The sequence below is a fragment of the Myxine glutinosa genome, chromosome 6, assembly GCF_964187855.1.
Source record: "Myxine glutinosa chromosome 6, kmMyxGlut1.1, whole genome shotgun sequence".
Classification (NCBI taxonomy): domain Eukaryota; kingdom Metazoa; phylum Chordata; class Myxini; order Myxiniformes; family Myxinidae; genus Myxine; species Myxine glutinosa.
Window position 1 is genome coordinate 147,840,394 of NC_136266.1, and position 144,179 is coordinate 147,984,572.

A 144,179-nucleotide genomic window follows, 5' to 3' on the forward strand; every position below is an offset into this window, starting at 1 on the left:
TGCTCAAGCTTTTGGGCTCACTATCTGCCATGATCTTTCTTGGGAAAACCACATTTCGAAGCCGGCCTCCAAAGCCAGTCGCCGACTGGGCATCCTCCGTCGTGCGAAGTCCTTCCTTGGCACACCTGAGCTCCTCACCACACACAAGGCTTTCATCCGCAGCTAAATGGAATACTGTTCCCCCCTCTGGGCTGGTGCTCCTGCCTCACACCTAGCTCGGCTTCACGCTGTTGAGGCCAAAGCTTTCAGAATCATTGGAATCTCCTGCGATGAAGTTAACTCCGAGGGCCTTTCACTCACTCACCGCAGGCAGGTTGGTGGTCTTTCTGTCTTCTACCGACTCCTCTCCGGCCTTGCTCCCCCAGCTCTCTCTGTGCTGTGTCCCCCCAATATTCCTTCAGGTCGCACAAGATCTGTCTGCAACCCTCTTATGGTTAAACTGCCAAAATCTCGGCTCTCTGCTCACCTTCACTCTTTCATTCCACTTTTCTCCCACCTCTGGAACAAACTCCCCCACTCCCTTCAATCCCACTCCTCCCTCCAGGTCTTTAAAACAGCTGTTCACCACCATCTCTTGTCTTCCCCCATCCAAAACCTTGATCTTTTCTACCCCCGCTAATTCACCCCAGAGTCCTTGCAGTGTTCATATGTTTTATACCTCTCCCACCTCCCCCCAAGTCCTCCCGATGTCCCTGCCTTCAAATGTTGTGTTTGTGTCCTTCCCCCTCTCTCCCCATCTTGTCTGCCGCTCCCCTTGTTTTTTGTTTTGTGTGTCGGTTTGACTTTTTGTGTGATTAATGTTAGCTCTTTCACGAGCCTCGATCTTGTATCCCAAAAAAAAAAAAAAGAAGGAAGTATTGATTTTGGCCCGCGCAGTTTCCGAGGTCTGTGGTTGAACGGTTGCTTGTGTTGAGGTTTCGCGACACCACCTGGCAAAGTGGTTAAAATCCACAATTTCAGCGCCGTTGGCCTTTGGCAGGGCAATTAGCAGCCCTGGACACGTGCCTGGTGGACCCACAGTTTCGGCAATGCAGTGCAGAACATGTGGGATGCCACTGCGTATGTTGCACCGTGAGCTCCGTGGCATCTGGTGTGAGAGTTTGCCGAATTCCCTGAACTGTGCAATCTGAAGCTGTAGCAGGTGAGAGTGTTCCGGTTTTTGTGCACCGTGGGGAGCTGCTTCCACTTGACTGGCTATCTTTATGGCTTGAGTCAAGGTTAGGACATCAGATTCGAGTAAAAGTCTCACCTTCACTTATACAGTCGATGTTTCCTCAATCAGTTGATCTCGAATTATCTCGTCGTGAAGTGCACCAAATTTACAAGGAAGTGCTCATCTATCTATAATTCCATTAATCTCTGTGTGTATGTATGTGTGTATGTCTGTGTGTGTGTGTGTATACGACCGCTGTTTCTCGACAACTACCGGTCCGATATACTTGAAACTTGCCAGGTATATTGCTGGGGACCCGAGGATGTGCCTTTTCAAGGTTTGAAATTAATCGGACAAGTACTTACCGAGCTATGGCGATTTAGCCGTTCGCCGTTCGCTTTGGCGTTGCGAATGGACCAAACCATTTCATGTAAATAGAGGGGGGGGGGGGGGGTTCTGTGGTCGTTGCGAATGAACCAAACCATTTCATGTAAATAGAGGGGGGGGATTGTCACCGTACTCGCAAGCCGTTCGCCGTTCGCTTTGGCGTTGCGAATGGATCAAACCATTTCATGGACCAAACCATTTCATGTAAATAGAGGGGGGGGGGGGGGGATTGTCACCGTACTCGCACCCACGTACCCACGTACCCACGTACGGGCATTGCACCCACGTACGGGCATGCCCTAGTCTATCTATAATTCCATTAATCTCTGTGTGTATGTGTGTATGTCTGTGTGTGTGTGTGTGTGTGTGTGTATACGACCGCTGTTTCTCGACAACTACCGGTCCGATATACTTGAAACTTGCCAGGTATATTGCTGGGGACCCGAGGATGTGCCTTTTCAAGGTTTGAAATTAATCGGACAAGTACTTACCGAGCTATGGCGATTTAGCCGTTCGCCGTTCGCTTTGGCGTTGCGAATGGACCAAACCATTTCATGTAAATAGAGGGGGGGGGGGGGGGGGGTTCTGTGGTCGTTGCGAATGGACCAAACCATTTCATGTAAATAGAGGGGGGGGATTGTCACTGTACTCGCAAGCCGTTCGCCGTTCGCTTTGGCGTTGCGAATGGCCCAAACCATTTCATGTAAATAGAGGGGGGGGATATAATTTTAGATATATATATAGTACGGGCATATATATAGTACGGGCATGCCCTAGTCTTCTATCTATAATTCCACTAATCTCTGTGTGTGTGTTTGTATGTTTGTTTGTGACCGCTGTTTCTCGACAACCACGGGTCCGATATACTTTAAACTTGCCAGGTATATTGCTGGGGACCCGAGGATGTGCCTTTTCAAGGTTTCATATTAATCGGACAAGTACTTACCGGGCTATGTCCAAAAAACGATTCAACCAATCAGAGAGCAGCGAGTTATCGCGTGTGCCGAACGTGGCGAACACACTCTGCCTCGGACGGCACATTTGAGAGCGTATTCATTTATTTCACGTTGGCAAACTATGTTGCCGCTATGTTGGCGTTAAACTATGTTTTAAAACTAATGAAAACTAATTTGCGATTCTTTCGCTTTCCTGCGCGTTTGTGCACGCTATGGCGATTTCTTTACCAAACTCCGGAAGCCGTTCGCTTTGGATCAAACCATTTCATGTAAATAGAGGGGGGGATTGTCACCGTACTCGCAAGCCGTTCGCTTTGGACCAAACCATTTCATGTAAATAGAGGGGGGGGATATAATTTTAGATATAGATATAGTACGGGCATGCCCTAGTTCTCTCAATGCAGAAATGTATTCGAGAATTGACTCACCGGGTCTCTGGCCTTGTGGTCGGAATTTGAACCGTCGAATGAGGGCGCTCTGAGTGGCTCCGAAATGTGCAGCAAGCATGGCAGTGGCTGCAGCATAGGTGGGTGCAGGACCCAGCGTCAAGAAAATGCGTTGACCCTCCATGCCCAGGCAGTGTATAAGCAAAGGACGTCTCCGTGAATCTTCCGCATCTTGCAGATTCATTGCAAGCAGGTATGTATGAAAGGACGACAACCACCTCGGCCATGGAATGGGCGGTTCGCCCGGTAAAGCCAAAAATGGCACCGGCGAGGTAATCGAAAATTTCCCCATCCTTGTTGCCAATGTTGTGTCGCTCAATAAATGCTAAACAATGGCACTGACTGTTATGTACAAGACCGTTTATTCAAGGTTTATGTACAATCTCTCTCAGAATTCCCTTTCGTTTGCAATCTTACATCATCATCCCTTCCCAGCAATCACTAAACATCCGGAAATTCACCAACACGCTGATCGATGGAGAGCATACCTGCACCAGGTGAACAGTTTCTGTTTTGTTAGAACGGACACCAATAGCGAAGATCCCACTTGAACCAAAATCGAATCGCTTGCTCTTGTCACTTCGCCAACTCGTCAACCAAGTTTTGTTGTAATCCTTTCACACGTTTTTGAGATTTCGTGCTTCATATCGGTTTTTGTCCGATCTCTCAATGATGAAGAATCTATTTTAAAATTATGAGATCCCGATCCAAGTGCTGCGGTGTGTTCATCACTTCATCAGCTTTTCCTATTAGTTGGACGAGACGAGATGTTGAGAGGGTCGCACTTTGATGAGGTTCGGGTTCATGTCAATTTCCGAGGTAGATGAGGGAGAGCCCCGGAGTAATCCATGGGGTAGGGAGAGCCCCGGAGTAATCCACGGGGTAGATGAGGGAGAGCCCCGGAGTAATCCATGGGGTAGATGAGGGAGAGCCCCGGAGTAATCCATGGGGTAGATGAGGGAGAGCCCCGGAGTAATCCATGGGGTAGATAAGGGAGAGCCCCGGAGTAATCCACGGGGTAGATGAGGGAGAGCCCCGGAGTAATCCATGCGGTGGATGAGGGAGAGCTCCGGAGTAATCCATGGGGTAGATGAGGGAGAGCCCCGGAGAAATCCATGGGGTAGATAAGGGAGAGCCCCGGAGTAATCCACGGGATAGATGAGGGAGAGCCCCGGAGTAATCCATGCGGTGGATGAGGGAGAGCTCCGGAGTAATCCATGGGGTAGATGAGGGAGAGCCCCGGAGTAATTCATGGGGTAGATGAGGGATAGCCCCCAAGTAATCCATGGTGTAGATGAGGGAGAGCTCCGGAGTAATCCATGCAGTGGATGAGGGAGAGCTCCGGAGTAATCCATGGGATAGATGAGGGAGAGCTCCGGAGTAATCCAAGGGGTAGATGAGTTTGAGCCCCGGAGTAATCCATGGGGTAGATGAGGGAGAGCCCCGGAGTAATCCATGGGGTAGATGAGGTTGAGCCCCGGAGTAATCCATGGGGTAGATGAGGTTGAGCCCCGGAGTAATCCATGCGGTGGATGAGGTTGAGCCCCGGAGTAATCCATGGGGTGGATCCGTCCATGGAAATTGATGAAATTAAGTGACACTTCGCGGACAGTGCAGTTGTCCATGTTCGGGGTCTCACCACGTTCAGGGATGGGGTTGAGGTTCACACCACCTCGGTGCTTCTGTCCTGTACCTACTCTTCCATCCCGTCGAAACTCTTTATGGGATATTCGACCTTCACAGAGCGTGTTTACATTCCGTCTCCCTTAAGATGCTACAAGGACCAAAAGATCGGTCATACTGCCCCTGCTCCTATGGGTAAACTACACTGTGGTAAATGTAATGGTGGATCACAGCGCAACCTTTAGGGGATGTGCGGTATATCAAAGAGCTACATAAATTCAACAGATTAAGATCCAAGATAAATTGTCCTCCACCGAGTGAGTCTCGAAAGTTGCCAAGACTAAAACGGCAACAAATGGGGGAATTCGCCAACTCATTCCTGTGGGTTTAGTGAAAGCTCCAACATTCTGGAATGGAATGTGGTCGCAATCCCCAGCTCCAGTATGACCGAGTTAATCTATCTATAATTCCAGCAATCTCTGTGTGTCTGTCTGTGTGTCTGTGTGTCTGTGACCGCTGTTTCTCGACAACCACGGGTCCGATATACTTGAAACTTGCCAGGTATATTGCTGGGGACCCGAGGATGTGCCTTTTCAAGGTTTGTAATTAATCGGACAAGTACCTACCGAGCTATGTCCAAAAAACGCTTCAACCAATCAGAGAGCAGCGAGCTATCACGTGTGCCGAACCGTTAATGCAATGCAAGCGTTAATGCGTTAATGCAAGGCTTTTCTTTTTTTCCCTCTTCTCTTTCTACTTTTCCTTGCGATTAAATTGCAAACAGCCAAAATACGTTGGCGCTAATTGAATAATTGGCCATTAACACTAAAATAATCGTAACTGCGATATGCCAACTTCCGGACAGTGCAGCCTTCCATGTTGTTGTTGTTTGCAGCAGCTGTTTGCAGCAAGGCAAGGCTTTTCAACTATGTTGCCGTTAAACTATGTTTTAAAACGAATTCAAACTGCGATTAAATTAAAACGATTCATCCTAACTGCGATTTGCGAACTTCCGGACAGTGACGACTTATCTTCCGGCAGCCAATCACAGAACGCTCTGTTGCGTAGGCGTGGCCGATGTGAGACGAGCGGAGCTGAGCGCGTTACGAGCTGACCGCCATTACGGTACGTAATTCGATTTCTTATGCGCATTATTTCTCCCAATTCAGTCAGAGCGAAGGGCGGAAGCGAAGAGCGTTGCTTTTTTTGTTTACGGGCGTACGGGCGGGGTAGAGCGTACGGGTAGCGTTTTTTTTTTTTTTTGGCCACGGAACGGGCACCCACGTACGGGCAATGCCCTAGTTTCTACAATTGTAGTTATTTTCTACAACCATGCCAACCACTGAGTGCTCATGCTCTTCAGTAGGTTTTACGCAGGTGTGAAGGGCCAACCCTCTGGTGCGGTGATTTTAACACTCACAAAACCCTTTGGGGTTCCAAACGTATGGACAGCAATGGGGTTTGTGTTGAGACTATAATTGATGAGCATCACTTGGTGCTTTTAAATGATGGTGGTGGGACTTTTGTCAATCCATCCTCCGGGCAATCCTCTCCTCTCGATCTCACTTTTGTCTCTCCTTGTCCAGCAGCTCGGTATTAATGGTGGGTCCTCACGGACGACTTGGGTGGTGACCACCTGCCGATGCTCACCCAACTCAAATAGGAAAGGGTGCCACAAGGTTCACCATTTGGTTGAATCCTCTGGCTCATTCCCTCGGCTCTACCGAAGGGACGAGACAATCTTACATAATGTTATGTCGGTGGGGTCGCACAATATCTAGAGCCAGACAGATCTGTGGAGGTAGGTATCCGACTGTCGTGATAGGGAATCTACCTGTAATAAGTTCTGTGTGTTTAGGCGGTTTGTCGGTGAAGAAGTATACCTGTGGACATACCAGGATGTTCGAGTGAGATAGAGTAGGGATTAAAGATAACAGACCCTGTGTGTCAAACCTGGCAGCCAAACCTTTGTCCCTTATGGCAATGCACACCAACATAGACATTTAGACAGGCTCTTAGCGCAACATTAAATAATTCCCTTCCCTGACAAGGACTTCGGAAGAGAACAGGCAAAAGGAAACCAGGCCAGGACACCGCCGATGATGGCTGCCACCAGTTACCCCCACACTTGCCAATGGCCTGTGATGATGATGATGATGATGATGATGATGATGGTGTGAGTTGGCGTGCTCACTAAGCATTGTGCTATGGCTGTATCGGCCAAGGCAGGACCCACAGCGTCGACCACAAACATTGCAGGTATAGACTTGTCCTTGCGGAGATTGACATCGTCAGGTTTTCATGTCTTGCCTCCGCTGTCTCTCTCTATCAAGTCTCCCGCATTCAAAGTGGCCCAGGCCTTTGCAGCAAATCTTGGATTCTCAATCGATTCCATATGTGCTGCCTTCATAAATCATAAGATTCTTGGCATCACCTGGCAAAACAGAATACCTAACTTCTCAATCCTAGACTGCTGTCTGATCCAAAGAATCGAGTATTTCCTGATGCAAGCCCAGGTTCGCTGGTCAGGACACCTCACACACATGGACTGTCACAGAATCCCAAGAGCGCTTTTCTCCAGTCAACTTAAATTTCGTAAAAGGTCATGTGGTGGACAAAGGAGGCGCGATAAGGATGTCCTTACGTTTACACTCAAGTCTTGTGCCATTCCAGTCGTCACCTGGGAACATCAGGGCACAAACAGGTCGGCTTTGCGCAACATTTGCTGCAAAGGCCTGGGCCACTTTGAATGTGAGAGACTTGATAGAGAGAGACAGCTGAGGCAAGAAATGAAAACCTGACAGTCAATCTCCGCAAGGACAAGTCTATACCTGCAATGTTTGTGGTCGACGCTGTGGGTCCTGCCTTGGCCGATACAGTCATCGCACAATGCTGAGTGAGCATGCCAACTCACACCATCATCATCATCATCATCATCGTCATCATCATCATCATCACAGGCCATTGGCAAGAGTTGAGGCAAGGAATGCCGCGATCATGAGAAGAAGCGCACCATTGAACTAGGTGAGAGTTTCGTTGTTGAAAATTATGTTGTTTTTTGGGGGGGTTTTTGTATACAAGATCGACGCTCATGGAAGAGCGAAGATTAATCACAAAAAGACAAACTGACACATAAAACATATGATAAAGAGTGCGGGTGACAAAATGGGGAGAGAGAAGGAAGCACACAAGTACAACATTTGAGAGCAGGGACATCGGGAGATCTGTGGGAGGGAGTGGGCTTGGGTGGTGGAGGCATGGGAGGGGGGGGGGGGGTAGAAGCATAAAACACATGGTCACTGCTCGGACTTCCAGGAAAGAAGTCGGTATTTCAGAAAAGTGGATCTGGGGTGAATTAACGGGGGTAGAAAAGATCAAGGTTTTGGATGGGGGAAGATAAGAGATGGTGGTGCACAGCTGTTTTAAAGACCTGGAGGGAGGAGTGGGATTGAAGAGAGTGAAGGAGTTTGATTCAGAGGTGGGAGAAAAGAGGAATGAAAGAGTGAGGTGTGCAGAGAGTCTTGATTTTGGCTATTTCACAAGAAGAGGGTTGCTGGCAGATCTTGTGCGACCTGTAGGAACATTTGGGGGACAGAGCACAGATAGAGCTGGAGGAGCTAGGCCGGATAGGAGTCGGTAGAAGACAGAAAGACGACCTACCTGCCTGCGGTGCATGACTGAAAGGCCCTCACAATCAGCTTCATCGCAGGAGATTCCAATGATTCTGAAAGCTTTGGTTTCAACAGCGTGAAGCCGAGCTTGGAGTGAGGCAGGAGCACCAACCCAGAGGGGAGAGCAGTATTCCATTGAGCTGTAGATGAAAGCCTTGCATGTGGTGAGGAGCTCAGGTGTGCCAAGGAAGGACTTCGCACGACGGAGGATGCCCAGTCGGCGACTGGCTTTGGAGGCCAGCTTGGAAATGTGGTTTTCCCAGGAAAGATCATGGCAGATAGTGAGACCCAAAAGCTTGAGTGACAGAATTTCTTGGAGAGGATTGTTGAGAAAGTAGATGGGAGGGTTGTCCAGTCAGTCTTTTTGGAGAGGCATCGTAAGAGTGTGAGATTTGTTGGGATTGAAAGACATGTTCCACATGTTTGACCAGTCTGTGATTTTGTCCAGGTCTGCAGAGAGCGAGAGGGCTGCAGACTGCCGATCTCAGGGATGAGGTATGGAGCGGCAGAGAGCGGAGGCAACAGCAAAGCGATAGAGAGGAGGTGAGGGCCCAGAACGACTTCCAGAGAGTCGGAGAGTTCATTGATGAAGACCAGAAAAGCACAGGGCCCAGAACACTACCTTGGGGAACTCCAGCCAGAACAGGAAGGGGAGATGCGAGAAATCCATTCAGGGCCACATGTTGACTACGACCAGAGAGGAAGTCCGCAAGCCATGCGTGGAGATTTCCATGGATACCATAGGAGGAGCGTTTGGTGAGCAGAGCTGGGTGCCAGACCATATCGAAGGCACGTGATATGTCAAGGGAGACAGCACTGATTTCCTGTTTGGCATTGAGGACCTCCATCTGTTGTTGAGACAGCAGAAGCAGCATGTCCAAAGTGGAGTGACCTGGTCTGAAACCAAATTGATGATCAGAGATCAAGCCATTGGATAAGAGGAAGGATTCGATATCCGAAGCAATGATGGATTCCATGACTTTGCTGATAATTGGGAGCAGGCTGATTGGTCTGTCGTTGCAAGGATCTGTTGTTGCACATTTTTTGTGTAAAGCGGTAATGTTGGCTGATTTCCAAGGTGAGGGCAGATGACCTTGAGCAAAAGAGAGGGTGAAGAAAACAGAGACAGAGGGGAAGAGCAGGATTTTGGACCCGTGGGCTGATTCCGTCTGGTCTAGTTGCAGAATCAGAGTCGAGGTTTGACATAAACTTCTCCACCTTGTCAGGAGAGAAGGACACAGAGTCCAGGAGCAGCTGGGTTTGACTGGGTAAGGTGGGCACAGAGAGATATGGGTTTGGGACACAAGATTTTGAGGCAAACACAGAGTTGAGGCATTCTGCTTTGTCACGTGCGGAGTCAGCTTTGTAGACATTTGAGTTAAGGGAGGGGATGAAGTTGGAACAAACAATAGAAACAGATTTGACCAGACACTACCAGGATTTGGAGGAAGGAGACAGGTTTGAGAGTTCAGTATTGAGAGTAGAGAGATAGTGCTTCCTGGCACTCCTGAGGGTAGACACACACATGTTCCGAGTTTGGTGGAAGGAACTGAGATTGCCTTCAGTTGGATTAGCTTTCCAAGAGGCAAAGGCAAGTTGTTTCAGGGCAACTGCCTCACCACAAGATTCAGTGTACAATGGATGGGAGGGAGGGTATGACAACTGAAGACGAGATGGGATAAATCTGTGCATGAGAGAGAGCAGTTTACTTTGGAAGAATTCCCAGGAAGAGTTGATATTAGAGGCAGTAGAGATGGGAGAACATTCCAGATGATTGATGGCTGCTTGAAGACCGTGCCAGTCAGCCTGAGAGAAATGCCAGACTCGTCGGCGCTGAGGAGGCTCTCTGAGAATGGCAGAGATATCCACTTCAACAATCACCTGATCTGAAGAACCGATTGGAGCAGAAGAAGACCAGCAGACATTTGCAGGGAAGTTTGTCATAACCAAGTCTAGAAGAAAAGTTGCTCCGTTGACTGAGATCCGGGTCGGGAAATTGACAGATTGTGTCAGTCCCAATGAGTCGCAGAAGTCCTTCGCTGAGAAGCCATGGCTGGTGAGAGGGGTACCCACACCCAGCCAGCTGGCACGATGACAGTTGAAATCACCACATATGAGGAAGAGAGAGTTGGGATGAGGAGATAGACGTTGGTCCATGTTATCAGACAGCGAAATGTAGATGGAGTCATCACTGTTTGGTGGATGGCACCACACACATATGAACAAAAGTGGGAGTGGAGATGAAGCCGTAGCCAGAGGTACTCCTGGGGGTGGGGTGGGGAGAGGGCAGTGCAGGGAGAGTGAGGAAGAGAGCTTTTGATAAAGACAGCAACTCCACCACCTGGACAAAGCTCAGGTCTATTATCCTGGAGGAGAGAGTAACCGGGGAGAGATATTAAGGATTCCGAGACATCTTGAAGGAGGAAAGTTTCTGTAAAGCAAATTACGTCTGGTTTGTCAGAAGCAACCTGGAAGGAGATATCAATCAGGTTTGAGCGAAGGCCCCGGATGTTTGAGGTCTATTCTGTTAAGGAAGAGGGAGGGGGCGCATCGGGTACAGGACAGGACAGGGGAGGGGTAGGGTAAGATGAGGAGTGAGAGGGGGGCGGTAGGGAGAGCTGTTGATCGTGTGTCAGAGATTGCAGAAGAGCTCAGAGAAATGGAAGGATGAGGAGGACAAAAGGTTTGATGGTGATGGAATGAGGCACAGTGAGGTGTTGTTTTAGGGGGGGGAAGAGCAAAGTAGAAGGCTGGAGGAGGTGGAGGTATGAGATAGAAGGGAGACGAAGTGAGGAGGAGGCAGCTTTGAGGGGAGCGGAGGGGGTGGGGGAATTGGAGAAAGATGGTCGGGGGGTGAGATTTGAAGGGGAGGGGTTGGTTGGGGGGGAGCTTTGAAGAGGAGGGGCTGAGAGAATACTTTTGAAAGAGAGGGGAGGGGGGAGATTTGAAGGGCAGGGGCAAGGGGGATATTTGGAGGGGAGGGGAAAGAATTGAAAGGGAGGAGTGAGGAGGAAGTTTCGGAGGGAGAGGTGTGAGGGGGGAATTTAGAAAGTCGATAATTCATGAAAAACGAACATTTTTACAAACTGGGTTTATTGTGATTTTCAAGTCAGAGATCCGTTTGAAAACGATAGGGGAGGGGTGGAATGAATGTGAGTTTAGAGAATGTCGGGAGGAGGAACTGTAATAGAGGAAATTGAAAAAAGCCTTTTAAATCGGAAGAAAAACAGCGTGTTGTAAACCACTGAATAAAACACTGCAGGGGAAAGTTTAAACATATTTAAATAATATTTAAACAAAACCGTGAAAAACAATCTGGGAAAAGTCCCGAAGTGAGGACGTGGAGAAAAGCAAAGAAGGAGAATTTACCAATCATAATGTCCGGGTGCTGTCGGCGGTAGAGGGGGTGGGGGGGGGGCAGCCCCATCGGGAAGGTTTGGGCTTTGTCAGCATGCTGTGGACAATTGTTGGTGTTGTTGCTGTAATCTGGGAGGTCTCGTCTCTTCAAAGCTGTCCATGCACGCTCGCTTTCGAAGTTAAGTAACTTTTCACAATTGTGTTTTTGTCGAAACTGGTCTTGTATGTACCTATTGGGGTGTCTTTAATAGTATTCTTGGCGTTGGTTTTTTGTACCTGTGTACAGAATCGTCGGTCTTTCTCATCGTGTATTCTGAGGCCTAAGTGTAGTACTAGGCTACTGTGTCGAACCTTGGCTTTAGGCTTTGTTTTTGTCTCAGCGGTTCTCCGATCACGCTGAAATTTTTTTCGGGTCTCTGTTTTTCACGGTCTTTTCATCCCATACTTCCTCGTTTTAAAATCTCAAAAAAGAAAAAAAAAAAAAAAAAACCCAAAAACATTTCTTTCCGCTTTTATTCGTTTATTCGTTCTTAGTTGTTCGTTCGTTCATTCTTCGACCACGCTGTTTGTGATCACGTTGTTAAAAAATGTCTCATCTGAACCCTGAAGACCTGTATTCTGTCATATTCTATAACACCTTTTTCTTCTTCTTCTATAAAAGGATGCTTTCGACTTGCTCACCAAATCCATTCATTCCAAAAAAAATTCCATCTCTTATAGTGCATCTTTCATTCATTCCCTAAACTCTCCAGCACTCCATCCTCCCTCCAGCGTCCTCAAACGTATTTTTGACTCGAATGTCTCAAGAAACTCATTTTGCAATAAATGTTCGTTTCCCATTAATCGTACATTTTTCAAAATCCCATCACCCCAAAATTCCATTTCCCATCACCCCTCCCCTCTAAATCTACCCCCTTGCCCATCCCCTCCAAATCATCCCCATCACCCATCTTTTTCAAATCTTTCCCCTTGCCCCTCCCCTCCAAATCTTCCCAATCACCCATTCCTTTCAAATCTCCCCCCACACCCCTCCCCTCCGAGACTCTCCCTCGCTCCTCCCCTCCTAGACTCCCCTCTCACCCCTCCCCCTCAAAGCGTCCTCCCCGCTTCTTCCCCCTTCCAACTTTCACCTTCATCTCCCTCAACCTTCTGCCTCGCTCTTCCCCCTCGTCAAATAACACCTCACTGCACCTCTCCCAATCACCATCAAACCTTTTGTCTGCCCCATCCTTCCCTTTCTCCGAGCTATTCTGTAATCTCTGACACACCTTCAACAGCTCTCCCTACCTCTTCCTCCTCTTCCACATCTTACCCTACCGCTCCCCCCCCCCCCCCCTGTTCTGTATCCGATGCTCCCCCTTCCTCTTCCTTAACAGTATGGACCTCAAACATCCGGGGCCTTCGCTCAAACATGTCTGATCTCTCCATACAGGTTGCTTCTGACAAACCAGACGTGATCTGCTTAACAGAAACTTTCCTCCTTCACGATGTCTCTGATTCCTTGGTATCTCTCCCAGGTTACTCCCTACTCCGGTATGATAGACCTGAGCCTCGTCCTGGAGGTGGGGTTGCTATCTTTATAAAAAACTCTCTTCCTCACTCGCCCTGCACTGCCCTCTCTCCACCTCACCCCCAAGAATACCTTTGGCTACGGCTTCCCCTTCGCTCCCACCTTTTGTTCATATGTGTGTTGTACCGTCCACCAAACAGTGATGACTCCATCTACATCTCGCTGTCTGAGAATATGGACCAACTTCTATCTACCCATCCCAACTCTCTCTTCCTCATATGTGGTGATTTCAACTGTCACCATGCCAGTTGGCTGGGTGTGGGTACCTCTCTCACCAGCCATGGCTCTTCAGCAAAGGACTTCTGTGACTCACTGGGACTGACACAAACTGTCAATTTCCCGACCCGGATTTCAGTCAACGGAGCATCTTCTCTTCTGGACTTGGTTATGACTAACTTCCCTGAAAATGTCTGCTGCTCTTCTTCTGCTCCAATCGGCTTTTCTGATCATGTGCTTGTTAAAGTGGACATCTCTCTGACCATTCTCAGAGAGCCTCCTCAGCGTCGACGAGTCTGGCATTTCACTCAGGCCAACTGGCACGGTCTTCAAGCAGCCATCAATCATCTGGACTGGTCTCCCATCTCTACTGCCTCTGACATAAATTCTTCCTGGGAATTCTTCCAAAGCAAACTGCTCTCTCTCATGCACAGATTTATCCCATCTCGTCTTCTGTTGTCATACCCTTCCTCCCGTCCATGGTACACGGAATCTTGTGGTGAGGCTATTGCCCAGAAACAACTTGCTTTCGTCTCCTGGAAAGCAAATCCAACGGAAGGAAATCTCATTTCCTTTCACAAAGCCCGAAACAAGTGTGTGTCCACGCTCAGGAGAGCCAGGAAACAATATCTCTCCGTTCTCAGGACCGAATTCTCTTATCTGTCTCCCTCTTCCAAATCCTGGTGGCGTCTGGTCAAATCTGTTTCTGGTGTTTGTTCCCCCTCCATCCCCTCCCTCACCTCAAATGGCCACACGGCTGACTCCGCACGCGAAAAAGCTGAATGCCTCAACTCTGTGTTTGCCTCTAAATCTTGTGTCCCAAACCCATCCCTCTCTGTACCCACCGTACCCAGTCGTACCCAGCTGCTCCTGGACTCTGTGTCCTTTCCTCCTGACAAGGTGGAAAAGTTTCTGTCAACCCTCGACTCGGATTCTGAAACTGGACCTGACGGCATCAGCCCACGGGTCCTAAAATCCTGTTCTTCCGCTCTTTCACTCCCTCTCTCTGTTCTCTTCACCCTCTCTTTTGCTCAAGGTCATCTTCCATCTGCTTGGAAATCTGCCAACATCACCGCTTTGCACAAAAAAGGTGCAAAAACAGATCCCAGCAACTACAGACCAATCAGCCTTCTCCCAATTATCAGCAAAGTCATGGAATCCATCATTGCTTCAGATATGAAATCTTTCCTCTTCTCCAATGGCTTGATCTCTGATCATCAATTTGGTTTCAGACCTGGACACTCTACTCTGGACATGCTGCTTCTGCTTTCTCAACAATGGATGGAGGTCCTCAATGCCAAACAGGAAATTAGAGCAGTCTCCCTTGACATATCACGTGCCTTCGATACGGTCTGGCACCCCGCTCTGCTCACCAAACTCTCCTCTTTTGGTATCCATGGAAATCTCCACGCATGGCTGGCGGACTTCCTCTCTATTCGTAGTCAACATGTGGCCCTGAATGAGTTTCTTTCATCTCCTCTTCCTGTTCAGGCTGGAGTTCCACAAGGCAGTGTTCTAGGCCCTGTCCTTTTTCTGGTCTTCATCAATGATCTCTCTGACTCTCTTGAAAATCCTCTGTATCTCTTTGCTGATGACTCTACTCTCTGTCGCTCCATTCTTCATCCCTCAGATCGGCAGTCTGCTGCCTCCTCACTCTCTGCAGACCTGGACAAAATCACAGACTGGGCAAACAAGTGGAACATGTCTTTCAATCCTGACAAATCTCACACTCTTACGATGTCTCTCCGAAAAGACCGACTGGACAACCCTCCCATCCACTTTCTGAATAATCCTCTCCAAGAAGTTCTGTCACTCAAGCTTTTGGGTCTCACTATCTGCCATGATCTTTCCTGGGAAAACCACATTTCAAATCTGGCCTCCAAAGCCAGTCGCCGACTGGGCATCCTCCGTCGTGCGAAGTCCTTCCGGTGCACACCTGAGCTCCTCACCACATACAAGGTTATCATCCGCAGCTCAATGGAATACTGCTCTCCCCTCTGGGCTGGTGCTCCTGCCTCACACCTAGCTCGTCTTCACGCTGTTGAAACCAAAGCATTCAGAATCATTGGAATCTCCCGCGATGAAGCTAACTCCAAGGGCCTCTCACTCACTCACCGCAGGCAGGTTGGTGGTCTTTCCATCTTCTACCGACTCCTCTCTGGCCTTGCCCCCCCAGCTCTCTCTGGGCTCTGTCCCGCAAATATTCCTACAGGTCGCACAAGATCTGCATGCAACCCTCTTATGGTCAAACTGCCAAAATCAAGACTCTCTGCTCACCTTCACTCCTTCATTCCTCTTTTCTCCCGCCTCTGGAACAAACTCCCTCACTCTCTTCAATCCCACTCCACCCTCCAGGTCTTTAAAACAGCTGTTCACCACCATCTCTTATCTTCCCCCATCCAAAACCTTGATCTTTTCTACCCCCGCTAATTTCACCCCAATTCCACTTTTTTGAAATACCAACTTCTGTCCTGGAAGTCATTGGTGTCCTTGTGTTTTATACTTCTCCCTCCACCCCCCCCCCCCCCTTCCCATGCCTCCTCCCCCCAAGCCCTCTCCCTTCCACACATCTCCCTGCTCTCAAATGTTGTGTTTGTGTGCTTCACCTTCTCTCCCCATCTTGTTTTCCGCTCCCGCTTTTTATATATTTTGTTTGTCTGGTTGATTTGTTTGTGAAGTAAATGTTAGCTCTTTCACGAGCCTCGATTCAGTATACAAAAAAAAAAAATTTTTTTTTTTATAAAAACACAGGCAAAGGTCACATGGGGCAATGACATACTGGGGAGATTAATCTTAGACCCCACATGGTTGACAAAACACCAACCCTGTTTGGTGACACGTAAACAACCTTAAGCTCTCAGTTTTTTCAACTTAATTACGGTACATCAAAATTGGCTCCCCACTCGCACGTGGTGCATACTAATTTATACAATCCCATCTCCACTATGGTAATTCGCCCTCCACCCCCACAAACGTAACTATACTATCCAGCTTCAGAGAGAGCATGTCGATTTCTGACTACATAAATATCCTACTTTGCAGTCTTTTCCGCATTGCACAGATTCTCACTGGTTACCCCTAGCACTAAGAGAGGAACTCCTCCTGGACCAAACAGTGGTTTATGGGCTTTGGTCAGGCTGTTCTTGTTGGCTCCCTTGTACTTGTTACACTCTGCAATGCCTTTGTACACATTCTCTGGGATGACGGTCACTTCTGCTCCTGTGTTGATTTTAAACTTCACTTTGACATTTCTTCAATCGAATTTCAACCGACCACGTGTCCTCTTCTGCTTCCACTGTTCCTAGAAAAAGACTACTGTCCTTCACAACAGCATGCACTGCTTTAGCCGATTTGCAAAATTTGCTGGAGTGTCCCCTTTTCCCGCACATGTGCCATGTTGCTCCTTCAGCTGGGCACCACCATCTTGTATGCGTTGACAATTTACTGCATGTCGGGCAGATTCTCTGATCTGGATTACTCTGCTGTGTTGCTGGCTTTTCCTGTGCACCTGGTTTTACCTTGTACGACTGCTTGTGCGTGTTTGCCATGACAGCATCTATAGCATTGTTCACTTCACCCCTAATATCTGTCTGCTGTCGTTTTATCTCCTCCGATTGCCTCGCCATGTTTATGGCTTTAGCAAAGGTTAGATCCTTGTCCAACTGCATTCTTTCCGACAGCGTACTCTCTCAGACCAACCAACAATCTATCCCTGATGAGCTCACCATGAAGTGGCCCATAATTGCAGTTTTCGGCTGGTGCATGTAAGGATGTAACAAACGAGGCTTCTGGTTCAGTGACCTGTTGCTGTCTCTGATTAAATCTGGCCCTCTCGTAGATTACGCTTTTCCTTAGCAAGAAAAACCTGTAAAAGCTCTTTCACGACGCTGTACGGCAGCCCTTCATTCTCATCCAAGCTCTGTTCTCTCAGGACATCATCTGCTTCGTCCCCCATACAGGACACACACCAATGTGTTCACCTGGATTTCCTGCGACAAAGTATGCAGATTGTTGGCCAGTCGGAATCTCTCGAACCTTCGGATCCATTTATCCCATTTTTGTGGTTTTGAGACGTCAAATAGCTCCGGAGATTGGATGGAGAAAGTGGTGCTTGATGATGCTTCCCGCTGTCCATCTTCTTTTCCCATGCTGACTTGGTTTCGTCAAAACTCCGCTGTTTCAACACTTCTGACACCATGTCGAGTTGGGTGCTTTCCAGGATTCCACAACAGCGGAGGCTCAAGTGTTTATGACAGCATATATGAGAGCCATTGGTGTGTGTGTGTGTGTGTGTGTAGGTGTGTATGTGTGTGTCACCATTTTTCTCAGAGATTTCTGAACAGGTCTTTGTCAAACTTTCAGAGGTTCATCACCGGCCATAAAAAAACTTCCGTTTAAACAACAACTCCCGCCAACAAAGGCCAAGCAAACAGGTTCCCGAACTAAATCCCACCTCCAAAAGTTCGTAACCGGCAGGCCACTCCACTCCATTTTGTGTGCTTCCCACGTGGTGGCTTCAAGGTTCACGACCACCAAGCTCCGAAAGGTTATTTGGGCCCAAAGCTGAGTACCAGCCAGCTAAAGGAACATTTTGAATTTATCTTTCCCCTGTGTGTTGTATTTGTGACCGAATGGAGACGTCTCACAGGAGAAAATATTATTTTACCTCAACATTAATTTTCTTCTCTGATTAAATTTCATGAAATTCATTGTGGCATTTTTTTATTTGTTGTGTTCGTTTATTTGTTGTGGGAATAAAACTGTTGTCGGGAATAAACCCGTGTGCTTCCGTTCAGGTAAGCGCCTTCCATCCCATGCGTGCCATAAAAATAACCATCATCTTCGGCGACTCGCCTCGGAATTAAGGACTGTTCGGCTATTCATCCAAGGCTGGTGTTCATCGGCTGCGGACAGGACAATGTTCATTGGCTACTCCCTCTCCCCTCACCTCACCTCGCCCTCCCTTTCTCACACCTCCCTCTCTTCCCTCCTCCTCCCCCCCCCCCCCCCCCGAGTACGCCTACTGGTTTCAGTATAAAGCAAAACAGTCACAACTCGGGTATCAGATAATAAGGCCGTGCTGAGAGCTGACAACACATCCTTCACCACCAGCTTAACACGCTCGACTCCACCCCGTGTCACGTCACATCCCATGACGTGTATGCATGCATCAAGTATCCTTGCATTGTACATTGTATATTTCCATAATACACTGCATATTACCATTATAACACAAGTTTAATTGAATCCAATAATCCAGTGAATCCATGTGATTCCCTGTGAAATGATCAAAGTAAAATCATATCCGACATTATGTGACGTCACAGTCAATTTTAGATGGAAATGATGATTATGAAATGATATTTCCCCTTTTATAATGAATTGATATTCCCCTTTTTTTATTTATAATTTATTGATATAAAATAAATGTCACTCCCCACCATGCCCATATGTCCTGACATTTGTGTTGTGTTAAAAAGGATTCCGAAAACTTGTCTGACTTTTTACCACGGAAGAAACTCGTTTTTAACTCACCTGGACTTTAGTCCGGCAAACTTATTGATCGAGCAGTCTCCGTCGGCAAGTGATTGAGTGTGACAGTGTCATTCCGTAAGGGACTGAGTGAGTGAGTAAGTGAGTACATCAGTCAGTGAGTGAGTTAGTCAGTGAGTAAGTCAGTGAGTGAGTGAGTGTGTTCAGGGATTAATTAATTGTCTTGAATGATTGACAGAACTCAAAAAAATTAATTGCCCAAACTGTTCAGAAGCCAATCCACTGATTTTTTAATGAAACGTGCGAGATCTCACTTTGAGGTTACAAAAAGAAATCGCCAAAACAAAGAAACACATATTCAAAATCCTGAGACAAAAATCTCCAAGCAGGAATATCTGTACGCAACATCCAATGCAGGCAAGTGAGAATGAGAATCTCAACTTTACTTTTACACGGCTATTTCATCGTTGAAGATCAAAGCGTGAGAGGTCAGGACAGGGTCAGAGGGGAGGAGGAAAAATAGGATTTACGGATTCGTCACTTCCGTTGTTGTGGTTTTCATCCACTGTAAACATTCTTGTTTCCATGTACTATTATTGTTGTCGTTGAGGGAAAGGGGAGGAGGGGGTAAGGGGGGTAGGGGGATGGGGAGGGCCAGTCAACAATGACGTTGCAGCACAGGCTGAGATTCAGTGTATAATATTCCTCGCTGAAATGTGCTAAGTTAAATATGAATAAAAAATATGGATCTCGTCATCGGAGGTCATTTTTAGGTAGGCCACGTCCTTCCCAGGCCCAATGGCCATGTCTATGCCAAGTACGTGAGGGAGTCTGGCACACTGAATTGAAAATATATAGAACGCTCATACTCGGTGAAAAGTGTAGCCGCTGTGTCGCCATCTTGGTTAGCACGACTCGACCAACTCGCTTCGCGGATCTTGTTTGTTGTGAACGTGTCCCAGATTTTAAAAGCCAGACAACTGTTAAAATGCCATTTTGTGCGGCAATAAACTGCTTCAATCGGTTACGGAAGGGTTGTGGAAAGACGTTTCACAGCTGCTTCAAAGACGTTTAATTCATATCGCACAAAATCGACAAAAACACAATCGCACAAAAGGTGAAAAAACGCAATGGCTTTTCGCTCTGAATTACGTGCAAACACGTGACGGAAATCACCATCGCCCAGCATCGAGTGCCAACCAAGATGGTGCCTGGTAGCTACATCTCCACCTGTGTGGTGTGAATGGCAATTGTCATTCTATATATTTTTAGTTCAGTGGTCTGGCGGCGAGGATGGAACATCACGTGATCGCTCTGAGCGAATCAGCGAGCTGCTCTGGCACAGGTTGAGATTCCGTGTATAATGGTCCTCGCTGAAATGCGCTGAAGTAAATATAAATAAAAAATATGGATCTCATCAAATATTTTTAGGTAGGCCATGTCCTTCCCAGGATCAATGGCCATGTCTATGCCAAATATCAAGTACGTGAGCCTCTCCGTTTAGGAGTCTATAGGTAACACAAACTGTGTTTCATATATATATAGATTAAATTTACCACAATGGTGTCGTAGTAATGTCCAGATCCGGCTGGAGATCGCTTTATTTAATTGAGGCGCTGATCGCCTGGCTGGTGGTGTAAGTGTTATAAGAACGAAGGGAAAAATAGAGGCGACTGCACACAGGGAATTTACCCGAATACCTTAACTAATGAGCATAGTTCGACCCCTCGCATGGAGACATATAACGCTTCCACGGACATCCAGGCCTGAATTACAGAAAGGTTACTTGTTCTTATTGACAGTTAGAGCACACGACCCGATACAATCCCACCTTGACTAAGGTATTTCATTACCTACCCCCAAAAACGTAATCATTAGTATGATTCCACATGCTGCCCCATCGTCCAGCAACCATTTAAATTGGTTTAAAATACCCTTAGTCGGTGCAGTATACTGTTTATTCGACCAGGTGATTGCCAGGGGTGATGCCGCCATGTTTTATGCCTCCGTTGACGAGGTCCCCAGAGGCATTATGTTTTCAGGTTGTTCGTGTCCATTCGTCTGTGCCATGATAGGTTTTCGTCACCACGATAACTTGAGAATGGCTGAAGGGTTCTTCGTCAAACTTGGTGCAGGTATGTATGGTGAAGATGAAGATGAGGAGGTGAAGATGAACTGATTAGATTTTGGGGTAACGAGGTAAAAAGAAAAAGGTCAGAGGTCATGTTAGGTAAAATCCTGTTACCGCGATAACTTGTGAACCATTGATGGGATTCTGACCAAATTTGGTGCACTTGTGTATAATAATGTAAAGATTAACTGATTAGATTTTGTGGTCAAGAGATCAAAGGTCAAAGTTCGTAATAGGTCTATAACTTGAGAACGGCTGAAGTGATCAAAATTAAACTTGGCACAGGTATGTGTTATGATGTAAAGATTAACTGATTAGAATTCGATGCCAAGAGGTCAAAGGTCAACTCTGTTGTAGGTCTATTACTTGAGAACAGATGAAATGATCCAATTCAAACTTTGAACAGGTATGTATAATGATGTGAAGATTAACTGATTAGATTTTGGGGACAAAGTTCAAAGGTCAAAGGAAAAATTCCAAATAGGTTTATTTCTTCAGAACGGCTGAAGTTATCCAATTCAAACTCCATAAAGGTATGCATTATGACGTAAATATTACCCGATTATAATTTCGGGCCAAGAGATCAAAGGTCAAAGTCTGTTATGGTTCATAACTTTAGAACGGCTGAAGTGATTTAATTCAAACTTCGTGAAGGTATATTGTATAATGTTATGTATATTATGTATAATAAGTATAATGATGTAAAGATAAACTCATGAGACTTTGGGGTCAAACGTCAAAGTGTAATGGGACTTTTACTTGAGAACAGCTGAAGTGATGTAATTCAAACTTCGTGCACATATGTATAATAATATAAAGATTAACTGATTAAATTTTTGGAGTTACGAAGTCAAAGTTCAAAGTCGATAATAGGCCGATAACTTGAGTGATTAAAGTGATCTATTTCAAACTTGGTGCAGATATTGTCTTGCGAATCCCTCGGTTAATACCGTAGGATCGCGGATGACCAAACGGCTTTAACTGGAGGCGACGATCGATGACGGATTCGACTATAAAAGCACGGAAGGAAGAAGGAAGAGGAAGAAGCGGCAAGCCCTTACCTGTAGCGACCCGACGGCAGCTCCGATCCTGGAGGAAATGAACTGAAACAGGAATCCGGGGTAAAATGTACAAAAAGAAACAGGTTTATAATACGGAGCCCGAGAACAATGGACGCGACGGATTGGGACGTCCCCACACCAGACTTAACAACAGGACAAAGGAGGAATCAACAAAATAAAACGTTCGTTATGTGCGTCTGTGGGTGCGGGCTTATCTGTCCATGTGCGATGTCGGTCAGGCTCCGTCCGGCTCCAATGTTGGCGCGAAGCAGGCCTCCGTCCGCCTCGCTCACGCCTGTGGCGTCAATCGCACATGAGGTCCCGTCTGCTCGTAGCACCACGCCTCGCTCCAAGCACCACGACAAGAACACCACAAATAACTCAGGGAAGACGCCAACGACCACCAGGGAAGCACGCAGGGAATAAGAAAGAAACGACCACCAGGGGAGAACCAGGCAAGAACGCAGGGAAGATGACCAGGGAAGCCGATGACCGAACACACCGAAGCACAAGCACCCGCACAGAACCCAGAGCGAAAAATGCCCGCGAACCACCAGTTTTGTCTCCCGTGGTCTGACGTCAATTCTGGCGAGTTCCAATCAGTCCCTCCGCTCTTTGTGATCTTTTCTGCCTTTTCACGTCACCGGCGCTTGTTCTCCAACTATCGGCCTGCTTTTAAGTAATGTTTTGGTGCTTTCCGCCCTGATTGGCCGAGTGTTCACGCCTTTCGCACTGATTGGCCGAGGTGTCCACGGTCGGTGGCCAATCAGTGCGCCGCTCCCTTCCACCAACCAATCACACATTCCCTGGGCATGGCTATAGCCTGCCTTGCACGATGTTTGACGCCCATGCCGGCATTGTACGCGGCCGCTTCCTGCTGATCTTTCCTGGAAGTCTTTTTGTGGCGGAGGGGAATGAATTAATGTGTGCACCAAGGGACCTATCTGAGTGTCTACATGAGTGCGTTGCCATAATGGACACCGGATTGCTCACAGAGGGAACGACAAACGACAAACCCCCCCCCCCCACAAAAAACATGTGCATGTAGTATATCTTTCCCCTCCTCCCCTCACACCCACTCCCTTCCTCTCCCCTTCTACCTCCCCCCTCTTCTTCTATCTCCGCCTTTCCGTCCCACACCCGACAACCCCCCCCCCCACCCCACAATGCCGGGTACTCCGGCGAGTTCACAATGACACAGACAGTGCATTTGTGCTTTGAGGACCTCTCTTTATTGTGAAGTCTGATAAACAATTTTCCAACAAGGGTGTTCACCCAATATCACACATGGCAATAAAACATGGACTACAGCAAAGATTAAATAAAAATTGATGTCCAAACTGCCATGGAAGATGCCATCTGAGCATAACCAAAAAGGGACAAGAAAAACAACTAAATCAGATGGGAAAAAAATATTCTAAACACTGGTCACAATCAAAAACCTCAAATGGAACTTGGCTGGATACATGGCAAGGACAGAGACAAGAATTACAAACTGGCAACGGAAGAAAGGCCCTGAAAGAAGCACGATGAGATCCAAGATCAGGTTGAGAGATTGAGTTTTGTTACCATTTGAGTTTTTGGCATCAATGTTTCAACAATCCTCTGTTATGAGAACACGTCACCTCAGCAGGATGGGCACCTTTGACCATGCCTGCTTTCTCAGGAAGTGAGGGATGGCGGGAAAGGTGGATGGGGGTTAGTGGTGGCGATGGTTTATTGGTGGTCGTGGGGGAAAGGTGAAAAGGGAATGGGGTGGACGGTGCTGGAGGTGATGGTGGGGAAGGTCGGCCAAATATATTTTGTGCTCTGATTGTATATACTAGGGCATGCCCGTACAAAATTATATCCCCCCCCTCTATTTACATGAAATGGTTTGGTCCATTCGCAAAGCCAAAGCGGACGGCTTGCGAGTACGGTGACAATCCCCCCCCTCTATTTACATGAAATGGTTTGGTCCAAAGCGAACGGCTTGCGAGTACGGTGACAATCCCCCCCCCCCCCTCTATTTACATGGAATGGTTTGGTCCAAAGCGAACGGCTTGCGAGTACGGTGACAATCCCCCCCCTCTATTTACATGAAATGGTTTGGTCCAAAGCGAACGGCTTGCGGAGTTTGGTAAAGAAATCGCCATAGCTCGGTAACTACTTGTCCGATTAATTTAAAACCTTGAAAAGGCACATCCTCGGGTCCCCAGCAATATACCTGGCAAGTTTCAAGTATATCGGACCGGTAGTTGTCGAGAAACAGCGGTCGCATACAGACACACACACAGACACACACACAGAGATTACTGGAATTATAGATAGATACTGTTGCGGTTTTGCAAATAGAGGATAGAGGATTTGTAGATAGAGGATAGAGGAGGATAGAGGCATAGAGGCAAATAGAGGATAGAGGCAAATAGAGGATTTGGGTCTTCAAGGTCTTTGGGGTATTTTGGGATTTTAGGGGTCTTGGTGGCCTTAAGGATTGAAAAATCCCCTTGACCCAATTTATCAGATTGTGGTATTTCAGATTTCAGTGGGGGAAAGGTGAAAGGGGAATGGGGTGGACGGTGCTGGAGGTGATGGTGGGGGAGGTCGGCCAAATATATTTTGTGCTCTGATTGTATATATACCGTAGCGGTTTTGCAAATAGAGGATAACCCCCCTCGTAGGTAGTTGCACCACAACATGTAGCCTCGCTTTAGTTCAGTTATTTCTTATTAAATGTAAGCTTAGTCTCCTTTCCGGTGTTCGTATGCATTGAGCAGGCCAGTAAGTGTAGGCTTCGGTGCTCCGAAACCTCGAGCCTCGATTCAGTATACCCCAAAAAAAAAAAAAAAAAAAAGTGTTGAGGAAGGATGAAAGTGACTGGTTGAGAAGAATGATGGAAATGAATGTAGAAGGAAGTGGAGGACGGGGAAGACCGAGAAAGACTTGGCTCAAGATGGTGGAAGAAGAAATGCGGGCAAGGGGGTTAATGAGGGGAGATGCAGAAAATAGGGCAAAATGGAGAAGATTGTCATGGGGTACCTAAGGCTCTTGCAGGGAAAATGGCCTCAAAATGCGTTGTTGTTGTTGTTATATTTTGGGATTGTCAGGGTCTTTACAGTCTTTGTGGTATTTTGGGTCTTCAAGGTCTTTGGGGTATTTTGGGATTTTAAGGGTCTTGGTGGCCTTAAGGATTGAAAAATCCCCTTGACCCAATTTATCAGATTGTGGTATTTCAGATTTCAGTTCTTCTGTGTGGATCATCATATGCGTTTTCAAATTGCCTTTTTGAGAAAAACCTTTCTCACATATCGAGCATTTGTGAGGATACTCTCCTGTATGGACAATCATATGTAATTTCAAACTTCCTTTTTGAGAGAAACCTTTGTCACATATCGAGCATTTGTGCGGTCGCTCTCCTGTATGGATTCTCGTATGCATTTTCAAATGGCCTTTTCGAGAGAAACCCTTATCACATATCGAGCATTCGTATTGACGCTGTCCCATATGGATCCTCATATGTAATTTTAAATTGCATCTTTCAGAGAAACCTTTATCGCATATCGAGCATTTGTGAGGACGTTCCCCTGTATGTATCATCATATGTGATTTCAAATTGCCGTTTTGAGAGAAACGTTTATCACATATCGAGCATTCGTAAGGACGATCTCCTGTATGGATCCTCATATGTAATTTTAAATTGCATCTTTCAGAGAAACCTTTATCACATATCGAGCATTTGTGAGGATGCTCTCCTGCATGGACCAACATGTGGCTTTTCAAACGGTATTTTTCAGAGAAATCTTTATCACATATCAAGCATTTGTGCGGTCGCTCTCCTGTATGGATTCTCGTATGCATTTTCAAATGGCCTTTTCGAGAGAAACCCTTATCACATATCGAGCATTCGTATTGACGCTGTCCCATATGGATCCTCATATGTAATTTTAAATTGCATCTTTCAGAGAAACCTTTATCACATATCGAGCATTTGTGAGGATGCTTTCCTGTATGAACCATCATATGTGATTTCAAATTGTGGTTATGAGAGAAACGTTGATCACATATCGAGCATTTGTAAGGTCGTTCTCCTGTATGGACCATCATATGTGATTTCAAATTGTGGTTATGAGAGAAACGTTTATGACATATCGAGCATTTGTGAGGTGCCTGTCCTGTATGGACCATCATATGTGATTTCAAATGGTGGTTACGAGAGAAACCTTTATCACATATCGAGCATTTCTGAGGGCGCTCTCCTGCATGGACCATCATATGTGATTTCAAATGGCCTTTTTGAGAGAAACCTTTGTCACATATCGAGCATTTGTGAGGGCGCTCTCCTGTATGGATCATCAGATGTAATTTCAAACTGCCTTTTTGCGAGAAATCTTTGTCACAGACAGAGCACCTGAAGGGGCGTTTTCCAGTGTGCATCCTCCTGTGTATTTTCATGTTACTCATTGAAGCAAAATCCAATCTGCACACATTACACTTTTGATGTATTACCCTTTCTTGAACCTTTTTGTGTTTGTTTAATTTAACATTGATGTTGTTGTTGCGAGGCCCAGACACGCACTTGTATTTTATTGGAAGCGACTCTTGAGCTCGTGATTGTTTCTTCAAAAAAGTCTTCTTCCTCACTGTCAAGCTGTGACTGGACCTTATTTGTCCCATATTACTTCTTGATTGTTCTACAGAAACAAAGAACACAACATTTTCTTATTTTTGGTCAAAATCAAAATGTTTTACAGTTTTCCAAAATTTATATATTTTCTCAACACAAAAGATTGTATGTTCGTTTTTTACATTTCCACTCACCAGTTGCAAAACAGGAAGCACTTCCGTTTGTCGTGTGAATATCATCTGAACCTTCCTTTTGAGAAGCACATTTTGCATCTTCTGTGACAGATGAATCGTTGTGTTGTCTGCCTTCCACATCTACAGGAAAGACATCACCTGTGTACACATCAGCATCAGTCTTTTGCAGGGAAATTAGATTGACAACAATCTCGAGAGTTCATAGAACATGTTACGCCATGCAATGTATACTTCAATTTAAATATAATAATATATTTAAAGATTGTTAAAAAGAAAAATTCCGAATGTGAAGCACAATTAAAGCATTCTTCAACATCACCCTTATTCACCACCCTATTTAACATGTCCAAGTACTGATAAACTGGAGGTTATTGGAAATAAGAGGAAGGCGATTTGTGTTCAACAGTGCTCAAGTATTTAATTCAATTTAAAATAAAATAAAGAGTATAAAATTCTTTCTTTTTTTTAATTTCTGGAATTGACTGACGTTGCACAGTGTCTATTACATCACTCCATCTAACATGTTACATTAGTTATTTGTGCCTGGTGTTTGTGTCCTTTATGATGTCAGAATCAAAAGTTATTTTCCTTTTTGGAATGATTTGCAATTTCATTTGACTGTCAAGCAGATAGACAGAATGAAAATCTTGTTGCATATGTGGGGTTTGGAGTGTGTGGAAGACAATTCTGTAAACTTTTTAGAATCGTTCAGAAAACTACATTTTGTACAAAGTGAAGTAAATTCAGGCGAGCTGGTGTGCCGCAGAGCCTCGAGCAAGGGACAAGCCCCTTCACCCGCCCCCACCCCCCACCGCTTCACAACAGGCTCAGGCTACGAGCAGCTGTCAGTTGCTTTAAGAGAACGAGGAACTTGCATGTCTGGAGCTGGGATCATAAAAGAAGAAAGTTAAAGAGGACAGTCAGAGAAAGCACAAGCCCAGTATACCAACATAGATAGCTATGTGGAATTAATTTGCACCGTTGCAGGAAACATGATCTCTCCCAATATAGAAAAACACATTCCAACCAAACTGGAAAACACTGAGAATGAATGGCACAGCTGAATTATTGAGACAATTTATCTGGGGATGAGAACCAATGTAACATTATACTGTCTGTGCTATGAAGGGCAAACAATTCCTTAGGTTGTCAAATTATGTGCTAAAATTGCATTTCACAGGAATGTTCACCACATCAAAACTTCATAGATATTAAGCATTATTCTCCCCGCTCACTCCTCAAAAAGTAAATATACAGAAGCTCTCAGAGCTGAATTCTCAGAGAAGCGCATTCAGGTGCTTGTCTCCATGACTTTCATGTTAAAGATGTATTACAATTGTGTTTGCAAACTGGAAATAAATATTTAAATGGCCGACTCAGCCAACTTGTGTATGGTCTCATGAGAGGAAAGAGTTTTCCCACGACAGGTGCGTCACGAGTGGGACTTCTCGGACTCTCCCGACCTCTGGACCTGCAGGCCACCATGCCTTGGATAGGCTCGCAACCCAACGGAATGTTAAGCAACTACGGACACCGATTGAGACAGCCAAACCTGGCAACACAATTGATCTCGGTGGGCGATCCCTCCATGGCATGAACAGGCAGGCAGCTTCTCCTCGGGTGCCGAGCACGTCCACTCAGCAGCTATTGCTCTGGCATTCCAGCTTTTAAGCTGCTTCTGTTCTCAATGTTCAATCCTAGGTACAGTGCATTCAGAAAGTATTCAGACCCCTTCACTTTTTTCACATTTTGTCATGATGCAGCCTTATGCTGAAATCGTTTAAATTCACTTTTTCCCTCATCAATCTGCACTTAATACCCCATAATGACAAAGAGAAAACAGGATTTTAGAAAGTTTTGCGAATTTATTAATAAGAAAAACCTGAAATATCACATTGACATAAGTATTCATACCCTTTGCGATGACACTTGAAATTTAGCTCAGGTGCCTCCCATTTCTCTTGATCATCTTTGACATGTTTCTGCACCTTGATTGGAGTCCACCTGTGGTAAATTCAATTGATTGGACATGATTTGGAAAGGCACACACCTGTCTACATAAGGTCTCACAGCTGACAATGCATATTAGAGCAAAAACCAAGCCATGAGGTCGAAGGAACTGCCTGCAGAGCTCAGATACAGGATTGTGTCAAGGCACCGATCTGGGGAAGCCTACAAAAAAAAATCTCTGCTGCATTGAAGGCACAGTGGCCTCCATAATTCTTAAATGGAAGAAGTTTGGAACAACCAGGAGAGCTGGCCGCCCGGCCAAACTGAGCAATCGGGGGAGAAGGGCCTTGGGAAGAGAGGTGACCAAGAACCCGATGGTCATTCTGGCTGAGCTCCAGAGATCCTGTGTGGAGATGGGAGAAACTTCCAGAAGGACAACCATCACTGCAACACTCCACCGATCTGGGCTTTATGGCAGAGTGGCCAGACGGAAGCCTCTCCTCAGTGAAAGACACATGAAAGCTCGCTTGGAGTTTGCAAAAAAGCACCTAAAGGACACAAGGTTCTGTGGTCTGATGAAACCAAGATTCAACTGTTTGGCTTCCGTCTGGCCACTCTGCCATAAAGCTTTTGTGCCGGCTGTGCAAGTCTATTGTGCCGGCTGTGCAAGATTGAGCTAAATCAGCGTCAAGGGTTGAGGGCAAGGCGGCGAGGTAGTGAGGAGGTGCTGTGAGGAAGTAAGTAGGTGACTGCTCTCGTACAGGGGTGTCTCATTCATCCTCCTCTCGTTCCTGGACCACCATCTGTCGCTCACCTGTACGTGCATCGCAAAACTTACTGATACACACACAAATCAAAACTTTTCAAGCATACAATAACAATGATGATCAGAGATGAGGAGTTCCACTGCAACCATTCTTGGTCCCTCCCAACCTCCGAAGATGCTTTCCAACCAGGCGCCTATTTTGCATTATCATTGCGCGCATTTTCACGACAGTATCTAGTATCTCTTGATCCGCGGCAGCGGAATCATGGCATTGTTCTGTAGCTGGGTCGGGCATTGCTTCATTGACCTGCATGTGGAGAACTCGTACAATTTTTTTGTTTTGTTAACTTTACAAAATCTATTTACTGAGTGAATTCTTGTTTCTCACAGAATCTTGTTTCTCACAGTCTGAGAGTACTTTAGGTGCTTTTTTGCAAACTCCAAGCGGGCTTTCATGTGTCTTTCACCGAGGAGAGGCTTCCGTCTTGCCACTCTGCCATAAAGCCCAGATCGGTGGAGTGTTGTGATGGTTGTGATGTGATGTGATGAGTGTGATGGTTGTCCTTCTGGAAGTTTCTCCCATCTCCACACAGGATCTCGGAAGCTCAGCCAGAGTGACCACCAGGTTCTTGGTCACCTCTCTTACCAAGGCCCATTCTCTCCCGATTGCTCAGTTTGGTCGGGCGGACAGCTCCAGGAAGAGTCCTGGTTGTTACAAACTTCTTCCATTTCAGAATTATGGAGGCCACTGTGCTCTTGGGAACCTTCAATGCAGCAGAATTTTTATTCGTCGGCTTCCCCAGATCTGTGCCTCGACACAATCCTGTCTCTGAACTCTGCAGGCAGTTCCTTCGACCTCATGGCTTGGTTTTTGCTCTGATATGCATTGTCAGCTGTGAGACCTTATGTAGACAGGTGTGTGCCTTTCCAAATCATGTCCAATCAATTGAATTTACCACAGGTGGACTCCAATCAAGGTGTAGAAACATCTCAAAGATGATCAAGAGAAATGGGAGGCACCTGAGCTAAATTTCAAGTGTCATAGCAAAGGGAATGAATACTTATGTCAATGTGACATTTCAGTTTTTTCTTTTTCATAAATTTGCAAAACTTTCTCAAATCCTGTTTTCTCTTTGTCATTATGGGGTATTGAGTGCAGATTGATGAGGGGAAAAATGAATTTAAATGATTTCAGCATAAGGCTGCAACATAACAAAATGTGAAAAAAGTGAAAGGGTCTGAATACTTTCTGAATACACTGTCAGCCCCCTTCTGTGGAGAAGTTCGGCAGTCCATCCATAGCCTGCCAATCAATATAAATTTTCGCACTGACATTCAGCAGATTTCCTATGGGGAAATCTCTACATCCACTGCTCATGTTCTCTGCATCCACTGCTCATGTTTTCTGCATCCACTGCTCGCGATGCAGAACCTCTGCAGACGTCACACACATACGCGCCACCCCGTAACCTTCACCTTGCCCACTCTCGCACCGTGGTACATCCCCAAAACATGCATGCTTGCAAGCCACCTCACAGACAAGCGCACACAATTTTCACACACCGGCCATCTCATGATCCCTCGCACACCAATTAATTCACACGATCCACTCCATATTCACACACATGGGCTTGGGTGGAGACGTCCAAAAGCTAGCCCTAAAAAATAAAACTCAGGCAGGCTACCAAATGCATTTTAGGGTTTTTTTTGTTTGTTTGTTTGTTTGTGAAGAACATCAACAACATATATTATATTTATTGACTAAATTTTGAAATTGCCACCTTTGGCCCGAGTAAACCAGATCATAGCACATTTGAAATAATCAACACACTCTTTTCAACCCAGTACAAAATGGACTGGGAATCCTGTGTGATCTTGATTGGAGATCCATGATTGGAGATCTCGCGAGATCTCGGAGACAGTGGCAGGGATTTTCGAAGCTCCACACGGTCTCCACGTTTTTCGAAGCTAAATCTGTTCACAATTGTATTTTGTCGAAACTGTATTTATCCTTCGGTGTTTGAAGTTATTGTGTGCAACTTTGGTTGTTTCTCGGTGTTTATCTTTCATAAATTGATCGTCTGTTTGCCGCGTCGCGAGCAAGGCCTTTGCCGCGTCGCGAACGATTTGAAATCGAAGTTAAGTGATTGTTCCCATTTGTATTTTCGTTAAAACTGTATTTATTTATGGTGTTGTACGTATATTGTGTCCCGACGAAGATTTTTCGTTGCAAATCTTTCATACCTGTATTGAAAATCGTGTTAATTCGTGTCGTGTCTTGAGGCCTTGTATAGTGTACACTGTACAACCTTGAGGCTTTGTTTTTCTCTCAGCGGTCCGTCGTTTGTGATCCAATAACTTTCGTTCTCTGTATTCCCAGTCTTTTCACCCATAGCCTACTTCCTTGTGTAAATCTCAACTAAAAAAAAAACAAACAAAAAAAACAAACAAACATTTCCTTCTCTGTTCTCATTCGTTTATTCATTCTTATTCGTTCGTTCCTTCTTCGACCACGTGTTTCTCCCATTTCCCCAGATAGTTTTCACTGTTATTAACCTTCAATGCTTACACTTTCCCCTCAAGTTATGTATTCCGTCATATATTATAACACCTTTTTCTTCTTCTTCTTTAAAAGGCTGCTTTCGACTTGCTCACCAAATCAATTCATCCCAAAAAAAATATCCATCTCTTATAGTGCCTTTTTTCTACATTCCCTAAACTCTCCTGCATTCCATCCTCCATCCAGCGTCCTTAAACGTGTTTTTAACTCGAAGGTCACAAGAAACTCATTTTGCAATAAATGTTCGTTTCCCATAAATCGTACACTTTCTAAAATCCAATCTCACCCCTCCCCTCCAAATCTTCCCCATAACCCCTCCCCTCCAAATCTTCCCCATCACCCCTCCCCTCCAAATCTTCCCCATCACCCATCCCTTTCAAATCTCCCCCCTTGCCCCCTCCCTCCTAAACTACCCCCTCACCCCTCCCCGCCAAGACGCCCCCTCGCCCCTCCCCTCCAAGACTCCTCCCTCACCCCTCCCCTCCAAATCTCCCCCATACCCCATCCCTTTCAAATCCCTCCCCTTGTCCCTTCCCTCCCAAACTCCCCCCTCGCCCCTCCCCTTCAAATCTCCCCACCCTCATTGCTTTTCAATTTCCCCCCTCTCACTCCCCCTCCTCAAAGCATCCTCCCCACTTCTTCCCCCTTCCAACTCTCACCTCCATCTCCCCCAACCTTCTGCCTCGCTCTTCCCCCTCCTCAAATAACACCTCATTGTACCTCACCCAATCACCATCAAACCTTTTGTCCGCCCCATCCTTCCCTTTCTCCGAGCTATTCTGAACTCTCTGACACACCTTCAACAGCTCTCCCTACCTCTTCCACATCTTACCCTACCCATCCTCTCCCCTGTTCTGTATCTGATGCTCCCCCTTCCTCTTTATCAGCGGTATGGACCTCAAACATCCGGGTCCTTCGTTCAAACTTAACTGATCCCTCCATACAGGTTGCTTCTGTCAAACCAGATGTGATCTGCTTAACAGAAACTTTCCTCCTTTATGATGTTCTGATTCCTTAGTATCTCTCCTGGGCTACTCCCTCCTCCGGTATGATAGACCTGAGCCTCGTCCTGGAGGTGGGGTTGCTATCTTTATCAAAAACTCTCTTCCTCACTCGCCATGCACTGCACTCTCTCCACCTCACCCCCAGGAATACCTCTGGCTACGGCTTCCCCTTCGCTCCCACCTCTTGTTCATATGTGTGTTGTACCGTCCACCAAACAGTGATGACTCCATCTACATCTCACTGTCTGATAATATGGACCAACTTCTATCTACTCATCCCAACTCTCTCTTCCTCATATGTGGTGATTTCAACTGTCATCATGCCAGTTGGCTGGGTGTGGGTACCTCTCTCACCAGCCATGGCTCCTCAGCAAAGGACTTCTGCGACTCACTGGGACTGACACAATCTGTCAATTTCCCGACCCGGATCTCAGTCAACGGAACATCTTCTCTTCTGGACTTGGTTATGACTAACTTCCCTGAAAATGTCTGCTGCTCTTCTTCTGCTCCAATCGGATCATCTGATCATGTCCTTGTTAACGTGGACATCTCTCTGACCATCCTCAGGGAGCCTGCTCAGCGTCGACGAGCCTGGCATTTCACTCAGGCCAACTGGCACGGTCTTCAAGCAGCCATAAATCATCTGGACTGGTCTCCCATCTCTACCACCTCTGACATCAACTCATCCTGGGAATTCTTCCAAAGTAAATTGCTCTCTCTCATGCACAGATTTATCCCATCTCGTCTTCAGTTGTCATACCCTTCCTCCCGTCCATGGTACACGGAATCTTGTGGTGAGGCTGTTGCCCAGAAACAACTTGCCTTCGTCTCCTGGAAAGCAAATCCAACGGAAGGAAATCTCATTTCCTTTCACAAAGCCCGAAACATGTGTGTGTCCACCCTCAGGAGAGCCAGGAAACAATATCTCTCCGTTCTCAAGACCGAACTCTCTTATCTGTCTCCCTCTTCCAAATCCTGGTGGCGTCTGGTCAAATCCGTTTCTGGTGTTTGTTCCCCCTCCATCCCCTCCCTTACCTCAAACGGCTACACAGCTGACTCCGCACGTGAAAAAGCTGAATGCCTCAACTCTGTGTTTGCCTCTAAATCTTGTGTCCCAAACCCATCCCTCTCTGTACCCACCATACCAAGTCGTACCCTGCTGCTCCTGGACTCCGTGTCCTTTCCTCCTGACAAGGTGGAAAAGTTTCTGTCAACCCTCGACTCTGATTCTGCAACTGGACCCGACGGCATCAGCCCACGGGTCCTAAAATCCTGCTCTGCTGCTCTATCTCACCCTCTCTCTGTTCTCTTCACCCTCTCTTTTGCTCAAGGTCAACTGCCATCTGCTTGGAAATCAGCCAACATCACCGCTTTGCACAAAAAAGGTGCAAAAACAGATCCTAGCAACTACAGACCAATCAGCCTTCTCCCAATTATCAGCAAAGTCATGGAATCCATCATTGCTTCGGATATGAAATCTTTCCTCTTCTCCAATGGCTTGATCTCTGATCATCAATTTGGTTTCAGACCAGGTCACTCTACTCTGGACATGCTGCTTCTGCTGTCTCAACAATGGATGGAGGTCCTCAATGCCAAACAGGAAATTAGAGCTGTCTCCCTCGACATATCACGTGCCTTCGACACGGTCTGGCACCCCGCTCTGCTCACCAAACTCTCCTCCTTTGGTATCCATGGAAATCTCCACGCATGGCTGGCGGACTTCCTCTCTAGTCGTCGTCAACGTGTGGCCCTGAATGGGTTTCTCTCATCTCCTCTTCCTGTTCAGGCTGGAGTTCCCCAAGGCAGTGTTCTGGGCCCCATGCTTTTTCTGGTCTTCATCAATGATCTCTCTGACTCTCTCGAAAATCCTCTCTATCTCTTTGCTGATGACTCCACTCTCTGCCGCTCCATTCCTCTTCCCTCAGATCGGCAGTCTGCTGCCTCCTCACTCTCTGAAGACCTGGACAAAATCACAGACTGGTCAAACAAGTGGAACATGTCTTTCAATCCTGACAAATCTCACACTCTTACTATGTCTCTCCGAAAAGATCGACTGGACAACCCTCCCATCTACTTTCTCAACAATCCCCTCCAAGAAGTTCTGTCGCTCAAGATTTTGGGTCTCACTATCTGCCATGATCTTTCTTGGGAAAACCACATTTCCAAGCTGGCCTCCAAAGCCAGTCGCCGACTGGGCATCCTCCGTCGTGCGAAGTCTTTCCTCGGCACACCTGAGCTCCTCACCACATACAAGGCTTTCATCCGCAACTCAATGGAATACTGTTCTCCCCTATGGGCCGGTGCTCCTGCCTCACACCTAGCTCGGCTTCACGCTGTTGAAACCAAAGCTTTCAGAATTATTGGAATCTCCCGCGATGAAGCTATCTCTGAGGGCCTTTCACTCACTCACCGCAGGCAGGTAGGTGGTCTTTCTGTCTTCTACCGACTCCTCTCCGGCCTTGCACCCCCAGCTCTCTCTGTGCTCTGTCCCCCAAATATTCCTACAGGTCGCACAAGATCTGCCAGCAACCCTCTGATGGTTAAACTGCCGAAATCTCGGCTCTCTGCTCACCTTCACTCTTTCATTCCTCTTTTCTCCCGCCTCTGGAACAAACTCCCTCACTCCCTTCAATCCCACTCCTCCCTCCAGGTCTTTAAAACAGCTGTTCACCACCATGTGTTATCTTCCCCCATCCAAAACCTTGATCTTTTCTACCCCCGCTAATTCACCCCAGATCCACCTTGTTTGAAATTCCAACTTCTTTCCTGGAAGTCCTGGCAGTGTCCATATGTTTTATACCTCTCCCACCGCCCCCTTCCCATGCCCCCCCCCCCCAAAGCCCTCGCCCTCTCTCAGATCTCTCGATGTCTCCATGTCTCTCGGTCCCTGCTCTCAAATGTTGTGTTTGTGTCCTTCCCCCTCTCTCCCCATCTTGTCTACCGCTCCCGATGTTATATGTTTTATGTGTCGGTTTGTCTTTCTGTGTGATTAATGTTCGCTCTTTCACGAGCCTCGATCTTGTATACAAAAAAAAAAAAAAAAAAAAAAAAAAAAAACACCAGCCAAAAAAAAAACACATTGCCATGCAACGCACTTCCAAGAGTCAGAGTTCATCCTCGCCTTGGCGTACTTGGCTGACATCTTCGACGCACTCAATCATCTCAATTGCCAGATGCAGGGCGGTGGAGTGAATGTCATCGAATCTGAAGAAAAGCCGAGCGCTTTCCAAAAGAAGTTACCGTTGTGGAGGTGGCGAACAAAGAACGACAACTTCGTGAACTTTTCGCTCCTGGACGAGTGCGTGAGGGGGATCAAAGATGTGTCTGAAGTTGGAGGCACTGCTGTACCGGGGGAACTGAAGCAAGCGATTGCCACGCACTTGGATGAGCTGGGAAAGTTATTCGACGGCTACTTCCCCGACCAAGAGCAATACCCAGCATGGGTGCGGCAGCCGTTTACTTTCGACGTTGCAACGGCAGATGTCAACGACCAATACCTCGACGACCTCATCGAACTTCAGCAGAGCCAGACTCAACAACAACTCTTCAGCACAACAACGCTCTCAAGGTTTTGGTGCCGCCAAATGGAAGGGTATCCTCACATCGATAAAATTGCCCTCGAGATCCTCACGCTGTTCGTTACAACGCATCTCTGTGAGCATGCGTTTTCGAAACTGGTGGACATTAAAACAAAGAAAAGGAGCAGGCTTGTATGCGAAAATGATTTGAGGGTGGCCCCTGTCAAAACAAAACCACGCATTTCCCAGATCGCCTCCTGAAAAGAAGAACAGAAAACACATTAAGATGCAATTCTTCTTAATTTTTTGGTCAAATTTGAGGGGTTCTGCGAGTGTTCGGTGGGTTTCGTTCGGGTTCGGCGCCTTTAAAAAGGTTAAGAACCACTGTTCTAGCTTTTCACCCTGGCACATGTATCTGGGTTGCATTTGGCATGGGAAAGAACTTCCAATACTACAATATCAATACCATTTGCCATAACCCGGGTAAGTCCAAGTCAAGAGGGCTGCCAGTATTTCAGGCATTTACAGAGTCCGATACGACATCCCAGTTCTTTGGAAAAGCCAAACGATCAGCATGGGAGACGTGGAAATCATTTCCAGCAGTCACAGACGCCTTCCTCTTCATGGCACAGCACCCTTTCAAAGCTCTGGAAGTTAACTCATCTGAATTCCAGCTACTGGAGGTATTGCCATGTCATCTGTACAACAAGACTTGTGACGTGTCACGAAGCAGAGACAAGACCTTTTCTCAAGAAAGGCACGGACAATGGACAACATTCCTCCAACACAGGTGAGAACAGCTCTTATAATCAACGATCATCAAAGGTAACTGGTTTATTCTTTGTTATATCTGACTGTCTCACTGTGTTAATATTAATATTCTCGATCCATCTGATTGTCCATTACAGGCTGCACTTTTGCAGCATTACACCAGAGCCATGTACCAAGCAAGCATTTGGACCACCAGTCTGCAGCCACAACAGAATGCTCCAGCACCAGAGGGCTTTGGTTGGACTGTAACTGACAGCACCTGCAAGCCAGTCTGGAGCATTCAAGGCCTGTAGAGAACTGCTAAAGTGTGGCTGCAAAAAGCACAGCTCCGCGTGCCTCACCACACGTCGTTTCAGAGGGATAGGCATTTTTCACCATTTCGGTGTCTTTTGGGTCTTCATGGTGCTTTGGGTCTTCAGGGCCATTTGGGCCTTCAGGGTCTTTTGGATCCTCTGGGCCTTTAAGTGTATTTTGGGTCTTCAGGGCCATTTGGGTCTTCAGGGGCTTTATGGGGCTTAAGGGGCTTTTGTTTCCTCTGGGTCTTTAAGAGTCTTTGGGGTGTTTTGGTTCTTTGGGGGTATTTAAGGGTCTTTTGGGTCTTCAGGGTATTTTGCGTCTTCAGGGGTCTTGGTGGTCTGAAAGTCTTGGGGGAATTAGAGGGTCACCAAAGGTCTGAAAGGTCTCAGTAGTCTTAACGCAATTAAGAGGGTTAATTAAGAGGGTAGTAATTTTTTTGAAGGGTGGTAAGAGGTTTAATTTTGAACTCATATAATAAGAAGATGTACGTTTCCAGATAAGGAATGTCACAGAAAAAAAAGTTAGTAACCTACTGAAATGACGATACAATATCGTCATGTGCAAGCAAGAACGTCATAACTAAATAGCTGCCTTTTGTCACTTTACTTTTTCTGTTTTTGGTCAGCAGTACTTGAACCATGTCAAGGGTCATGGTCTTCTGCAAATTGCAACAATTGCTAATGGTTTATGGATTCTTTCTTACACACATTTCAAAAATATAACATGAAACAGCCATTGCAGATACGACCTTCCTGCACTCAAACAACGATATTGTTATGGATTCGAGAATTGTGTTTTGTTATTGTAATTGTAAAATATCACCCTCCTTCCTCCATTTGTTGTGTATAAAGGTCAAAGGTCGTTCCCGTTAGTTATTCCATATACCACACGTAGCCAATCATAGATTTCCTCCTTGTTTAGTAGTTATCTCCTTATTATGTGTATTAGATTAAGGCCTTGTCTTCCATTAATTAACACTCCATTGCACCAAATTCAAACAAGGTAGATTCCCTTCACCTTCCCCTTTCGTCAATTGCCAACTGCATTGAGCGGTTTGCTGCATTCTGCCGCTGCTATGGGGTGGTGGTTTTTCGCTGCAAGACTCCATTAGCCACGAGGTCATCTCGGAGCAGACGGTGGGAGGAGTCAGCCCAGCGCTGGGAACAAGGCGTGGTCTTGCCAACGCCTCCTCTAAGGGCGGGATCGGTGAGCCCTCGCGACCAATCAGGGCCGAGGCGAGCTCACCGATGGGCGTGTCCTGGAGGCCGGCGGCTTGATCGCCCGAGGCGTGATATAAACGCACGCGGAAGCCTTTGGAAGAAGTCGAGAGAAACGGGAGGGAGTTCAAGAGAGTTAAAAGGTGTTCAAGAGAGAGAGAACCCGTCATGCCAGACCCCCCCCCCCCCCAGCAGCTTTGACTCCACCAAGCAGCGTTGGCTCCACCAGGCAGCTTTAACTCGACCGGCGGAGCTCGTCCCGCAGCAGCTCGCACGACCGCAGCTTGGGCGTTGACGGCGGTGCCGACCGTGGCCGCGGAGGAACGGAGCTGCCGCTCCCGGCCCGACCAGTACACAGTTTCCGTGGACCTCCCTCTCCCTCCAGCCATCCACCTCCTGCATTCGTTCCTGCCATCATTCCCCATGTAAGTGTGCTCGTTGTCTGTCTTTGTCTTGTCCTTGGGGTTAAGTAAGACTGATATATATAAGCTAATAATTGTACTGTGTCTCCTGGCTCCTTTCTGTCGTTATTTTCTTATCCTTCTTTCTCCTTGGTTATTTTGATGATTTGTCAATAATAATAATAAATTAGATTTGTTCTTCCTACCTTGCCTTTCTTTCCCTTACATCCGTCGTCGTTGTGATTTCCCTCATTGGACACCTGTGGCACGATTTGGCCAACGTTTCAGGATCAGGTCTAGTCATTCTTAATAGTTCGTGCCGCGGTTGCTAAAACCACTCAGCAATTAACATCTGTCCGCGGTACGAACGGGGCTATGCCACCGGCCTTTCCGGAGGTCGCTGGGCAGTGTCAGGGACCACGTCGGTCAGTTATAGAAGAGGGGATTAATCCCCCCTCTAAGGGGAACCGAGGCCGACGTTGGGTTCCGCAACAATATTGTCCTGTAGATGGCTCGATGAAGACAGAGCGTCCACGGATGGCTAATCGAGCTTACTTTGAGGCATTTCCAATTGATGGCGGACGATACGCGAGTGTTCCTGGGCGTGGTTCCCGGCCTGCCTGTGCGATGCCTGTCTTCCTGCCGGCGTTGTGCATGGCTGCCTCCAGTCTGTTTCCCGTCAGTTCCTTTGTTATTGTGGCGGAGGGGGGAATTAATTAATGTGGTGCGCTCATGGGCCTAACTAAGGGGGCCTTCACACAGGATGGCGACCATTGTGCCTCCCTTGTGCGACCATAAAATTTATTTTTGCCAGGTCGCGGTTGGAGGCTCAAAGGAGGCAGAATGGTTGCCTAGATCATTCAAAGGTGGTACACAGGAGGGTCAGACATCGCCATGGACGCCATGGTCGCCGTAAATTTTTGAACATGTTCAAAACAGTCGCACAAAGGTCGCCGAGGAGGTTGGTTGCTCAAAGATGGCTCAAAGGAGGCAGAAGGGAGGCACAAGCATTGCCGTGGTTGCCGAATGGAGGCACAGTGGTCGCCAAATGGTCGCCAGGTAATAGATGCGTTCTGCTGCAAATTTTCCTGTCAATCTGGGCGATGCTTCTGCCTCCCTTGTGCCTCCTTTGGGCGACCAATAGCGTGCATTGAACGATGACTGTGGCGACCGCTGTGCCTCCATTCGGCGACCACGGCGACCCTTGAGCCACCATGGCAAAGCTTTTGCCTCTCTTCTGCCTCCTTTGAGCCACCTGTAGTGCCTCCTCAGCCTGCCTATAAATCGAGGGCTGGTACCTGCAGTGGTTCATTGTGTTTGCAGTGAATGGTGAACAACTCGACTCAAGAAAGTCTCCAAACTCAACAGGCACAAGACATCATGCCTCCAAAGAAGTGCACAAGACCAAGGGCAAAGAACCGCAGAGGTGCCAGGACTACTGAAGAAGAAGGTCCTGCTGGCCATGGTGATCGCCAAGAATAAGTCCCTGCTGGCCAAGGTGGTGGACCTGATGGTGGAGCGCATGCTGCACAAAGTCAAGAGAATAAAGGTCCTCAAGACCAAGGTGAAGGGGATGAAGATACCCATGTTGATGGCCAAGGTGATGGTGATCAACAGGCCGCAAGTGCCCTACAACCCTCCTGTAAGAAGAGGAAAAGAAAGGAAAAGGTTTCACCAAACCTCACAACAGAAGAAGAGGAGTCCATAGTGGCATGGCTCAGAGAGCATACCGAGATGTATGATAAAAGGATGACCCAATATAAGAATCAACAGAGGAAGGAATCCCTGTGGCAGCAGAAGGCTGGCGAGATGGGCAAAGATGTCACAGTGCTTAAAGTATGGTATAAAAGTCTCAGGACACGTCTAGGCAAGCTCATGAAGACAAAGTCTGGGCAGGCTGCACATCAAGAGATCACTGACCGGGACTGGTGGGTCCTCACCAACCTGGAGTTCCTGAGGGTGCACATTGAACGTGTGCACAGGAGGCCATTAGTCAGTGTGAGTACTAGTATTTCTTTCTCATGAGCACATGTCTCTCTTTCAATCTCAAAATTTACAAATTTCCAATTCTTATTTGCCACTGTTATTTGAATGTTGTAATTTCTTTAATGGATAAGTGACTTATCACATTTTCAATTTGTATATTTTCAGCTTGAACAGTGTCTAGCTCCTCAAGCTACAGCTGCATCCACAACCGAACAAGCTTCAGGTGAAGTTGCTAGTGACATACCCAATACCCCAGATGATCCCGATGCACCAGAGGTCAGAGGCCCTACCCCACCAAGCAGCTATTCAAGCCGCACAACAGCTCCTCAAGGCCAGCACAGCACCCGTGGTAGAAGGGGAGGTGAGGCAGATGATCAACTTCTGGCATCACTTCAGGATCAGGGCACACACCTAATGACCATGCAGCAACAACTACTTGAGCACCTGAAACCCCAGGGTGACCAAGAGAGGCTGGGATTTGTTGAGTTTGTCCGATCCACACTACTGAGCCTTAATCACGACTGTTGGCGATGCTGCCAGAAATACATGCTGCAATTGCTGATGCGCTACATAGATGAGAATGAGACAGCACGCAGGTCACAGCCCACTTCATCTGCTACTTATGCTCCCCCGAATCCTCCACCTCCTGCTGCTGCTTCATGCTACCCTGGGCCCCCATCGGCATCATATGGCCAGGCACCAAGTCAACACATGTGGCAGCCCCCACCCAACCAGTGGCCAACCGATGTCCAAAACCCCACCTCCGTCTGGGGGTCAATGGAGCCACGCCGGTTGCAGCAAGAGTTTTTCCAGTTGAACAGCCCGTGCTCATCTCAACCACGCCCATGGACAGCTCCTACAGCACCCTCAACCAGTACCCCATAATCTTCTCTACGTTTGAGTGGTTTGAACCTCCTAAGGGACCTGGACACTGACACTCTGCAAGCCGTCGATCAATCTGGCTCAGCCAGAGCCAGTGAGGGAGGAGAGGGCCAAAGTCGTCGCATCAGTGACCAGCCACTTAACACCCCTCAACTCCAAGCAACTGCAAGTGACTCGGAGTAGAGCTAAAGTGTTGTGTTTGTTGACGTGTATAGACTGCCCGACCATAAGTGTTTTCATTGACTGCCATACATAGGCGTTTCCATACTGTTTCTTTAACGTCAGTTTTATGAAAATGTTCATCATTAAATGTAAATGTTGAATAAAGTTTATTGGAAAACGTTGTTGTTTCATTTACAATATAGGTCGCCACAGCCTTATAAATGTGTTTGTTTTACATTTCTTTACTTATGTTCTATTTTTAAGCTTTTTCTATTCTTTTTGCTTCTATTACATTTCTGTAGCATTTACATCAACAAATATGTACAATGCACAACTACATTCTTTATTCTATGAAAAGTACAAATTCAAAAGCAATAAACAATCATAAGTTTTTTTAACGTCAGTTTTATGAAAATGTTCATCATGAAATGTTCATGTTGAATAAAGTCCATGAGTATGAGAACGCTGTTCCACACACACAACAGCTCAAATCATACGGTCCTGCCAAGGAACAGATCCAGCAGTATTGTTGAAATACAGCTTGAGGTACTCTCGCAGCTGTTTCCCTGCTCGTGTGTCACGGTTGGGTCCAACTACTTGTTCGACATCATGCATGTTTGCTTGCTGTCGCCATTCTCCAGTGATGAGGTTGTGATTTTCATCTTCTTTATCAAGTGCAGCATTCTGTAGGGCTGGATATCTCTCGCGCATTACATTGTGAAGACAGATGCATACTTCAACCACATCCCGGACAGCTTCAGGCAACAGCTGCATCGTTGAAAGGAGGACTTGAAATCGCTGAGCTAGAATGCCGAATGCATTCTCCACCACACGTCGGCCCCGAAATATACGATAATTGAAGATCCGCTGCTCCTTGGTGAGTCCCCTGGAAGAGTATGGCTTCATCATATAGGTCCTGAGGGCAAAGGCATCATCACCAAGTAGGAAGAATGGTGTGTCACGGTCATCATGTGGCAGTGGCTCAGGAGCGGGAAAGTTGATGGTATCATCTGCAAGGCACTGCTTCAGTTGATTCATTGAATATCTGGCAGTCAGACATCGTACCAAGGCCACCAACATCACACCATAGAAATTTGTAGTTGGCATCCACCAACGCAAGCAGGACCACAGAGAAAAACCCCTTGTAATTGTGGTAGAGGCTGCCTGTGTTGGGAGGACATCGCACTGCTACATGTTTTCCATCAATGGCACCACATGCATGAGGCACATTCCACCGGTTCTTAAAGTCATCTGTAACAGTCTGCCACTCCTGGGGGTTTCTTGGGCATTGGACAACTTCATTGTTATACTCTTCCCGGATTGCTCTGCAAACTTCTGGCACAAAGATAGAGATAGTGCTATGTGACACACGATACTGGTACTGGAGGGTAGGGTACTTGTCCCCAGTAGCAAGGAACCTGAGGGTCACGCAGCTAGCTTCAGACCAGGCTCCAAACCTGCTCTCCAATTGGTATTTTGTTTCGTAATTCTTGGGCCAACCCTTTGGAGGAGTTCATTGAACATCGCTGGCTCCATTCGAAAGTAATTGTAGAAGGACCCTTCATCTTCTAGCCACAGTTCTTGCATCAGTTGGCTGTAGTCCCTGAATTGTAACCTTCTCTGTTGTGTCAGCCAGGGGCGGACCTGTTGTGAAAACCAACCAGATCCACAACTTTGTCCCATAGGTAGGTTTAATCTCAATTAGATCTTTGGCATCATCCTGTAAAAATACAATCATGCAATAGATATCAGGATCTCGGTATCATACAGAGAGGACCGATAATAATAGTCAAAGCAAGCGAGTCTAGTATATATGTGCGAGTCTAGCATATACGTACCATTCAAGACTACATGTAAAGTAAATATCACAGGAGTGGCTAGGCGTCGCGGACGTCCCAGGTTATATAGACGCCCTTCAGTGGCTGAAGCGAGTAACTCTCCTGGGTTCAACCTTGGTATAATTTCACTACATTCTCCCCACCGTTAGAACTATACTGCCGCTAGGCAGATCGCAAGCGTGCGTCAGCATTACTTGATTGGGGTACGTCATTCCATGTCAGTCGGTCCACCCGTAGCGGTCGGGGTGGCGAACTACCCTGCCAGTCCGCGTCCGGAAACTACCGGGTACGGCGTCCCCAAGCCCGGAGTCCCCGTCAGAGTAGCCGCTGGAGGCAGGTGTCGGAGGGGGAACCTCAGAGCCTTCAGGCAGGGGTGTAGGTGATGACAAAGGTTCCATCAAGGAAGCTTCGGTAGAGTCCATAGACTCGTAGATCGGTTCGTCGATATCCCTATGAGGGTCGATGACCCCACAAGGGGCGAGATGCCGTACGGAGACAGTGGACTCGCATCCACCTGCCGGCAGCACACGAGCATGCTCGGGATTAGCCTGGAGTACCTGCACCTTATCCACAAAGGGGTCGTACTTGCTCGTGCGCACCGCTCGTTTGAGATAAGCCGGCCCCGGCTCAGCGAGCCAGCTGGGTAAAGATCGGATACTACCCAAGCTTCTAGGGTGGTGGAACAGTCTTTCGTGAGGAGTCTGGTTGGTGGCCGTACATAGGAGAGCCCGGATCGAGTTCAGAGCCGCAGGTAGCGACCAAGCCCATTTATCGAGACCCCGGCCGAGGGTCCGGAGGCTTAGCGTGACGGCCCTCCATATAATCCCATTGAAGCGTTCGATCTGCCCATTCGCTTGGGGTCTGTACGGTGTGGTGTAACTCGAAGCAACATTATTTTGGAGCAAATAACCTCTCACCTCCTGCGACAGGAACACCGCACCCCGATCGGTATGCACGTAGGCCGGATACCCAAACATAGAAAACAAATTCTGCAGGCACCGTATGACCGTGACAGCCGTCATATCCCCGCACGTGTAAGCAAAGGGGAATCGCGAGTACTCATCAACGATAGTGAGCAGGTAACGAGAGTTGCTCGACACCGGCAGCGGTCCTTTGAAATCCATTGCCAATCTCTCCCACGGTCTAGTAGCCCTAACCAGCGTCCCATGGGAGGATTGTAAAAACGCGGTTTGAGTTCCGCACATATAGCGGTCACGGCAGATCTGGCGGATGTCCTCAATCGAGTACGGCAGATTACCACTACGCACAAAATGAGCGAAACGCGTCACCCCTGGATGACACATAGTGTCGTGCAAAGTACGCAGCCCCTCCAAAGTTACGATCCCCGCGCACGTAGCCGGCCGTGATAAGGCGTCGGCGACCAAGGTTATCCTTCCCCGGGCGGTATTTGATGGTGTAGCAGAAGTCGGCGAGTTCGATACGGCAGCAAGTGATTTTCTCATTCTTAATACGTTGAGCATGTAAGGTGTCGTACATGAACGCAACGCTTTGTTGGTCCGTGATGATTTGGAAGCATCGCCCGAGTAAGTACGGTCGCCATCGCCGAATCAACTCGACGATCGCGTACGCTTCCTTTTCGACAGACGAATGCCTCCGCTCAGCGGAGGTGAGAGTCCACGAAAAGAAAGCCACAGGGCGCCCCCCTTGGGAGAGAGTCGCCGCTATCGCATGATCCGAGGCATCACTTTCTACGACGAAAGATTCGCTCTCGTCGATTGTCGCCACAGCGGCGCCAGCGATGTCGGCCTTAAGGCCCCCAAGGCAGCCGGGCTCATGGGGAATGTGTCGCAGGCCACGAGGGGGCGGAGCATCACAGAGAAATTTTGCACCCACTTCGAATAGTGGGCGAACAGCCCGAGAGCACGCTTCAGTGAAGCTCGATCGCCGGGCGCGGCCATATCGAGCAAAGGTCGCAGATGCTCCTTATCCGGAGAGACAGAGCCATGGGTCACGGTGTACCCCAGAAGATCTATCGTGCGTTGAGAGTAACGACACTTAGCCTCATTCATGGTTAGGCGATACCTATGCGCAACCTCGAGGAAGCACTTCAGATTAGCATCGTGATGCTCCTGGTCATACCCACAAACCGTAAGATTGTCCAGATAGACAAAGACTTCTGTCAAGTTCTCCTTAGTAACGAGGTCGTCCATAGCCCTCTGAAAACAGGAAACCCCGTTTGTTACCCCCAACAGGTAATCGGGTGAACTGGTATAACCTTTGACCCGATTCAAAGGCGGTGTAGATGCGATCAGCCCGAGAGATGGGGATCCGATGATACGCACTATGCAGATCGAGAGTGCTGGAGACGGAGTACTGGGCCACCAGTCGTACTAGTGCGTCCATCCCCGGTAAGGGGTAGGCGTCCAGCTGTGTAAAGCGATTAACCGTCTGTGAGTAGTCGATTCCCATGCGCCGGCGATGGGCCTCACTTCACACCACTAAGACCTGGGCCCGCCTCGGCAACCGGCTAGGTTCGATAACACCGTCCTTTAAGAGTTGGGCCATTTCTTCCGCAATGAATTGCGCATCCGCTCGTGAGTAGCGCCGCGATTTTACCGCTACAGGAGCGCAGTCAGTGGTCAGGTTGGGGAACAGCGAAAGAGGCTCAATTTCCATTTTCGCGAGTGCACACACAGCAAGCGTGTCCGTCCCACCGAATTCAATTTCCAAACGTCCATGTCGCTTAAGGAAATTGTGTCCTAACAGGATGTCAGCACATAAGGCAGGCAAGACCATGAGATGTACATCGGAAAACATGCGTCCCTTTATCACAAGTTTCAATCGACATTCCCCCTTTGTGCTGAGCCGAAGTCCCTGGGAGGCCATGAAGATCCGTCGTGTAGTCCCGATGACCGGCCAACCATGTTGACGCACCAGCCGCTGATCGATGAAACTATCCGTAGATCCTGTGTCGACTAGGGCCCGTGCAAAAATGCCTTCGACCAAGAGCGGGATAATGGCCTGATCAAGGCCAGAAGATCCGGCAGGTATTGCGCCATCCGAGCGAGAAGATCATGCCTCACGCGTGGATCCCACACCGGCTGCAGTTTTCCAGTCGTTTGAGGAGCCTCCGGAGGGCCCCCGTGCCAAACGCATAGTTGGTCGTGCCGATCCAAGAGCGTGTACTTCGTACGAGCCGCCGTCAGATGGCGCTCGTGTCACGTGCGAAAGATCGCAGTCAACATGTGCTCGATCAAGAGCGTGTAGTTCGTACGAGCTGCCGTCAGAGGGCGCTCGTGTCACGTGCGAAAGATCGCAGTCAATTGTACTTTCACTGCCGTCAGATGGCGCATGCGCATGCACATCAGGAGGAGCTTTCAAAGCTGGAACTTTTTGTTTGTTTGAGGAAGGCGTTCGAACGCCAGTCAAGGTCGGTCGCTCCGCGGCCGGTCGCGTTCACGCCATTTGTTGTGGCGGCCCGATGTATTTCACCAAGGACATGCATGCAGCCAGGGGCCCGGGAGGAGGAGGACAGCTCATCAAGGCCGGGTGAGGCGCCCCGCTCTGTGCTCGGTCCGCTGGCTCGGCGATAAGCCCATTCAAGGTCGCGCGTGCTCGTGTGCCCCGCGCGGCCTTCTTGCACACTTTAGCAAAGTGTCCTTTTGTAGAACACAAATGGCATATGGCTTCCCGAGCCGGACACGCTGACCTGGGATGCTGTCGGTTGCCACAGAAGTAACACGGTCAGGCCTGACCCTGGCTGCTGTAGCTGCTGCTAGGCCGGAATCCGAGTCCACCTCGGGAGCGGCCAGGGGCTCGGCCGCAGCCGAGCCCGCACCCGTATCCTCGGCGGTAGCCCTCTCCGGTCGTGCGAGTTGAGAAGTCCCCGCGACGATCCGTGCGTGGTCATAAGCGTTGGATTGTTTCCGGGCCTCCGTGTAAACGTTGGCCAACTGTCGGGCCTCCGCGAACGTCAGGTCAGCTGTCTCCAAGAGCCTGAGTCTCAGATCTGTAGAGCTGATTCCAGAGACGAAAGCGTCTCGGACAAGATCGTCTTGGACTTGCTCGTGTGTCCGTACCTCTTGAGTACTGTCCGCGAGGAGGTGCCGCAGCTCCTGAGCGAAGCGGTCGATCGACTCGGTTGGCTGTTGACGCCACGTAGCGAGCAGATGCCTGTTGTACACCACGCTCCGTTTCCTAATGTAAAGGCGCTTTAGTTCTGCCACGGCGGCATCGTACGTCGTACATCGAACGATGCTCCTGTAAACGTTGTGGTCGACTTTGGTCTGTAGCACAGACAGCTTCGTTTCAGCGGTGGGTACAGCATCCTGGGCGCCGAATGGTTCTCCAGCGTTTTGAGCCAGTGAGCGAACACCGAGCCCGAATCCTCAGCTTGTGGGTCGGAGCCGAGTGTCGGTACATTGATCATCTTGTGTCCCGCCATTTCCGTAGATCTTAATTGAGATTAAGTGTTGTGAAAATCAACCAGATCCACAACTTTGTCCCATAGGTAGGTTTAATCTCAATTAGATCTTGGGCATCATCCTGTAAAAATACAATCATGCAATAGATATCAGGATCTCGGTATCATACAGAGAGGACCGATAATAATAGTCAAAGCAAGCGAGTCTAGTATATATATGTGCGAGTCTAGCATATACGTACCATTCAAGACTACATGTAAAGTAAATGTCACAGGAGTGGCTAGGCGTCGCGGACGTCCCAGGTTTTATAGACGCCCTTCAGTGGCTGAAGCGAGTAACTCTCCTGGGTTCAACCTTGGTATAATTTCACTCCAGGACCCACAAGGTTCGTGGGCTCCTTCTTCTGTGCCTGTTCATCCTTCTTCTAAGGACAGCAATGGCCATCTGGTTCACCAGCAGTGCTTGGTGACCTTGTAAGATGGCAGGATGCAAGAGGAGTTGGTTGTTCATCCCAAAATCTTTATCTTCTGGAGTTGTTCTCACTTTGGCAGCTCGGATGAAACTGATGGAAAAGCACCAGAATCAGGGCATATATATACCCAGGCACTCCAGGTTGCCCAGCAGTCGCCAGGGGTCGCCCAAACAATGCTCAAGGGTCGCCTAGGAGGCAAAAGCATGGCCTCGTCGCCGATGGTCGCTGATGATGGCACAGAGGAGGCTCAATGGTTGCCCAAACATTGCTCGGGGGTCGCCTATGTAGCTTCTAATCGCGTTGGTTGCCGTAGGTTGCACAGGGGAAGCAGGCAGGTGGCGCAGTGGACGCACAGGTCGCTCGTAGATCGCCATGAAAATGCCCGAAAATTTCATTTTTGGTGGTTCAAGGGAGGCACAAGGATCGCTGGAGCAGTTACATAGAAACAGGATTTTCTGGGTTTAGGCGACCATCGAGCGTCCTGGCCATTTTTTGGTCGTTCAAAGGTGGTACAAAGGTCGCAGCCCTGTGTAAAGGGGGTCTAATGTACATGAGAGCGTTGCCATATGGGTCACTGGGATGAGCACAGGTTTCACACACGTGGGAATTAGCATAATCCCTTCAACTATTGATCACCCGATCATCCTTGTGTGATCAAAGGTATACTCTTAATCTGACAAACCGGGCTAGACAGGTCCCTGACTTACGTACATCAAGATGGTTCTTCTTCTTCACGACATCGGAGCACCTACCTATGCAGATCTACCTAAATCTTTATATGCCCCTACCCAAAATTCATAACAATGTTATGTCTTTGCTTCTCCTTGCAGTCGATACAATATTTTTGTTCTTATAATCACATTGTGCATGCCATTAGCTGAAATTTGACACCAAACGTAGTATGTTCAGAGTGACATACCCTTCCACATGACCTTAAGTGACCTTTGGTGATCTATAGATACCCTCTGAAGAAAAAGAACACGTTTTAAGTATCTTTATGGCAATGTAAATGTCATGACCTTTAATTTGATACCAAATTTGACATGTTTATATCAAATAATTGACATAGTTACGTAATATATAAAAAAAGGGTTGTGGCGTATGTGACGTCATTAACATGTTCGGATTTTTGGGCACCCCTTCTTGGATTGTTAGTTGGACCCCAAGAAAGGTTTGTTCCAAGTTTCATGCTTTTGTCAGAAAGCGCACAATAATTTTGCTAAGCCACCCTGATGATGGTTAAACCTTCTATTGAAGCACTCGTAAAAGATACACTAACTGAGAGGAAAACACAAAAGTTATATATGTGAGTAAAATTATCATTGACAAGAGATGATGAGAAAACAGAACCATATATGAGAACAGAACCACATTTCAAGATTTCTTATCTGAGAGAAATAAAACTTAAACTGGCAATTGTTAATATTCAGAACAATACAACAAATGTTTTATTTGGTCTGTTCTTCCTAATCTACATCCACTACAATGGAAACCTGAAAGTGTATCACATTATAAAAAGTATGAAAATAATCTAAATGTTAAAGATTTAAAGTTTCCTTTGTCATTTATTGATATTCGAAAATAAATAATCTATCTGTAAATGTTTATGGACGAACAGAAACAAACAAAATTAGATTTTGAAAATTACAGGTGAATATAAAAATGACGACACACATTGACCTTCTTTGTTTTAGTTTTGAAGAAAATTGACACTACGCTTACATAAAAAATTTATCAAGATTGACCACATCTCAAGTAGTTAAAAGAACGAATAAAACATATCCTTGCAAGAGACGTCATCACTTCTTTCATGCAAAAGAAAGACTGGAACAATATTTAAAATATTGTTCTCATCATAAATCAACTGTAATTAATTTACCAAAGGTAGGTTCAAATATTAATTTTAAAGATTTCAATAAGTCAATAAAACATCCTTTTGTGATGTATGCCGATTTTGAAAGTATTCTTGAAAAGATACATCGTATCTCACCGAATCCAGAACAATCAGACACAAATAAATATCAAAAACATACTCCTTGTGGTTTCTGTTATATTGCCACATTTGTGGGAGGGGGGGTGGGGGGGAAGGCAATACCTTAGTCCAGGTAGAATAGTATTGGAAGTGTGCTCCGACAGTCGTGAAGAAGAAGAAACTCCATGCATCATAAGTCGGGATCCAGAAGACCGTATGTCGTGTAAGAGCGTAGCTTCGCTTTCCCATCACGAGGGGTGGGGTTTGTTAATTAGTTAGGGATTATGGGCAATTAATCCCCAGTATGTAATGGCCTCTTTTAAGTTTCCTCTGTTCCTTATGACACCAGCACACACACACACATAGCTAGGCAATTGCGCAATAAAGTGACCGGAACCAGGACATTCAACTTCCGCTGGTGCCACAGCCTTCCCATGGACCGGGAGGCACGCAGGCAGGCCCGGCAGGCCCGGGAGGCCACGTCCCGAAGAGCAGCAATTGGTCAGGAATTTGGTTCAAGCAAGGACTGCTAAGATGGCACTCACCGATAGGAGCGAACACGGAAACGTCGCAGGATGACGTCAGAGCCTTGAGTACAAAGGAATTGGAGGGTGGACATTATCTCTCTCTCGGGTCCTGGAGGTGTTGGTGAAAGGCAGATGCATTTGTATGCTCTTGTTTTATGGGTTTGGTGGCAAGCAGTCGTCTCCCGGGGCATTTTCTCTCTCTCGACTTCCGCGCATCTTCTGACTTTGGAGGTGAACGGTCACAATTTCATATCTCGCTCTGCTTTGGGATTTCATGGCGAGCGGTCGAAGTTTATAGCGATCCTGCGCAAGGGGAATTCATTGGCGAGCGGGGGGCGAGTGGAACGCGCGCGGCCTGCTGACTGCACAGGAGGCCTAGTTTCCGCTTGCGGCAGCACAACCTAAAGTTCCTGCGCAAGGACGTGAAGGCCTGTGACGAACGGGGACGATTCCTGACGAGGTTCAAGAGCCGCTCAGAGCTAAGTACCCACAAACAAACGCATTTATTTACACAGTTATTTTTCCTTTTGTCGGTATTTGCGTGTGTGGCAACATTCCGTTTATTATCTTATTTTGCAATGTTTTATCGTGTTACCGGCATTTCTTCAATAAAGCCGGTATTTTTGTACAGTTAAATCCTGTGTCGGTTTGAGTCAATTGTTACAGGTTCGAAGATTGCCGGTGGACCTCTGAAGGTAATCGCTCGCGGCTCTTCCACCACTCCCCCACCCCCGTGCATATAACGAAGGTCTGCCATTAGTTTTGTGACAGCTGGGGGCCGTGCTGAGTGAACTTGAGCGTTCCGGACCATGCCCACTCTCGGAGACTCTTCTTCTTCACGCAATAACAACGACATCAAAGACCGTACATCCAATCATCTTGAAATGTTGCACACTTGTTACACTTCATCACCTCCCACATAATATAAAGTTTCACATCGATCAATGAAGCGGTTCAAGAGTTATAATTTTTAAAAATATTTTCGTTGGATTATTTATATCTGCCAAACCACGTCGTTCTGGCTGCAAAGTTTGGCCTCGATCTGTTCAGTCGTTTTGGAGAAAATTGCATTTTAGTGGTTTCTCAGGCTGTTCACTCAAAACAATACGGCGTCCGAACCACGTGACCTACGGCGTCATTATAATTTTATTTCTGCATCAATTGATACCGAGAAGATGCTCAAGAAATTTCATCCTGATCGGATAAAGTTTTTTTACTTGTCGAATGACGTCATAACGGTGGCACCTATGACGTCATCATTCACAAATGTTATTCCGCATGGAGAGTTCTTTGCAATGAGACCTGTCTCAATTATTTCTGTGCAGCGGTTTTTTTGTACAGTTAAATCCTGTGTCCGTTTGAGTCAATTGTTGCAGGTTCGAAGATTGCCGGTGGACCTCTGAAGGTAATCGCTCGCGGCTCTTCCCCCACTCCCCCACCCCCATGCGTATAACGAAGGTCCTCCATTAGTTTGAACTGAACGCCTTGGAGTTAAAGCTCGTTGGTCATCCAAGTCGCCCTACGGTGTTCACTGCAGGGTCGGCACACGACAATATTAAATCATCTGTTGCTAAAAAGTATAATAAATTCGAACTTTATAGAGGAAAAGATGCTTCGAAGGAATTTGTGAGAAGATTAGAGAGATATTGTGTTAGATTAATCTATCTATAATTCCAGTAATCTCTGTGTGTATGTTTGTATGTATGTATGTATGTATGTATGTTTGTCTGTGACCGCTGTTTCTCGACAACTACCGGTCCGATATACTTGAAACTTGCCAGGTATATTGCTGGGGACCCGAGGATGTGCCTTTTCAAGGTTTCATATTAATCGGAGAAGTAGTTACCGAGCTATGTCCAAAAAACGATTCAACCAATCAGAGAGCAGCGAGCTATCACGTGTGCCGAACGTGGCGAACAGACTCTGCCTCGGACGGCACATTTGAGAGCGTATTCATTTATTTCACGTTGGCAAACTATGTTGGCGTTCAACTATGTTTTAAAACTAATTAAAACTAATTTGCGATTCATCGTAACTGCGATATGCGACCTTCCGGACAGTGAAGACTGCACTTCCGGCAGCCAATCACAGAACGCGTTGTTGCGTAGGCGTGGCCGATGTGAGAGCGAGCCGAGCCGAGCGCGTGCGCCATTACGGTTCGTAATTCGATTTCTTCCGGAGAAAATAATAATTTCTCGATTTCTTATGCGCATTATTTCTCCCAATTCAGTCAGAGCGAAGGGCGGAAGCGAAGAGCGTTGTTTTTTTTGTTTACGGGCGTACGGGCGTACGGGCGGGGTAGAGCGTACGGGTAGCGTTTTTTTTTTTTTTTGGCAAGGAACGGGCACCCACGTACGGGCATGCCCTAGTACAGATAATGGAAAAGACATTCAAACCAATATATTTGACAAAGCAAGAAGAAACAAAATTTAAAGAGTATAATATCTGTCATATTTGTGAGGAGGAAATTAATGAAGGTCCAAAGCGAAGAGACCATTGTCATCTCACTGGTAAATATCGAGGTCCGGTTCATCAAAGTTGTAATCTCAATTTTAAACTTCCCTTTTTCATTCCAGTCTTTCTTCACAACAACGCTCACTATGACGCACATCTATTTTTAAAGAATTGAGTAAAACCAGTGGAAACATTTCAGCCATTCCAAACACGAACAAGAAATACAGAAATACAGCATACAACAACAACAACATGCATTTTAAAGGCCATTTTCCCTGCTAGAGCGGGGGTTAGCCTTGCGGTCCCCATGACAATCTTCTCCATTTTGCCCTATTTTCTGCATCTCTCCTTGTTAACCCCCTTGCCCGCATTTCTTCTTCCACCATCTTTAGCCAAGTCTTTCTCGGTCTTCCCCGTCCTCTACTTCCTTCTACATTCATTTCCATCACTCTTCTCAACCTGTCACTTTCATCCTTCCTCAACACATGACCAAACCATCTCAACCTGTTCCTCTTCACAGCATCAATCACAGGCTCTATTCCCATCACCTTTCGCAATTCATCATTTGTCTTCCTCTCTCTCAACGATACTCCGCACATCCGTCGAACCATTCGCATTTCCACCCTTTCCAACCTTCGTTGCTGCTCTACGTTCATTACCCATGTCTCGCTCCCATAAATCATAACACTTCTCACACATGCAGCATACACCTTTCCCTTCAGCTTCAACGACACTCCCCTCATCAGCACGCCACTCAGTTCCCGAAACTTCTTCCATGCACATCTCACTCGAGCAGCCGTTGCCGAGTCTGATCCACCTTCTCCATTCAGCATGTCTCCGAGGTAGCAAAATGTTTTCACACCTTCCAGCTTCACGCCGTCTCCAAGATCCAACTCAACATTTCCTCCATCTGCAGCTCCCTCTGTGCACACCTTACATTTGAATGTAGCTGCCACACTGGTTAATGACCCTCTCAGACCACTACATTTTTGATGAACCCACTCAGCGCACATTGTACATTGAATGGAGTTCACTCCGACACCCTTCCTACACACAGCACAGGGCCACTTCGCAGTTCTTTCCACCTCACCACATGCTTTACCACTTGCCATCACCTTTGTCTTTCCGATATTCGCCTTCAGACCTTTTGTCTCCATACATTCCTTCCACGTGTTCATCTTTTCCTTCAGTCCATCCATACTTTCCGCAATCAACACCAGATCATCTGCATACAACAACTCCCACGGTAAACCCTCCTTTACGTTCTGAGCCAGCACCTCCATCACAGCTACAAATAGTAGTGGACTTAGTACCGACCCCTGATGCACTCCCACCTTCACCTCAAACTCACCACTGTTCCCGTCCTTCGTCCTTACAGCTGTGCGCGCTCTTTTGTACATTGCCATCACTACTCTGATCAACCATTCCTCCACTCCTAACTTCCTCAATGCCCATGTCAATACTTTGCGTGGAACCCTATCGAATGCTTTCTCCAGATCAACAAACCCAAGAAACAACTTCTTCCTCTTCTCCATGTACTTCTCCTGCAACTGCCTCACAATGAAAAGCGCGTCTGTCGCTCCTCTTCCTGGCATGAATCCAAACTGCATTTCGTCGATCTTCACTTTCTTCCTTATCCTCCTCTCCAACACCCTTTCCAATACCTTCATTCCATGCTCCAATAACTTTATCGCTCGGTATGAGCAACACTCCAGAGGGTCACCTTTCCCCTTGTATAGAGGGACGAGGGTACTCAGTTCCCAATCCACTGGAATGCGGCCTTCTTTCACTACCAGATTACAGATCTCTGTCATTCTCTTCACACCCCAACTTCCTGCTGCCTTCAACATATCTCCCACAACTCCCGTCGGCCCTTCCGCTTTTCTACCCTTCATTGCTTTTATCGCTTCCTCATACTTCCTTCTGTTATCTTCTCTGCCGGTCCTAAAACTGGGTTACTCTCTATGTTGCCATCCCATTCATTCTCTGTATTCAACAGCATTTCCATATATCTTTTCCATCTTCCTTTAATTCCATCTGGGTCCACAACGATTTGTCCCACTTCATCCTTCAAGCAACTCACCCCCATCACATCACACCTCTCTTTCGCTATCTGCTTTGCAATCCTGAATACTGCTTTCTGACCCTCTTCCGAATCCAAGCGTTCTCCGAACATTTTCCTACATGCCTCCTGCGCCTTTGCTACCTCTTTCTTTGCAGCCTTCCTGGCTGCCTTATAACTTTCATGCTCTGCTGTTTCTGCTCCCGTGCCCTTCGCCTTCTGCCACTCCTTGAACTTCTTCCTCTTCTCGTCAATCCTCTTTCCAACTTCATCATCCCACCACCATGTTTCCGAGTGCCTCGGAGGTCCTTTTGTCCATCCACATACCTCACCAACGGCTCCCAACAGACTAGCTTTCATTGACATCCAACCACTTTCAAGCTCAACCACATCATCCTCGACCCTACTCAGCCTCTCTTTTAATGCCTCCCTTACTGTCACCTCTTTCAACCTCCACACCTTCATTCTCGGTTGGTACTTCACCCGCCGAGCTCTCCTCGCACCTTTCACCCTTCCGTCGCAGACAACCAAGTGGTGCTGTGAAACAGCCTCCTCCCCCGGGATCACCTTTGTGTCCCGGAGGTGCCCCCTATCTCGCCTACGTACCATCAGGTAGTCAACGGTTGTCGTCGACCCACCTGACGTGTATGTAACAAGCTTATTATCCTCTTTCTGGAACTGAGTATTACAAATCAACAAATCAGCTCCATCAGCAAACTCCAAAATCCTTTCACCTTCTCCATTTCTCACACCATATCCGTAACCCCCATGAACTCCGTCAAACCCATCCATACTCCTTCCCAAATGTCCATTTAGGTCTCCTCCTACCACAACAACTTCCTCATCTTTCACGTTTTCCATCAGCTTCTCTATCGCACACCAGAACTTGTCCTTCTCTTCATCGCTTCGACCAACCTGCGGAGCATATCCCGAGATGACGTTCACCAAGAGCTTTCCAATCATCATTTTCACCATCATCAACCTATCACTCACTCTAGTTACACTCACCACACTGTATACAAACTCCTCAGAAAACAGGACACCAACACCATTCACGCCCTCCAGTCAGCCTTGCCACATAAACTTGTATTCCTGTCCCTGCCTACCCTTCACCATTCTCACACCACTTCCCTTCCATCTCGTCTCTTGCACACAACATATGTCCACTCTTCTTCTGACCAATACTTCCACCACTTCTCCTAATCTCCCTGTCATTGTCCCTACATTCCATGTCCCAAACCTCAGAAACCAATCTCCACTTCGGGCTGTACCCTGCCCATATGTAGTTGTAATTGTCATGGTTCTCTTTTTGAGGCAATGTTTTTATGGCCGGATGCCCTTCCTGACGCCAACCCTCTTAGTCGTCTCTTACGACACGCAGGGATTAGGTGTACCTATTCTTATCCAGGGTATACACTGGGAAACGTTTAAAACATGGAAATTCGGGAGGGGGGGGGGGGGTGGGCGGCGTCAGCATCATGGCTGCGGTTTAAACATATTTATATAATATTTAAACAAAACCATGAAAAACAATCTGGGAAAAGTCTCTAAGTGAGAACGTGGATTTGAGAAAGCAGGAGCAGAGGTGGAAGAAAAACGAGATATAGGGGGCGGGGCACAAGTCGAGACGAGGAGGAGAGCGAACAAGCACGTGTCCGGGAAGAGAGAAAGAATTAATATAGAATTTTTTTGTTGTTGTTTGTTTATTTGTTTGTTCTGTTTTCAAAACGCTGGACAAAGGGTAAGATGTTCGTGAGAGGTAGGGGGGGAGAAAAGAAAATCAAAGAAACAAGCAAATACTATGAAGGAAAGAACCCATATTCACAAAACACTGACGGGGGGGGGGGGGTGGGGGGGGGGCGGGGGAGGGAGCTCGGAGAGACCAGGCCACACGAGGCGCACGAGGCGCGAACAAAAAAAACGACTAATTACACACAAATTTGCAACAAAACCAAAACCAAATAGAAACACAATAACACATACACAACAAAATACCCAGCGGAAATTTGACAAAGAAACGAACGGGAAAACACTCAAACTTTGATGCCGTGGAGAGATCGCAGCAAGCCTACTCTAGACAGAAATACAGCATCAAATACTAAAAAGTTTCCTAATCTGAAATCATATTTTTCAAATCAAGAAGAGATTGAACTCTCATCACAAAAGGGAATATATCCTCATGACAACATGAATTCATTTGATAGGTTTAATGAAACATGGCTTCCTTCCAAAGAAAGCTTCAATAATAGATTGAATAAAACAGATATGTGATAAAGATTATACACAAGCATAAAGTGTTCGGAAAAAGTTTAATATTAAGAATATATTAAATATTAAAACCTTTCAATGTTTCACAAGGTATTACGCTGGACACACAGACGGACAACCCAATAACATACGACCTGCAAATCAGAACAAAAAAAGGCATTGGAACGTTTGTACATGTTCACAAATGTGGGGAGTTGTTGTTGTTGCACTCCTCCTCTTCCCTTTATAAGGGGTGAGGTCCAACGTACCAAGCTCCGACCCTGACTATGATTATGATAATGATACTCCTCCACTCCCCTCTGTTCCTGGCCAACTCTCTCGACCCTCCAACCAACCCCACTTTACTTGTATCTTTCTTCACACAATCCTCCCACATCAACCACAGTCCACCCCTCTTCCTCCGACCTTATATCCTCAAACTACCTCTTTTCTTTGCCATTATTTCTTCCCCCATCCACACCACATGTCTCGTCCATTTCAGCCGACATTTCACCAATCTCGCAGTCAAGCCCATCTGCACACCAATCTCCTTCCTCAGTTCATCCATTCTCCTTCTATACACCCTCATCACTCCCACAATCCTCTTGACTCAGTTGTTCTGGCAAACCTGCAGTGTCTGTTGTTCTCTCTCTGTCAGTGCCAGCGTCTCCAGACCCTAAAGGTAGGCCGGTATTACACACCACATCAGAACCTTCCCTTTCAATCTCATTGAAAACCCCCCCAGCCCCACCACCGTATACGCAAACGTATTTCTTTGTCTGATCTCCTTCCCCTCCAAGCTGTTATTCATTTCTTTTCTCTTCTGCCCAACCCACATCACCTCAGTCTACCCCATGCTCATTTTCAGCCCATGTTTCTCTTTCAGCCTCCTTCCATTCCACCAGTACTTCCTGCATCTCCTGTCCACTCTCCACCACAACGGCCAGATCATCTTCATACAACATCTTCCCCAGAATATCTATCATGTTTACTGCTTAACAGCTCCATCGCCCTGATAAACAGGAGTGGACTGAGAGTGCTTCCCTGCCTCAAACCGATGTTCACATAGAACTCGTCCAACATCCCAAGACCAACCAAAACTCTTCCTTTTGTTCCCTTGTACACCACGTTCCCCTCCACCAGCCTGACTTTTGATTCCGTCCCTCCCATCCATATCAGTGTTGCCATCACCATCTCTCTTGGGACAGTCATCGGCCTTCTCCAGATCCACAAATGCCAATGCCATTTCACCTTGCACCTCCAACCTCTTTTCCACCAGCTGTCTCAGCATGAACATCCCTTCTGCCATTCCCTTACCTTTCCCGAACCCCTGCTGCTCTTCTCCGATCTGCTTCTCCATACTCTTCCTCATCCTCTGATCCAGAACCCTCTTGGGCACCTTCATGACATGACAGATTGTAATGCCCCTGCACATCCCCCATCCCCTTTCATAGCACAATGAACCATGTCCTTCACTCCTCCGGAATTGACCCATCTCTCATACATACTGTAACGGTTTTGAGAAGTGTAACGAATTTGAGAAGTGTAACGGTTTTTGAGAAGTGTAACGAATTTGAGAAGTGTAACGGTTTTTAAGAAGTGTAACAATTTTGGAGGAAGTGTAACGAATGTGAAAAGTATGGTTTTGTTGTGTGTAACACCCTCGTAATGTAAATAATGGTCGCAGCCGTCCTCCTAGTTAATTCCATGAAACTTACACGCAGGCCACGATATATCTTTTTAAATAGTGTATTTCCTTATTCCATGTAGGCTAAATATGTGTTTCCCACTAGACTCTGCATTGTATCAAACAAAATAAGCGTAGGCCCTTTCAATTTCCCCAAACATCTCCGCTCTCCAAAGTTCCTTTCAAAAGGGGTGCGAGTGGTGTTCACTCCCGCAAGCCGCCATTGCCCATGTGCTAATCTCGGAGAAGAAAGGCGTGTCTCCACCTCGTCATAGAGGGGAGGAGTGAGCCAACCCCACTTGGCCAACCAGCACCGCGGTTAGCGACCCGGTAGGCGTGCCCTCGCAGCCGGCGGCTTGATTCCGCCCGGAGTAATAAAAGGGACTGGAAGGGACTGCTTCGGCAGATGAGACGGGAGATGAGCGAAGAGGTGACATACGAAAGGAGCGGTGAGATGCGAGACGCTCCAAGCCAAAGAGGAGAGGTACTCGGGGAGGAAACCAGCTTTGGAGAGACGCACTGAGAGGAGGGAGACGGCTCCACCAGAAGGAGAGGAGCAGGTGTGACCGAGCCAGCGCGTGACGTCTACAGCATCGGCAGCGGATACGCGACGGAGGGTTTTCCCGCCAAAAACGCGAGGAATTGAGAGCTGCTGCCTCCGACCCTGCCTCCCTCTCCAGCAATCCACCTCAAGCCTACCTGCCTGCAATATCCCCCGTGTAAGTGTGAACGTCGTCTGTCCTACTCATTGTCCTGGGGTTAAGTAAATTGAATAGGATAAGCTAACGATGCACTGTGTGACTGCTTCTTCCATCCATTGCTGTAAATAATTTTGGTCGCTCTTTCTTTTTGCTTGTGTGTGTATAATAAATCTGTTCTTCCTCCGTACTCTGTCTTCTTCTCTTTTCCTTCTCTTTCGGTCGCTTTAGAGGTTTCCCGATTGAATATCTGTGGGGCGATCTGGTCAACGTTTGGGTTCTAATCGGGGAGTAACTGTTCGGTCGCGGTTGGACCATCCGCTCGGCCCATCATAACATCTAAACCGCGATCAGTAACAATACATTCAACAACCTCTTTGTCCACCCGAATCCGACTTCTCCCACTGCAATTATAATTTGTGTAAATACCTCATCAATGCCGAGCGCCCTTTCCTTTTTCATCCTCTTCAATGCAGTCTGCACTTCCTCTTCCATGATCTCCACATAACTCTGCAGCTCCAACTCACTGTTGCTTCCTTCCTGTTCAACAGCACTTTGAAATATCCTTCACACACCCTCAATCGTGCACCCCTCTCTGTCAGGAGCCTTCCGCCACCATCCTTAATCACTGCCCCTCCCTTCATGTCTTCGCCATCCTCATTTCTGTCACAAGCCAATTTATGGACAAATAAATTCCTCTCTGCTGCTCCATACCACATCCCTCAGATTGGCAGTCTGCAGCCTCCTCACTCTCTGCAGACCTGGACAAAATCACAGACTGGTCAAACAAGTGGAACGTGTCTTTCAATCCTGACAAATCTCACACTCTTACGATGTCTCTCCGAAAAGACAGATTGGACAACCCTCCCATCTACTTTCTGAACAATCCTCTCCAAGAAGTTCTGCTACTCAAGCTTTTGGGTCTCACTATCTGCCAGGATCTTTCCTGGGAAAACGACATTTCCAAGCTGGCCTCCAAAGCCAGTCGCCGAATGGGCATTCTCCGTCATGCAAAGTCCTTCCTTGGCACACCTGAGCTCATTTCCACATACAAGGCTTTCGTCCGCAGCTCAATGGAAAACTGTTCTCCCCCTCTGGGCTGGTGCTCCTGCCTCAGACCTAGCTCGGCTTCAGGCTGTTGAAACAAAAGCTTTCAGAACCATTGGAATCTCCCGCGATAAAGCTAACTCTGAGGGCCTTTCACTCATTCACCGCAGGCAAGTTGATGGTCTTTCTGTCTTCTACCGACTCTTCTCTGGCCTAGACCCCCCCAGCCCTGTCTGTGCTCTGTCCCCCAAATATTCCTACAGGTCGCACAAGATCTGCCAGCAACCCTCTGATGGTTAAACTGCCGAAATCTCGGCTCTCTGCTCACCTTCACGCTTTCATTCCCCTTCTATCCCACCTCTGGAACAAACTCCCCCACTCCCTTCAATCCCACTCCTCCCTCCAGGTCTTTAAAACAGCTGTTCACCACCATCTCTTATCTTCCCCCATCCAAAATCTTGATCTTTTCTACCCCCGCTAATTCACCCTAGATCCACTTGTTTTGAAATTCCAACTTCTTTCCTGGAAGTCCTTGCAGTGTCCACAAGTTTTATACCTCTCCCACCTCCCCCCCCCCCCTTCCCATGTCTCCCCTCCAACCCCCAAAGCCCTCTCCCTCCCACAGATCTCTCGATGTCCCTGCTCTCAAATGTTGTGTTTGTGTCCTTCCCCCTCTCTCCCCATCTTGTATACCGCTCCCCTTATTACATGTTTTATGTGTCGGTTTGTCTTTGTGTGATTAATGTTAGCTCTTTCATGAGCCTCGATCTCGTATAAAAGAAAAAAAAAAAAAAAAAACGAAATCAGGGCCTGGCTGACAGGAGCAGGCACGGCGGCGTCAGATGACGTCAGAGCCTCGAGTACAAAGGAGTTGGAGGGTCGACATTTTCTCTCTCGGTTTCTGGATCTGGAAGTGAACGGGTGCCGATAAGCTCTTGTGTTGGGACACTCTTGCGGTGGGACAGTCTCACCGAACGGTCAAAGTTACAAGCTCTCCTTCCCTTTCTCAATCTCGCTTGGCTGTCGGGTTTGGTGGGGATGGCCGTGTTCCGACACACTCTCTTGGCTTCTGTATTGATAGCGTGCGGTCGTGCATCCTCATCTCTCTTGGAGACCAAGGGCAGTCGTAAAGAGCTGTTGAGGTGACTGGCTCTTGCACGAGGGGGATTCATTGACGAGCACGTGAACAGTTTGTAGCGCTCTTGCGCCAGGGACATTGGAGGTCTGGATAATCGTGAGGAGGGGATGAAGCGGCTCGTGAACTCGGGTGTGCTTGGGCCGTGGTTTTGTGACAGCTGGGGGCCGTGCTGAGTGAACTGGAGCGTTCCGGACCATGCCCACTTTCGAAAACTCTTCTTCTTCACGCAATAACAACGACATCAAAGACCGTACATCCAATCATCTTGGAATTTTGCACACTTGTTACACTTCATTACCTCCACTATAATATAAAGTTTCACGTCAATCAATGAAGCGGTTCAAGAGTTATAATTAAAAAAAATATTTCCGTTAAATTATTTATATCTGCCAAACCTCGTCACATATGGCAAATTCCAATAAGGTCATGAAAGTAGACTGATGCTGAACACATCTGTGAAGTTTCCCCTCAAGAGGATCAAAAATGAGGGAGGAGCTAGGTTTTAAAAGTTTATGCTTAAAAACGTCATAACTCCGAAAGCATGTGATGCATGACGTCATGTTTGACTTTTTTTGTTCGTCATAGGTATGCGATTCTGGCTGCAAAGTTTGGCCTGTTCAGTCATTTGAGAAAATTGGATTTTAGTGGTTTCTCAGGCTGTTCACTCAAAACAATATGGCGTCCGAACCACGTGACCTACGGCGTCATTATAATTTTATTTCTGCATCAATTTATGATGCTCAAGAAATTTCATCCTGATCGGCAAAGTTTTTTTTTTACTTGTCGAATGACATCATCATTCACAAATGTTATTCCGCATGGAGAGTTCTTTGCAATGAGACCTGTCTCAATTATGTCTGTGCAGCGGTTTTTGAGATATAGAGGTGCAATTTTTGGGGGGTTTTCCAAGATGGAGCCCATGCCACGTGACCTGTGACGTCATAATATTCACTAAAATATTCTACAGGAGTAGGCCCTCCTGTGGTGAAAATTTCATGTCAATCGGACCAACGGTTGCAGAGAAAATGAATCTTTAAAATGCAGACACGTAAAAATGCGGACCCGAATGCTTAACCCTGCCTTTCGCTTCGTGAGCGCAGGGTAATAAAGCCGGTATTTTTGAGCATTTTCAATCCGTGTCGGTTGAATTATTGCAGGTTCGAGGACGTCCGGTGGGACCCGGGAAGGTAAGGTCTTCCCTCTCCCCCACACGCGTATTTTCCGCGATATTTTCACTGAATGCCTCAGAGCGTAAAGCTCAATCGGCAATCCGTCCGAGACCGGTCTTTATCGGCGACGGCCACAACAGTTACATTAAAAAAAAATGTACAAAAATGTGCCTCTCATTCCATTTTTTGGTATTCTACCTGTTGGTATTCCATTTTTGGGAATGTACCCAGGGGGCAGGGTCAAAATTATTCTGCTCTTGCACCTTATTGCCATGTGGTGATCCTAACAACTAAGTTTGTGAATTTTTACACAACCGTTCAGGAGACAGCATGACAGACGGACGGAGCTGATAACAATGTGACTATGATGAAGTGTCTTCATATTTTTCAAAAAGTGTGGGATAACAAGGATAAGCCTTGAATGGATAAAGAGAGGTAACAAACTACTTCCTGCATGCAGATAACTTATATGCACCGGTAAACATGGAGCAGTTGAACGTGTTTCAGATAGGGGAGCAAACAACCATTTTAGGAGATCATAACTTTAATGAAATCCGCCCCCCCCTCTCCCCCCCCCCCCCCCCACCTCCCCTGCTGACCTCAATCTTTTTAATGCCGTGTGCAAACTTTGGTACATCATGGGTGATGAAGGCTGTGGTCAAGTGTCATCAAAATGGTGTTTGCAGTTCGACTTTGGGGGGTCGGGAGGGTGTGCAAACCTGGACGCAATTTCACCCCCCACCCCACCCCCCACCCCCTCCCCCCCTTTCCCCTGCTGACCTCAATCTTTTTAATGCCATGTACAAACTTTGGTACATCATGGGTGATGAAGGCTGTGGTCAAATGTCATCAAAATCGTGCATGCAGTTGTACTTTGGGGGGCCAGGAGGGTGTGCAAACCTGGACCCAATTTCAGTCCCCGGTGGACCCTCCCTCCCTCCCCCTCCGCCCCCCAAGATCTCGATTTTTTAAATGCCGTGAACAAACTTGAGTTCCAACACACAAAATATAAATTTAGCCAAGTTTGGTCACAATCCCACCAGCAGTTTCAGAGAAGAAGTTGCAAGTGTTTGAGGGCGGATTGATGACGCGCCATCCCATAAGCTCCCAGGAAATATGTTCCAGGTGAGCAAAAAATTGACCTTGTACCATACATCAAAATCCATTCATATTAGACAACACAAAACTGCATCAAAAGAGATGACACAAGTTATAAGAATATGAAAAAAAAACAATGGCAGAAGATCAAGATATTTGTTGACATGCAATGTTGTTTTTAAAAAGTCACCTACCAGACGTGGGTCTGAATCCATCATCCTGAGAGCGGAGGCTGCAGACGTCACTGAACTCGATACCAGAGAAAGCAGGAAGATTTTCCAGATGCACATTTTGGGATTCGAAAATCTTTTCACAGAAACTGGAAAGTTCCCGAATCACATTCTCCAAGTTGACGAAAATACTTCCCAAAAGAGAGGATCCCGCAATCTTGACATCTTGAGACTTCGAAAAAGAATTCATAAATTTCCAGAAGTCAGCATACATTGCAAACTGTAATTTATCTTTGGAGAGAGCGAGGAGCTCGTCCCGCAATGGATCCGACTCGGTACAAGCTCGAATAACCTTCTGATTATCAATTCCGAGCTCTTCGATCACTGCTTGGGCTGTTTCTGCTCTCAGGCCTTTTGATTGGAGCCATTCCAAGAAGCTCTCCATTTCACCGATGACCTGCCAGGGATACAATGCTTATGTTAATCACAGAAAAGTTACACATGTTATTTTCTTGACTCAGTTTGGAATGTGTTGTGAGTTATCATCTATCTATAATTCCAGCAATCTCTGTGTGTATGTTTGTATGTTTGTATGTTTGTATGTTTGTATGTTTGTATGTTTGTATGTATGTTTGTCTGTGACCGCTGTTTCTCGACAACTACCGGTCCGATATACTTGAAACTTGCCAGGTATATTGCTGGGGACCCGAGGATGTGCCTTTTCAAGGTTTTAAATTAATCGCAGAAGTAGTTACCGAGCTATGTCCAAAAAACGATTCAACCAATCAGAGAGCAGCGAGCTATCACGTGGGCCGAAAGTGGCGAACAGACTCTGCCTCGGATGGCACATTTGAGAGCGTATTCATTTATTTCCCGTCGGCAAACTATGTTGCCGTTAAACTATGTTTTAAAACTAATTAAAACTAATTTGCGATTCATCGTAACTGCGATTTGCGACCTTCCGGACAGTCAAATGAGGACGTCACTTCCGGACTTACGTAGCGGCTAGCGGGCGCCATTTGGAGGAGCTGGGAGGACTCAGTCGTGATAGAGTGAGCCTGAGTGAGTATATCAAGACAAGAACAAGATCTAGAAGGAGGTATGTACGGTGCGATTCATATAATATATTGTTTAGTTATCGTCGATGAGGAATTTGGGGCCCGATTAACTGCAGCGCCATCCGAGCTGCGGCGTCGGGACGATACATTCATTGTACGGTAACATCACGCACTTACGGGCACGTCCTATCTATCTATAATTCCATTAATCTCTGTGTGTATGTGTGTGTTTGTATGTGTGTATGTGTGTATGTGTGTATGTGTGTATGTGTGTATGTTTGTCTGTGACCGCTGTTTCTCGACAACTACCGGTCCGATATACTTGAAACTTGCCAGGTATATTGCTGGGGACCCGAGGATGTGCCTTTTCAAGGTTTGAAATTAATCGGACAAGTAGTTACCGAGCTATGGCGATTTAGCCGTTCGCCGTTCGCTTTGGCTTTGGCGTTGCGAATGGACCAAACCATTCATTTAAATAGAGGGGGGGGTTCTGTGGGTCGATGCGAATGGACCAAACCATTCATGTAATAGAGGGGGGGGGGGTTTCTGTGGTCGTTACTGCCACGTGGTTTAAAAGGTTTTTTTTGTTGTTGTTGTTTGCACGCATGTTTTTTTTGCACCCACGTACGGGCACGCCCTAGGATGTTTACACACACACACCCCTACACAAATTTTTTTTTTTTTTTTTTTTGGCAAGGACGGGCACCCACGTACGGGCACGTCCTAGCTTATATATAGTACGGGCATGCCCTAGTATATATAGTACGGGCATGCCCTAGTCTTATCCAATTGAGCACGTACATAGCGATACTGTAAACTTAACCAGCTTGATCACCACATTTAGACCGACAGTCTGTGCAAACAGACACAAACCGGCACGGCAGAGTCAGACACAGACGCAGACCGGCGCGGCAGAGACAGACACAGACGGCGAGGCAGAGACAGACACAGACCGGCGCGGCAGAGAGACACAGACCGGCGCGGCAGAGACAGACACAGACCGGCGCGGCAGAGACAGACACAGACCGGCGCGGCAGAGACAGACACATACCGGCGCTGCAGAGACAGACACAGACCGGCGCGGCAGAGACAGACACATACCGGCGCGGCAGAGACAGACACATACCGGCGCGGCAGAGACAGACACAGACACAAACCAACGTGGTAGAGACAGACACAGACACAGACACAGACCGGTGCGGCAGAGACAGACACAGATCCAGACCAGCGTCAGAGACAGAAACAAACCAGAGTGGCAGAGACAGAAACAAACCAGAGAGGCAGAGACAGAAACAAACCAGAGTGGCAGAGACAGAAACAAACCAGAGTGGCAGAGACAGAAACAAACCAGAGTGGCAGAGACAGAAACAAACCAGAGTGGCAGAGACAGACACAGACCGGCGCGGCAGAGACAGACACAGACCGGCGCGGCAGAGACAGACACAGAACGGCGCGGCAGAGACGACACAGACCGGCGCGGCAGAGACAGACACAGACCGGCGCGGCAGAGACAGACAAGGACCGGCGCGGCAGAGACAGACACAGACCGGCGCGGCAGAGACAGACACAGACACAGACCGGCGCGGCAGAGACAGAAACAGACACGCGCGGCAGAGACAGACACAGACCGGCGCGGCAGAGACAGACACAGACCGGCGCGGCAGAGACAGACACAGACCGGCGTGGCAGAGACAGACACAGACCGGCGCGGCAGAGACAGACCGGCACGGCAGAGACAGACCGGCACGGCAGAGACAGACACAGACCGGCGCGGCAGAGACAGACACAGACCGGCGCGGCAGAGACAGACCGGCACGGCAGAGACAGACCGGCACGGCAGAGACAGACACAGACCGGCGCGGCAGAGACAGACACAGACCGGCGCGGCAGAGACAGACACAGACCGGCGCGGCAGAGACAGACACAGACCGGCGCGGCAGAGACCAGACACAGACCGGCACGGCAGAGACAGACACAGACCGGCGCGACAGAGACAGACACAGACCTGGCGCGGCAGAGACAGACGCACGCAGAGACAGACCGGCACGGCAGAGACAGACGCACGGCAGAGACAGACACAGACCGGCGCGGCAGAGACAGACACAGACCGGCGTGGCAGAGACAGACACAGACCGAGCGCGGCAGAGACAGACCGCACGGCAGAGACAGACGCACGCAGAGACAGACACAGACCGGCGCGCAGAGACAGACACAGACCGGCGCGGCAGAGACAGACACAGACCGGCGCGCAGAGACAGACACAGACCGGCGCGGCAGAGACAGACACAGACGGCGCGACAGAGACAGACACAGACCGGCGCGGCAGAGACAGACACAGACCGGCGCGGCAGAGACAGACACAGACCGGCGCGACAGAGACAGACACAGACCGGCGCGGCAGAGACAGACACAGACGGCGCGGCAGAGACAGACACAAGACCGGCGCGCAGAGACAGACACAGACCGGCGCGGCAGAGACAGACACAGACCGGCGCGGCAGCGACAGACACAGACCGGCCGCGGCCAGAGACAGACACAGACCGGCGCCAGAGACAGACACAGACCGGCGCGGCAGAGACAGACACAGACCGCGCGGCAGAGACAGACACAGACCGGCGCGGCAGAGACAGACACAGACCGGCGCGGCAGAGACAGACCAGACCGGCGCGGCAGAGACAGACACAGACCGGCGCGCAGAGACAGACACAGACCGCGCGGCAGAGACAGACACAGACACAGACCGGCGCGGCAGAGACAGAAACAGACTCGCGCGGCAGAGACAGACACAGACCGGCGCGGCAGAGACAGACACAGACCCGGCGCGGCAGAGACAGACACAGACCGGCACGGCAGAGACAGACCGAGCTCGGCAGAGACAGACACAGACCGGCGCGGCAGAGACAGACAAAGACCGGCGCGGCAGAGACAGACACAGACCGGCGCTGGCAGAGACAGACACAGACCGGCGCGGCAGAGACAGACACAGACCGGCGCGGCAGAGACAGAACAGACACAGACCGGCGCGGCAGAGACAGACAGACCGGCGCTGCAGAGACAGACAGACCGGCGCGTCAGAGACAGACACAGACCGGCGCGGCAGAGACAGACACGACACAGACCGGCTACGGCAGAGACAGACACAGACTGGCGCGGCAGAGACAGACACAGACCGGCGCGGCAGAGACAGACACAGACCGGGACGGCAGAGACAGACACAGACCGGCGCGGCAGAGACAGACACAGACGGCGCGACAGAGACAGAACAGACCGGCGCGGCAGAGACAGACAGCAGACCGCGGGCTGGCAGAGACAGACACAGACCGGCGCGACAGGAGACAGCACAACCAGGCGCGGCAGAGACAGACACAGACCGGGCGCAGAGACAATCCAGACCGGCGCGGCAGAGAGCAGACTACCAGTCACAGACCCGGGCGCGACAGAGATCAGACACAGTCCGGCGCGGCAGAGACGACACAGACCGGCGCGGCAGAGACAGACGACAGACCGGCGCGGCAGAGACAGACACAGACCGGCGCGGCAGAGACAGACACAGACCGGCACGGCAGAGACCAGACCGGCGCGGCAGAGACAGACACAGACCCGGCGCGGCAGAGACAGACACAGACCGGCGCGGCAAGAGATAAACAGAAACTGGCGCTGCAGAGATAACAGCCTGGGTGGCAGATGGACATCGACTGGGCGGGAGAGACGAGTGTATATGTGTCGTATGTTTATGCATATGTATTTGCATGTGTATATTGTATGTGTTTAAATCTATCTATATAAAGCTAGTAAAGTATGTTTGTTTGTTTGTTTGTTTGTCCTCTTATAACTCGAGAACTACTCATCGCTCGAGAACTACTCATCGCAGAGCAAAACCAAAGGCATATTCGGAATAAGTACGTCTCAGAGCAACTACAGCACACCTTAAAATTAAAAAAACATCGCGTTTTAAAATTATGACGTCATCAGCGTATTTCGGAACGTTAATTTTTCAACTTCATATTCGGAATCAAGACGTCCCAGAGAAACTTCGTCACGTTAATTTTTCAACTTCATCTGATTGACATGGGACCAACGGTATGTGACAGAGAGTGAAACATTTATTTGACGACAATGACTTCCGACTTCCGGCGGGACCAATGCCATTTGACAGGGAATAAAAAATAAATGCGACATTCAATTGACGACAATGACTTCCGACTTGACTCCCCCCTCCCCCTCCCCCCTCCCCTTCTCCCCTCCCCATCCCCCCCTCTCCTCCCCCCCCCCCCTCTCTTCTCCCCTCCCTTCCCTCGCCCGGCAATGCCGGGTACTTCTGCCTCGTATATATATATATATTAATGTGTATATATATATATATATATTAATGTGTATATATATATCTATATTAATGTGTATCTATATATATATATATATTTATATTAATGTGTGTATATATATATATATATATATATATATATATATATATATATATATATATATATATATATATATACATATATTAATGTGTATGTATATATATATATATATATATATATATATATATATATATATATATATATATTATATATATATATATATATATAGTTGTGGAAATGAAGATTGTGTTTTTTGATTGTGTTGTATTGTATTGTAAATTGTTATGAATTATTGTTTAGTCTGAGCCCTCCTTGCTCCAGTGTGTATAAAGGTCAAAGGGCGTTCCGGTAGTAAATTCCATAAAGCATACATTGAAGGACACTATAATATCCTGTTCAGTAGTTTATTTCCTTATTCTGTGTATCAGGTTAAGGTGTTGTCTTCCATTAAAATGACACTCCATTGCACCAAGTGAAATAGATAGATTCCTTTCATTCCCCATTCCCACTCCCAAAACTTCCATTGCCAAGCCTAAATTTACAGCTACATCCCCTCCAAGTCTCCATTGCCAATTGCACTGGGCAGTTTGCCAGTTTGTTACAGCTGTGGGTTGTTTTCGCCCCAAAGCCACCATTGAACATGTGCTCGGTCGGGGAAGACGGGCGTGCCCGCCCGTCGTCATCAAGGGCGGAGCCAGAGGGTCGCGCGAACAACCAGGGCCGAGGTGAGCACACCGATGGGCGTGTCCTAAAAGCCGGCGGCTTAATCGCCGGAGGCGCTATAAAGGCGCGCGCGCAAGAAGTTGCGAAGGGCTGAGTTGTGTGGTTTTGGTCAGAGCTGGGTTGGTCGTCAGTGGTTGCGTTGTGGTGGTCACTGGTCAGTGGTTGCGTTGGGTTGGCGGTGGTGAGGAGTGATTGGACCAAGAGAGAGAAAGAGTGGTTGGACTAAGCAAGAGAGAAAGAGTCCTGGAGTTAGTGAGAGAGGGAGAGAGAACCCGTCACGCCAGACCCCCCACCCCCCACCAGCAGCGTTGGCTTGGCTCCACCAAGCAGCTCCGACCCGTGATCCCGCGCACACGACAGGATCGGTGGCATCAGCGGCCGTCGAGGTCCAGCCCGACGTCCCGTGCGGGATCAAGCCCCAGCCAGCTCCGGACCTTCCTCTCCCTCCAGCCATCCACCTCCCGCCAGTCCTGCCTTTCCATCCTTTTGGTGTACGTGAGTTTGTTCTGTTTGTTTTGTCCCTGGGAATAAATTAAGACTGCATAGGATAAGCTAGCGATTTTCACTGTGTCCTTCTGGTCCGTCCCTCTGTCTATTTTATTTTATTATCCTTCCTTCTCCTTGGTTATTTTGAGCCTGTAAATAGTAAATAAATTTAGTAGTATTTTCAACCTTTTTTTGTCTTCTTCTTCTCCTTTTCTTCACATCCGTCGTTTTAGTCTTTTCCATATTGAATAGCTGTGGCGCGATCCAGCCAACGTTCGGGAAGGGTTAATCAGGGTAACTGTTCGGACGCAGGGCTTCCGCTCGGCAAACATAACATCCTTAACAATATATATATATATATATATATATATATATATATATATATATATATATATATATATATATATATATATATATATATTGTTACAGACGCGGTTGTGGATGTTGGTTTACCGAGCGGTTTGGTATGACCGCGTCTGCACAGTTTACCCGATTATGCTCGAACGTTGGCCGAGTCGCGCTATGCTAAATCAATTACGGAAAGGACACAGCGGCTGGGTTAAAATGACACGACACCAGGGGTACAGTTCTGAAGACCTCCGGAGGAGGTTATAATATTGCGGAACGTTAGATTACAAGGACAAGAGAGACAGCATAGTAAGGTAGGCACTTAATCACGGTCTTATAGTAACCCCGACAGACGACAGATAAACGGGACAAGACTGACTCACACGGGATTGATGGCAAGGAAAGGCAGGTAGTCGAGGCTCAAGGTGCACTCTTAGCTCAGGGACAGGATCCACACGGTCCGAAAGATGCAGGGAGGTCTCTCAGCGCTCGGAGGTGGCGACTGGTTCTTCTTCAAGCTCGGGGCGCATCTCCGTCACGTCCGGTAAGTGGCTGCGTATATCCGGCGGGGAGTGACACGCCCTCGGCTCGTTAGCTCCGCCCCAGATGGAATCGGCCCGTTGCTTCTTATTGGGTGCGGGGGTTACCGGGCTCCGCCCTTGACGAGGAGCTGACAGCCAGCCCCTTCGTGGTAACCCCATGGGCACACATGGCAATGGCGGCTAACCAAGCCGGTGTGAGGACGCACACTCCCCCGCACCGCGGCCGCGCCGCCCCCGCTGTGGTTGTAGTTGTTGTTGTTGTTATTGTTTCATGAGGAAGATGGGAGGAGGTATGGGGAGGTCCTAAACTCACTACTGGTGCCATACAATCACATTCTGGTGCAACGAAGAGTCAGAATTAATGGAAACGAGTCCTTAACTGACATAGACTAAGAATAACTAGCAAGAGGTCCGAAAGTTGTCTACGTGAGATGCGGTGGACCTGGGCATGACATTTAATGGGGGAAGAAGGGGAAGGTCGGTTCTTACAGAGTGTTGTTTACAGGCAATGGGACTAGGGAATGGGGGATTGGGGATAGTTGGGGGGTATTGGGGAAATAGGGGAATATTTACAAGCGGATATGGATAGAGGCCAAATCCCATATCCGCAACATTGCACCCTTCTCTACCCTCGGGGCGTCCCGACCCGATAAATTTTTACCTACTTTAGTGTGGCACTCAGATGTAGTTCCCTCTACTATTAACTCTACCCTGAGTGCGACAGTTTTACAGATGTTCACAAATGAGTAAATATGTCCCCCTGCGACGTTGCACCCTTCTCCTCACAGAAACACACCCACAGGATAACCGAATCGCGGAAAGAATTCGCAAACTAAACATACAGCCGGTAGGGAGCATTATTTACACAAGACTACGCTGATATTTACACTACGATCCAGGACCTGTTTTTGAGGAACACATGCAGATGTTATGCATAGAGAGAGCACGCATGCCAGCATCGATACACCAACCCACGAGTGCTCTGTGGCCTTACGGCCTTTAATAATGTGCAGAGCACCCCTTCCAAGCACCAAAAGCACCACCCCATCACACAGTCAGCACCATCCGGTGCACCAATAAAATGTTTATTAATCATGGTGTGGTGTCGCAGCCGGCGATGGTCTGCCGCTGGTCTTGCCTTCGTGTGGTGCACTTGGTGTTCTGGCTTCCTTAGAAAATAAAGAAAGGCGCCAACCGCGTCCATTTCCTTATTGTGGCCGTCAGGGGGCCAACTATTAGTGGTTCACCTGTATGGCATAGGTGCCACGTTGACCCAGAGGTCCATCCATGGGTGGTGCTTGGCCGCAAAAGAACTGCGGTCCATGGTGGGCGGCCACAAACATTGCGGTCCATATGGTGTTTTCGATCCCGGCAGCAAGCAGCGAAAGTGCAGGCCCACAACTGCGGAGCCAGCACCTCTCTCTCCTCTCTCTCTGCCCCAAAGCCAGATCCTCGGAGGTGGGAGACAAAAGAAGCAGACAAGTGAGTAAGGTGGTAAGGGCGCAAAAGTGCACGCAATGTAAGGTAATGCACACTGGGGGCACATGGGAACCAGGTGAGACAGGTACGTTCCTACCGTACGCCCCCCCCCCCACCAGGTAACCTACATGGCCCCTCCCTTACCCCTTACTGTATCCACAAAACACAACACTACCCATAAACATCTACTTTACAAATCAACAAACGTCCCTACTGTCTTCCCCGTTCCTCCCATAAACCAAATTCGTCTTCTCTCCCTCCTAACCAATCAAATTTGCCATTTTCAACTTTCATCAAAATTTGCCATCTCCAACTCAACATCAAATTTGCCATTACCAATTCATCATCAGTCCCTCCTAAGGAGGGAGAGATGGAATCACCCCAATGTCTCATCCACGTCGTGATGCGTCTCACAAATCCACACAGCAATTCTCATTTCCTGCAACACAAAACAAAGAAAACACAGGTGTGGAGTCATCATCATCACCACAGGTAAGTGGCTGCGTATGGTGCGACAGGTTCATCAATCCTAACTATTTCCTAAATGACTTTAACAACTTTACATTACCCGGGGTCTTTCCCCTGCCAAACCATTGGCCCTCTTACACTATGGGTTCTAAAAACCAATTCCATTGCCCAAACTGTGGTGCTTTTCAATTTGGGGTCTCACTCCCCCGATTCATCTCCCGGTGCCCTCGCACAATTTCTGGGCTGTGGCGTGTACCTCTCCCAGCGGGTCTACCCACCTGCACACCTCCACCACTGCAGTTGCCTCCGAGCTTACCTGCTCCTTACCCTAACCTAACTACCTGGGGAAGGTCCTCTGGCGCTCTCCCCACTCGGTGCCCTCTCTGGCACTGGGCTACCCGGGTCCGTCCTCCGGATCCTCGGGCCCCATCCACAACTACCGGCTCCCAGAGCCCACCTGCGGCCTCACCTGGCCGACATCCTCACAGTGGTGGAGTGCCCAACCAACTACACACACTAACAGGCTACACGCCCAGCCATTTCCACAACACTAATGCACCCATCCACAATACCATTCTGCAACCGCACCACAAATGCCAATATCCAACCACAATTTACCTATACCCTCGACCTAACACTTACACTACCCGCCCCGGGTACTCGTGAAAGGGGTCCACTCTTCCCCCATCCACACCTTCGCACCATGCACACCACTCCGTACCACTTACTCCAACTCTCTCCACACCACTCATTCCAATACTCCATGTATTCCACACACCTGTACTTGCACACCTGTGCTCTCACACCTGGTGCCACCTGCACCCTTCTCTCCCCAAGCGCCTTTGCGCTGATCCACCACACTCACTACTCATCCATTGCTCCACACACCTGTCCAGTTGCACACCTGTGCAATCACACCTGTTCGATCACACCTGTTCAATCCTCACCTGTTCAATCCTCACACACACGGCATCATCTCAGCTAACTACTCCCCTCTGAAACTTGCGCTTCCCAGTCGTCCCTTTAAACTATTGCGCTCCCACGTCATTATAATCCACACTAATCTACCTGCGTCCCCACTACAGGTATCAGTCACTAACTAACCTTAACGTTACCTAATGTCATCTTCTAGGGCCCTATCAATATCCTAACCCACCCGGGCTAGTTTCCACTGCCATACACCCCATAATCTATTGCGCATTTGCCCCCACCTGGGAAGGGTGGCAGGGATGCCACCCTTACCCACCGGGCCCATCGCTCACTACCAATTTTGCACATCAAATTTCAACAAATCAAAAATTTGCCAATCAATATCCATCATCTGCCAATCATTACTGCCAATCCCTTGCCAATCATCAAATTTTGTTTTTCTCTAATTTTGGGTCCAAAACACTAACCTCATCACCCAGTCTACTCACTAATGCCTCTCGGTGCGCCAATTCCTGTCCAAAGCCCGGCTTCGTAAAGCCAAGCCATGAATGCGGGTTGTTCTGTGCCAGCGGCTGGATGCGTCCGGCACTCGGTGCAGGGACGGGGGCTTACCCGGGCCGAGATCCCACGCACCATCTCGGCGTGGAGCCATCCAATGTCCCGATCTCGACCTGCCGGACTGCCTCAACAAAAAGTGGTCGCCATGACGACCCTTTCTATCGGGCTGCCCGCTCCGCCTAGTGGAGCACGGACGCGGCCGTTCAAAGCGAGGCCCAGCACGCACCGAGGGCCTGATTCGGCTAAAAGTCGCTCTAACCTCTAACCCGGTTACCTTCGATGCCTCACCTGCATGCTTACACCCCGCAGCCCGTTCCTTGCTCACACATCCAGCCGTTTCCATGCTCCTCGTACCTTTCCTTACACACCTCGGTACACTCATTCCACTCCCAGCCTTGGTCACACACCTGACCACCGAACACTTTGGCACACATTCGTTGGTCGCACACCTCACCAACACACCTCTTCGCGCCCCCTCCTCGGTCACCTCCTCTGTGACAATCACAGGTGTGCTCTCATTCGCACACCCAACCACGTGCCTCACTACCAATTCCAGCGTGCATTCCCACTCACGCTCTACCATTCCAGGTGTGTATCCTTTCTCACCTGTCACATCCAACTCATGCTCCTTGTCACTCTCACTACTCTCACCTCCATTCTTGACAACGCACTCACCCTTACTCCCGACAGCGCACTCTTTCCCCATGCACCTGTCCGTCACACACCTTTCTTGCGCACACTTGCGCACACTCTCCCGTCGTCACACCCTCTGTAACACTTACCACACCGCGCTTCCATGTGCTCCCTCGCACACGCGCTACGACCGACTCACTCTCGCCAGCACCCTCACTCCTTGGCACGCACTTTTTCCTCACACACCCCAGAGTCGGACTTTCTCACACACCTCCTTTTTCGCACACCAGACCTGTCACACACTTCACCAACGGCCTCTCACGAACACCCGGGTCCATCTCGACCCCCAAGCTTCTTAAATCCCCTGGCGCATCATACGCACGACCATATTGGTCACCACTTACACCGGGTCCTCTTCCTCTTCGCTTCTCCTCCATCACCTGCGAATCCCTCATCCGGTTAATGAGCACATCATCACGATCCAAACACAGACTTTGGACCAATTCTTTTATCTCCTCTTTTATCTCTTTCTTATCCCCTCTCCGTCGCTTCTTAATTTCGCTCACCCCTTCTTCCACTTCTTCTAATTTCTGCTTCACCTCTTTTATTCCCCGGTACGTCTCCTCAAGCTCGTCCTCTAAGGCTACCTTGACCGTTTCCATGTGCGTCCTCATCTGCCGGTCCTTCGTCTCCATTACCTCTATCACCTCGTCCAACCTCGTTGTCAGTCCCTCACGTACCATCTGACATTCCCTCTTCGTCGCTACCAAGTCATTTTTTAGGTCATTTTGTGTCGCTTTTAACCCTCCTATTACCGCAGTGTTCCTTTGTACCTGCTCCACTAACTCCGTCTGTCCCACCGTCAGCTGCTCCACCTCCTGCGTCAGGTCCTCTATGCCCCCTTGCAATTTTACAGTCCCCTTTCTCACCTCCTTCTCCATGCGCTCCTTACAGTGCCTCACCTCCTCGCGCACTCCTCCGACCTCCTCACTCACACCTCTTCTGATCTCCTCTCCCATCACTTGCATCTCCTGCCCAGATGCCACCCTCATCTGCTCCATTTCCTCCCTGTGAGCATCCAGTTTGGTTTCTACCCCCATTCTGACCCCCTCTATCTGCTGCCCCATTTGTTTAACTTCCCTTTCCGCTTGGTCCCTCATGTCCCTCAATTTGCCTTCCATCCTGTTTTCTAACCCCTCTAACCCCTTTTGCATCCCTTCCATTTGATTCTCTTGAGCGGCCATTCTGTTTTCTACCCCCATTAACCCATTTTTCACCTCTTTTATCCCGTTGTCTAACCCCTCAAATTTGTCGTCTAACTTCCCAAATTTCTTGTCTAATCCCTTAAAATTATTGTCTAACCCCTCACCGGTACCCCTCGCTTCGTCCCTCATTACCCCCAATTGCTCACTCTGAGCCCTCAATCCCACAATTTGGTTTCCCAATTGCTGACTATTAGCCTCTATACTGTTTTTCAAACCTCCAATTTGGTCTATAAGGGCCCTCATTTGCAGGAGGAAAAGGTTCGGATCCACCAGCGGCGCTACCACGGTCGCGGGCGTGGTCGCCGTGGCCATGTGCGAGGCGCCATTTCGTGCGTCTGCTACCCTCACTGCTTCGCTCTCCTCATGTCCCTCATTTTGGTCCTGGATCGACCCTGCCTCACTCCCTACTACCGGAACCCAGCCGTCTTGGTCTGCCATAGCGCGACTTTCAAAATTCGGGTTTTTATTTTTTTTGTAAAACACAATTAAATTTTGCCATTATAATTTCGAGCGTGTGAAACGCGCTCCGGATCGAATTCCACTTCCCGACACCAAAATGTTACCCTAATGGTACAATTGGTGTTCCAAAATTTGGGCCTAACTGAATTTAGTCCCAGGTCCGAATCCAACTCCTCGACACCAAATGTTACAGACGCGGTTGTGGATGTTGGTTTACCGAGCGGTTTGGTATGACCGCGTCTGCACAGTTTACCCGATTATGCTCGAACGTTGGCCGAGTCGCGCTATGCTAAATCAATTACGGAAAGGACACAGCGGCTGGGTTAAAATGACACGACACCAGGGGTACAGTTCTCAAGCCCTCCGGAGGAGGTTATAATATTGCGGAACGTTAGATTGCAAGGACAAGAGAGACAGCATAGTAAGGTAGGCACTTAATCACGGTCTTATAGTAACCCCGACAGACGACAGATAAACGGGACAAGACTGACTCACACGGGGATTGATGGCAAGGAAAGGCAGGTAGTCGAGGCTCAAGGTGCACTTTTGGCTCAGGGACAGGATCCACACGGTCCGAAAGATGCAGGGAGGTCTCTCAGCGCTCGGAGGTGGCGACTGGTTCTTCTTCAAGCTCGGGGCGCATCTCACGTCACGTCCGGTAAGTGGCTGCGTATATCCGGCGGGGAGTGACACGCCCTCGGCTCGTTAGCTCCGCCCCAGATGGAATCGGCCCGTTGCTTCTTATTGGGTGCGGGGGTTACCGGGCTCCGCCCTTGACGAGGAGCTGACAGCCAGCCCCTTCGTGGTAACCCCGTGGGCGCACATGGCAATGGCGGCTAACCAAGCCGGTGTGAGGACGCACACTCCCCGCACCGCGGCCGCGCCGCCCCCGCTGTGGTTGTAGTTGTTGTTGTTGTTATTGTTTCATGAGGAAGATGGGAGGAGGTATGGGGAGGTCCTAAACTCACTACTGGTGCCATACAATCACATTCTGGTGCAACGAAGAGTCAGAATTAATGGAAACGAGTCCTTAACTGACATAGACTAAGAATAACTAGCAAGAGGTCCGAAAGTTGTCTACGTGAGATGCGGTGGACCTGGGCACGACATTTAATGGGGGAAGAAGGGGAAGGTCGGTTCTACAGAGTGTTGTTTACAGGCAATGGGACTAGGGAATGGGGGATTGGGGATAGTTGGGGGGTATTGGGGAAATAGGGGAATATTTACAAGCGGATATGGATAGAGGCCAAATCCCATATCCGCAACAATATATATATATATATATATATATATATATATATATATATATATATATTAATGTGTATATATATATATATTAATGTGTATATATATATATATTAATGTGTATATATATATATTAATGTGTATATATATATATATTAATGTGTATATATATATATTAATGTGTATATATATATATATTAATGTGTATATATATATATATATATATATATATATATATTAATGTGTATATATATATATATATATATATATATTAATGTATATATATATATATATATATATATATATTAATGTGTATATATATATATATATATATATATATATATATTAATGTGTATATATATATATATATATATATATATATATATATATATATATATTAATGTGTATATATATATATATATATATATATATATATATATATATATATATATAATGTGTATATATATATATATATATATATATATATATATATATTAATGTGTATATATATATATATATATATATATATATATATATATATATATTAATGTGTATATATATATATATATATATATATATATATTAATGTGTATATATATATATATATATATATATATATATATTAATGTGTATATATATATATATATATATATATATATATATATTAATGTGTATATATATATATATATTAATGTGTATATATATATATATATATATATTAATGTGTATATATATATATATATAAATGTGTGTATATATACGTGATATATATATATACTAGCTTGGCGACCCGTCTATACTGAGGAACGGCTTATTTTAGCTGAGGCTAATGACTGTACCTGAGTTGCTGTGTTGTCATGATTTACACCAATCATAATACAAACAATTACTTTGCACAAATGTATTTGTTGTGTTTGTGATATTACATTTTTATAGGCAATTTAGGTTGAATGGTTTTTTTTCAAGAAAGAACCCCACAGCACACACATCGGGGAGGGGTAGGTGCAGACTGGAAGTTTGGGATGATTACACCTCACCACCAAGTAATTCAAAACACCTCACCACCAAGTAATTCAAAACACCTCACAGCCATAAAACACGAAATAAAAACACCTCACAGCCATAAAACAAGTAATAAAAACACCTCACAGCCATAAAACAAGTAATAAAAACACCTCACAGCCATAAAACACGAAATAAAAACACCTCACAGCCATAAAACACGAAATAAAAACACCTCACAGCCATAAAACACGTAATAAAAACACCTCACAGCCATAAAACACGAAATAAAAACACCTCACCATTTCGAAATTAAAAACACCTCACAGCCATAAAACACGAAATAAAAACACCTTACAGCCATAAAACACGTAATAAAAACACCTCACAGCCATAAAACACGAAATAAAAACACCTCACCATTACGAAATTAAAAACACCTCACAGCCATAAAACACGCAATATAAACACCTCACAGCCATAACACACGAAATAAAAACACCTCACAGCCATAAAACACGAAATAAAAACACCTCACAGCCATAAAACACGAAATAAAAACACTTCACAGCCATAAAACACGAAATAAAAACACCTCACAGCCATAAAACACGAAATAAAAACACCTCACAGCCATAAAACACGTAATAAAAACACCTCACAGCCATGAAACACGTAATAAAAACACCTCACAGCCATAAAACACGTAATAAAAACACCTCACAGCCATGAAACACGAAATAAAAACACCTCACAGCCATCAAACACGTAATAAAAACACCTCACCACGACGAAATTAAAAACACCTAAACAAATTAAATTAACATTTTAAAAAACGTAAAACAAATAAAAAACACCGAAATAAAAAAAATTCGAATCTCCGAACAAACCTCCTCACCTCAGACCCGACCCCACTCACATGAACCTTCGCCAGTTGCAGTCCGAGGTTTTCAAAGATCCCCCAGAAGTTCTTCTTCGTTATTGATTACTTCCTGTTTCCGTGCATAGTTTTTCTTCCCCTTTGTAGGATGATTGTTATTCACATTAGCAATTTGTGTGCCGTCGCCGCATTACAGTTTGAAAATAAAAGAGACGATAAAGGAGAAGTAGCAGAGACAGCTTCCGGGTGAGGGGTGAAACCACGTGCGCTGCTTTGTCTGCAATGGTGGATTAACGAAAGTGCATATGGACACGTGCCCAGGGCCCCCCAAATTCAATGACGTCATGCAATCAACACAACCCGAGATCATGAGATATGAGAGACAACGCGAGACCGATCATGGTCCATCATGTTTCGAGATGAGACCGAGGGAGGGTCTCACTTTGCGGACAAAACACATCACCTTGTGAGTGGTGATGGACACAGCGAAAAGAGAAATGCTCCATCTCGAGGAGCGAAAGCATTGTCACGTGATTACTCAATTTTAAAAAACGTTTTTCCTGATATTTAACGACACGGGACTTTTGTAAAATTAAGGAGTGAAGTTGATATTAGTAAAATGTATAATGTTTACAAATACAACAATAATCACATTAAAATTGTGCAATGGCGAATGTTAATACATACTTATCGATATTGTTTCGCAAATGCACATGATAATTAATATATTGTGCAATGAATGACAAAAGAAAGTTCATCAGTTGATGAAATAACCCGTGAGTTCGGCGGACGATGCGGGTTTTTAAATCAGAACTTCTGCGCCGCGGATGATGATTCAACCAAACTGTCGGTGATGAAAAGCGAAACACAGCTCAACTTGAGCAGGGAGTGGGAGGAGGAACGTTGGCATCTGTACCTGTATGATCGGACACTCACCTCACCAGGCACTCACGGACCCATAAGCATATCTCCGACACCGTCAAGATGGCGTCCCTCTCATCTCTCCCACAATCCCCTTCCGTGAGTTCCGTCTCCATCATCATCCCTTCCCAGCAATCCCTAAACATCCGGCAAATCACCAACAACAACCACAAACTCGGAAATTATCAAGCACGGAAAAATGAACACAACATTTTCTCCCCTCTCCCACCAAGTTCAGGTGTGGAATGACGTCACAAAATCTTGAAAATGGCTGGGGGGTTCTTTGAGGCCGCTGCAGTGCCCCCACAGGTTCAAGCCCTTCTTCTATATCAGCCGTATCACCTGTATTGGTGGGGCACGTACCAACTCCCAGCTGGCTCGGTGTCATCAAAGGCTGGGTCACAGGGGCCGCCACTTTCCGTGTGCGTGTTTCCATCTTTCATTTCATTTTGATAATTTAATTTTGCGGATACGTTTCATTCCATTGACGCAAAGATACGTGGTAAACTCAGCTGAAACTTGAACAGTACTCAGTGGCGAGCATACCTCCGCCAGGTGAACAGTTTACCTTTTGTATCCTCGAGTCGACCAGACAAATCACAATACGGTTCAGAATCATATTTAATTAAAATCATCCGTCCACAACTTTGAGATGTCCTACTTTGTATCGTTTTGGCCCCATCTCCCAATGGTGAAGAATCATTTTAAAAATTCTACCAGCTTGATCCGGAGCCGGATCTTCACCAAAATTGAATCAATTATTCCTTGTCACACACCCAACCTCTCAACCAAGTTTCGACCAAATCTGTCCACAACTTTTTCAGATAACCTGACATGTATCGTTTTGGCCCTATATCTTCCAATGGTGAGGAATCACTTAAAATTTCTAGTAGCCGGATCCGAATGCGGATCTTCACCAAAATCTAATCATTTCGTCCGTGTCACATACGCGACATCTCTGCCAAATTTCGTCCAAATCCGTCGACAACTTTTTGAGATATATCTTGTTCACAAACAAACGGACAAATAGACAGACAGACAGTGGTGAAAACATAACCGCCATCCACCTTTGGTGGTGGAGGTAATGAACTGTGTGCCATTATCCGTGGTAATGACTTGTGGCACCCCCCAATGAGTTATCAGTGTGTCCAGGATGTGGATAATGTTCTGGGAGGCAACTGATCCCACGGGAACAACCTCAAGCCACTTGGAATGTAAATGGTATGCGACCACCAGATAGCGTTGATGGTGAGGGACAACCCAAATTTCTCCACAAATGTCTAGTTGTCGGTGTTCCCAGGGAGGAGACGGCCAGGGAACTGGCTGCAATGGAGGCGATACGGGCTGTCCAGCTCGTCCACTGATCAAACAAGCCGTACAATCCTTTGCCAAAGTCTCAATGACATGGTCAATGCCGGGCCACCACACCAGGTCACGGCAACGTTGCTTGACCTTGTGTTACATGCTCCTCCCCAAACCCCGGTCACGGTGTACCTCCGAGCCCCGAGGGGAGTCACGGCAGAAAGATGTGTTATTCTGTATGTCACCGATCAATGGTGAAACCACACCAATTGTTACCAACAAACAAGTATTGTATTAAGATCACACAAGAATAACAGTACAACAACAATAGTAATCAATATTGTACAACCAATATATATTCCCTCTGATGGTACCATCAGGTTCGTACAATATAACTCACTGTGCTCAAAGTGAGCGAAAAGAAGAACATTCCCAATGTCTCTATTCTGGCATCAAGCCAAAGTCGATCCGCTCCAGTGATCGTCAGAACGATGTCCAATCGAGACCAGAATCCCCTTCGGATGACAGTCACAGTCACGCTGCTAAAGCTGCGCAAAGGTGCCCTCAAGGCGACTGGGAAATCACACCCTCGGGTATGGACGTTCCACAGCTCCCACTTGGCGAACCGCAGATTTCCCACTCAAAAGCCACTTTACACACAGACACACCAGATTAACGTCTGAATGCGGTGAAAATGGTTGAAGCGAGGTGAAGAACCTTGAGCGAAGCGCAAATCCTGCGCGAGGTAAAAATGGCCGACGGCCAGTTCTCGTGGCGTAATGGCACTCCGATGATTCTCTCCGGAATCAACCACAAAACCTGTCATGCAGGTATATCTGTCATAGCGATAACAACTCTGTCGCAGGAATCCCTTTCCCAGGAAACCCAAAATTCACACGTGACCCTCGTTCGCCCAGGACCTTGAAGCAACTCGGCTTCGTGTCCGACTCACTTGCGCCGCCTTCTCTTCCTCCTCTTCCTCTTCGTCGTCGTCCGGTTCCGGTTTCATTTAAAACATTAACTTTTTTACCTTTTGAAAATAGTAATCTCTTTCCCTTAAACGACAACAATAATAGTACATGGAATCAAAAATGTTTACAGTGGATGAAAACCACAACAACGGAAGTGACGAATCCGTAACACTTCCCCCCCCTCAAGAAAGAAAGTTTGAACATCGTGAAAACTTTCTTTGCAGGCAAAAACTCTTTTAACAAACAAGGGTAAAACTCACACCAAAATGATCAATTCACGTGAGCCACAATAATTAATATTCCCCAAAATAAAGCAACAAAACTTCCAAACAACCTACAGGAATTTCGAAAGTTAGTTAACTCTGGAGAAAGCATGAGCAACGCCATTGTCCCTGCCCTTTTCCTGCTCAATTTCCAAGTTGAACTGCAAAGCCAAACTCCATCTCATTAACCTTTGGGTTTTATTTTTCATTTTTTGAATGAAGGTTAAGGGGTTGTGATCAAAAATCCACAGCAAAGCAAATCTATAGCACTTTTTGAAGGAGGCCGAGCTGAGAGCCAGGTTTCATGGTGGTTGGGTGGTGAGGCCTGGAAATATTCACTGCATGGACGCATTTAGGAACGTGGAGTTCACGGGTTAATCCGTGTAGGAATCTTGGCTCGGCTGCTCCTGAGCACTCAGTGCTTCCAACTCTTCTCTTGATCATAAAAATCATAATCACGGTTGTAGAGTCGGGTACTGTAGTCACGTGAGTGGCGGTCCCCATCTCGGCTAACACCATAATAGTCATCACATCGAGAGTTGCCAAAACTGCGCTGCTGCTGCTGGGAGCCTCCGTAGTAATCACGACTGCGGCCGCCAGCAAAACTACTACTCCCACCCCGGGAGCCATAGCCACCCCTGAAACTACCTCCACGTTTTCCTCCTCTGTAGCCCCCTCGACGCCCATGGCCTGCCTTCTCTACTGTCATGGTCCGACCATCCAAATCCTTTTCTGCATCTTTGGCGTCCTTTATGTTTTCAAACGTAAAGGACGCCAAAGTGTTGAAACTTCCGTTTCCGGTCTTGCTGGCGAGGGTTCGTTTTTTCGCAACTCCACACGCTCTCCATCGAAATCGAAGTTAAGTAATTGTTCCCATTTTGTATTTTCGTTAAAACTGTATTTATTTTATGGTGTATGTACGTATATTGTCCCGACAAAGATTTTCGGTGCAAATCTTTCATACCTGTATTGAAAATCGTGTTAATTCGTGTCGTCTTGAGGCCTTGTACAGTGTACACTGTACAACCTTGAGGTTTTGTTTTTCTCTCAGCGGTCTGTCGTTTGTGATCCAATAACTTTCGTTCTCTGTTTTCGCAATCTTTTCACCCCATAGCCTACTTCCTTATGTAAATCTCAACTCAAAAAAACAAAAAAAAAAGACATTACCTTCTCTGTGCTCATTCGTTTATTCATTCCTATTCGTTCGTTCGTTCTTCGACCACGTGTTTCTCCCCCATTTCCCCAGATAGATTGTCAAATTTCAACTCGTTATTTTATCGTCCATGCGATATTGTTTGATTATAGTTAGTTTTGGTTTGAATTTCCTGTAACTCGTAATTAATTAATCGTGTTCTGCTCCTCGTGTGTGGCCTTGTAGTTGTACCCCCGTCGGTGTTTTGTTAACTTAAGCGTGTTTTGCTTGGCTCTTGGTTTTTTCCCTTCTACCCCGAACATAATACTCTGTCTAACGTTCTAAATCCCCACCTCCCCCCCCAAAAAAAACAAAAAAAAACAAAAACATTTATTTTATTTTCTCCACGTGTACTGTTGTCTCATCCTGTATTTTCTGTGCAGGTGTGCTGTTCACCCCGCCCTCATTATCTCCTTGCCATCCACCATTTGCCCTGTTCACGTGACTCGTGGTGGTCCCTCTCGGCTCTCCCCCCGTTGGTATTTTTGTGCATATAAGATTGTTCACAGTTCTGTTTAAATATTATTTAAATATGTTTAACCTTTCCCCTTCTGTGTTTTATTCAGTGGTATATTACAACACGCTGTTTTTCTTCCTATTTAAAAGGCTTTTCTCAATTTCCTCTCCAACTCATTCCACTTCAAAAAAAAGAAATTCAATATCTTATACGTCTCCCTCACTACATGGTCTAAATTCACATTCATTCCATCCCTCCTTCATCGTTCTGAATCGGATTGCTAACTTGAAAATCACAACAAACCCAATTTGTTATCAATGTTCGTCTTTCATTAATCATCCACTTTCTAAACTCCCCTCTTGCCCCTCGCATCCAAATCCCCCCCCTTGCACCTACACTCCTAAACTACCCCCTTGCCCCTCCACTCTTAAACTCCCCCCTTGCCCCTCCACTCCTGAACTCCCCCCTTGCCCTTCCCCTCCTAAACTCCCCCTTTGCCCCTCCCCTCCTAATCCCCCCCCTTGCCCCTCCACTCCTGATCTCCCCCCTTGCCCTTCCCCTCCTAAACTCCCCCCTTGCCCCTCCCCTCCAATCTTCTGCCCCTCCCCTCCAATCTGCCCCTCCCCTCCAATCCTTCACCATCAAACCTTTCATCCTCCTCATCCTTCCCTTTCTTGGAACTCTTCTGCAACATCTGACACACTATCAACTGCTCTCCCTACCTCCCCCTCTCATCCTTCATCTTGCCCTACTCCTCCCCTCCCCTGTCCTGTACCCGATGCTCCCCCTCTCTCTTCATTAACGGTATGGACCTCAAACATCCGGGGCCTTCACTCAAACCTGACTGATCTCTCCATACAGGTTGCTTCTGACAATACAGACTTGATCTGCTTAACAGAGACTTTCCTCCTTCAAGATGTCTCTGATTCCTTAATATCTCTTCCTGGTTACTCCCTCCTCCGGTATGATAGACCTGAGCCTCGGCCTGGTGGTGGGGTGTCTATCTTTGTCAAAAACTCTCTTCCTCACTCTCCTTGCACTGCCCTCTTTCCTCCTCACCCGCAGGAGTACCTCTGGTTACGGCTTCCTCTCCGCTCCCACCTTTTGTTCATATGTGTTCTGTACCATCCCCCAAACAGTGATGACTCCATCTACATTTCACTGTCTGACAACATGGACCAACTTCTATCCACTCATCCCAACTCTCTCTTCCTCATATGTGGTGACTTCAACTGTCATCATGCCACCTGGTTGGGTGTGGGTTCCTCTCTCACCAGTCATGGCACCTCAGCAAAGGACTTCTGTGACTCACTGGGATTGACACAATCTGTCAATTTCCCGACCCGGATCTCAGCCAATGGAGTATCTTCTCTTCTAGACCTGGTTATGACAAACTTCCCTGCTAATGTCTGCTGCTCTTCTTCTGCTCCAATCGGTTCTTCTGATCATGTGCTTGTCAAAGTGGACATCTCTCTGGCCATTCTCAGAGAGCCTCCTCAGCGTCGACGAGTCTGGCATTTCACTCAGGCCGACTGGGATGGTCTTCAAGCAGCCATAAATCGTCTGGATTGGTCTCCCATCTCCACTGCCTCTGACATCAATTCTTCCTGGGAATTCTTCCAAAGCAAACTGATCTCTCTCATGCACAGATTTATCCCATCTCGCCTTCAATTGTCTTACCCTTCCTCCCGTCCATGGTACACTGAATCTTGTGGTGAGGCAGTTGCCCTGAAACAACTTGCCTTTGCCTCTTGGAAGGCTAATCCAGCTGAAGGCAATCTCAGTTCCTTCCACCAAGCTCGGAACAAGTGTGTGTCTACCCTCAGAAGTGCCAGGAAGCACTATCTCTCCTCACTCAAGAATGAACTCTCAAACCTGTCTCCTTCCTCCAAATCCTGGTGGCGTCTGGTCAAATCCGTTTCTGGTGTTTGTTCCCCCTCCATCCCCTCCCTTACCTCAAATGGCCACACAGTTGACATCGTACGTGACAAAGCCGAATGCCTCAACTCTGTGTTCGCCTCAAAATCCTTAGTCCCAAACCCATCTCTCTCTGTTCCCACCTTTCCCAGTCGAACCCAACTGCTCCTGGACTCTGTGTCCTTCTCTCCTGACAAGGTGGAGGAGTTTTTGTCAAACCTCGACTCTGATTCTGCAACTGGACCAGACGGCATCAGCCCACGGGTCCTAAAATCCTGCTCTGCCACTCTATCTCACCCTCTCTCTGTTCTTTTCACCCTATCTTTTGCTCAAGGTCATCTGCCAGCATCCTGGAAATCAGCTAACATTACCGCTTTACACAAAAAAGGTGCAAAAACAGATCCTTGCAACTACAGACCAATCAGCCTGCTCCCAATTATCAGCAAAGTCATGGAATCCATCATTGCTTCGGATATGAAATCTTTCCTCTTCTCCAATGGCTTGATCTCTGATCATCAATTTGGTTTCAGACCAGGTCACTCTACTCTGGACATGCTGCTTCTGCTGTCTCAACAATGGATGGAGGTCCTCAATGCCAAACAGGAAATCAGAGCTGTCTCCCTTGACATATCACGGGCCTTTGATACGGTCTGGCACCCAGCTCTGCTCACCAAACTCTCCTCCTATGGTATCCATGGAAATCTCCATGCATGGCTTGCGGACTTCCTCTCTGGTCGTAGTCACCGTGTGGCCATGAATGGATTTCTCTCATCTCCCCTTCCTGTTCAGGCTGGAGTTCCCCAAGGAAGTGTGCTGGGCCCTGTGCTTTTTCTGGTCTTTATCAATGATCTCTCCGACTCTCTAGAAAATCCTCTCTATCTCTTTGCTGATGACTCCACTCTCTGCCGCTCCATTCCTCTTCCCTCAGATCGGCAGTCTGCAGCCTCCTCACTCTCTGAAGACCTGGACAAAACCACAGACTGGTCAAACAAGTGGAACATGTCTTTCAATCCTAACAAATCTCACACTCTTACTATGTCTCTCCGAAAAGATCGACTGGACAACCCTCCCATCTACTTTCTCAACAATCCTCTCCAAGAAGTTCTGTCGCTCAAGCTTATGGGTCTCACTATCTGCCATGATCTTTCTTGGGAAAACCACATTTCCAAGCTGGCCTCCAAAGCCAGTCGCCGACTGGGCATCCTCCGTCGTGCGAAGTCCTTCCTCGGCACACCTGAGCTCCTCACCACATACAAGGCTTTCATCCGCAGCTCAATGGAATACTGTTCTCCCCGATGGGCTGGTGCTCCTGCCTCACACCTGGCTCGGCTTCACGCTGTTGAATCCAAAGCTTTCAAAATCATTGGAATCTCCCGCGATGAAGCTATCTCTGAGGGCCTTTCACTCACTCACCGCAGGCAGGTAGGTGGTCTTTCTGTCTTCTACCGACTCCTCTCCGGCCTTGCTCCCCCAGCTCTCTCTGTGCTCTGTCCCCCAAATATTCCTACAGGTCGCACAAGATCTGCCAGCAACCCTCTGATGGTTAAACTGCCGAAATCTCGGCTCTCTGCTCACCTTCACTCTTTCATTCCTCTTTTCTCCCGCCTGTGGAACAAACTCCCACACTCCCTTCAATCCCTATCCTCCCTCCAGGTCTTTAAAACAGCTGTTCACCACCATCTCTTATCTTCCCCCATCCATAACCTTGATCTTTTCTACCCCCACTAATTCACCCCAGATCCACCTTGTTTGAAATTCCAACTTCTTTCCTGGAAATCCTGGCAGTGTCCATATGTTTATACCTCTCCCACCCCCCCCCCCCTTCACATGCCTCCCCCCCAAAGCCCTCTCCCTCCCACAGATCTCTCGATGTCTCTCGGTCCCTGCTCTCAAATGTTGTGTTTGTGTCCTTCCCCCTCTCTCTCCCCATCTTGTCTACCGCTCCCGATGTTATTTGTTTTATGTGTCTGTTTGTCTTTCTGTGTGATTAATGTTCGCTCTTTCACGAGCCTCGATCTTGTATACAAAAAAAAAAGAAAAAAAAAAGTGACAAACCCAAACCCTCTCGACTTTTGCGTCTCCCTGTCTTTTATCAGCAGCACTTCCAAGAGTGGTCCATATTTGCCAAAGATAGAGTCCAGAACATCTTCACTTGTGTCAAAGTTCAGTCCACCTACAAAGAGCTTGCCAACATTGCCTCCATCCACGATTTGTGTGTGCTGACACTTACTTTCAGGGTACTCGACAAGAAGTGCCTGTGCAAAGCATGACGTCAGTACCTTCTCCTTCTCTTCAGAGCACTTCCTTCCCATAACACGAGTCGTGGCACAGGATGGAAAGATACCCGGAATCTCCTGCTCTAACTGTGCGGTGTTATTTTCCATACTAGGCTTTTCAACAAACATCGGATTACCAGAAACTCGACAACCGGCCAAATCATTCCTGATAACAAAAGAGATTCCCTCTACAGGAAGAGTGGCTTGTAAACCTACGGTGACCGGTCCTGACACCAAATCAAACTTCAAATGGATGACATGAAGATGAGCTTTAACATAGCCACCAACCCCCTGTAAAAGAACACGAACACCAGTTGCCGTCTTCGCTGATAATGGCAAAATGCCCTCAAGCATCAAAGATTGATGTGCTCCTGTCCCTCAATACCCAAACAGGTCTCTGGTTCGTTAAGTCTCCATCCAGTGACACAAACCCCTCTGAAATAAAAGGTTTGTAACCCTCTTGAACAAGGTCGTTCTGTGATGCCGTAACTTTGGCATGGGAACCTTCACAAGGCACTGTCCTCCAAGGACGATTTCTCGCATTGGCCAATGCATTCGGAGTTGTACTAATCTGACTCCGCTCCTGATTTTTCCTTTTCAGGGCAAAACATTGGGTCATCAAATGCCCAGGTTTCCTGCAAAAAGCGCAAGCGCAAGCGCAAGGAGGAAAAACTCCTGGTCTGCTTCGGGCCCCCCGGAAGATAAACTGTCTTGGAACTGTAGTCTTCTGATCCCTAAAACTCACGGTATCAGATTTGTCCCCATAGTCATCTCGAGGCTGCCTCCGTGAATATTTGTTCTCCACCCCTGATTTACCATAACTCCCCTGGCTAACTCCAGGCGGGAAGTTAGGTTTGTGGAACCCCATCCTGTGTGCCAAGGCATAGTCATCTGTCTCGGTTGCTGCCTCATACAACTCTGGTACTTTCTTTTCATCCAGATGTACTTTAATGTCCGCGTGGACACACTGTTTGAATTCCTCCACCAAGATCAATTGTCGCAACAGGTTGAAGTCTTTCCCAATCTCATTCGAGTCACACCACCTATCAAACATGGTTTCCTTCCTTCTGGCAAACTCCACATGGGTCTCACTCTCCCTCTTCCTGGCATTCCGGAATTTTTGCCGGTAAGCTTCAGGGACCAATTCATAGGCTTTGAGAATGGCTTTCTTCACTTTCTCATAATCTGCACATTGGTCAATCGGTAAAGCCGAATAGATATCTTGAGCTTTACCCACCAGAACACTTTGCATTAACATAGTCCAGGACCCCACAGGCCATTTTAGCATTTGAGCCACTTTCTCAAAGTGTAAAAAAAACTTGGCTACCTCCTTTTCATTGAAGGGTGGAACCAGCCTCAAATGCCTACCAACATCCCAAGTGTTCTGACTCGTTGTCGAACTAGCCGGCATGGATACTACTTCTCTCCGTTCTCCCAGTAATTCCAGCTCCTTGAGTTTAAGTTCCTTCTGATACTCCATGTCATGTTCCTTTAACTCCCTTTCGGCTCTCCTTTCCTCTGCTCTTCTTTCTTCTTCAGCTCTCCTTTCCTCTGCTCTTCTCTCCTCGAGTTCTCGTTCCTGTTCTGCTCTTCTTTCCTCGAGTTCCTTTTGAGCTCTCCTTTCCTCTGCTCTTTTTTCCTTGAGTTCTCGTTCCTGTTCTGCTCTTTGCTTTACTGCTTTCCTTTCCTCTGCTTTTAACCTTTCCTGGCTCTGCAGTTGCATCTCCATTTTCCGGAGCTCCACATTTTCTTTTTCCTCGGGTAACCAATACAAGGCTACCTCTTTCCATGTTCCTTGTCCCACCAGATATTCTACCACCAATGTCTGCATCTCTGCTTTCTTCATATTAACTTGGACCTCCAAGTTAAAATATTTGGACAATATCAAGAGTTCCGATCTTTTTAACGCTTGTAACTGTGCCTCATTAGGGGACGCCGCAAACTTTTCTGCGTCAAACACCATGGTGACTATTAGTTAGCACCTGTTAACCTTCACACAAAAATTTTCAATTTTTTTTTGAAAAATTTGGGAATGTTAGAAAAATTCCAAATTTGGGAATTTTGGGAATGTTAGGGAATTCTATCCCGGACGAGGATGTTAGAAAATTTAATCCCGGACGAGGATGTTAGGGCATTCTATCCCGAACGAGATTTGGGAATTTTGTCAGCAAAGACGAGCCCCCAATTTCTGTCACGTGCTCCTCCACAAACCCCGGTCACGGTGTACCTCCGAGCCCCAAGAGGAGTCACGGCAGAAAGATGTGTTATTCTGTATGTCAAAGATCAATGGTGAAACCACACCAATTGTTACCAACAAACAAGTATTGTATTAAGATCACACAAGAATAACAGTACAACAACAACAGGAATCAATTGTACATCCAATATATTGTTGCGGATCTCAGTGTCGGCCTTTCCCCTTACCAAGGGGGGATTAGTCCCCTTGTATTTGACTAGCCGACGGGACCCGGGACCTATGATGTCCTTCCCGGACAGCGTTAGATAGGGTGTTAGGATTATGAATTCGCTATTACCTAAGTACTAACGCTGACCGGAAATTAGGAAATAAGCCCCGCCCGAATCACGGGTGTTAGTGAAAATGCCGAGCGGTAGCGATCCGTGACCCGAGCCGTTATCAAGGACTAAACCCGATCCAAGCGGTTTGTAATCGTGCCACGCTCACCCAATGAAGGAAATGACTGAAACGGTCGAATTTGGAAGAAAAGGAATAACACAATTTATTTACACTTTGTACAACAAAGAGGAAGAAGGAGAACACACAGTGCAGCCTTATACAGTCTTAACTTATCCCTGGACAAACGGGCCCGTTCACTCTCAGACACACTCACACGGGGTTGCAGACGAAAAGGTCGATGGTCCAGGGATGGCGTCCAGGCAACTCGTTCTCCGGTCCCCAACTCGCACTGCGAAGGAGACGAACAAAGACGGCAGGAGCTCTCCACGTGTCGTTCTTGCGCACGGGATTATCACGGGGTGAATGGCAGGCTGGCTTTTGCGGTTACACTCGCGGCTCAGCCGCGTTCATAATAAATGGATGGCTCGCAATCGTTCAATTAGCGCGACCAATGCGCTTTGCCCTTCTCAACTCCACTGCAGCCACTCCTGTTGCACGAGTCCTGCTGGCAAGTCCTCATAACCCAACTTCAACAGCACGCATCCCTTTCTCTTCTGGTCCTTTGCTGGCAGGTCCTCTCACAAAGCGCAATTCGTTGCAGTCCTCCCGCATAAGTCCTTCTCATACGAGTGCTGTTGCGTAAGTCCTGTCCAAGGGCTTTACGCGCTGGCTTATATAGCCTTGCTCAGCGAACTTTGCAGCACTTGCTAGATGCGCCCTTACCACGCCCTCTCAAGCCATGCCCACCGAGCTCTGGTTGGCTGGTGCCCTAACCGTCACCGCCTTTGACGTGCTGCTTGACGCGGCCACACCCCGACCTCGCGCTCCTCCCCCTTTTCAGGCCGACCTCGCGGCCATCCGACTAGCAAAAGGCAGCTAACGCTGCTGGCGGCCAAAGTGTAACAAACGAGGCAGATTAGCCGAATGGGGCGCGGGATCGAGTTTGCCCAAAGATAGCATTGGTGGAATTGAAGAGCAGCTGCAAAATGAAAGGACCTAAGCTTATTATTTCTTTACACAACGCAGATGTCATGAGGGAAATGGCCTACTCTTACACATACAATGACATAACTAATTCTAATGGGCCTACGTGTTGCTTGTGGACTAACTCTGGGGGGAAAACCTTCAACCTTTAATGATGTCATATGTACAAATTTTCAAAACCTCAACAATATATTTCCTATGATTGTACCATCAGGTTCATACAATATAACTCACTGTGCTCCAAGTGAGCGAAAAGAAGAACATTCCCAATGTCTCTATTCCGGCATCAAGCCAAAGTCGATCCGCTCCAGTGATCATCAGAACGATGTCCAATCGAGACCAGAATCCCGTTCGGATGACAGTCACAGTCACGCTGCCAAAGCTGCGCAAAGGTGCCCTCAAGGCGACTGGGAAATCACACCCTCGGGTATGGACATTCCACAGCTCCCATTCGGCGAACCGCAGATTTCCCACTCAAAAGCCACGTTACACACACACACCAGATTAACATCTGAATGCAGTGAAAATGGTTGAAGCGAGGTGAAGAACCTTAAGCGAAGCGCAAATCCTGCGTGAGGAAAAAATGGCCGACGGCCCGTTCTCATGGCGTAACGGCACTCCGATGATTCTCTCCGGAATCAACCGCAAAACCTGCCATGCAGGTTTATCTGTCACAGCGATAGCAACTCTGTCGCAGGAATCCCTTTCCCAGGAAACCCAAAGTTCCCACGTGACCCTCGTTCGCCAACGTTCGCTCAAGACCTTGATGCAACTCGACTTCTTGTCTGACTCACTCGCTCTGCCTTCTCTTCCCCCTCTTCCTCTTTGTCGTCGTCAGGTTCCGGTTTCATTTAAAACATTAACTTTTTTACCTTTTGAAAATAGTAATCTCTATTTCCCTTAAATGACAACAATAATAGTACATGGCATCAAAAATGTTTCCAGTGGATGAAAACCACAACAACGGAAGTGATGAATCCGTAACACTTGACCACGCCCAAGTGACCCTCCTGAGCCACACTCAACACCCGTGCATGCAGCATGCTTGGCACCACCATGTGGTGTCCTCGTGTCACACAAAAATCGTTCCAACAGGATAGCTTGTCTTTCACCCTGGAAAACGGTATCAGTTTGTCTGCTACTCTGGCCGGCCATCCCCCTGTAATGTACGAACACAGGGTACCGAGAAGAAAGTCCTCCTTAGATACCCGCTGGATCTCCAGAAGGGACATCACATCGTGTAGGGGTCCATGCAAGAGTTGTATTAGATCCTGCTCTGTGTCTTCTGGTTCAGAACCGGTGTGAGCATCCATAACTGATCTGGATAAGTGGTCCGCCACGGTATTGTGAGGCCCAGGGGTCAACCGAAGCTGGAAATTGTACTGCTGGAGTCAGTCCGATCACCTGTACAATCGAAGTGGCTTGTGTCCCATGCCTGACGTGGACATCAATGCCGTGAGTGCCTGGTGATCTGTTCTGAGAGTAAATGGCCGGCCATACAGGTGCAGATGCCAACATTCGCATGCCCATACGCAGGCCAATTCCTCTCTCTCTCTCCCACGGAATATTATTGCTCCTTGGGACTCAATGCACTGTACGCAAAATCTATGGGTTTCTGCATACCATCCTGCATCTAGGACAAAACAGCCCTCAACGCCATGGCCGAAGCATCACAGGTGACCAACGTGGCACTGTTGATGTCAAAATGAGTGAGAAGATGGGCTGTAGTCAGCTATGTTTTCAACCTGTGTATGGCTGCTTGACAGGCTGGGGTCCAATTCCAGGAGGCTTCCTTCTTAAGAAGCTGATGTAATGGTAGGGCGGGTCATACTCAGGTGCCAAAATGAATCTGAAGGAAATCCTAACATGAGAGGTGTCTATATTAAGTGTTTTTTTTTATGGGGAATTCAAATATGAGTTAATTTTTTGGAGAGGATAACTCTAACCTACATCAATTTGTATTTCTAAATTGCCAATTTTACCCTTTCGAAACCCTTTATAAGATACTAGCTGAGGTACCCGGCCTCGCCCGGGTTGAATAAGAATAATACAAATATATGATGAAAAGAACATGTATATTTTAGAGCAATATCACAGTACATTTCCTACATGACGTTTTGTCAATTTTCAATTTCTCAAAACCTCTTGGTATACAACATTTCTGGTTTTCTTACTTGGTGCCAAGGCATAAAGATTGCTTGGTTTTCCAACCCTCGAGCAGCCCACGTACAGCTGGCCATGGGAAGTACCCGGCATTGCCGGGCGGGGCAAGGGAGGGGAGGAGGAAGGGGAGGGGAGGGGAACGGGGGGGAGGGGAGGAGAACGGGGGGGGAGGGGAGGAGAGGGTGGGGAGGGGAGAAGAGGGGGGGAGGGGAGAAGAGGGGGGGAGGGGAGAAGAGGGGGGAGGGGAGAAGAGGAGGGAGGGGGAGGAGGAGAGGGGAGGGGGGAGGTGAGGGGGGCGGGGGGGAGGGGGAGTGGAAGGGGAGGAGGGAGGTGAGGGGGAGGGGGGGAGGTGAGGGGGAGGGGGAGGGGTGAGGGGAGGTGAGGAGGGAGGGGGGGAGGGGAGGGGGGAGAGGGAGGGGGAGGCGGAGGTGAGGGGGGAGGGGTGAGGGGAGGGGGGGAGTGGAGGGGGAGGGGGAGGGGAGGGGGAGGAGGAGGTGAGGGGGGAGGGGTGAGGGAAGGGTGAGTGGAGGGGGAGGGGGAGGGGAGGGGGGAGTGGAGGGGAAGGGGGGAGGGGGAGGGAGGGGGAGGGGAGGGAGGGGGAGGGGGGAGGGGGGAGGGGGAGGGGGGAGGGGAGTGGGAGGGGGTGAGGGGGGATGGGAGGAGGAGGGGGGAGGGGAGTGGAGGGGGGAGGGGAGTGGGGGGGCTTCACCCCGGTTGAATAAGAATAATACAAATATATGATGAAAAGAACATGTATATTTTCGAGCAATATCACAGTACATTTCCTACATGACGTTTTGTCAATTTTCAATTTCTCAAAACCTCTTGATGTACAACATTTCTGGTTTTCTTACTTGGTGCCAAGACATAAAGATTGCTTGGTTTTCCAACCTCGAGAGCCCACGTACAGCTGGCCATGGGAAGTACCCGGCATTGCCGGGCGGGGAGGAGGAAGGGGAGGGGAGGGGAACGGGGGGGAGGGGAGGAGAGGGGGGGGAGGGGAGAAGAGGGGGGGAGGGGAGAAGAGGAGGGAGGGGGAGGAGGAGAGGGGAGAAGAGGAGGGGGGGGGGAGGGGAGGGGGGAGGGGGGGGGGAGGGGGGGGAGGTGAGGGGGAGGGGGCGAGGTGAGGGGGAGGGGGGAGGGGGAGGGGTTGAGGGGAGGTGAGGAGGGAGGGGGAGGGGGAGAGGGAGGGGGAGGTGAGGGGGGAGGGGTGAGGGGAGGGGGGAATGGAGGGGGAGGAGGAGGGGGGAGTGGAGGGGAAGGGGGTGAGGGGGAGGGGGAGGGCGTGGGGGAGGGGGAGGGGGTGAGGGGGGGAGGGGGGAGGTGAAGGGGGAGGGGGAGGGGGTGAGGGGAGGTCGAGGAGGGAGGGGGGAGGGGAGGGGGGAGGGGGGAGAGGGAGGGGGAGGTGGAGGGGGGAGGGGGGTGAGGGGAGGGGGGAGTGCAGGGGGAGGGGAGGGGGGGAGTGGAGGCGAAGGGGGGAGGGGGTGAGGGGGAGGGGGAGGGGTGAGGGAGGGGGTGAGGGGGCGGGGAGGGGGAGGGGAGTGGGAGGGGGGAGGGAGGAAGAGGGGGGAGGGGAGGGGGGGCTTTCCCCGGGTTGAATAAGAATAATACAAATATATGATGAAAAGAACATGTATATTTTAGAGCAATATCACAGTACATTTCCTACATGGCGTTTTGTCAATTTTCAATTTCTCAAAACCTCTTGGTGTACAACATTTCTGGTTTTCTTACTTGATGCCAAGACATAAAGATTGCTTGGTTTTCCAACCCTCGAGCAGCCCACGTACAGCTGGCCATGGGAAGTACCCGGCATTGCCGGGCGGGGGAAGGGAGGGAGGGGAGGGGAACGGGGGGGGGCGAGGGGAGGGGAACGGGGGGGGGCGAGGGGAGGGGAACGGGGGGGAGGGGAGGGGAACGGGGGGGAGGGGAGGGGAGGGGAACGGGGGGGGGGGAGGGGAGGGGAACGGGGGGGAGGGGAGGAGAGGGTGGGGAGGGGAGGAGAGGGTGGGGAGGGGAGGGGAGGAGAGGGTGGATAGGGGGAGGGGAGGAGAGGGTGGGGAGGGGAGGAGAGGGTGGGGAGGGGAGGAGAGGGTGGGGAGGGGAGAAGAGGGTGGGGAGGGGGAGAAGAGGGTGGGGAGGAGAGAAGAGGGGGGGAGGGGAGAAGAGGAGGGAGGGGAGGAGGGAGGGGGAGGAGGAGAGGGGAGGGGGGAGGGGAGGGGAGGGGGGAGGGGAGGGGAGGGGGGAGGGGAGGGGGAGGGGGGGGGGGAACGGCTAGCTTGGCAAGCGATAGCAGGATTTTTACTTTTATTTTTACCTCAATGAGGGCTATATATATGGTCCGTGCTTGGGGCCTTCAAGTTCAATATAAAGTTTTTTTATGAAAAATAATGCAGATGTATAACAATCCACCAATGCAAGTTCAGAAATGAATGCAGATCCTTTACTTTGTGATACAAACGCAATTCCCGCCATTTCCACTCACGATCGAGGCCCTCCACAGTGGCCACGCCTCTTCTTCCTCCTACAACTTCGTCTCACTTCTTTCACTCAAAATGTACGAAATTCTGCCGCATGAAATTATGTAGAGGCCTCGTCGGGGGGATATAAGGTACATAAGGAAGGCGTTGTAACAGAAGAATCAAAATAAAAGTGGAAGAACATGAGGAAATGGGAGCTATTCTGAACCCACAGCCAAACCCGACAAACCATTGCAATACACCCCGAACGTCTAGCGCCACCACAAACCACCATGGAATTGCAGGTGGCGCGGTTTTTTAAACCGTTGATATTAAAATAAAACGTAGCCTATAACCACCAGGATTTTATGCTGATTCCGAATCTGTGTCTAAAACTTTTCTCCGATGTGTAGTTCTTGAGTTATAAGCGGACATCCAGACAGACACACATATACACACACACACACACACACACAGACACTCCTCCTTTGTATATAGAGATTAAAAGACATAAGGGAAATCATTCATATTGACACAGCCAAATCAAATGTACATATTTATTAACAGGTGAACTGCATGTATATCACTGGTTACAATTACAAAGATAAATCTCTTTACTTCTTGAACTTTACCAGGTTGCACAAGTCCTGCTTTGACTCATTCTTGGACATCAGCCTCCTGCTGGCCTCCTGAGCCCTGATGCCTCCATCCCTCTTTTCCTGTGAGAAGTACTTAGCAGAAGCCTCAGTCACCATTTTAACAACCCTCTCAATGCTTTGTGTGTGGCAAGGCCAATTGAGCACCTCCATGGGGGTGTTGATGAAGTTCTTCACCTCCGAGGTGCTTAGGGAGCAGGTGAGAGGTGGCTCTGACACACCTTCTGACCAGCTGATCAAGTTACCAATGCTGGAAGCATCACAGTTGATGTCAGGTGTCTTTCTGGTCCTGACAGAGGAGTCCCCCAGCTGAGTGTCTGGGTCCCCCTCTCCCCTGATGGCCAGGATTCTCTCCACCCCCTCAGTCCTCTCCTTCTGATCCTCAGAGCACAGCAGTGTTTGGAGGATGGCTTCACTGTGGGCATACCAAGCAGATCTTCTCACAGTCAGCATCACAAGGTCCAGCACCTCCTTCCTCTGGGACTTGAGGCAGTCCAGCTGCTTTCACACCAGTGTTGACATTTGTTGAGTCTCCTCCAATGGCCCACAAGGTCTTATCAAAACCCCTTTCTTTCAGCCAGGCAAACAGGACCTTAGCAATCTGCTCCACATGTGACTCCTCTTTAGTTGCTTTCTCTGGGGTAAAGTGGAACAGATAGTAGCTACCAGGCTCACTAACAACACTATAGTGTTCTTCCTTGATCTTTGCAGGAAAAGATTGGTCACTGCCCTCAGCTTCCATCATCACATTGGTCAGGTCAATCCATCCATCACTGAGGATGCAGGAGATCCCCTCCTCCTCCCTGCACTTCTCATCAAACTTCCCCCAGCTCTGTCATCAACTTCTCCTGTGCTCTATTGACCTTGTTCTTATCAATCCCTTTACTTGTATTGTCTTCTGTGATGATTCCTGCATCAATCAGAGCTGCAGTTGCTATCGCTGCAGTTGGCCTCAGCCCTATGCCATACCTTACACTAGCAAGGGCAATGTTTGGAATCTCATCATAGTTTTTCTGGACCTTTGCTGAAGCTGCAGGCTCAGTGTCAGTTTCAGGGAAGAGCTCAACTTCAGTGACAAACTCATCTTCAGCACCACTTCTCTCCAATTCCAGATCCTCATCACCATCTGACAAAAATCTCTCAACATCCTTCCTGGCTGCCTTCTCTGCTGCTGCAGCATTTTCCTCCTTGCTCCTTCTCCTTTTCTCTGCATTCTTTTTCTTTTCCTGCCTTTCCAATGTCCTCACCTGTCTCTTGTGCTCTGGCAGATCAGGGCTCCCCATTTGGTGGGGTCCTTTACTTCCAACCTTCTCTTTCTGTCCCTTGATGTAGGCAAGATCTTTCACAGGAATCATTTTCTCTCTGCTGCAGGAACAGTTAATGTGGGCTTGGATCACACAGCCCTAATAGCCTCCCCCCTCACAACTGGTAATCTGACACGTGCAAGTCAAAATATCAAATAACTTGTCTAACTTGACAATGAACCTCTCTTTGGCATCAAGTTTGCCCTTCCCAAGAGAAAACTTCACTGCCTGATTCCAGACCTCCTTGAGCTTGGACATGATGGTCACCTTTTCATTGATAACAGGAGGCTTGAAAAGAGCATTAGCTTTGCTCCACTGACAAATCAGACCAGGGTCGATGTCAGACACGAGCTGGTCCACTGGGTAGTTCCTCCTGGCATCTTCACTTTGCTTCCTCAAGTAGATGCCATACCTCAGGATATCCCTCACAGTTGGCAGTTCAGACACCAACAGCTCCTGCCCAGTGCCAACAAGATTACTTAAATGAGAACTTGATTTCATCCTTGTTCTGACTTGAGCCATTTTTAGTAGTTCACACTGAAATAAAAACAATAATACACAGGTAAGTATCCACTACAGACAGATATTAAGGTATTACACAGGTATTACAGAAAACCGTCAAAATATTCACTTCACAGGTCACTATTTTCCTTCACATGTAACTCAGGCTAGCAATAGGTAAGTACACAAATCAATTAACAAATATAATATAAAACAAGGTAATTTACATCTAAAATTATTATCTATTTGTTCCTCAGGTTCCTAATCAAAAACGTACTTACTGGCAATGCCATAAGAAGAGAAGAGAAGACGGATGGATAAGGATTGCCAACCTCCTCAACATCGAGCTTTCAGCAACAAGATGGCTACAACTGCCGTCCCAACAGGAAGTTACCAAAATAAAAGCCCTAACTTCAAAATAAAAAACGTCTCTTTTTTTCTAGAAGAATAGCAAAATAATCAAAAATTTAATAATAATCAACTGCAAATTGATGTAGGTTAGGGTTATCAGAATTTTTAAAAACCTCAGATTTGTGTTCTACACACCAAAATACGTAATATGAACACCCCTCTCGATTGATTTACAAAAAAAAAAGAAGTATGGCCTGCCCTAATGTAATGGTGCAGTGATGACTGAGTACTGTGGCAAGAACCGGATGTAGTAGGCTGCCATGCCGTGGAAGGAGGCCAGCTGAGAAGCAGACTGAGGCTCAGGTATGCGGTGAATCGCTTCCACATTGGACTGGAGAGGGGAAATTCCGTGAGATGACAGCATAAATCCCAAAAACTCTATTTCGGGTACCACTAAAACACATTTGGAGCCATTCAGTGTTAAGTTGTGCTGAGCAAGTTTCTGGAGCACTTGGACCAAGCATTCATCATGTACTGAGGTGTTAGGATCATGTACTACTATGTCATTAAGTACAAGGACACGCCCGGGATGCCGGCGAAGATGGATGACATAATCTTTTGAAAACAGCTGGGTGTGGAGAATAAGCCAAATGGCATCCGGTGTAAGGAATAACTATGGGATGAGTCACCTAAGCCGTCAGGTCCCTGCTGTCTGAAGCAAGGGGAACTTGGAGATAACCTTGGCGTAAGTCCAACTAACTAAAGACCGTATAGCCGTAGAAGCAGGTAGTAAGCTCTTCAGCTGTTGGAAGTGGATATTTGTCAGGAATAATTACTTTGTTCACTGCACTCAAGTCGACACAAACTCTAAGTCCCCCGGACTTTTTCTTTGCTATAACAAGGTTGGAAATCCAGGGGGATGCATTGATAGGCTCTATTATGCCAGTCTCCAAGAGGACATTCAGTTCATTTGCTACCTGGTCCCACAAGGCAAGGGGAATGTTGAATGACCGGAGCCACAGCAGGATTTACTTTGGGTTGGTGAACAAATGCAGAGAGGGCGCCCAAACCATCAAAGCGTGCAGGCCATCGTTGCCACCAGGAGGAGGAGGACACTTGCAATATGGCCGGGCCACTACAATCCGTCAAGGAAAAACCCAAGAGAAGCAAACAGCTCGAGGCCCATTCAATTAGCACCATTTTTTGTAATGTAGAATGTAAACTTAGAAAGAGACTGGGCACAATAATGTACCGACAGCTGTAATGTGCTGTAGAAGTAGAATTTCTTTGTTCTACTACTAAAACTTCAAGAAACTCGTTTTAGCAAAATCAATGTTTTATTCACTTTAGAGAATTTTTGTATACTAAGCCGAGATCTTTAATGAGTCTTTGTTCCAGTCTTTGTTGAAGTTCGTTCGGTAGGTCTTTGTTGAAGCTCGTTCTGTAGGTCTTCAGAACTTCACAGTCGGTCTCCCAGTTTCACTCTCTTTTTCAGTTGCACACTTCTCTTGGTTATATAGGAACAAATCCTTTGATGTTACCAGCATGCCGGGTCAATCCCGGGGGTTAATACCCCTGGGACATGAGAGCCTGCAAGCGTCTCTGGTTCCTTTATCCAAAAAGCCTTATTTAGCCATAGTTTGGGCTGGAAAGCTAAAAGTACTTCATACCCCTTTGAGAGGTCACTTTCGTATGACCTGTCTGAGGGGGAATTTTGCCCATGGTTGAAACTGTCAGAGAGGTGACAGATGCATCTTCTCGCCTGTGTTCAGTGGATAGAACATAGGCTATTTTGATAGACACAGATGGCAGTCCAAGAGCGTTACACATTCTGTCCCTTAAATTAACTCTCTCTTGACCACCTGTTAGCTCTTTAACAGAGGCTAAATAGTTCAAGAGGATTCAGAGTTTTACCAAACTGCACCATAGAGCATATTTACACCAGATCTCATTCTGTAGTTTTAACAATATGGTCAATTGTTAATATGAATATTTTATTCCACAACAGTGCCCATTACGTCAATTTTGGCATGTCCGTAACCAGTGAGGGTAGTGGAGGACCGTTGCAGAGTCATGTCGGAAAAATATTGTCTGCACGTTTCAAAATTCAGGAGAGACACCTTGGCACCAGTGTCCAGGAGCAGAGGTATGCACATGTCATTGAGAAAGACAACACATGTTTTAAAATTTGATGAAGTTGATAGGACGTTGATAGACCGTAGCACCTTGAAGTTGATCGACGAATTTTCGAAGCTCCACACGGTCTCCACATTTTCAAAGTTAAGTCTGTTCACAATTGTATTTTGTCGTAACTGTATTTTATCTTTCGGTGTGTGAACTTATAGTGTGTCCCTTGGATGTTTCTCGGTGTTTTTCGCGGTGTTTATCAAAAATTAATCATTTGTTTGCCGCGCGGCGTGTGAGGCCTTGCAGCCTCAGGCTTCCCCCGTCGAAGTTTGTTTCTTCCCGTCGCCCGTGTTTCTTCCCGTCGAAGTTTGTTTCTTCCCGTCGAAGTTTGTTTCTTCCTTCGCTGGTTTTGCTAGGTTTTTTAATTTTCCCTTCTCCCCCAAACTCCACTGAACATCTACTAATTGTCTAACGTTGCAACCTCCCCCCCACCCCCCAAAACGAAAAACAAACAAAAAAAACCTTTTATTTCCCTTTCTCCCCGTGTGCTTTTGCCTCTGCCCACGTGCGCTGTCTCGCTCCGCCCCCATTTTCCCCTTGCCTTCCACCTTTTGCCCTGTTCAAGTGACTCGTGGTCGTCCCTCCAGGCGACCTGGGGGGATGTAATCTCCCCATTGGTATTTTTGTGAATATAAGATTGTTCTTCACACTTCTGTTTAAATATGTTTAAACTTTCCCCTTCAGTGTTTTATTCAGTGGTTTATTACAACACGCTGTTTTTCTTCCTATTTAAAAGGCTCCTTTCAATTTCCTCTTCAACTCATTCCATTTCAAAAAAATATTCAATCTCTTATGACTCCAAATCACTCCATGTTCTAAATTCTCATTCATTCCACCCCTCCTCCATCGTTCTTAAATGGATCGCTAACTTGAAAATCACAACAAACCCAATTTGTTAAAATTGTTCATCTTTCATTAATCATCCACTTTCTGAACTCCCCCCTTGCCCCTCCCCTCCAAATCTCCCCACTTGCCCCTCCCCTCCTAAACTTCCCCCTTGCCCCTCCCCTCCAAATCTCCCCCCTTGCCCCTCCCCTCCAAATCTCCCCCCTTGCCCCTCCCCTCCTAAACTCCCCCCTTTCCCCTCCCCTCCTAAACTCCCCCCTTGCCCTTCCCCTCCTAAACTCCTCCCTTGCCCCTCCCATTCAACTCTCTCCCCCAACCCCTCCCATTCAAATCTCCCCCCCAACCATCCCTCCCAAATTCTCCCTCCTCCCACCTCCTTCTCAAAGCTGCCTCCTCCCCACTTAATCTCCCTTCTATCTCATACCTCCACCTCCCCCAACCTTCTACTTTCCTCTGTCCCCCTCAAACAACCCCTCACTGTGCCTCATCCCATCACCATCAAACCTTTCGTCCTCCTCATCCTTCCCTTTCTTGTAACTCTTCTGTAATCTCTGACACACTATCAAATGCTCTTCCTACCTCCCCCTCTCACCATTCTTCTGACCCTACCCCTCCCCTCCCCTGTCCTGCACCCGATGCTCCCCCTCTCTCCTCATTAACGGGATGGACCTCAAACATCCGGGGCCTTCGCTCAAACCTGATTGATCTCTCCATTCAGGTTGCTTCTGACAATCCAGACTTGATCTGCTTAACAGAAACTTTCCTCCTTCAAGATACTTTCCTCCTCTGGTATGATAGACCTGAGCCTCGTCCTGGTGGTGGGGTGGCTATCTTTATCAAAAACTCTCTTCCTCACTCTCCCTGCACTACCCTCTCTCCACCCCACCCCCAGGAGTACCTCTGGCTACGGCTTCCTCTCCGCTCCCACCTTTTGTTCACATGTGTTCTGTACCATCCTCCAAACAGTGATGACTCCATTTACATTTCACTGTCGGGCAACATGGACCAACTTCTATCAACTCATCCAAACTCTCTCTTCCTCATATGTGGCGACTTCAACTGTCATCATGCCAGCTGGCTGGGTGTGGGTTCATCTCTCACCAGCCATGGCACCTCAGCAAAGGACTTCTGCGACTCATTGGGACTGACACAATCTGTCAATTTCCCGACCCGGATCTCAGTCAATGGAGTATCTTCTCTTCTGGACTTGGTTATGACTAACTTCCCTGCTAATATCTGCTGCTCTTCTTCTGCTCCAATCGGTTCTTCTGATCATGTGCTTGTTAAAGTGGACATCTCTCTGGCCATTCTCAGAGAGCCTCCTCAGCGCCGACGAGTCTGGCATTTCACTCAGGCCGACTAGCACGGTCTGCAAGCAGCCATCAATCATCTGGACTGGTCTCCCATCTCTACTGCCTCTGGCATCAATTCTTCCTGGGAATTCTTCCAAAGCAAACTGCACTCTCTCTCTCTCATGCACAGATTTATCCCATCTCGTCTTCAGTTGTCTTACCCTTCCTCCCATCCATGGTACACTGAATCTTGTGGTGAGGCAGTTGCCCTGAAACAACTTGCCTTTGCCTCTTGGAAGGCAAATCCAACTGAAGGCAATCTCAGTTCCTTCCACCAAGCTCAAAACAAGTGTGTGTCTACCCTCAGGAGTTCCAGGAAGCACTATCTCTCCACACTCAAGATTGAACTCTCAAACCTGTCTCCTTCCTCCAAATCTCTCTCTGTTCCCACCTTTCCCAGGCGAACCCAACTGCTCCTGGACTCTGTGTCCTTCTCTCCTGACAAGGTGGAGAAGTTGTTATCAAACCTCGACTCTGATTCTGCAACTGGACTAGACGGCATCAGCCCACGGGTCCTAAAATCCTGCTCTGCCGCTCTATCCCACCCTCTCTCTGTTCTTTTCACCCTCTCTTTTGCTCAGTGTCATCTGCCAGCATCTTCAAAATCAGCAAACATTACCGCTTCACACAAAAAGGTGCAAAAACAGATCCTTGCAACTACAGACCAATCAGCCTGCTTCCAATTATCAGCAATGTCAGGGAATCCATCATTGCTTCGGATATCAAATCCTTCCTCTTCTCCAATGGCTTGATCTCCGATCATCAATTTGGATTCAGATCAGGTCATTCCACTCTGGACATGTTGCTTCTGCTGTCTCAACAATGGATGGAGGTCCTCAATGCCAAACAGGAAATCAGAGCTGTCTCACTTGACATATCACGTGCCTTCGATACGGTCTGTCATCCAGCTCTGCTCACCAAACTCTCCTCCTGTGGTATCCATGGAAATCTCCACTCATGGCTTGCGGACTTCCTCTCTGGTCGTAGGCAACGTGTGGCCCTGAATGGATTTCTCTCATCCCCCCTGCCTGTTCTGGCTGGAGTTCCCCAAGGTAGTGTTCTGGGCCCTGTGCTATTTCTGGTCTTCATCAATGATCTCTCCGACTCTCTGGAAAATCCTCTCTATCGCTTTGCTGATGACTCCACTATCTGCCGCTCCATTCCTCATCCCTCAGATCGGCAGTCTGCAGCCTCCTCACTCTCTGCCGACCTGGACAAAATCACAGACTGGTCAAACAAGTGGAACATGTCTTTCAATCCTGAGAAATCTCACACTCTTACGATGTCTCTCCGAAAAGACCGACTGGAAAACCCTCCCATATACTTTCTCAACAATCCTCTCCAAGAAGTTCTGTCGCTCAAGCTTTTGGGTCTCACTATCTGCCATGATCTTTCTTGGGAAAACCACATTTCCAAGCTGGCCTCCAAAGCCAGTCGCCGACTGGGCATCCTCCGTCGTGCGAAGTCCTTCCTTGGCACACCTGAGCTCTTCTCCACATACAAGGCTTTCATCCGCAGCTCAATGGAATACTGTTCCCCCCTCTGGGCTAGTGCTCCTGCCTAACATCTGGCTCGGCTTCACGCTGTTGAGGCCAAAGCTTTCAGAATCATTGGAATCTCCTGCGATGAAGTTAACTCCGAGGGCCTTTCACTCACTCACCGCAGGCAGGTTGGTGGTCTTTCTGTCTTCTACCGACTCCTCTCCAGCCTTGCTCCCCCAGCTCTCTCTGTGCTCTGTCCCCCCAATATTCCTTCAGGTCGCACAAGATCTGCCTGCAACCCTCTTATGGTTAAACTGCCAAAATCTAGGCTCTCTGCTCACCTTCACTCTTTCATTCCCCTTTCTCCCACCTCTGGAACAAACTCCCCCACTCCCTTCAATCCCACTCCTCCCTCCAGGTCTTTAAAACAGCTGTTCACCACCATCTCTTATCTTCCCCCATCCAAAACCTTGATCTTTTCTACCCCCGCTAATTCACCCCAGAGTCCTTGCAGTGTTCATATGTTTTATACCTCTCCCACCTCCCCCCAAGTCCTCCCGATGTCCCTGCCCTCAAATGTTGTGTTTGTGTCCTTCCCCCTCTCTCCCCATCTTGTCTGCCGCTCCCCTTGTTTTTTGTTTTGTGTGTCGGTTTGACTTTTTGTGTGATTAATGTTAGCTCTTTCACGAGCCTCGATCTTGTATACAACAACCAAAAAAAAAGGACAGTGAAGCGCGGTGTTACGCGCGCTGCTTGTAAGCAAGGAGGAAGCGGCCAACGCGGTAAGTTGTAAGAGTCTTTATTCAAGAGCTCCACTGTAACACTGGAGCGTTCTGGGCTGCTCACCCGGTGTATATCCCGCGGCCACGCCTACCCCTGGGGCGTGGCCGCCGCCCACTTGGTGCGCGGAATGATGCCCTCGCGCCAGTGAGCTTTCTTGTCCGCCACACGCGCCCCCCCAGAATTCCCGCGCACCTGGAGGGCCAGTTTGTGGGGCAAACGGTTGACCCAGCCGAAGCGCCCTCTGGCAACTGGCGGCGTCCGGGGTGCAGGGATGCCAGCTGGGATGCCTCCGGCTGCACCCGGGATGGGTGCAGGCTCGGGGGGCGGCGTGCCGGCGGGGCCGGGCGGTGCCGGGGGTCCGCCCGCCGGGGGGCGGCCCCGACGCGGGGGCCGAGCCACCGGCGGTGGGTGGTCCACATCGAGGTGGGCCGGCTTGATGCGGTCTATGGAGACATGGTCAGGAGTGCCGTCGATGTCCAAGGTAAAATGTTTCACCCCGGTCTCCAGCACGCAGAAAGGCCCATCGTACGGGGGCCGCAGTGATGTCCGGTGGGCGTCGTGCCGGACGAAGACGTACTCCGTGGTGTGAAGCTCCGGGGCGACGTGCGTAGGTGGGTGGCCGTGGTGCGCCGTGGGCACCGGGGCGAACCTCTGGGCGGTCTCCTGCAGCGCGGAGCGCTCCTGCACCGCGGACCATGGTGCCGTGGAGTCGGGGAGGAACTCGCCCGGCACCCGCAGCGGTTGGCCGAAGACCAACTCCGCCGCGGATGCGCGCATGTCGTCCTTGGGCGCCATCCAGAGGCCCAGCAGCACCCAGGGGAGCCTGTCGACCCAGCTGCCATCGCGGAGGGTCGCCCGGAGCGCGGCCTTCAACGAGCGGTGGAACCGCTCGCACAGGCCGTTAGCCTGGGGGTGGTAGGCCGTGGTGCGGTGCAGCTGGACCCTGAGCCCCCGCGCGACCGCCCCCCAGAGCTCCGAGGTGAACTGGGGGCCGCGGTCGGACAAGATGTCCGAGGGGGCGCCGAACCGGGTGACCCAGGTGGCGATGAATGCCTGCGCGACGTCCGCCACCGTCGTTGACGCCAAAGGCACGGCCTCCGGCCACCGGGTGGTGCGGTCCATCATGGTCAGGACTTGGGTGAAACCCCGCGAGGGGGGCAGAGGTCCCACCAGGTCCACGTGAACGTGGTCAAACCGATGTTCCGGCACCGCAAACGGGGCCAATGGGGCCTGGGTGTGTCGGTGCACCTTCGCGAGCTGGCACGCGAGGCACGTCCTGCCCCAGCCGCGGACGGCCTTCCGGAGGCCATGCCAGACAAACTTGTCGGCGATCAACCTCTCGGAGGCCCTCGTGCCCGGGTGGGACAGGCCGTGGATGGCGTCGAAAATCTGGCGCTGCCAGCCCGCGGGCACGATGGGGCGAGGCCGCCCGAGGGAGACGTCGCACCAGAGGGCCATGCCCGCGCCATTGAACGGCACCTCGGTGACGCGGAGGCCCGTAACGGCGGTCCGCAAGGCCTGGACGTCGGGGTCGGCGGCCTGGTCCGCCGCCATCCGGGCATAGTCGATGCCGAGGTGGACCGCGTGGGCAACGGACCAGGAAAGGCAATCCGCCACCGGGTTGTCCTTCCCCGTGACGTGCCGGATGTCCGTCGTGTATTCGGACATGGCCGAGAGGTGACGCTGCTGCCGGGCCGACCACGGTTCGGCGACCTTGCCCATCGCGAACACCAGTGTCTTGTGGTCGACGAAGGCCGTGAACGCACGGCCCTCGAGCAGATGGTGGAAGTGCCTGACCGCCAGGTGGAGCCCGAGCAACTCGCGGTCGAAGGTACTGTACCGGCGTTCGGGCGGGCGAAGCTGCGGTTGCGGTTGCCAAGCTCCATGCACCCATTGCTCGTGCACCGCGCCCACCGCCTAGTCCGAGGCGTCGGTGGTGAGGGCGATCGGTGCATCGGGCGCCGGGTGCGCGAGCATGGTGGTGTTAGCCAAGGCGAGCTTCGCGCCCACGAACGCCGCGTCCATCTGCTCGGTCCAGGTGACGTCACCTTTGCCCGGCTTCCCTCGGAGGGCCTCGTGCAGGGGGCGCAGGAGCTGGGCGATGCGGGGCAGGAACCGATGGTAAAAGTTTACAATGCCCAGGAACTCCTGGAGCCCCCTGATCGTGCGGGGGCGCGGAAACCCCTTCACCGCCTCCACCTTGGCTGGTAGGGGGACGGCTCCGTGCCTGGTGACGTGGTGCCCCGTCGATTTCAGTGACACTGAACCGACACTTGGCGGGGTTCACGATCAGGCCGTGCTGGCCCAGGCATTCGAAGAGCATGCGGAGATGGTGGAGGTGCTCTTCGCGGGATGCGCTTGTGACGAGGATGTCATCCAGATAGACGTAGACGAAATCCAAGTCGCGCAAGACGCTGTCCATGAGGCGCTGGAACACCTGAGCCGCATTCTTCAAACCGAAGGGCATCCGAAGAAATTCGAAAAGACCGAACGGCGTGATGACAGCTGTCTTCGGGATGTCCTCCGGCCTGAAGGGGACCTGGTGGTAACCGCGTATGAGATCCACCTTCGAGAAGAAGGACATATTCGCCAAGCGGGCGGAAAAGTCCTGAATATGGGGGACAGGGTAACGGTCGGGGGTGGTGGCGTCGTTGAGACGGCGGTAGTCCCCGCACGGTCGCCTTCCCCCGCCGGACTTGGGCACGATGTGGAGCGGCGACGCCCAAGCACTCTCGGAGCGCCGCACGATGCCGAGCCGCTCCAGCGTAGCAAACTCGTCTTTAGCAACCGCGAGCTTCGTCGGCTCGAGGCGGCATGCCCGGGCGTAGACCGGTGGCCCGGCGGTGGGGATGTGATGTTCCACCCCGTGCTTGACGGTCCCCGCCGAGAAGGTGGGCCTCGTGAGGGCCGGGAAACGGGCGAGGAGGCGGGTGAATTCGTCCACTGCCGGAAGCGTGCAGATGAACCTGGCCGGAACCGAACCGCTCAGCAAGCCGCTCGGCGAGCCGCTCGATGAGCCGCTCCGTGAGCTGCTCAACGAGGCGGGCAGCGCGCAAGCGAGCGAGCTGAACGTCTCAGCCTGGACAAGCCTTCTGTGCTTTACGTCGACCAACAGGCCATTGGCACAGAGGAAGTCCGCGCCGAGCAGTGCCATAGGCACGTCGGCAGTCACGAACGACCATCGGAAAACCTGCCCTCCGAACCGCAGAGAAAGGCAGCGTTTTCCGTATGTGCGAATGGGCGTACCGTTGGCAGCAAGCAGAGCGGGACCCCGGCCAGCGGTCTGCTTGTCGGACGTACCGGCGGGAACAACACTCACCTGCGCTCCCGTGTCGCACAGGTAACGGCGCCCGGATAAGGTGTCTGTTATGTACAGGAGGCTGTTTAATCGGCCGGCGCTCAGTGCCACTACCGAGGGCCGGCCCGGGCGTTTCCCGACCTGCCGAATGAGCACGGCGGGCGACATTGCCGAGCCTCGTGGCCGAACCTAGCGTGGAAATCACACCAGGTTTGCGGCGAAGCCGGAGGCCGCGGTTTCCGCGGTGGTGGTGGGCGGGGCGTGGCGGCCGCCACGAGGCGCCCCTCGGAGTAGGGGTGGGCACCCGCAGGAGGTTCAGCGGCTACGCGGTGCGTCGCGTAGTAGGAGTGGGCACCCGCAGCAGTTTCGGGCTCGGGAGCCGCGACGGCCGCACCGAAACTCGCCTGCGTGTCCAAAGCCACGTAGAACTTGTCGGCCTCGGCCGCGAGCGCACGGGGTTCCGTTGTCGCGGAACCGGCCAACGCGAGGCGTATTCGTGCCGGCAGCTGGCGTCGAAATAACGCCCGGAATAGAGCGTTCGGGGTTTCGTCGCCCATGAGCGACAGCATATGGTCCATTCGGACCGACGGTCGCGTGTCACCGAGCTCGGGGAGGTCCAAGAGGCGATCGGCCTGTGCGTCCACCGTGAGGCCTAACGTGGTGAGGAGGATACGCTTGATCGCCTTGTACCTGTCATTGGCCGGTGGGTTCCTCAGGACCGACACGACGTGGCCGGCCGCGCCGGCCCTGAGGGAGGCGACCACGTGGCAGTAGCGTGTCTCGTCCGCCGTGATGCCTCGAAGCCTGAACTGGGCTTCGGCCTGCAGGAACCAGATCTCCGCCTGAGCTTCCCAGAACTCGGGGAGCTTTATCGCTACCGCGTTGGTTGCCATGGCTGTGGCGGGTTCGGGTGGTCAGTGACGGCTGACCAGAACGTCGGAGGTCACCAATGAAGCGCAGTGTTACGCGCGCTGCTTGTAAGCAAGGAGGAAGCGGACAATGCGGTAAGTTGTAGGAGTCTTTATTCAAGAGATCCATTGTAACACTGGAGCGTTCCGGGCTGCGCGCCCGGTGTATATCGCGCGGCCACGCCTACCCCTCGGGCATGGCCGCCGCCCACTTGGTGCGCGGAATGATGCCCTCGCGCCAGTGAGCTTTCGTGTCCGCCACAACAGTATTGATTTTGGCCCGCGCAGTACACGAGGTCTGTGGTTGAACGGTTGCTTGTGTTGAGGTTTAGCGACACCACCTGGCAAAGTGGTTAAATTTCCACAATTTCAGCGCCGTTGGCCTTTGGCAGGACAATTAGCAGCCCTGGACACGTGCCTGGTGGACCCACAGTTTCGGCAATGCAGTGCAGAACATGTGGGATGCCACTGCGTATGTTGTACCGTGAGCTCCGTGGCATCTGGTGTGAGAGTTTGCCGAATTCCCTGAACTGTGCAATCTGAAGCTGTAGCAGGTGAGAGTGTTCCGGTTTTTGTGCACCGTGGGGAGCTGCTTCCACTTGACTGGCTATCTTTATGGCTTGAGTCAAGGTTAGGACATCAGATTCGAGTAAAAGTCTCACCTTCACTTATACACTCGATGTTTCCTCAATCAGTTGATCTCGAATTATCTCGTCGTGAAGTGCACCAAATTTACAAGGAAGTGCTCATTCTCTCAATGTAGAAATGTATTGGAGAATTGACTCACCGGGCCTCTGGCCTTGTGGTCGGAATTTGAACCGTCGAATGAGGGCGCTCTGAGTGGCTCCGAAATGTGCAGCAAGCATGGCAGTGGCTGCAGCATAGGTGGGTGCAGGACCCAGCGTCAAGAAAATGCGTTGACCCTCCATGCCCAGGCAGTGTATAAGCAAAGGACGTCTCCGTGAATCTTCCGCGTCTTGCAGATTCATTGCAAGCAGGTATGTATGAAAGGACGACAACCACCTCGGCCATGGAATGGGCGGTTCGCCCGGTAAAGCCAAAAATGGCACCGGTGAGGTAATCGAAAATTTCCCCATCCTTGTTGCCAATGTTGTGTCGCTCAATAAATGCTAAACAATGGCACTGACTGTTATGTACAAGACCGTTTATTCAAGGTTTATGTACAATCTCTCTCAGAATTCCCTTTCGTTTGCAATCTTACATCATCATCCCTTCCCAGCAATCGCTAAACATCCGGAAATTCACCAACACGCTGATCGGTGGAGAGCATACCTGCACCAGGTGAACAGTTTCTGTTTTGTTCGAACGGACACCAATAGCGCAGATCCCACCTGAACCAAAATCGAATCGCTTGCTCTTGTCACTTCGCCAACTCGTCAACCAAGTTTTGTTATAATCCTTCCACAAGTTTTTGAGATATAGTGCTTCATATCGGTTTTTGTCCGATCTCTCAATGATGAAGAATCTATTTTAAAATTATGAGATCCCGATCCAAGTGCTGCGGTGTGTTCATCACTTCATCAGCTTTTCCTGTTAGTTGGACGAGACGAGATGTTGAGAGGGTCGCACTTTGATGAGGTTCGGGTTTCATGTCAATTTCCGAGGTAGATGAGGGAGAGCCCTGGAGTAATCCATGGGGTAGATGAGGGAGAGCCCCGGAGTAATCCATGGGGTAGGGAGAGCCCCGGAGTAATCCACGGGGTAGGTGAGGGAGAGCCCCGGAGTAATCCATGGGGTAGATGAGGGAGAGCCCCGGAGTAATCCATGGGGTAGATGAGGGAAAGCCCCGGAGTAATCCATGGGGTAGATAAGGGAGAGCCCCGGAGTAATCCATGGGGTAGATGAGGGAGAGCCCCGGAGTAATCCACGGGGTAGATGAGGGAGAGCCCCGGAGTAATCCATGCGGTGGATGAGGGAGAGCTCCGGAGTAATCCATGGGGTAGATGAGGGAGTGCCCCGGAGAAATCCATGGGGTAGATAAGGGAGAGCCCCGGAGTAATCCACGGGGTAGATGAGGGAGAGCCCCGGAGTAATCCATGCGGTGGATGAGGGAGAGCTCCGGAGTAATCCATGGGGTAGATGAGGGAGAGCCCCGGAGTAATTCATGGGGTAGATGAGGGATAGCCCCGGAGTAATCCATGGCGTAGATGAGGGAGAGCTCCGGAGTAATCCATGCAGTGGATGAGGGAGAGCTCCGTAGTAATCCATGGGATAGATGAGGGAGAGCCACGGAGTAATTCATGGGGTAGCTGAGGGAGAGCTCCGGAGTAATCCAAGGGGTAGATGAGGTTAAGCCCCGGAGTAATCCATGGGGTAGATGAGGGAGAGCCCCGGAGTAATCCATGGGGTAGATGAGGTTGAGCCCCGGAGTAATCCATGGGGTAGATGAGGTTGAGCCCCGGAGTAATCCATGCGGTGGATGAGGTTGAGCCCCGGAGTAATCCATGGGGTGGATCCGTCCATGGAAATTGATGAAATTAAGTGACACTTCACGGACAGTGCAGTTGTCCATGTTCGGGGTCTCACCACGTTCAGGGATGGGGTTGAGGTTCACACCACCTCGGTGCTTCTGTCCTGTACCTCCTCTTCCATCCCGTCGAAACTCTTTATGGGATATTCGACCTTCACAGAGCGTGTTTACATTCCGTCTCCCTTAAGATGCTACAAGGACCAAAAGATCGGTCATACTGCCCCTGCTCCTATGGGTAAACTACACTGTGGTAAATGTAATGGTGGATCACAGCGCAACCTTTAGGGGATGTGCGGTATATCAAAGAGCTACATAAATTCAACAGATTAAGATCCAAGATAAATTGTCCTCCACCGAGTGAGTCTCGAAAGTTGCCAAGACTAAAACGGCAACAAATGGGGGAATTCGCCAACTCATTCCTGTGGGTTTAGTGAAAGCTCCAACATTCTGGAATGGAATGTGGTCGCAATCCCCAGCTCCAGTATGACCGAGTTAATCTATCTATAATTCCAGTAATCTCTGTGTGTGTGTATGTGTGTATGTGTGTGTGTCTGTGACCGCTGTTTCTCGACAACCACGGGTCCGATATACTTGAAACTTGCCAGGTATATTGCTGGGGACCTGAGGATGTGCCTTTTCAAGGTTTCATATTAATCGGAGAAGTAGTTACCGAGCTATGTCCAAAAAACGATTCAACCAATCAGAGAGCAGCGAGCTATCACGTGTGCCGAACGTGGCGAACAGACTCTGCCTCGGACGGCACATTTGAGAGCGTATTCATTTATTTCACGTTGGCAAACTATGTTGGCGCTATGTTGGCGTTAAACTATGTTTTAAAACTAATTAAAACTAATTTGCGATTCATCGTAACTGCGATATGCGACCTTCCGGACAGTCAAATGAGGACGTCACTTCCGGACTTACGGATAGTCATAGTGACGACGTACTGATGCTGAACGTGGCGAGCAGACGCTGTAAGGTACGATCGATTGTAGTACACGTTTATAATAACTCTGCCGATACAGGCCCGATTAACTGCAGCGCCATCCGAGCTGCGGCGTCGGGACGATACATTCATTGTACGGTCACATCACGCACTTACGGGCACGCCCATGGGTGCATGGGCGAAGACATTTTTTTTTTTTTTTTTGGCAAGGAACGGGCACCCACGTACGGGCACGTCCTAGTTTCTACAATTGTAGGTATTTTCTACAACCATGCCAACCACTGAGTGCTCATGCTCTTCAGTAGGTTTTACGCAGGTGTGAAGGGCCAACCCTCTGGTGCGGTGATTTTAACACTCACAAAACCCTTTGGGGTTCCAAACGTATGGACAGCAATGGGGTTTGTGTTGAGACTATAATTGATGAGCATCACTTGGTGCTTTTAAATGATGGTGGTGGGACTTTTGTCAATCCATCCTCCGGGCAATCCTCTCCTCTCGATCTCACTTTTGTCTCTCCTTGTCCAGCAGCTCGGTATTAATGGTGGGTCCTCACGGACGACTTGGGTGGTGACCACCTGCCGGTGCTCACCCAACTCAAATAGGAAAGGGTGCCACAAGGTTCACCATTTGGTTGAATCCTCTGGCTCATTTCCTCGGCTCTCCCGAAGGGACGAGACAATCTTACATAATGTTATGTCGGTGGGGTCGCACAATATCTAGAGCCAGACAGATCTGTGGAGGTAGGTATCCGACTGTCGTGATAGGGAATGTACCTGTAATAAGTTCTGTGTGTTTAGGCGGTTTGTCGGTGAAGAAGTATACCTGTGGACATACCAGGATGTTCGAGTGTGAGATAGAGTAGGGATTAAAGATAACAGCCCCTGTGTGTCAAACCTGGCAGCCAAACCTTTGTCCCTTATGGCAATGCACACCAACATAGACATTTAGACAGGCTCTTAGCGCAACATTAAATAATTCCCTTCCCTGACAAGGACTTCGGAAGAGAACAGGCAAAAGGAAACCAGGCCAGGACACCGCCGATGATGGCTGCCACCAGTTACCCCCACACTTGCCAATGGCCTGTTATGATGATGATGATGATGATGATGATGGTGTGAGTTGGCGTGCTCACGAAGCATTGTGCGATGGCTGTATCGGCCAAGGCAGGACCCACAGCGTCGACCACAAACATTGCAGGTATAGACTTGTCCTTGCGGAGATTGACATCGTCAGGTTTTCATGTCTTGCCTCCGCTGTCTCTCTCTATCAAGTCTCCCGCATTCAAAGTGGCCCAGGCCTTTGCAGCAAATCTTGGATTCTCAATCGATTCCATATGTGCTGCCTTCATAAATCATAAGATTCTTGGCATCACCTGGCAAAACAGAATACCTAACTTCTCAATCCTAGACTGCTGTCTGATCCAAAGAATCGAGTATTTCCTGATGCAAGCCCAGGTTCGCTGGTCAGGACACCTCACACACATGGACTGTCTCAGAATCCCGAGCGTTTTTCTCCGGTCAACTTAAATTTCGTAAAAGGTCATGTGGTGGACAAAGGAGGCGCGATAAGGATGTCCTTACGTTTACACTCAAGTCTTGTGCCATTCCAGTCGTCACCTGGGAACATCAGGGCACAAACAGGTCGGCTTGGCGCAACATTTGCTGCAAAGGCCTGGGCCACTTTGAATGTGAGAGACTTGATAGAGAGAGACAGCTGAGGCAAGAAATGAAAACCTGACAGTCAATCTCCGCAAGGACAAGTCTATACCGGCAATGTTTGTGGTCGACGCTGTGGGTCCTGCCTTGGCCGATACAGCCATCGCACAATGCTGAGTGAGCATGCCAACTCACACCATCATCATCATCATCATCGTCATCATCATCATCATCATCATCACAGGCCATTGGCAAGGGTTGAGGCAAGAATGCCGCGATCATGAGAAGAAGCGCGCCATTGAACTAGGTGAGAGTTTCGTTGTTGAAAATTATGTTGTTTTTTGGGGGGGGTTTTGTATACAAGATCGACGCTCATGGAAGAGCTAAGATTAATCACAAAAAGACAAACTGACACATAAAACATATTGTTACAGACACGACTTTGATGTTATGGTGGGCCGAGCGGAATGGCCGCCGTGTCCGCACAAGTTACCCGATTATACTCGAACGTTGCCGAGTCGCGCTACGCTAAATCAATTGAGGAAAAGGACACAACGGCTGGGTTAAAATGACACGACACCAAGGGTTCAGTTCTCAAGACCTCCGGAGGAGGTTATATTAGGGCGGAAGGTCAGATTACAACTACAAGAGGGACAGCATAGAAAGGCAGGCACTTAGACACACTCTTATATTAACCCCGACAGACGACAGATAAACGGGACAAAAACTGACTCACACGGGGATTGATGGCAAGGAAAGCGGGTATCGATGGCTCAAGGTGCACTCTTGGCTCAAGGACAGAATCGACCCGGTCCGGTCCAATGATGCGGGGAGGTCGCTCTCAGCGCTGGAAGGTCGCGACTTGTCTTCTTCAGTCGGGGGCGCATCTCACGTCACGTCCGGTAAGTGGCCGCGTATATCCGGCGGGAAGTGACACGCCCTCGGCTCGTTAGCTCCGCCCCAGATGGAATCGGCCCGTTGCTTCTCATTGGGTGCGTGCGGGGGGGTTACCGGCTCCGCCCTTGACGAGGGGCTGACAAGGAGCCCCTTCGTGGTAACCCCGTCGGAGCGCATGGTCAATGGCGGCTAACCGAGCCGGTGTGAGGACGCACACTCCCCCCGCGCCGCGCCGTTGTTGTTGTAGTTGTTGTTGTAGTTGTTGTTTGGGGAAGAAGATGGGAGGAGGTATGGGAAGGTCCTAAACTCACTACTGGTGCCATATAATCACATTCTGGTGCAACGAAGAGTCAGAATTAATGGAAACGAGTCCTTAACTGACATAGACTAAGAATAACTAGCAAGATGTCCGAAAGTTGTCTACGTGAGATGCGGTGGACCTGGGCACGACATTTAATGGGGGAAAAAGGGGAAGGTCGGTTCTACAGAGTGTTATTTACAGGCAATGGGACTAGGGAATGGGGGATTGGGGATAGTTGGGGAGTATTGGGGAAATAGGGGAGTATTTACAAGCGGATATTGAGGCCAAGTCCCATATCCGCAACAATATGATAAAGAGTGCGGGTGACAAAATGGGGAGAGAGAAGGAAGCACACAAGTACAACATTTGAGAGCAGGGACATCGGGAGATCTGTGGGAGGGAGTGGGCTTGGGGGGTGGAGGCATGGGAGGGGGGGGGGGGAGAAGCATAAAACACATGGTCACTGCTCGGACTTCCAGGAAAGAAGTCGGTATTTCAGAAAAGTGGATCTGGGGTGAATTAACGGGGGTAGAAAAGATCAAGGTTTTGGATGGGGGTAGATAAGAGATGGTGGTGCACAGCTGTTTTAAAGACCTGGAGGGAGGAGTGGGATTGAAGAGAGTGAAGGAGTTTGATTCAGAGGTGGGAGAAAAGAGGAATGAAAGAGTGAGGTGTGCAGAGAGTCTTGATTTTGGCTATTTCACCAGAAGAGGGTTGCTGGCAGATCTTGTGCGACCTGTAGGAACATTTGGGGGACAGAGCACAGATAGAGCTGGAGGAGCTAGGCCGGATAGGAGTCAGTAGAAGACAGAAAGACCACCTACCTGCCTGCGGTGCATGACTGAAAGGCCCTCACAATCAGCTTCATCGCAGGAGATTCCAATGATTCTGAAAGCTTTGGTTTCAACAGCGTGAAGCCGAGCTTGGAGTGAGGCAGGACAACCAACCCAGAGGGGAGAGCAGTATTCCATTGAGCTGTAGATGAAAGCCTTGCATGTGGTGAGGAGCTCAGGTGTGCCAAGGAAGGACTTCGCACGACGGAGGATGCCCAGTCGGCGACTGGCTTTGGAGGCCAGCTTGGAAATGTGGTTTTCCCAGGAAAGATCATGGCAGATAGTGAGACCCAAAAGCTTGAGTGACAGAATTTCTTGGAGAGGATTGTTGAGAAAGTAGATGGGAGGGTTGTCCAGTCAGTCTTTTTGGAGAGGCATCGTAAGAGTGTGAGATTTGTTAGGATTGAAAGACATGTTCCACTTGTTTGACCAGTCTGTGATTTTGTCCAGGTCTGCAGAGAGCGAGAGGGCTGCAGACTGCCGATCTCAGGGATGAGGTATGGAGCGGCAGAGAGCGGAGGCATCAGCAAAGCGATAGAGAGGAGGTGAGGGCCCAGAACGACTTCCAGAGAGTCGGAGAGTTCATTGATGAAGACCAGAAAAAGCACAGGGCCCAGAACACTACCTTGGGGAACTCCAGCCAGAACAGGAAGGGGAGATGAGAGAAATCCATTCAGGGCCACATGTTGACTTCGACCAGAGAGGAAGTCCGCAAGCCATGCGTGGAGATTTCCATGGATACCATAGGAGGAGCGTTTGGTGAGCAGAGCTGGGTGACAGACCGTATCGAAGGCACATGATATGTCAAGGGAGACAGCACTGATTTCCTGTTTGGCATTGAGGACCTCCATCTGTTGTTGAGACAGCAGAAGCAGCATGTCCAAAGTGGAGTGACCTGGTCTGAAACCAAATTGATGATCAGAGATCAAGCCATTGGATAAGAGGAAGGATTTGATATCCGAAGCAATGATGGATTCCATGACTTTGCTGATAATTGGGAGCAGGCTGATTGGTCTGTCGTTGCAAGGATCTGTTTTTGCACATTTTTTGTGTAAAGCGGTAATGTTGGCTGATTTCCAAGGTGAGGGCAGATGACCTTGAGCAAAAGAGAGGGTGAAGAAAACAGAGACAGAGGGGAAGAGCAGGATTTTTGGACCCGTGGGCTGATTCCGTCTGGTCTAGTTGCAGAATCAGAGTCGAGGTTTGACATAAACTTCTCCACCTTGTCAGGAGAGAAGGACACAGAGTCCAGGAGCAGCTGGGTTTGACTGGGTAAGGTGGGCACAGAGAGATATGGGTTTGGGACACAAGATTTTGAGGCAAACACAGAGTTGAGGCATTCTGCTTTATCACGTGCGGAGTCAGCTTTGTAGACATTTGAGTTAAGGGAGGGGATGAAGTTGGAACAAACAATAGAAACAGATTTGACCAGACACTACCAGGATTTGGAGGAAGGAGACAGGTTTGAGAGTTCAGTGTTGAGAGTAGAGAGATAGTGCTTCCTGGCACTCCTGAGGGTAGACACACACATGTTCCGAGTTTGGTGGAAGGAACTGAGTTTGCCTTCAGTTGGATTAGCTTTCCAAGAGGCAAAGGCAAGTTGTTTCAGGGCAACTGCCTCACCACAAGATTCAGTGTACAATGGATGGGAGGAAGGGTATGACAACTGAAGACGAGATGGGATAAATCTGTGCATGAGAGAGAGCAGTTTACTTTGGAAGAATTCCCAGGAAGAGTTGATATTAGAGGCAGTAGAGATGGGAGAACATTCCAGATGATTGATGGCTGCTTGAAGACCGTGCCAGTCAGCCTGAGAGAAATGCCAGACTCGTCGGCGCTGAGGAGGCTCTCTGAGAATGGCAGAGATATCCACTTCAACAATCACCTGATCTGAAGAACCGATTGGAGCAGAAGAAGACCAGCAGACATTTGCAGGGAAGTTTGTCATAACCAAGTCTAGAAGAAAAGTTGCTCCGTTGACTGAGATCCGGGTCGGGAAATTGACAGATTGTGTCAGTCCCAATGAGTCGCAGAAGTCCTTCGCTGAGAAGCCATGGCTGGTGAGAGAGGTACCCACACCCAGCCAGCTGGCACGATGACAGTTGAAATCACCACATATGAGGAAGAGAGAGTTGGGATGAGTAGATAGATGTTGGGCCATGTTATCAGACAGCGAAATGTAGATTGAGTCATCACTGTTTGTTGGATGGCACCACACACATATGAACAAAAGTGGGAGTGGAGATGAAGCCGTAGCCAGAGGTACTCCTGGGGGTGGGGTGGGGAGAGGGCAGTGCAGGTAGAGTGAGGAAGAGAGCTTTTGATAAAGACAGCAACTCCACCACCCGGACAAAGCTCAGGTCTATTATCCTGGAGGAGAGAGTAACCAGGGAGAGATATTAAGGATTCCGAGACATCTTGAAGGAGGAAAGTTTCTGTAAAGCAAATTACGTCTGGTTTGTCAGAAGCAACCTGGAAGGAGAGATCAATCAGGTTTGAGCGAAGGCCCTGGATGTTTGAGGTCTATTCTGTTAAGGAAGAGGGAGGGGGAGCATCGGGTACAGGACAGGACAGGGGAGGGGTAGGGTAAGATGAGGAGTGAGAGGGGGGCGGTAGGGAGAGCTGTTGATCGTGTGTCAGAGATTGCAGAAGAGCTCAGAGAAATGGAAGGATGAGGAGGACAAAAGGTTTGATGGTGATGGAATGAGGCACAGTGAGGGGTTGTTTTAGGGGGGGGGGGGGGGGGGAGAGCAAAGTAGAAGGCTGGAGGAGGTGGAGGTATGAGATAGAAGGGAGACGAAGTGAGGAGGAGGCAGCTTTGAGGGGAGCGGAGGGGGGGGGGGGGAATTGGAGAAAGATGGTCGGGGGGTGAGATTTGAAGGGGAGGGGTTGGTTGGGGGGGAGCTTTGAAGAGGAGGGGCTGAGAGAATACTTTTGAAAGAGAGGGGAGGGGAGAGATTTGAAGGGCAGGGGCAAGGGGGATATTTGGAGGGGAGGGGCGAGAATTGAAAGGGAGGAGTGAGGAGGAAGTTTCGGAGGGAGAGGTGTGAGGGGGGAGTTTAGAAAGTCGATAATTCATGAAAAACGAACATTTTTACAAACTGGGTTTATTGTGATTTTCAAGTCAGAGATCCGTTTGAAAACGATAGGGGAGGGGTGGAATGAATGTGAGTTTAGAGAATGTCGGGAGGAGGAACTGTAATAGATGAAATTGAAAAAAGCCTTTTAAATCGGAAGAAAAACAGCGTGTTGTAAACCACTGAATAAAACACTGCAGGGGAAAGTTTAAACATATTTAAATAATATTTAAACAAAACCGTGAAAAACAATCTGGGAAAAGTCCCGAAGTGAGGACGTGGAGAAAAGCAAAGAAGGAGAATTTACCAATCATAATTTCCGGGTGCTGTCGGCGGTGGAGGGGGGTGGGGGGGGGGCAGCCCCATCGGGAAGGTTTGGGCTTTGTCAGCATGCTGTGGACAATTGTTGGTGTTGTTGCTGTAATTATAAAAACACAGGCAAAGGTCACATGGGGCAATGACATACTGGGGAGATTAATCTTAGACCCCACATGGTTGACAAAACACCAACCCTGTTTGGTGACATGTAAACAACCTTAAGCTCTCAGTTTTTTCAACTTAATTACGGTACATCAAAATTGGCTCCCCACTCGCACGTGGTGCATACTAATTTATACAATCCCATCTCCACTATGGTAATTCGCCCTCCACCCCCACAAACGTAACAATACTATCCAGCTTCAGAGAGAGCATGTCGATTTCTGACTACATAAATATCCTACTTTGCAGTCTTCTCCGCATTGCACAGATTCTCACTGGTTACCCCTAGCGCTAAGAGAGGAACTCCTCCTGGTCCAAACAGTGGTTTATGGGCTTTGGTCAGGCTGTACTTGTTGGCTCCCTTGTTCTTGTTACACTCTGCAATGCCTTTGTACACATTCTCTGGGATGACGGTTACTTCTGTTCCTGTGTTGATGTTAAACTTCACTTTGACATTTCTTCAATCGAATTTCAACCGACCACGTGTCCTCTTCTGCTTCTACTGTTCCTAGAAAAAGACTACTGTCCTTCACAACAGCATGCACTGCTTTAGCCAATTTGCAAACTTTGCTGGAGTGTCCCCTTTTCCCGCACATGTGCCATGTTGCTCCTTCAGCTGGGCACCACCATCTTGTATGCGTTGACAATTTACTGCATGTTTTAGCAGATTCTCTGATCTGGATTACTCTGCTGTGTTGCTGGCTTTTCCTGTGCACCTGGTTTCACCTTGTACGACTGCTTGTGCGAGTTGGCCATGACAGCATCTATAGCATTGTTCACTTCACCCCTAATATCTGTCTGCTGTCGTTTTATCTCCTCCGATTGCCTCGCCATGTTTATGGCTTTAGCAAAGGTTAGATCCTTGTCCAACTGCATTCTTTCCGACAGCGTACTCTCTCAGACCAACCAACAATCTGTCCCTGATGAGCTCACCATGAAGTGGCCCATAATTGCAGTTTTCGGCTAGCGCATGTAAGGATGTAACAAACAAGGCTTCTGGTTCAGTGACCTGATGCAGTCTCTGATTAAATCTGGCCCTCTCGTAAATTACGCTTTTCCTTAGCAAGAAAAACCTGTAAAAGCTCTTTCACGACGCTGTACGGCAGCCCTTCATTCTCATCCAAGCTCTGTGCTCTCAGGACATCATCTGCTTCGTCCCCCATACAGGACACACACCAATGTGTTCACCTGGATTTCCTCCGACAAAGTATGCAAATTGTTGGCCAGTCGGAATCTCTCGAACCTTCGGATCCATTTATCCCATTTTTGTGGTTTTGAGACGTCAAATAGCTCCGGAGATTGGATGGAGAAAGGGGTGCTTGATGATGCTTCCCGCTGTCCATCTTGTTTTCCCATGCTGACTTGGTTTCGTCAAAACTCCGCTGTTTCAACACTTCTGACACCATGTCGAGTTGGGTGCTTTCCAGGATTCCACAACAGCGGAGGCTCAAGTGTTTATGACAGCATATATGAGAGCCATTGGTGTGTGTGTGTGTGTGTGTGTAGGTGTGTATGTGTGTGTCACCATTTTTCTCAGAGATTTCTGAACAGGTCTTTGTCAAACTTTCAGAGGTTCATCACCGGCCATAAAAAAACCTCCGTTTAAACAACAACTACCGCCAACAAAGGCCAAGCAAACAGGTTCCCGAACTAAACCCCACCTCCAAAAGTTCGTAACCGGCAGGCCACTCCACTCCATTTTGTGTGCTTCCCACGTGGTGGCTTCAAGGTTCACGACCACCAAGCTCCGAAAGGTTATTTGGGCCCAAAACTGAGTACCAGCCAGCTAAAGGAACATTTTGAATTTATCTTTCCCCTGTGTGTTGTATTTGTGACCGAATGGAGACGTCTCACAGGAGAAAATATTATTTTACCTCAACATTAATTTTCTTCTATGATTACATTTCATGAAATTCATTGTGGCATTTTTTTATTTGTTGTGTTCCTTTATTTGTTGTGGGAATAAAACTGTTGTCGGGAATAAACCCGTGTGCTTCCGTTCAGGTAAGCGCCTTCCATCCCATGCGTGCCATAAAAATAACCATCATCTTCGGCGACTCGCCTCGGAATTAAGGACTGTTCGGCTATTCATCCAAGGCTGGTGTTCATCGGCTGCGGACAGGACAATGTTCATTGGCTACTCCCTCTCCCCTCACCTCGCCCTCCCTTTCTCACACCTCCCTCTCTTCCCTCCTCCTCCCCCCCCCAGCCCCCGAGTACTCCTACTGGTTTCAGTATAAAGCAAAACAGTCACAACTCGGGTATCAGATAATAAGGCCGTGCTGAGAGCTGACAACACGTCCTTCACCACCAGCTTAACACGCTCGACTCCACCCCGTGTCACGTCACATCCCATGACGTGTATGCATGCATCAAGTATCCTTGCATTGTACATTGTATATTTCCATAATACACTGCATATTACCATTATAACACAAGTTTAATTGAATCCAATAATCCAGTGAATCCATGTGATTCCCTGTGAAATGATCAAAGTAAAATCATATCCACGGTAAATGATCAAAGTAAAATTTACCACGGAATATCCGACATTATGTGACGTCACACTCAATTTTAGATGGAAATGATGATTATGAAATGATATTTCCCCTTTTATAATTAATTGATATTCCCCATTTTAAAAAATAATTTATTGATATAAAATAAATGTCACTCCCCACCATGCCCATATGTCCTGACATTTGTGTTGTGTTAAAAAGGATTCCGAAAACTTGTCTGACTTTTTACCACGGAAGAAACTCGTTTTTAACTCACCTGGACTTTAGTCCGGCAAACTTATTGATCGAGCAGTCTCCGTCGGCAAGTGATTGAGTGTGACAGTGTCATTCCGTAAGGGACTGAGTGAGTGAGTAAGTGAGTACATCAGTCAGTGAGTGAGTTAGTCAGTGAGTAAGTCAGTGGGTAAGTGAGTGTGTTCAGGAAATAATTAATTTAGTCTTGAATGATTGACAGAACTCAAAAAAATTAATTGCCCAAACTGATTTTTGACACAGAATAACACATCTTTCTGCCGTGACTCCTCTCGGGGCTCGGAGGTACACCGTGACCAGGGGGTTTGGGGAGGAGCACGTCACAGTTGCCCAAACTGTTCAGAAGACAATCGACTGATTTTTTTAATGAAACGTGGGAGATCTCACTTTGAGGTTACAAAAAGAAATCGTCAAAGCAAAGAAACATATATATATATATACAAAATCCTGACACAAAAATCTCCAAGCAGGAATATCTGTACGCAACATCCAATGCAGGCAAGCGAGAATGAGAATCTCAACAACTTTACTTTTACACGGCTATTTCATAGTTGAAGATCAAAGCGTGAGAGGTCAGGAGAGGGTCAGAGGGGAGGAGGAAAAATAGGATTTACGGATTCGTCACTTCCGTTGTTGTGGTTTTCATCCACTGTAAACATTCTTGTTTCCATGTACTATTATTGTTGTCGTTGAGGGAAAGGGGAGGAGGGGGGAAGGGGGGTAGGGGGATGGGGAGGGCCAGTCAACAATGACGTTGCAGCACAGGCTGAGATTCAGTGTATAATATTCCTCGCTGAAATGTGCTATGTTAAATATGAATAAAAAATATGGATCTCGTCATCTGAGGTCATTTTTAGGTAGGCCACGTCCTTCCCAGGCCCAATGGCCATGTCTATGCCAAGTACGTGAGGGAGTCTGGCACACTGAATTGAAAATATATAGAACGCTCATACTCGGTGAAAAGTGTAGCCGCTGTGTCGCCATCTTGGTTAGCACGACTCGACCAACTCGCTTCCTTCGCGGATCTCGTTTGTTGTGAACGTGTCCCAGATTTTAAAAGCCAGACAACTGTTAAAATGCCATTTTGTGTGGCAATAAACTGCTCCAATCGGTTACGGAAGGGTTGTGGAAAGACGTTTCACAGCTGTTTCAAAGACGTTTAATTCATATCGCACAAAATCGACAAAAACACAATCGCACAAAAGGTGAAAAAACGCAATGGCTTTTCGCTCTGAATTACGTGCAAACACGTGACGGAAATCACCATCGCCCAGCATCGAGTGCCAACCAAGATGGTGCCCGGTAGCTACATCTCCACCTGTGTGGTGTGAATGGCAATTGTCATTCTATATATTTTCAGTTCAGTGGTCTGGCGGCGAGGATGGAACATCACGTGATCGCTCTGAGCGAATCAGCGAGCTGCTCTGGCACAGGTTGAGATTCCGTGTATAATGGTCCTCGCTGAAATGCGCTGAAGTAAATATAAATAAAAAATATGGATCTCGTCAAATATTTTTAGGGAGGCCATGTCCTTCCCAGGATCAATGGCCATGTCTATGCCAAATATCAAGTACGTGAGCCTCTCCGTTTAGGAGTCTATAGGTAACACAAACAAACTGTGTTTCATATATATATAGATTAAATTTACCACAATGGTGTCGTAGTAATGTCCGGATCCGGCTGGAGATCGCTTTATTTAATTGAGGCGCTGATCGCCTGGCTGGTGGTGTAAGTGTTATAAGAACGAAGGGAAAAATACAGAGGCAACTGCACACAGGGAATTTACCCGAATACCCTAACTAATGAGCATAGTTCGACCCCTCGCATGGAGACATATAACGCTTCCACGGACATCCAGGCCTGAATTCCAGAAAGGTTTCTTGTTCTTATTGACAGTTAGAGCACACGACCCGATACAATCCCACCTTGACTAAGGTATTTCATTACCTACCCCCAAAAACGTAATCGTTAGTATGATTCCACATGCTGCTCCATCTTCCAGTAACCATTTAAATTGGTTTAAAATACCCTTAGTCGGTGCAGTATACTGTTTATTCGACCAGGTGATTGCCAGGAGTGATGCCGCCATGTTTTATGCCTCCGTTGACGAGGTCCCCAGAGGCATTATGTTTTCAGGTTGTTCGTGTCCATTCGTCTGTGCCATGATAGGTTTTCGACACCACGATAACTTGAGAACGGCTGAAGGGTTCTTCGTCAAACTTAGTGCAGGTATGTATGGTGAAGATGAAGATGAGGAGGTGAAGATGAACTGATTAGATTTTGGGGTAACGAGGTAAAAAGAAAAAGGTCAGAGGTCATGTTAGGTAAAATCCTGTTACCGCGATAACTTGTGAACCATTGATGGGATTCTGACCAAATTTGGTGCACTTGTGTATAATAATGTAAAGATTAACTGATTAGATTTTGTGGTCAAGAGATCAAAGGTCAAAGTTCGTAATAGGTCTATAACTTGAGAACGGCTGAAGTGATCAAAATTAAACTTGGCACAGGTATGTGTTATTGTTACGGATTCCGGATTTAGGTGAATTACTATTCAGGTCATTACTTATTAATGTTTATTCTATTAAAGGTTGTTGTGGTTAAATGGTTAGAGGCGCTCCTGATAACAGGAGACCGGAAACGGGATGGTGAACCGGAAGAAGAGAAAAAGAGACGAGGTCCTGCAGAAGCGGCCATCTTCTTCTTCCTCGCCCAGCTCCGAAGCGAGCGGTGTCGATATTGATTAGCATTGGGAACGCTGAGTTTGAAAAGCCCGTCTGGCGAGAGGAGTTACCTGCGCGGGGTGATTGCCTGTTACGTGTCAGGTTGCCGTGGCTTCCTGGAAGGAACCAAGCGTCCGGCACTGTTCGCCTCGACGCCTCCGAGGGCGGGTACGGGTCAAACCTTGGGCCTTGCGCGCTTTGCTTTGCCCGCTTTGCTTTGCAAGGAGGTGTGCGCTGCAGCAGCTGTTCCCGGTACTGACGTGCACGTTTGGAGCACGTCAGCCAGGGGTCCGTTCAACCGCCCGTGTGCAGAGAAGTCGACCTTCACCTTGGTCTGGAGGGGCCCAGAGACATTGTGAGGGACAGTGACTATTGAGGGGTCGTGAGTGGGGAAAGGGGGGAAATATATGAGATGGCCATCTTAGTAATATTGTGGATTGATTGTTGATTGATTGAGAATATATTATTAATTAATCCGGATCCTTGGTGTGGGGTTGCTTATTGACCTGAATTGTTTGTGTCTTTCATATTGATTGCATTACGAAAGCGTATAAATCATATATCTTTCTGGCGGGGTCCTCCCACGGTCCGGGGGTCACCAAGACCAGGTAGTTACCGGGAGGACCACGTAACAGTTATGATGTAAAGATTAACTGATTAGAATTCGATGCCAAGAGGTCAAAGGTCAACTCTGTTGTAGGTATATTACTTGAGAACAGATGAAATGATCCAATTCAAACTTTGAACAGGTATGTATAATGATGTGAAGATTAACTGATTAGATTTTGGGGACAAAGTTCAAAGGTCAAAGGAAAAATTCCAAATAGGTTTATATCTTCAGAACGGCTGAAGTTATCCAATTCAAACTCCATAAAGGTATGCATTATGACGTAAATATTACCTGATTATAATTTCGGGCCAAGAGATCAAAGGTCAAAGTCTGTTATGGTTCATAACTTTAGAACGGCTGAAGTGATCTAATTCAAACTTCGTCAAGGTATATTGTATAATGTTATGTATATTATGTATAATAAGTATAATGATGTAAAGATAAACTCATGAGACTTTGGGGTCAAACGTCAAAGTGTAATGGGACTTTTACTTGAGAACAGCTGAAGTGATGCAATTCAAACTTCGTGCACATATGTATAATAATATAAAGATTAACTGATTAAATTTTTGGAGTTAAGAAGTCAAAGTTCAAAGCCGATAATAGGCCGATAACTTGAGTGATTAAAGTGATCTATTTCAAACTTGGTGCAGATATTGTCTTGGTGCAAACTTGGTGCGACGATCGATGACGGATTCGACTATAAAAGCATGGAAGGAAGAAGGAAGAGGAAGAAGCGGCAAGCCCTTACCTGTAGCGACCCGACGGCAGCTCCGATCCTGGAGGAAATGAACTGAAACAGGAATCCGGGGTAAAATGTACAAAAAGAAACAGGTTTATTATACGGAGCCCGAGAACAATGGACGCGACGGATTGGGACGTCCCCACACCAGACTTAACAACAGGACAAAGGAGGAATCAACAAAATAAAACGTTCGTTATGTGCGTCTGTGGGTGCGGGCTTATCTGTCCATGTGCGATGTCGGTCAGGCTCCGTCCGGCTCCAATGTTGGCGCGAAGCAGGCCTCCGTCCGCCTCGCTCACGCCTGTGGCGTCAATCGCACATGAGGTCCCGTCTGCTCGTAGCACCACGCCTCGCTCCAAGCACCACAACAAGAACACCACAAAGAACTCAGGGAAGACGCCAACGACCACCAGGGAAGAACGCAGGGAATAAGAAAGAAACGACCACCAGGGGAGAACCAGGCAAGAACGCAGGGAAGATGACCAGGGAAGCCGATGACCGAACATACTGAAGCACAAGCACCCGCACAGAACCCAGAGCGAAAAATGCCCGGGAACCACCAGTTTTGTCTCCCGTGGTCTGACGTCAATTCTGGCGAGTTCCAATCAGTCCCTCCGCTCTTTGTGATCTTTTCTGGCTTTTCACGTCACCGGCGCTTGTTCTCCAACTATCGGCCTGCTTTTAAGTAATGTTTTGGTGCTTTCCGCCCTGATTGGCCGAGTGTTCACGCCTTTCGCACTGATTGGCCGAGGTGTCCACGGTCGGTGGCCAATCAGTGCGCCGCTCCCTTCCACCAACCAATCACACATTCCCTGGGCATGGCTATAGCCTGCCTTGCACGATGTTTGACGCCCATGCCGGCGTTGTACGCGGCCGCTTCCTGCTGGTCTTTCCTGGAAGTCTTTTTGTGGCGGAGGGGAATGAATTAATGTGTGCACCAAGGGACCTATCTGAGTGTCTACATGAGTGCGTTGCCATAATGGAAACCGGATTGCTCACAGAGGGAACGACAAACGACAAACCCCCCCCACCAAAAACATGTGCATGTAGTATATCTTTCCCCTCCTCCCCTCACACCCACTCCCTTCCTCTCCCCTTCTACCTCCCCCCTCTTCTCCTATCTCCGCCTTTCAGTCCCACACCCGACAACCCCCCCCCCCCCCACCCCGCAATGCCGGGTACTTCGGCGAGTTCACAATGACACAGACAGTGCATTTGTGCTTTGAGGACCTCTCTTTATTGTGAAGTCTGATAAACAATTTTCCAACAAGGGTGTTCACCCAATATCACACATGGCAATAAAACATGGACTACAGCAAAGATTAAATAAAAATTGATGTCCAAACTGCCATGGAAGATGCCATCTGAGCATAACCAAAAAGGGACAAGAAAAACAACTAAATCAGATGGAAAAAAATATTCTAAACACTGGTCACAATCAAAAACCTCAAATGGAACTTGGCTGGATACATGGCAAGGACAGAGACAAGAATTACAAACTGGCAACGGAAGAAAGGCCCTGAAAGAAGCACGATGAGATCCAAGATCAGGTTGAGAGATTGAGTTTTGTTACCATTTGAGTTTTTGGCATCAATGTTTCAACAATCCTCTGTTATGAGAACACGTCACCTCAGCAGGATGGGCACCTTTGACCATGCCTGCTTTCTCAGGAAGTGAGGGATGGCGGGAAAGGTGGATGGGGGTTAGTGGTGGCGATGGTTTATTGGTGGTCGTGGGGGAAAGGTGAAAGGGGAATGGGGTGGACGGTGCTGGAGGTGATGGTGGGGGACGTCGGCCAAATATATTTTGTGCTCTGATTGTATATATACTGTTGCGGTTTTGCAAATAGAGGATAGAGGATTTGTAGATAGAGGATAGAGGAGGATAGAGGCATAGAGGCAAATAGAGGATAGAGGCAAATAGAGGATTTGGGTCTTCAAGGTCTTTGGGGTATTTTGGGATTTTAGGGGTCTTGGTGGCCTTAAGGATTGAAAAATCCCCTTGACCCAATTTATCAGATTGTGGTATTTCAGATTTCAGTGGGGGAAAGGTGAAAGGGGAATGGGGTGGACGGTGCTGGAGGTGATGGTGGGGGAGGTCGGCCAAATATATTTTGTGCTCTGATTGTATATACATATACTGTTGCGGTTTTGCAAATAGAGGATAACCCCCCTCGTAGGTAGTTGCACCACAACATGTAGCCTCGCTTTAGTTCAGTTATTTCTTATTAAATGTAAGCTTAGTCTCCTTTCCGGTGTTCGTATGCATTGAGCAGGCCAGTAAGTGTAGACTTCGGTGCTCCGAAACCTCGAGCCTCGATTCAGTATACCAAAAAAAAAAAAAAAAAAAAGTGTTGAGGAAGGATGAAAGTGACTGGTTGAGAAGAATGATGGAAATGAATGTAGAAGGAAGTGGAGGACGGGGAAGACCGAGAAAGACTTGGCTCAAGATGGTGGAAGAAGAAATGCGGGCAAGGGGGTTAATGAGGGGAGATGCAGAAAATAGGGCAAAATGGAGAAGATTGTCATGGGGTACCTAAGGCTAACCCCCGCTCTTGCAGGGAAAATGGCCTCAAAATGCGTTGTTGTTGTTGTTGTATTTTGGGATTGTCAGGGTCTTTACAATCTTTGTGGTATTTTGGGTCTTCAAGGTCTTTGGGGTATTTTGGGATTTTAAGGGTCTTGGTGGCCTTAAGGATTGAAAAATCCCCTTGACCCAATTTATCAAATTGTGGTATTTCAGATTTCAGTTCTTCTGTGTGGATCATCATATGCGTTTTCAAATTGCCTTTTTGAGAAAAACCTTTCTCACATATCGAGCATTTGTGAGGATACTCTCCTGTATGGGTCATCATATGTAATTTCAAACCGGCTTTTTGAGAGAAAGCTTTGTCACATGTCGAGGATTTGTGAGGTCGTTCTCCTGTATGGATCCTCATATGCAATTCCAGATCGCTTTTTTCAGAGAAACCTTTATCACATTTCCAGCATTTGTATTGACGCTGTCCCATGTGGATCATCATGCGCTATTTCAAATTGCAGTTTTGAGAGAAACCTTTATCACAAATCCAGCGTTTGTTTGTGATTTGAATGCTTCTGGTCCTGCGTTTGTGAGGATATTCTCCTGTATGGACAATCATATGTAATTTCAAACTTCCTTTTTGAGAGAAACCTTTGTCACATATCGAGCATTTGTGAGGACGTTCCCCTGTATGTATCATCATATGTGATTTCAAATTGCCTTTTTGAGAGAAGCCTTTATCACATATCGAGCATTTGTAAGGACGCTCTCCTGCATGGATCCACATATGCGATTTCAAATGGCCTTTTTGAGAGAAACCTTTATCGCATATCGAGCATTTGTAAGGATGCTCTCCTGTATGGATCTTCAAATGTGATTTCAAATTGCCGTTTTGAGAGAAACTTTTATCACATATCGAGCATTTGTAAGGACGTTCTCCTGTATGGATCCTCATATGTAATTTTAAATCGCATTTTTGAGAGAAACCTTTATCACATATCGAGCATTTGTGAGGATGCTCTCCTGCATGGACCAACATGTGGCTTTTCAAACGGTATTTTTCAGAGAAATCTTTATCACATATCAAGCATTTGTGCGGTCGCTCTCCTGTATGGATTCTCGTATGCATTTTCAAATGGCCTTTTCGAGAGAAACCCTTATCACATATCGAGCATTCGTATTGACGCTGTCCCAAATGGATCCTCATATGTAATTTTAAATTGCATCTTTCAGAGAAACCTTTATCACATATCGAGCATTTGTGAGGATGCTCTCCTGTATGGACCATCATGTGCAATTTCAAATGGCGGTTATGAGAGAAACGTTGATCACATATCGAGCATTTGTAAGGTCGTTCTCCTGTATGGACCATCATATGTGATTTCAAATTGTGGTTATGAGAGAAACCTTTATCACATATCGAGCATTTCTGAGGGCGCTCTCCTGCATGGACCATCATATGTGATTTCAAATGGCCTTTTTGAGAGAAACCTTTGTCACATATCGAGCATTTGTGAGGGCGCTCTCCTGTATGGATCATCAGATGTAATTTCAAACTGCCTTTTTGCGAGAAACCTTTGTCACAGACAGAGCACCTGAAGGGGCGTTTTCCAGTGTGCATCCTCCTGTGTATTTTCATGTTACTCGTTGAAGCAAAATCCAATCTGCACACATTACACTTATGATGTATTACCCTTTCTTGAACCTTTTTGTGTTTGTTTAATTTAACATTGATATTGGTGTTGCGAGGCCCAGACACGCACTTGTATTTTATTGGAAGCGACTCTTGAGCTCGTGATTGTTTCTTCAAAAAAGTCTTCTTCCTCACTGTCAAGCTGTGACTGGACCTTATTTGTCCCATATTACTTCTTGATTGTTCTACAGAAACAAAGAACACAACATTTTCTTATTTTTGGTCAAAATCAAAATGTTTTACAGTTTTCCAAAATTTATATATTTTCTCAACACAAAAGATTGTATGTTCGTTTTTTACATTTCCACTCACCAGTTGCAAAACAGGAAGCACTTCCGTTTGTCGTGTGAACATCATCTGAACCTTCCTTTTGAGAATCACATTTTGAATCTTCTGTGACAGATGAATCGTTGTGTTGTCTGCCTTCCACATCTACAGGAAAGACATCACCTGTGTACACATCAGCATCAGTCTTTTGCAGGGAAATTAGATTGACAACAATCTCGAGAGTTCATAGAACATGTTACGCCATGCAATGTATACTTCAATTTAAATATAATAATGTATTTAAAGATTGTTAAAAAGAAAAATTCCGAATGTGAAGCACAATTAAAGCATTCTTCAACATCACCCTTATTCACCACCCTATTTAACATGTCCAAGTACTGATAAACTGGAGGTTATTGGAAATAAGAGGAAGGCGATTTGTGTTCAACAGTGCTCAAGTATTTAATTCAATTTAAAATAAAATAAAGAGTATAAAATTCTTTTTTTTTTTTTAATTTCTGGAATTGACTGACGTTGCACAGTGTCTATTACATCACTCCATCTAACATGTTACATTAGTTATTTGTGCCTGGTGTTTGTGTCCTTTATGATGTCAGAATCAAAAGTTATTTTCCTTTTTGGAATGATTTGCAATTTCATTTGACTGTCAAGCAGATAGACAGAATGAAAATATTGTTGCATATGTGGGGTTTGGAGTGTGTGGAAGACAATTCTGTAAACTTTTTAGAATCGTTCAGAAAACTACACTTTGTACAAAGTGAAGTAAATTCAGGCGAGCTGGTGTGCCGCAGAGCCTCGAGCAAGGGACAAGCCCCTTCACCCGCCCCCACCCCCCACCGCTTCACAACAGGCTCAGGCTACGAGCAGCTGTCAGTTGCTTTAAGAGAACGAGGAACTTGCATGTCTGGAGCTGGGATCATAAAAGAAGAAAGTTAAAGAGGACAGTCAGAGAAAGCACAAGCCCAGTATACCAACATAGATAGCTATGTGGAATTAATTTGCACCGTTGCAGGAAACATGATCTCTCCCAATATAGAAAAACACATTCCAACCAAACTGGAAAACACTGAGAATGAATGGCACAGCTGAATTATTGAGACAATTTATCTGGGGCTAAGAACCAATGTAACATTATACTGTCTGTGCTATGAAGGGCAAACAATTCCTTAGGTTGTCAAATTATGTGCTAAAATTGCATTTCACAGGAATGTTCACCACATCAAAACTTCATAGATATTAAGCATTATTCTCCCCGCTCACTCCTCAAAAAGTAAATATACAGAAGCTCTCAGAGCTGAATTCTCAGAGAAGCGCATTCAGGTGCTTGTCTCCATGACTTTCATGTTAAAGATGTATTACAATTGTGTTTGCAAACTGGAAATAAATATTTAAATGGCCGACTCAGCCAACTTGTGTATGGTCTCATGAGAGGAAAGAGTTTTCCCATGACAGGTGCGTCACGAGTGGGACTTCTCGGACTCTCCCGACCTCTGGACCTGCAGGCCACCATGCCTTGGATAGGCTCGCAACCCAACGGAATGTTAAGCAACTACGGACACCGATTGAGACAGCCAAACCTGGCAACACAATTGATCTCGGTGGGCGATCCCTCCATGGCATGAACAGGCAGGCAGCTTCTCCTCGGGTGCCGAGCACGTTCACTCAGCAGCTATTGCTCTGGCATTCCAGCTTTTAAGCTGCTTCTGTTCTCAATGTTCAATCCTAGGTACAGTGCATTCAGAAAGTATTCAGACCCCTTCACTTTTTTCACATTTTGTCATGATGCAGCCTTATGCTGAAATCGTTTAAATTCACTTTTTCCCTCATCAATCTGCACTTAATACCCCATAATGACAAAGAGAAAACAGGATTTTAGAAAGTTTTGCGAATTTATTAAAAAGAAAAACCTGAAATATCACATTGACATAAGTATTCATACCCTTTGCGATGACACTTGAAATTTAGCTCAGGTGCCTCCCATTTCTCTTGATCATCTTTGACATGTTTCTGCACCTTGATTGGAGTCCACCTGTGGTAAATTCAATTGATTGGACATGATTTGGAAAGGCACACACCTGTCTACATAAGGTCTCACAGCTGACAATGCATATTAGAGCAAAAACCAAGCCATGAGGTCGAAGGAACTGCCTGCAGAGCTCAGATACAGGATTGTGTCAAGGCACCAATCTGGGGAAGCCAACAAAAAAAATCTCTGCTGCATTGAAGGCACAGTGGCCTCCATAATTCTTAAATGGAAGAAGTTTGGAACAACCAGGAGAGCTGGCCGCCCGGCCAAACTGAGCAATCGGGGGAGAAGGGCCTTGGGAAGAGAGGTGACCAAGAACCCGATGGTCATTCTGGCTGAGCTCCAGAGATCCTGTGTGGAGATGGGAGAAACTTCCAGAAGGACAACCATCACTGCAACACTCCACCGATCTGGGCTTTATGGCAGAGTGGCCAGACGGAAGCCTCTCCTCAGTGAAAGATACATGAAAGCTCGCTTGGAGTTTGCAAAAAAGCACCTAAAGGACACAAGGTTCTGTGGTCTGATGAAACCAAGATTCAACTGTTTGGCTTCCGTCTGGCCACTCTGCCATAAAGCTTTTGTGCCGGCTGTGCAAGTCTATTGTGCCGGCTGTGCAAGATTGAGCTAAATCAGGGTCAAGGGTTGAGGGCAAGGCGGCAAGGTAGTGAGGAGGTGCTGTGAGGAAGTAAGAAGGTGACTGCTCTCGTACAGGGGTGTCTCATTCATCCTCCTCTCGTTCCTGGACCAACATCTGTCGCTCACCTGTACGTGCATCGCAAAACTTACTGATACACACACAAATCAAAACTTTTCAAGCATACAATAACAATGATGATCAGAGATGAGGAGTTCCACTGCAACCATTCTTGGTCCCTCCCAACCTCCGAAGATGCTTTCCAACCAGGCGCCTATTTTGCATTATCATTGCGCGCATTTTCACGACAGTATCTAGTATCTCTTGATCCGCGGCAGCGGAATCATGGCATTGTTCTGTAGCTGGGTCGGGCATTGCTTCATTGACCTGCATGTGGAGAACTTGTACAATTTTTTTGTTTTGTTAACTTTACAAAATCTATTTACTGAGTGAATTCTTGTTTCTCACAGAATCTTGTTTCTCACAGTCTCAGAGTACTTTAGGTGCTTTTTTGCAAACTCCAAGCGGGCTTTCATGTGTCTTTCACCGAGGAGAGGCTTCCGTCTTGCCACTCTGCCATAAAGCCCAGATCGGTGGAGGGTTGTGATGGTTGTGATGTGATGTGATGAGTGTGATGGTTGTCCTTCTGGAAGTTTCTCCCATCTCCACACAGGATCTCGGAAGCTCAGCCAGAGTGACCACCAGGTTCTTGGTCACCTCTCTTACCAAGGCCCATTCTCTCCCGATTGCTCAGTTTGGTCGGGCGGACAGCTCCAGGAAGAGTCCTGGTTGTTACAAACTTCTTCCATTTCAGAATTATGGAGGCCACTGTGCTCTTGGGAACCTTCAATGCAGCAGAATTTTTTTTCGTCGGCTTCCCCAGATCTGTGCCTCGACACAATCCTGTCTCTGAACTCTGCAGGCAGTTCCTTCGACCTCATGGCTTGGTTTTTGCTCTGATATGCATTGTCAGCTGTGAGACCTTATGTAGACAGGTGTGTGCCTTTCCAAATCATGTCCAATCAATTGAATTTACCACAGGTGGACTCCAATGAAGGTGTAGAAACATCTCAAAGATGATCAAGAGAAATGGGAGGCACCTGACCTAAATTTCAAGTGTCATAGCAAAGGGTATGAATACTTATGTCAATGTGATATTTCAGTTTTTTCTTTTTCATAAATTTGCAAAACTTTCTCAAATCCTGTTTTCTCTTTGTCATTATGGGGTATTGAGTGCAGATTGATGAGGGGAAAAATGAATTTAAATGATTTCAGCATAAGGCTGCAACATAACAAAATGTGAAAAAAGTGAAAGGGTCTGAATACTTTCTGAATACACTGTCAGCCCCCCTCTGTGGAGAAGTTCGGCAGTCCATCCATAGCCTGCCAATCAAGATAAATTTTCGCACTGACATTCAGCAGATTTCCTATGGGGAAATCTCTACATCCACTGCTCATGTTCCCTGCATCCACTGCTCATGTTCTCTGCATCCACTGCTCGCGATGCAGAACCTCTGCAGACGTCACACACATACGCGCCACCCCGTAACCTTCACCTTGCCCACTCTCGCACCGTGGTACATCCCCAAAACATGCATGCTTGCAAGCCACCTCACAGCCAAGCGCACACAATTTTCACACACCGGCCATCTCATGATCCCTCGCACACCAATTAATTCACACGATCCACTCCATATTCACACACATGGGCTTGGGTGGAGATGTCCAAAAGCTAGCCCTAAAAAATAAAACTCAGGCAGGCTACCAAATGCATTTTAGGGTTTTTTTTGTTTGTTTGTTTGTTTGTGAAGAACATCAACAACATATATTATATTTATTGACTAAATTTTCGAAATTGCCACCTTTGGCCCGAGTAAACCAGATCATATCACATTTGAAATAATCAACACACTTTTCGACCCAGTACAAAATGGACTGGGAATCCTGTGTGATCTTGATTGGAGATCCATGATTGGAGATCTCGCGAGATCTCGGAGACGGTGGCAGGGATTTTCGAAGCTCCACACGGTCTCCACGTTTTTCGAAGTTAAGTCTGATCACAATTGTATTTTGTCGAAACTGTATTTATCTTTCGGTGTGTGAAGTTATTGTGTGCAACTTTGGTTGTTTCTCGGTGTTTATCTTTCATAAATTGATCGTCTGTTTGCCGCGTCGCGAACGATTTGAAATCGAAGTTAAGTGATTGTTCCCATTTGTATTTTCGTTAAAACTGTATTTATTTATGGTGTTGTACGTATATTGTGTCCCGACGAAGATTTTTCGTTGCAAATCTTTCATACCTGTATTGAAAATCGTGTTAATTCGTGTCGTGTCTTGAGGCCTTGTATAGTGTACACTGTACAACCTTGAGGCTTTGTTTTTCTCTCAGCGGTCCGTCGTTTGTGATCCAATAACTTTCGTTCTCTGTATTCCCAGTCTTTTCACCCATAGCCTACTTCCTTGTGTAAATCTCAACTCAAAAAAAACAAAAAAAAAACAACATTTCCTTCTCTGTTCTCATTCGTTTATTCATTCTTATTCGTTCGTTCGTTCTTCGACCACGTGTTTCTCCCATTTCCCCAGATAGTTTTCACTGTTATTAACCTTCAATGTTTACACTTTCCCCTCAAGTTATGTATTCCGTCATATATTATAACACCTTTTTCTTCTTCTTCTTTAAAAGGCTGCTTTCGACTTGCTCACCAAATCAATTCATCCCAAAAAAAATATCCATCTCCTTTCGTGCCTTTTTTCTACATTCCCTAAACTCTCCTGCATTCCATCCTCCATCCAGCGTCCTTAAACGTATTTTTAACTCGAAGGTCACAAGAAACTCATTTTGCAATAAATGTTCGTTTCCCATAAATCGTACACTTTCTAAAATCCAATCTCACCCCTCCCCTCCAAATCTTCCCCATAACCCCTCCCCTCCAAATCTTCCCCATCACCCCTCCCCTCCAAATCTTCCCCATCACCCATCCCTTTCAAATCTCCCCCCATACTCCTCCCCACCAAGACGACCCCTCGCCCCTCCCCTCCTAGACTCCTCCCTCACCCCTCCCCTCCAAATCTCCCCCATATCCCATCCCTTTCAAATCCCTCCCCTTGTCCCTTCCCTCCCAAACTCCCCCCTCGCCCCTCCCCTTCAAATCTCCCCACCCTCATTGCTTTTCAATTTCCCCCCTCTCACTCCCCCTCCTCAAAGCGTCCTCCCCGCTTCTTCCCCCTTCCAACTCTCACCTCCATCTCCCCCAACCTTCTGCCTCGCTCTTCCCCCTCCTCAAATAACACCTCATTGTGCCTCACCCAATCACCATCAAACCTTTTGTCCGCCCCATCCTTCCCTTTCTCCGAGCTATTCTGAACTCTCTGACACACCTTCAACAGCTCTCCCTACCTCTTCCACATCTTACCCTACCCATCCTCTCCCCTGTTCTGTATCTGATGCTCCCCCTTCCTCTTCATTAGCGGTATGGACCTCAAACATCCGGGGCCTTCGTTCAAACTTAACTGATCTCTCCATACAGGTTGCTTCTGTCAAACCAGACGTGATCTGCTTAACAGAAACTTTCCTCCTTTATGATGTCTCTGATTCCTTAGTATCTCTCCCGGGCTACTCCCTCCTCCGGTATGATAGACCTGAGCCTCGTCCTGGAGGTGGGGTTGCTTTCTTTATCAAAAACTCTCTTCCTCACTCGCCCTGCACTGCACTCTCTCCACCTCACCCCCAGGAATACCTCTGGCTACGGCTTCCCCTTCGCTCCCACCTCTTGTTCATATGTGTGTTGTACCGTCCACCAAACAGTGATGACTCCATCTACATCTCGCTGTCTGATAATATGGACCAACTTCTATCTACTCGTCCCAACTCTCTCTTCCTCATATGTGGTGATTTCAACTGTCATCATGCCAGTTGGCTGGGTGTGGGAACCTCTCTCACCAGCCATGGCTCCACAGCAAAGGACTTCTGCGACTCACTGGGACTGACACAATCTGTCAATTTCCCGACCCGGATCTCAGTCAACGGAACATCTTCTCTTCTGGACTTGGTTATGACTAACTTCTCTGAAAATGTCTGCTGCTCTTCTTCTGCTCCAATCGGATCATCTGATCATGTCCTTGTTAAAGTGGACATCTCTCTGACCATCCTCAGGGAGCCTGCTCAGCGTCGACGAGTCTGGCATTTCACTCAGGCCAACTGGCACGGTCTTCAAGCAGCCATCAATCATCTGGACTGGTCTCCCATCTCTACCACCTCTGACATCAACTCATCCTGGGAATTCTTCCAAAGTAAATTGCTCTCTCTCATGCACAGATTTATCCCATCTCGTCTTCAGTTGTCATACCCTTCCTCCCGTCCATGGTACACGGAATCTTGTGGTGAGGCTGTTGCAACTTGCCTTCGTCTCCTGGAAAGCAAATCCAACGGAAGGAAATCTCATTTCCTTTCACAAAGTCCGAAACAAGTGTGTGTCCACCCTCAGGAGAGCCAGGAAACAATATCTCTCCGTTCTCAAGACCGAACTCTCTTATCTGTCTCCCTCTTCCAAATCCTGGTGGCGTCTGGTCAAATCCGTTTCTGGTGTTTGTTCCCCCTCCATCCCCTCCCTTACCTCAAACGGCTACACAGCTGACTCCGCACGTGAAAAAGCTGAATGCCTCAACTCTGTGTTTGCCTCTAAATCTTGTGTCCCAAACCCATCCCTCTCTGTACCCACCATACCCAGTCGTACCCTGCTGCTCCTGGACTCCGTGTCCTTTCCTCCTGACAAGGTGGAAAAGTTTCTGTCAACCCTCGACTCTGATTCTGCAACTGGACCCGACGGCATCAGCCCACGGGTCCTAAAATCCTGCTCTGCCGCTCTATCTCACCCTCTCTCTGTTCTGTTCACCCTCTCTTTTGCTCAAGGTCAACTGCCATCTGCTTGGAAATCAGCCAACATCACCGCTTTGCACAAAAAAGGTGCAAAAACAGATCCTAGCAACTACAGACCAATCAGCCTTCTCCCAATTATCAGCAAAGTCATGGATTCCATCATTGCTTCGGATATGAAATCTTTCCTCTTCTCCAATGGCTTGATCTCTGATCATCAATTTGGTTTCAGACCAGGTCACTCTACTCTGGACATGCTGCTTCTGCTGTCTCAACAATGGATTGAGGTCCTCAATGCCAAACAGGAAATTAGAGCTATCTCCCTCGACATATCACGTCACGTGCCTTCGACACGGTCTGGCACCCCGCTCTGCTCACCAAACTCTCCTCCTTTGGTATCCATGGAAATCTCCACGCATGGCTGGCGGACTTCCTCTCTAGTCGTCGTCAACGTGTGGCCCTGAATGGGTTTCTCTCATCTCCTCTTCCTGTTCAGGGTGGAGTTCCCCAAGGCAGTGTTCTGGGCCCCGTGCTTTTTCTGGTCTTCATCAATGATCTCTCTGACTCTCTTGAAAATCCTCTCTATCTCTTTGCTGATGACTCCACTCTCTGCCGCTCCATTCCTCTTCCCTCAGATCGGCAGTCTGCAGCCTCCCCACTCTCTGAAGACTTGGACAAAATCACAGACTGGTCAAACAAGTGGAACATGTCTTTCAATCCTGACAAATCTCACACTCTTACTATGTCTCTCCGAAAAGATCGACTGGACAACCCTCCCATCTACTTTCTCAACAATCCTCTCCAAGAAGTTCTGTCACTCAAGCTTTTGGGTCTCACAATCTGCCATGATCTTTCTTGGGAAAACCACATTTCCAAGCTGGCCTCCAAAGCCAGTCGCCGACTGGGCATCCTCCGTCGTGCGAAATCCTTCCTCGGCAAACCTGAGCTCCTCACCACATACAAGGCTTTCATCCGCAGCTCAATGGAATACTGTTCTCCCCTATGGGCCGGTGCTCCTGCCTCACACCAAGCTAGGCTTCACGCTGTTGAAACCAAAGCTTTCAGAATTATTGGAATCTCCCGCGATGAAGCTATCTCTGAGGGCCTTTCACTCACTCACCGCAGGCAGGTAGGTGGTCTTTCTGTCTTCTACCGCCTCCTCTCCGGCCTTGCACCCCAGCTCTCTCTGCGCTCTGTCCCCCAAATATTCCTACAGGTCGCACAAGATCTGCCAGCAACCCTCTGATGGTTAAACTGCCGAAATCTCGGCTCTCTGCTCACCTTCACTCTTTCATTCCTCTTTTCTCCCGCCTCTGGAACAAACTCCCTCACTCCCTTCAATCCCACTCCTCCCTCCAGGTCTTTAAAACAGCTGTTGACCACCATCTCTTATCTTCCCCCATCCAAAACCTTGATCTTTTCTACCCCCGCTAATTCACCCCAGATCCACCTTGTTTGAAATTCCAACTTCTTTCCTGGAAGTCCTGGCAGTGTCCATATGTTTTATACCTCTCCCACCGCCCCCTTCCCATGCCCCCCCCCCAAAGCCCTCACCCTCTCTCAGATCTCTCGATGTCTCCATGTCTCTCGGTCCCTGCTCTCAAATGTTGTGTTTGTGTCCTTCCCCCTCTCT

At 48.1% G+C, this 144,179-nt stretch overlaps 2 protein-coding genes across 5 annotated transcripts in view; both read right to left on the bottom strand.

Annotated features, from left to right (window-relative positions):
• Positions 1-23,273: 23,273 nt before the first annotated feature.
• On the bottom strand, positions 23,274-82,829 carry LOC137416930 (uncharacterized). 4 transcript variants are annotated; one of them, XM_068102625.2, is made up of 4 exons: positions 82,718-82,829; positions 65,364-65,796; positions 26,862-26,981; positions 23,274-26,734 (listed from the first exon to the last, which is right to left on the bottom strand). In XM_068102625.2, the coding sequence occupies exons 1-4, from the start codon at positions 82,817-82,819 to the stop codon at positions 25,131-25,133; spliced, it is 2,259 nt and encodes a 752-aa protein (XP_067958726.2). In that variant the 5' UTR covers positions 82,820-82,829; the 3' UTR covers positions 23,274-25,130. The 4 variants fall into 4 exon arrangements, with proteins under 4 accessions (XP_067958726.2, XP_067958725.2, XP_067958727.2 ...); XM_068102624.2 differs by having other exon boundaries at positions 26,862-26,999; XM_068102626.2 differs by having other exon boundaries at positions 26,862-26,999; positions 82,713-82,829.
• A 48,897-nt stretch (positions 82,830-131,726) lies between these two features.
• The window catches only part of LOC137416929 (uncharacterized), a 146,376-nt gene continuing 133,923 nt past the window's right edge, over positions 131,727-144,179 (bottom strand). Inside the window, exons 4-5 of the mRNA XM_078780664.1 lie at positions 135,038-135,175; positions 131,727-134,910 (exon numbers count right to left, since the gene is read on the bottom strand). Coding sequence (XP_078636790.1) covers positions 133,538-134,910; positions 135,038-135,175 — 1,511 coding nt within the window. The 3' untranslated portion in view covers positions 131,727-133,537. The remainder of the gene's footprint in view (positions 134,911-135,037; positions 135,176-144,179) is intronic.

What these genes read in the sequence shown, in the direction of transcription:
- LOC137416930 (XM_068102624.2), bottom strand. Translation starts at nt 82,819, where the DNA reads ATGATGATGGAGACGGAACTCACGGAAGGGGATTGTGGGAGAGATGAG. An exon ending in TATGGGTCCGTGAGTGCCTG is followed by an intron (nt 65,797 to 82,717) that starts GTGAGGTGAGTG and finishes TATCCCTGGCAG; the next exon opens with GTCATCGGTGAAATGGAGAG. An exon ending in TGCTTCCTGTTTTGCAACTG is followed by an intron (nt 26,735 to 26,861) that starts GTGAGTGGAAAT and finishes TTGTTTCTGTAG; the next exon opens with AACAATCAAGAAGTAATATG.